The following is a 144179-nucleotide window of genomic DNA, read 5'->3' as shown; positions in this document are numbered from 1 at the left end:
AGATCATAAAAAGACCGTCCACTGAAAAAGTTGAAAAAAGTTTTCATTTTAGGTCAAAAGTAAATAATTATGATTATTTACTTTTAGCTCAAAAATGACCAAGGTTGATACCAGAGACTCTATGCATAATTACAAACATCTTTTGTGAAGGCTCATAGAGTTTCGATCACATAACATGCAAAAAACTTGACAAAAATTGAAATATATACTGATTGTTGAGAACTTGAGTGTGACTTGGTAAATCTTGTTCAAATTCAGTGAAACTTGACTCATAGGCTTATATTGATGTGCTAAACAAGTGTACATGCTCAATTGACCAAAAATATGTAAAAAATTGCCAAAAGTAAATAATCGCAATTATTTACTTTTGAAAAAAATCAGTAAAAAAAATAAAAAATCCCTGTAGTAAATAATCGCGATTATTTACATTTGCTCCAAAATCGAGAAATTTTGCACAACTGAGTCTAAGAGAACTGAGTCTAAGAGAAATAAATTGAAAAAAGTACTTTGGCAAAAGCAGTCTTATCAAACCCGAGGCAGAATTTTTTTTGCTAATCAATGTTTTTATAGAACCAGTCGACATGGACTTTTCTTGAGCTGAGAGTTCAAGTACAGTAGAGCAAGCTAATAAGAATGGTAACATAGGTACAAGTGCAACATAGCAGATTTTACAACTATATGGCTACAATGGAGATAAAGTCTTATATGCAGATTCAAAAGGCCATAGATATCTAATGAGCAGCAAAAGCAGCACAGGAGCCTAGATCTTATTGATCAGAGTAAAGCCAGATTTAGAGAACTCCGAGTTGTTCACAGACTTCAGTGGAGCCAGGTATTGCAAGCTCAAAGATGAGGAGCATATAGAAGTTCAAAAAGTCAACCCAAGTGTTTATCCAAAGACTTGTACAAGTCCGCAAAACATACATTTAGTGCATATGCAATCAGGGTCATTGTACATGTATTATAGTGGTCAGATCTATAGTCGAGTACCAAAACTCGAAGATCCAACAGATCAACCAATAGAAGCACTTTAATTGGAGAACAAAGCCAAAGACGGTACAAAGGTCAAGACGGAGCAATCTACAGCTTGATGCTCAATGTTTTAAAAGAAGACGTCAACAACTTAGCAAGCATAGAAGCAAAAACTTCTCAGCATAAGCTTGACATGATAGAGCAGATTGAAATACCACCAGTCATGGCATATTGCTCAGATTGTGGACAAAAAGGTGGAAATTTTTCTGAAGATTGTCCGAGAAATCCAGACAACAGGGACACATCAACCACCAAGCAAAGTACAGAGCAAATTGGAAATGTGAATCTCGATGTAAGTGCATTTAACTCGTCACTTTTAATGCAATCAAATGATTCTGCATCACCATTAGAAGGACCAGTAAAAGCACTGCAAGTTCAAAATCAGCATAAAGATGCACAAGCACCTGGAAAGCTTAAAATTGATTCTTTGAACAAAAAATTCCTGCATGAATTTAGTAAAGATGTTGAGATATTACCAAAGGTTGAAAAGACTGTTAAATTTGCAAATGATTTTGCATCCATTGCCACAAGTGTGCAATCATTCATGAGTCTAAAGAACACATCAAACAGATCTTATGTTTGCTTTGCATGCCACACATCATTCATATGCACACTATGTAGACCAAATAGGAAAACTGTACAAAAAAGGATCAACCTGTGTTTGAACGACCTACATATCAGCTCATAGAAGTGCGTCTAGTGATAGATAAAAAATGATGGTTCATTTCAGAGGAAAGAATATATTATAGGCCATCCTCTCTAGAGATGAAGGATATTACTCGAGTGAACCCAAAAATCTTTTCAGAGCCAAACTCTCCTCCATCGGAAAACAAGCTTCAGTGTTGTGACCAAACGAGCATATACTTTGATTAAAACAGTCGTAGCTATAGATGAGAGTCTAGCATCTATGATGCCTTGGGTCCTAAAACCACAGAAGCTCATATCATAGGAGACCCATGGGATAGACAATATCAGGGCAAAGATAATGTTATCTATAGCTTGACTTGGGGAATAATTTGTCATGTTTCATGGAGATACATAGGAAAACTATGCAGAAGGTTTACAGATGCCAAACATCAACAATGCTACCCAAAGTGTACGTTCACAATCCCAAAAGGTCATACTCAACCAGACCCAAATAGTTTTGAGCTCTCACAATGAAGCAGGATATAGTGATCACCCTAGGAAGAGGGGAGCTGCAAATTCATCAAGATTAGCTCTAGTACCAAAAAATGCTACATCAGTTAGAAGCCCAATAACTTCTAGCCAGCAGACCCCTTCAAAGCAAAACCCATTAGATCATATGGTTGTTGGAAGCTTTCCACTGACCCAGAAACCATCAAAATCTGCACAAAAATTCTTCTATGAAGATCATTAGGGACAAAAGTTTCAGTTGATCCCCACGAGTCAAAGTCAAAAGCCAAAAAATCCCATAGTGTTCAAACAGTTGCATGAGACCAAGCTCGCATATGCATATCAAGATGCACGTGGCAACAAAGATCAACAAGATCATGACCTTGTACAAACCCATAAGGATGGCCTAACTGAAGTCAAGGACTATTTGAAGATGATGCAAAGCCTCAAGCTGCCAGAACAAAAAAGTCAAAAATAATGAGAGATAAAGTCCAAAAGGCTACACAAAGGTCATCACCAAAATCTCCTCTGAAGAGACAGATTCTGCCAAAAAGTACAGTGGATATTCTAAGATCAAAAGTTACTCAAATGTAGACACACAATGATCAACAATAACAAGAAAAGGGTGCGGTATTACAACAAAATGAACCAACATCAATGAAAGAAAGTGATAAGGACAAAGCCAATGTAGAAAAAGTTCAACCCACGGACACTGCCACCACAAAAGCACTCAATACAAAAAGAAATCATGAGAAGATCAAGTGTAACATTGTTGGTGAAAATGAAGAAAAGCTGTCAAGAGAAGTAAAGCTAGATTTTCAACTAAACAAGAACCTCATGTATTTTTTCACTTGGAAAAGATGTGGTCAACCACAACTGGAAGATGCTCTTGAATTTGTGAGCATATCAGGAAACAAACAAGTAGAATGTTGGGGAATCATCTCCACTACCATTGAAGTAGGTTCACATATCATCATAGCTCAATTCCATGTGATCACTGCAAAGGATATGACAGATGATATCATAATGAGAATGCCAATGGCCCAGAAGATGTTAGAGATACAGAATGCAAACAGGATGCAGTCATCAAAGACAACCATGAATGAAGATCAAGACTGGTCACCCGCGGACAACAACACAAAGTCCTCAAGCACGGTTAAAATGGAGACCGATGCCAAACCAAAGCTTAAAGAAAATCAAGCAATAGCAAGTGCAGATCAAAGAGAGCAAAGAGCAACCACAATAGCTATTGAGCAAAGAATATCAAAGCGAGAAGTTAAGAAGAACAGGGTTGCATACAACCAAGAAGCAGCAGGAAGTCTGTTAACTGAGTCAACGTCAGTTAATAGAAGCTGCTAAAGACCGAAGACGTACGAATGCACATCGATGATGAATGCAAAGAAGCAATAAAGATTGGAGTTACACATTTTCCACGTTTTCCCAAAATGGTCACGTATTGTAAATTCCTAATTTATTTCAAGCCATTGTAATATTGTTAATGTGTTACAGGCTCAATGGGAGTTCCAATTTGTAAAGAATAGGTCACTTTCTATGTCTAAGTTGCAGATTCAGTAAGTGGTGAGCCTAAAAGGCCTTGGGCGCCCGGACATTTCATATTTTTAACCTAGGTATATAAGGCAGTGTGTAAAAGAAATTAGGGTTCTCAAGTCATTTGTTGAGAGCACTCTTTGGTGAGAGCTCTTGAGGTGTGTGGCTATGGAGTCCTTGAGCTTTTCCTTGCTCATGAGACTTGATTAACACTAATCAATGATTCATTCTCTCTCACTATGCCTCTCTCTTACTTCTTATGATTGCCTATGATGCTTAGATTAACTAGACCTTAACTAATTAGTGGTTAATCCCTCTCTAATCTTGTGAGATTGCCCTCTTTTGCTTTTGTGTGCATGTAGGTTTGATTGGAGTGTGGTGCTTGATAGATCTATGTGTGTGTGCTTGCAATTAGTGTGTTGCATGATAGGATTAGTGTTGTGTGCATCTTGCAATTGTATAGTGTGTGATTGGGCTGATTAGAGGTGAAGAGAAGTGGATATGGAGATTGCCCTTCATTGCGGCTTAGCTCCTCCATAGATGGAGAAGCTCACCTCGTAGAGTTAACCATTTGTGTTGCCACGATTAGCTCACTAACCGTGTGAGTGTTTCCATACCCTATCCGGGTAGCTCATCCCTCCGGATTGATAATTTTGTTGGTCATTGGAGCTATTGCAATGATGGGACCCCCAATATTTGGCGTCTTTGCCGGGGATGATGGCCTACGCTAGTGTAATTGTGGCATAATCAAATGCGTTCCCTTACTAATTTCACTACTCATTTCAATTGTGTGTTTATGGTTTTGTGGATTTTTAATGTGTGTGCATGAAGCATTCTGTTCATAATTCCCTAATTTGACACCATATCTTGTCAATTGTGTGTTTACACACACTAATTTATCACTAACCCCTTGCTAATTTGACTAATTTTTGCTAACTTACTAATGTGCTATGAAGGATTGGAGCATTCGACCATTCAATTGATCTTCAACGGAAAGGTAATCAAGGTGGTATCCTCAACCTCCCTAGAATCTAGAGATGTGTAGAATTGTGTAGAGATCCCACCATGATGTAATTGCTGTTCTTGTGCTTCGTGACGTGTGAACCCACCCTTACACACACAACACACAAGCTACCAGAAGACATTATAAATTTTTGAAAAAAAAAGGGACCTACTTGTCTTCTTTCTCTCTTTCCTCAGCGGCTGTGGAGCCTTTTATCTTTTTGCCTTTTTTTTTTGTGTCATTGACTTTTGTATTGATTCATTTTATTTTGTATCAATTTCATTTTAATTTCATTTCATTTCGTTTTCTTTCCCTTTAAATTTCATTTCAATTTCATTTTCTTGTTTTTCTCACTTTCATTTCATTAATTTGTATACTAGTAAAAAAGAATCACAAAAAAAACTCAGTAAAAATCATGAAAACAATAAAAATTTTCAAAAACCCAATAAAAAATCAAAAAAGAGTTAGAAAACTATAAAAAATAGAAAACTCATTAAAAAAAGAGAGTTTTTTTAAAAAGAAAATCACAAAAAAATAAAAAACACATAAAAATCACAAAAAATATACAAAAATAGTAAAAAACTCAAAAAAAACTTACAAAAAATCCTTAAAAAGTCCAAAATTGATCGAGAAAATTTCAATAAATCATAAATAGTTCATAATACTCATAAAATTTCCATAAAAATTAGAAAATTATCAAAAAATATAAAAAATTAAAATTTTCCCAAAAAATCATAAAAATATAAAAAATCATAAAATTCAAAATTTCATTAAAAATTAGGAAAAATAAAAAGAAAGTCACTGGAAGTAGAAAAAAAAACGAGAAAGAGTAAAAAAAAGCCAGAACGAGGCCGAAAAGTAAAAATAGCACCGCTAAAAAAAGTCACACGCCAGGCAAACCGCACAAAAGCGAACAAGTCAAAAATGCAAAGTCGGAAAGCGTATCGCATATCGAACAAACCGTGGAAAAGCCAAAAGAGCCGTAAACCGAGCAGACCGTGCAAAAGAGAATCAGATCAATCGAAAGAAGCGAGAAATCGACCAACTCGAAGCAGTTGAGCGGCAGTCAAGATTTAAAAATTTTGTATGCTAGAAATTGGCTAGTGCGAGTAATTGTGCTGCAAATTAGCTTCCAATTGAACGAATAGAGGCACGACTCACATGTGATTGAAGATTAGGCTAGAACGAGCAGCAGAAATTGTGTTAATCAATACCAAATTCCGCCAATTGATAATTTTTGTGGATTAAGCCAAAATGGACTCAAATCGAGCCAAGAGTTCAAGTGCAACATAGCAAATTTTACAGCTTTATGGCTACAATGGAGATAAAGTCTTATATGCACATTTAGAAGGCCATAGATATCTAATGAGCAGTAAAAGCAGCACAGAAGCCAAGATCTTATTGATTAGAGTAAAGCCAGATTCAGAGAACTCCCAGATGTTCACACACTTTAGTGGAGCCAGGTATTGCAAGCTTAAAGATCAAGTGCAGATAGAAGTGCAAAGAATTGACCCAAATGGTTATCCAAAAATTTGCACAAGTCCATTTAGTGCATATGCAATCAGGGTCATTGTACATGGATTACAGTGGTCAGATCTATAGGCGAAAGCCAGTAATGGAAGATCCAACAGATCAGCCAAGAGAAGCCAGTTTAATTGGAGAACCAAACCAAAGACGGTACAAAGGTCTAGATGGAGCATTCTACAGCTTGATGCTTATTGTTTTAAAAGAAGATGTTGACAACTGGGCAAGCATAGAAGCAAAAACTTCTCAGCAAGAGCTCGACATGACAAAGCCAGTTGAAATACCACCAGTCATGGCATATTGCTCAGATTGTGGACAAAAAGGTGGACATTTTACTGAAGATTGTCCAAGAAATCTTAACAACAAGGATACATCAACCGGCAAGCAAGGTACCTAGCAAATTGGAAATGCAAATCTCGATGTAAGTGCATCTAACTCGTCACTTTTAATGCAATCAGATGATTCTGCATTACCATTAGAAGCACCACTAAAAGCACTGCAAATTCGAAATCAACATAAAGATGCACAGGTACTTGAAAAGCTAAAAGTTGATTCTTTGAACAACAAATTCTTGCATGAATTTAGTCAAGGTATCGAGATATCACCAAAGGTCGAAAAGACTATTAAATTTGCAAATGATTTTGCATCCACTACCACAAGTGTGCAATCATTCACGAGTCTAAGGGACGCATCAAACAGAATGATGTTAGCTTTGTATGGTACACATCATTCATATGCACACTATGTAGACCAAAAAGGACAACTGTACAAAAAGGATCAACCAGTGTTTGAACGGCCCACATACCAGCTCATAGAAGTACGTCCAGTGATAGATAAAAAAGGATGGTTCATTTCAGAGGAAAGAATCTATTATAGCCCATCCTCTCTAGAGCTGAAGGATATTATCCAAGTGAACCTAGAAATCTGTTCAGAGCCAACCTCTCCTCCGGTGGAAATTAAGCTTTGATGTTGTGACCAAACGAACATATACTTTGACCAAAACAGTCGTAGATATAGACGAGAGTCTAACATCTATGATGCCTTGGGTCCTGAAACCATAGAACATATCATAGGAAACCCATAGGATATACAATATCAGGGCAAAGATAATGCTTTCTACAACTTAACTTGGGGAATAATTTGAATGTTTCAAGAAGATACATAGGAAACTATGCAGAAGGTTTACAAATACCAATCGTCAACAATGCTACCCAAAGTGTACCTTCACAGTCCCAAAAGGTGAGACTAAATTAGAGCCAAACACTTTTGAACTCTTACAATGAAGCACGCTATAGTGATCACCCTAGGAAGGGGGGAGCTGTAATTCCATCAAGCTCATCTTATGTACCAGGAAATGCTACACCAGTTAGAAGCCCTAGAGCTTCTAGCCAACAGACCCCTTCAAAGCAAAACCATTGAAAGATCATATGGTTGTTGGAAGTTTCCAATTGACCAAGATTCCATCAGAATCAGTAGAGACAAATACCTCTATAAAGATCACCAAGGACAAAAGTTTCAGCTGATCTCCACAAGTCAGAGTCAAAAGACGACAAGTCCATTAGGAAACGTTTGGACTCAAAAAAGGACTTTTTGGCGTTAGAGAGAGAATGTTGTTCGACCAACAGAGTTTGAGTCACCACAACGGTAGCTCCAATTTATTTGATTTTTATCTCAAATTTTTGCATTTTCAAAAAAGAGTTTTTTTCTATTAAAAAGATCTGAATAAGAAGATACGACGCGATTTGTGAAAATTATTCCCCTGCCATGGCCAACGAACGCCGAATGTGCCATAACTCACATTCAATGAGGCACACCTTTTGATGAACACTTTTCAAGCTACTACTTCTTGTGTAAGCTAGTGAGACTCTTTTCTTCTATCGTTTTTGCGTAGTGTCACTTCGTAGCTAATGGAAGCAAAGATGGAAGGAAGACAACCACGACGACCATCCGCCTTGTTAAATCTGTGGAACTATTCAACAACTTTGACTTAAACCATGGTCGCTGGATGTATACCACAGTCACCATTGGTAGTTGGGTTCTGCTTCAAACAAGAAGAAGAAAACGGATCGAAAATGAGCTCATCAACAGCTACAAAGGACGTGTGAAAGATTTTCGCTTGTCTCAAACGGGAAAGACAGTGAAAGAGGTGCTCATTGAGCATGCATATATGCACTCCGAACTATGACTACACCAGTCACCTTTGGGGTTTCCTGCTCATAGGCCAAACTGTGTGACTACTATATTGCTAAAAAGTCTTTAAAGATCCTTCAAGTTATTTTGTTGACTATTTCTTGCAACCATTCTCTTATCTTTTGTTTTTGCAGATATTTATCCTTCTAACAAAAAATACTAGCAACCAGTTGAGTGCATAATTGGTATTGTTGATACTTTTCATGCTTCGGTGGGAGAACTTATGTACAGAACTAGTGCGAGAAGAGCTCTCGCAGAGAGGGGAGTTTTCTTTTACGGCTACTTTTACAACGCCCCTTGCTATCACTAAAGACTGCCTATCAATTTAGAATGAATAAACAAAAGGTTTTTTTTTTTACAAAAACATGTGCAAAGGAGTAAACGTACCATAGGGCACAGTATTTCAAAGCCCAAAGTTAATTTACAACGAAGATAGAACTCCACAAGTACTTTCTTGTAAAAATTTCCTAACCATCATACTACGGGGCGTATCAAAATAACTCAGAAAATTACAAAAAGTAGCTTAATAAGTTGGCACCTTTGTTAAATGAAAAGTAGGACCAAGAGAAATATAGATAAATGAAATTTTATCGGCAAATGAGTAAAGGAAGGGAGCTAATATTTCTCAATCAACCCCACTATTCTTACGATCCATATAAGATTTTGAAAAAAAATATGGTTTTCCAAAGAAATCCTATGGTCCGCAGTCAACGGATTTGTAATCAATAGAGAGATTCAAGTGCTATAATACTTAAGCAAGTAATGCATCGTTACCTCAGCAATGGCAAAAATCAAGGAAGCTAACCTAGCACTAGGTAATTTAAGTGCTACCTTTTCATTATGCACCAGTGGTTATATTGGTATGCCCTATACATGCAAAATATTTGATCAAATAGAGCAGCAAAACTGAGCAAGCAATCGGTGAGAAACAATCATTTAATCAAAACCAATGAGAAGGAGATAACAATTTGCTCAATCAGTCTCATGGAAGAGGTTCAAAAAAGCCTGGTTTAATAGGGGGAAACAATTGCGACAGCCTGCTTATACCAAGCAGTTTTTTTAATTAAAAAACCATCAGTAATATAAAACAAATGCCACAGTTATAAACCTTTTATTTACTAAAAATCAATTGGCAGAGTGAAGACGTTTACTCTAAAGGTATGGCACCAACCAGAGAAGAAGAGCCTTGCTCAGATATCACCAAGGCGTAATGTTTAAGTGCAGGAGCAGTGCACACCACAACTCACCAAGATTTGAGGTGTAACAATAAAGTCAACAGGAAAACACAGTGCTCACTCTATCTTTTCATCACACACACACACACACACACACACACACACACACACACACACACACACACATACACACACATGTAAAGCAAGGCTAAGTGAGGGGGATGAGCCATCCTCACTGTGGGACGCATGTCTAACCTCACCATCCTATCTTTCCAAAAATTGCATAGTGACTTGGTTTTTCAATTCCAACGCTAAGTAGCCTACAAATCTGGATGTGAGGTTTCTTATCACCGGCGCAAATATCTTCGTTCACCAGGTGAAGAATCCAATGTAGAATGCTTCTTCAAAGGCTAGCATATTATGCAAGGGCAGGAACATGCATCTGGCATAGAATCCATAAAGGATTTCTTTTAAAGGTTGCTCACTCAGATCATAACATAAGCCTTTGTTTCCTTCCAAGAATGAGAGCCATGGGGCTCCTGTCTGCTCAGGCTCATTGAAAACTTGTATGCATGTGAGTAGCATCCTGCAGATCTTATATAGCATTGCACAGGAGAGATATGGCAGACTCTTGAAGAATAACATGGCGCCCGTTAGGGTTCTTACCATGTATTCCTCTGTCGCTTGGCCTCTCTCTAGAGCTGGCAGCCTGGGAAAGTTGAGCCAAGTTGGCCTCTTCTTCTGCAGTGCTTCATGCGCTTGTCATGTCCTTACACTGGGTACAGGACAGAATGTTGGATCTTTTTGTAAGGCTACAGGTGCTCTTGTGAACAGAATCAGGTATCTCGGATTCTTGTTCAGCCAGCTTAGCCTCCACTTCGGGTGGTCTTTATCTGCGCCATCTTCTTGCATATCCTTGTACAGCCTTTCTTTTACCTGTAAAAGTTCTACCTTGATGAGAGGGTATGGCAGGGATAGTTGGTGCCATTGAGCGTTGATTTGATTGGGAGTGATTTGAGTGACGTTGACAGAGTGTAAAACTCTCAACTCCCAATCCATAGCAGCCTTCCACTGCTCATCCACCTCTAAGGTGATCTTCTCCTTCAGTGCATCTTCTTTAGCTTTTGACAGCGGGACCATTGGCACTGTATCTTAAAAGTCTTTATCACCACTCGGCTCTGTTGTGGACTGCATCTCAAATTCAACAAACGAGACCGAGGGAATGTCTATTTGGGGCGGCTTTGAAGTGCCTGCCTCTTCCTGTGTATCGAACTTTCCATCTCTGAGGAGTTGATTTATGCGCTTGAGTTCTGCGATCTCCTTTAGGAGTTCCTCCTCTCTTTGAACCCACATCAGTGTCAGGTCTCTGTGCTGTGACTGTTCATGCTTTAATTCCAGTTCTAAATCCCTGTTTTTCTTTTCAAGTGCCTTGTACACTTCATCTGTTCCCTTGATCGAGGCCACGACTAGATTTTCTCTTATTTGCCGCAAGAAAATGGCCTGATCATTGATTCTCTGTTCAGAATATTGCAGAGAAGCGTTGGCTACATCTAATTGCACTTGAATTTTCTGAGCTGACATAGAGGTGGTAAGAAGTTCATTTGTGACTTCTGTCAGATGCTCGTCTTTCACCTTGCAGGCATCAGATAATTTAGTGAGGAGGTCACCTAACTCCTCCATTTCCTTTTGTTGTTTGTCCCTGGCTATCTGATGCTATTCCGCTTCTGTCTTTAGCTCTTGCACTTGCCTTTGGAGATCAGTGATAGTAATCATCCTGTCTTTGAGCTCTCCTTGAAGAGCATCGATGACCATTTCTAGTTCCTTGGCCTTTGTGTAACGGTTTAAGGCTGCTGAGCGGAGTTTCTCCGTCATGTCTTGCATCTACCTTGCGTACTTGTTTACTTGTAAAATAACTTCGTCATTGGACTGCCACTCCTCCTATCTTGCTAGTTGGGATGTGCCTGCAGCCTCCTGTGTTGCTTCTTATTGTGTTGTAAGTGCTAGTGGTTCTGTAGAGGTAGATGGTTGTTCTTCTCCTTGGCCATCCTGAGGCTTTGATGCCTCGGCAGTTTTTGGCTGAGTGGAAGTAGATAGTGTGGTCTCAACCCTTACCGTCTCTTCAGGTGCTAGCCTTTCTGCCTTCTTTGGCTCGGGCTCCGTCTCATGGATAGTGGTATGCTCTTTTTTTGTATCTACTTCCTTATCAGTTTCTTGTGTCGTCTTTTGAGTTTCTGTTGCTGTCTGCTCCGGTTCTGGCTCGGCTTCTTTTTCCTCATTTCCTTCGGTGTGGTCAACTTTTTGTGTAGCTTTTGTTCGGTGGGTGAATTCAAAATTTTTTTCTTTGTCAGTCTCTTCTTCTTCATTGGTATCTTGGCTTGGCGGTGATGGTGGTGGGCTAGGCATGGGATGGTCCTGTTGTTCCAGCGGCGGTGAGGTGGGTCAGGGAGATGCCTGGCTTTGCTCTTGGGTAGCCACTTCCTCAGCTTTCTTTGCCGCTTCTTCGGTCTCTTTCAGCTTTAGTGCTTCCGCCTCTTGGTACATTCTTTCTAAATAATCTTTTGGATCCTCTGCCTCTTTTCTTGTATGATGCTTTGTTCAAGGTCCTTTCAATCCTGTGGGTACCCGCTTTTCTAGGTCCTTTCCTTGTGCTTGCTACTACGTGGTAAGCCTGTTTTTCTCTTTCGAAACGTGCTTGTTTTTGAGCTGGCTCCTCTTGGTGGGTAGCCATAGCTTTCCTCTTCATCTCTTCCCTCCTAGCTCTCTTTTCTTCGTTGTTAGAGCTCTCACTTCCGTGCCATCCACACTTCCACCTATTTGTGGATGAGATCGGCGAATGTAGCCGCGGCTGTCTCCTTGGTAAATGTGCCCACAGTCTTCCTGTCTCTTGTCCGCATGGTCATTCCTTCAGTGGGCAGTCTGAGTGCCTCTGCCACTATTTCTTTTGTGATTACTACCTCAACCTTGTTCCCTTGGGTGTCTGATATCTGGGCGGTTCCGTCTTCCTTGATTGCGGACAGAAGCTCGTAAGCTTTCTGAAAGTCCACTCCATGAGGCTCTTGTTTGTAGAAATGTCTGAGCCACAACCTGCGGTTAGCCTCTTTGGTTTCTGGCTTTGTAGCTACATCATAGACCTCTTTAGGCAGGATCTGCAACTCCACATGATGCCCTTCTTCACTCTTGAATCTACCAGTGAAGACCGTGGTGTGGTGTTCTTCCAACCGTTCTTTAGAAAGATAGGATGCTTTTGCCACCTTGGCTGACTCGGAGTCCAGTTGATACGCAGGCAGTTCTTGTAGTTTCTCTTTTTGGTTTAGCTTCTTCTTGGCCTTCTCCGCGGCTTGCATTGCTCCTGTTAAGTGAATAGAGTGCAAAGTTAGCAGATTTGTCGGATTTTTCTCTGGAATGTCCTTTTAGACTAAAATGTTGATAATCAGGTCCAAATTGCTTCAAATCAATTTTTGAACAAGCAAAGATGCATAAAATCATGCAAGGAACAAAACTATATGGTCAAAACAAAAATTTGCAACCAAAGTAAATAATCGCGATTATTTACAGCTAAGGAAAATTTTCAACGCACAGGTTGAAAATGGTACCAGATTTTGGCTTTAGGTCTTTGAAACAGTAAATATAAAGGAAAATTGAGATTTTGAAATCCAAAATGATTCAAAGTTGGCTAGTGGGCTTATCACAACATGTACTTTGGATGTATGATGGCCAAACATCAAAATTCCCTAATTTTGATCAAAAAGTAAATAATCGTGATTATTAACTTTTCTTCCAAAATTGACATTTTTTGGCATAAATTGGTTCTAGGCATGGTATAGACCTTGGGTATGAGATATGAGGTGATTTGGATCAAGAAAAGTTGTTCATAACCCAAATTTTGGCTTGCAAAGACTTCTTTGCATTTTTTGGCAATTTTACAAGTAATGGGTGCTCATTTTGGCTCATACTTTATTTTTGGCATGTAATAGGTGTGTACACATGATAGGTGAGGTGATTTGACAATTTCCAAGCAAAAATGATGCAAAAGTAAATAATCGCGATTATTAACTTCAGTGACAAAAACTTTGTAAAACTCACAAATTTTGACCTAGACATGTTTCATACACCTAATACAAGTCCTAAATTGAATTTGGTCAAGTTTGGTCATGCCGACATCACTTTGTGCTATGTCGACTGTGAAATCACCGTTTTTTTTGTGATTACTCTGTTTGTTGGGTTGGTCGGTCAACTTTGAGGCTTTGGACTTGTCCGTAACATAGTCATGAAGCTACCTGTCCAAATCTGGCTCATTTGGAGTCAGTTTGGCCTCGTATGTCGAATTTGACGCTTCGTAACCTTCGAGCCATTTTCTGCTTTTTGAGGGCCTTGCTTGATGGATTTCACCAAACCAATCATATACATTGTATATGGTCCTCATTAGCAAGCCATCTTTGGAGTCAGGTCGAAATTTTGGCATTTGCCAAAAACCTAACTTTTCTACTGGGGACCCCCTTGACCCCAGTCGAATGGTCATCTGATGGTATACAAAGGTTCTATTATGTTAGGGCATGCTATGGTTCAAATCCCATCTGATTTGGTCAAGTTGGCAAGCCGCTATGGTCAGTTTTAGGTCGTAGGTCTTCTGCACTGCTCGGTTTCTAGGGTTTTTCCTAAGGCTTTAGACTAGCTACCGGCCGTACAAAATGGATCATTATCGAGTAGAGAACTTACCCCTCATGTCTCGTGTGAGACAGCGCTAAAAAAGGTCAACTGTGGGCTCTGGAAATGTCACGCGAAAGAGGCCAAAATCTCTCTCTGCAAAGGCTCCAAGTGGAAATGAGGTGGTTTTAGTCTACCATGGATATCTGTACCTGGACTTCTTGAACCAAATTTCCCCAGATCCCCCCGTTAGTCCTACTAGGCCGTGAAATCTATGTTAGACTCAAAAAATTTCCTGATCGGATTCTTGTAACTCATTCTGCAAGAATTTTGCAAAAGTAGGCTTGGCCGCCTAATTTAGGCTTCCCGCTTCCGTCTTCTGATTTTATTGAAAATTTTTGTGCTTGTCCGCCTTGTCCTTCTGATCACCATTGTGTCTTCAATTTTTTCATCTGAGCTTTCTTGCTATTTATTATTAATTTTGATCTGTTTATTTAAAAAAATCAAAGAAAATAGCAAAATTCTCTAAAAAAGTAAGTAAAAATCCCATAATTAAGAAAATCGCTTGAAAAACACAGCTTTATTGTTTTTTGTTGGATTTCTCCATTTTTAAGCCTTCTTATCAACAAAAATGAAAAAAATATCCAAAAAAGGACTATTTTTTATTATTTTCTAATAGTATATACACTATTTACACTCATCGGGAAAATACTATCAATGAATTTTCCCTTGTTGATGAATTATAAGGGCATTATTAGGTGATTTGTAAAAAATCACACATTAACATGGAAATCAAACATTGCCCTTAATTACTTAGTACTTAGTGCCATTCCACCCCTCATAGATGGCGTTCTCCGGGACGACTCCGTGCATGGGTTGAACAATTGTGTCTATGCATAGCCGTGATTGGCTCTACCATGATATGAAGATCAATACAATTCAAACCAATATGATGTGCAAGAGCCGGGTCTTGAGTAAATAACTCAAGGGTTTCCGATGTCGAGGTTTGTTGTTGATGTCTTCCAAAGAGAAAATCATGTAGCTTTTGTGCTCTCTGTTTGATTGTACCATCAAGGTGTTTTAGCACGTTGATTGCTTGAGATGTTGGTAGCACGTTAGACTGTTGTCGAGCTTTTTCTCGCCATTGGTAGCTCGGTCGGCTTGGTGTTGCATGGTGTGTTGGAGTCTGTTGAGACTTAACTTGCCACTGTTTGATTGGTTTCGTGGTTTGCGGAGAAGATAAGTGCTCCTTTTTCTTTCAAACCCTTTTCATCTTAGGTTCCTTGCTCGTAGATGCTCGATTCTGTGTTTGAATCCTTGGAACCATCTTATGTTTCTTCGTGGAAGTTTTAGGCACCCAGATCTGAATCGGTTTATCTTTTAGGTGTGCTTTTGGTACCCAAATTTTCCTGACTCTTGCATGCTACCTGTAGCATTTGATTGTCGAGGGGATGGAGAATATTCGCTTCGTGGATTGGTCTGCTGATTGCTTCTTTTCCATTCCTCCTTGCTTGGTGCAACTGGAACAATGAGTTACCCTCCTTTAGGTGACAGCTTTAGGTGATTCGTATCCCAATCTGGTACTGCTTTGTATATATGCATCCAGGGAATTCCAAGAATCATCGTCTCATTCATGTGTTCACCCGGCAAGCATACAAACTCATGCGGACATGAACATCCATGTACTACCACGTTCAAGTTGACTACTCCCAATGTTGGATTCTTGTTGCATCCTTTGATTGTCGCTATTCCTGCTGTCAATGCTTGACTTGTTTCCTTCTTGTATGTGGAATAACTTACTGCATTCACTCTAGCTCTTGTGTCTACCAAAGCATTGGTGCTATGATTGTTGAGCTGTACTTTGATGCGCAGATCCATTCCATCTAACCAGTCGTCATTTGTTAAAATTGCATCTTTAGGTAATTCCCATTGTTGATTATCTAGTTCCAAAGTGTTGATGGGAATTGGTATCTGTTGAGCTGTACTTTGATGCGCAGATCCATTCCATCTAACCAGTCGTCATTTGTTAAAATTGCATCTTTAGGTAATTCCCATTGTTGATTATCTAGTTCCAAAGTGTTGATGGGAATTGGTATCTGTTGATTCTTGAGAGAAGCTTTATGCTTGAGTACTCGAAGCCGAGCTTCCTCTTGGGCTTCATCAATAACTTGTTGTTGCTTGATCTTCCTTTGTTTGGCTGCATGCATTCTCTCTAGCAATTCATTGGTTAGTGGCAAATTATATTTCTTTAAACGACATCCACTAATCCAATTAGCCATTGGTTCACCATCTAGGGTGGACAATTTTACTGCTCCACTTGGAGATACATCTTCAATGATAAATGGTCCGTTTTCCTTTTTCTTAAACTTTGGAATGTACTGCTTAAAGGAATAGACTAAAACTAAGTCCCCTTTTTTGAATATTTTTGTGATTAAGTGGGAATCAAAATACTATTTTTGTTTCCGCTTTTGTGCATAGATATGAGCTACAGCAATTAGCCTTTGCTCGTCTAGCTTTTCCAAATCTTCAAGTCTTTCTGACAATTCAGGTCCAGTCCACTCAAGATTCTGTGCTACCCTTAATGTCGGCAATAGAAATTCTATTGGCAGTATGGCATCAAGACCATAAACAAGGTTAAAGGGTGTAGCATTTAGAGCTGTTTTGAATGAAACTCGATAAGCCCATAAAGTAGCATGGAGATTCATTTCCCAGTCTGTCCTTCCTGAACTTTAACCACTTTGGTCAGTACTGAGCTAAGAATTTTATTCGTATGCTCAGCTTGTCCGTTTGCTTGTGGGTGATAGGGAGCTAATTTATTATGGATGACCATAAACTCATTAAGCAAATACTATATTACCTCATTGAGGAAATGAGTTCCCCGATCACTGACAATCTCTATTGGCAGTTCATATCTCGTGAATACATACTCATATAAGAATGTAGCAGTGGTTCTGACATCATTCTTTTGAGTCGCTTTAGCCTCGGCCCACTTGGTCAAATAGTCCGTAGCTACAATGATATATTGAGCTTGGGTTCTATAAGCATGTGGCTGTATCGGTCCAACAAAATCTATACCCCATTTTGCGAAGGCTCTAGCCCCCATCATTGGTCTTAAGGGCATGTTGTCTACTCGTGTTGGCATTTTTGGTCGTTGACAAGCATGACACTTCGAACATATTCTTTGGCATCTACAAAAAGTGTTGGCCACCATATGCCTGCCATCAATATTGCTCTTGCGGTGGTCTCACTAGAAAAGTGACCTCCAGCTAATCCTGCAAGTGCTTGTTCTATAATCGTAATATACTCATTTTCATTTGCACAAAGACGCAAATGTTGATCTTTACCTCTCCAATACAATTGGTTCCCAATAAGAGCATAGTCTCTTGCTTCACTTTCAATTGCTCTTTGACGGCGTTTACTCATATCCTTAGGAAATGTTCGGCTCGATAAGTAAGTAACCAGATAATTACTCCACTTAGGAACATGTGACATTTGAAATAATGTTACATGAGGAATGGGTGGATGTTTTTGACATTGAGGGCAATCTTTTACAAAAGATCTAACATCTCTCCTCATAGTTGATCAAAATACTCCAAGTCTTAAGATTCGTTGCATAGTTTGGTCTTCTGCAAAGTGAAGTCCTACTATGGTAACATGTGCTTGACTTAGGTGTTGATCCTTTTCTTCAGGGTTAATGCATAAAAGCGATATCCCGTCTCAATTTCTTCTATATAGCCTTCCAGCTAGTAATTGATACATAGCTGATTGCTCAATTAAATCAATTGTGAAGTGGTATTTGTGAATCCACTTGAGCTATTGTCATCAATGACACAATGTTTTCAGACCATCTAGGTATCATCTCCACGGAGAACAAATAGGCATCCGGTAGATCATCGTCTACCCCTTTAGGTGATTCCCTTGAAACAATCCTTGACAAATGATCTGTTTGTTGATGTGTAGTGCTTTTTTTAATAACCACAGTGAAATCAAATTCAAGAAGAATGATGAACCATCTCACTATTCTCCCTGTGCTGCATGGCTTGTTGACCAAATATAACAAAGCTTGGTGGTCCACAAAGAACACAAACTTGTTGGCTAATAGGTAATGTCTATAATTTTTAACGGCATAGATCATTCCTACTCCTTCTCTTTTAGTGGTGGTGTAATTCTTTTCTGCCATGTTCAATTGTCGGCTAGCATAAGAAATAGGAAAGTCAATTTTCCCATCTCCTGGTTGGGCTAGTATGGATAGTTTTTCCATTTGTTTTCCATGTTTTGGCCTGCTTTAAGTCCTGCTTGGTAAGCTTCCTAGGCAGCAATAATAGGCTCAAAAATTTTATCAGCCAAAATGGATCCTCCAAATTTCACGGTTGTTTCCTTGAATTCACTGCCAGTTTCTTTCAACTTGTCATGGGCTAGCATTTTTGCTTTCTCTTCGTTTTCAACCCGTTGTTTTTGTTTTCTCATCCCATATATTTTGCTTCTGCTCCTTTTGATTCTTTGAGAAGAAACTTTCGTGTTCTTCGAATTATCATAGTAACTGTGTTTCTTTTTCTTTGCCTGGGCTCTAGTGATTACCTTGATTGGAACAATCGGTTCGCTCTCTAATGAGCTACTAGGCATCACTTGGACTACGTTTACAACAGTTTTTCCCTTGTTCAAAGGATTCTTAGGACAATCTTCTGGAAAGTGTCCTTCCTTTTTGCAACATTGTTTGCAATAGGCTTCAATTGGTTTGAGGTTTTTGTCAGGCTCTGGACATTCGTTCTTCCAATGGTCATCAGCACCACAGTTATGACAGTTTCCTGTTCTGGGCTTCATCATGGGTCTGACACCTTGATTAGCTACATAATACATTGGTGCAAGCTCTGGTGGAGCATAAGTCATGGTTTCCTCCATTGGTGGTGGATGTGGACTTTACCAATCTCCCTCTACCATTACTTTAGGACGACTAGGCTCTGCATAGGGTGTAACAGGCACTAATGCTTGTTCATCCATGACTCCTTCCGAGTGCATGTACTTTACAAGCACCGCATTATGTCCTGGATACAGAGGTGGTTGTCCCAACACACGTTGAGGTCTTTTCATACCCATTGGTGGTCTTTGAGCTTGGGCCATATTAGGTTGATACCTGTACATGGGTTGTCCCTTGGGCCTCATGGGCACGTACTGAACATTCCCATCATACTTTGGTCTGCAGTAGCACTTGTGGGTTTCATGGTTGGTCCATTTACCCTCAATTGCACACCATTTTTGTGGCCTAATTGGTTGTCCCTGTGGAGGTATCCCTTGTCTTGTTCCTCTCATAGGTGCTTTTTGCATATTGTTCATCATGTCATTCATCCTTTTTAGCATATCTTCTATGGCTGAGAGTGGTGCCGCAGCAGTCGTTCCCACTTGTGTTGGTTTTGTGGACGTTGTCTTCTTGCTTTGGTTATCCTTAGGGACATCCTCTTCATTGAAGATCTCACAATTGTCTCCTAGGTCAATAGCATCAGACACACATGCTTCTAGGGTTGTATACTTTTTACTATAGAGTATAGCCTGAAGTTCTTTGTTTAGCAGTCCCTCCAGAGACAATGATACAAGTTGTTCTTCTGCGGGTATCTCCATCTCTGGGCATCTGGCAATGTATTGTTTCATTCGAGTTGCACAATCCCTAACAGACTCACCATGTTTCTGTTTAAAGCTGTAGATTTGAGCTACCGTATTATGCTTAATCCCCGTTTTGGAACAAGCAGCTACAAATCCTTGAGCTAATGTGTTCAAGTCCATGATTAACATTGGTGGAATGTTTTGGAACCATGTCAAAGCTTTTCCTTCTAATGTCATTCCAAACCCCTCAAATTGAGGATGGAAATCGAATATACGCTCTGCTCTTAGCACTTGCTTAAAACTTTCTAAGTGGTCATATGGATCCCCTGATCCAATGTATTTTCTGATCCATTTTTGAAAATCAGCTGTTCTGACATGTCTATTTGGTTCAACTCCAGGTCTTCTGGGAGTTGGTCTTGTTCCGAGTCCTTCAAACCAATCTGTTGGAAATAGTGACTCATGTAGCCCTGGACTGGCCTTAGTGTCACCCGGTTTTCTATGTGATGCGGTGGTTTCTGGTTTCTTCACATTACTCTCAGATGATCTCTCACGATGTTTGTCTTTTGGAGTGGTTTCTGGTCCTTGACCCAATATCCAATCCCTTATGAAATATCCCTGGTATTTGGTTTGTTCTACCTCCTCAGGAGTCATCATAACGAAGTTGTTGTTATAACAATCCCTAAACAGGTAAGTTGGTAGATTTGTAGATCCCTTATCTTTGATCTTGAAGATATAGATGATCTTCATGGCCGTTAATTGTCCTGGTCTGGCATGAGAAGTCCACAAAAGATCTTTTATGTTTCTATCTTCCCAACAATAGACTCCGATCCTAGGATTATCCGTACTAAGCTGTTTCAAAGGCTTCAAGTCTACTTGATCGTATCCCTCGAATTCCAAAGTTGGTGGTCCTTCTTTTGCTGACATATCCGGGATTATAGTGTTTACTTCTAACCCCCATTTGTCTACCACATCAGGATTTTTGACTTGTACATATCGAGTCCCGTTTCGATCCATGTACATTTTTCCTTGTTTGTTTGCCCTAACCTCTTCTTCGAACTCAATACCATGGTCGTCAATGCGAATAGCATACTCCTCGTTAGGATCCGAGTAAACCTGGGCTCCATGACGGTTAGTCTTGTAAAAAGAGAGTATATGCTTATAGCGCATTGTCGTTCTGGTTTTCGAGTGAGTCGAGTAAGAAGACATTTTGAATGTTGAATCTGAAAAAGTGTCTGAGACTTCTTCAAGAATTGTGTGCAAGGAATTGCCTTGATTCACGCTTTCTTCGATGGATACTCTACTGGTGATTTCTCCGAATAGGCCTTGATTTCCTAGTACACGACCAGATCTAAGGTTCATATAGACTTATGAAGCCCTGGATAAAGTACTCACCTTGGACTGACTTGTCGTCAATTTCCACTCGATTCAACTGCAACTTTTTGTTAAGCCACTGATTCCACGTTTGCAACCTAATTCCTGTACAAAATTAATCAAATTATCTACTTTTCTATAAAGACACTAGAGCTCTTGAGAACTCTCGTGATTGGTCTCTGTATATCACTTCAAATCGTGCTATGGAAGTCAAAATTTGAATTTTAGATTTGGCTTTAGCAAAATCAAAGGTCTAATCTGCAACCTGTAAACTGAGTGTATTTGTACCAATTTTGATCCGAGTGAATCCAAAATTACCCTGTGGCCTTATATTATGCTGGTCTAACACTGTATAAGCCCAAAAGTCAAAATTGAAGTCTCTGGGTAGCAGAAGTCTATAATCGCGATTATTTACTTTTGTCAAGTTTTTGTACTTTTTTGATAGGTTTGGTAAGTATACAACTTGTTAAAGCCCTTGGACTAGTTTCAACAAGTTTGGACAAAATTTGATCAAGTTTACCCACTGCTCTGTGTCCGCAGACTCTGATTTCGAGAATCTGGCTTAAGTCTCACTTTTGTGGTCCAAATTTTACCAAAATTGATTTGTGGGGTCTACTTGATGTACTTGACCTTGTGGTATACTCAAATTTGCAAAATCACCAAGTTTTGAAGCAGATGTAAATAATCGCGATTATTTACTCCTGACAAATTTTTGTAAATTTTTGTCCCAACTTTGACACAGATCTGTTAAGCACCTTAAGTTAAGGTCACCAGCCAATTTTCATCAAGTTTGGACAATTTTTGGTCAAATGGTCATCAATTCTCTGTCCGCAAACTAACTTTGCAATTTTAGTCACAATTTTCAATCCAGTGATTCAAATTTTACCAAATTTTGTTTGTGGACTTATTACAACATGTAAAGCTAGTGGTATATCAACTTGGTCAAAAAAGTTCAAAAACATGGCAGATGTAAATAATCGCGATTATTTATATTTGACAAAATTTTGCAAGTTTTTGGTCAACTGAGCATGTACACATATTTATCACATCAATAGAAGCCTATGGATCAATTTTCAACAAGTTTGGATAAATTTTTACCCAATTTACAAGCAAGATTCAAAAAGTCAGTATAAACTTTAGTTTTTACCCAGTTTTTTGCCAGTTTAGTGATCCAAATCTTTTGGGCCTTTACAAAAGTTGTTTGTACCCATGCAATGAGTCAATGGTATGAACCTTGGACAATTTAAAGCAAAAAGTTAATAATCGCGATTATTAACGTGAGGCTTGAAATGAGCACTTTTTTGCAATTTTCTCAAAGACGGACTATGATGTTTTTTAAGCCTATAAATCAAGTCAAAACTTAATTTGGCCTAAAATGTCAAGAAAAAGTAAATAATCTGAGTTTTAGTCAACTTCTTGAAATTTTACCTCGAAGTGTCTTTGAGCTTACCCACTGGTTCGGACAACTCTTAGGCTTACTCTCCAGTCGGATTGAGTGAATTTGAATCTTTTCAAGCTATTTCTAGCCGTAGACCTGAAATTTTGCAACTTTACATAGCAACTCACATTTGATTCTTTCAGAGAGAGCAATGTTTTGAAATCCACCTCGGATCCTACTTACCCTACTCCTAGTTTCTCATGCAATGGGGTTGTGGAATGTGTCCACAAACACTCGTTTTCTTATGTTTTTATGTTTTTCAGAGTCTTGATCTTAAGACTTGTCTCGTCTACCAATCATTCTCCAAATCCTACTCTAAATCTACAATTTTACAGTCCTAACGATACTCAGCAAGTACAGTTACTTCCAAGCTACCTCTACACAGCAAAAGACGACAATCTTAAGCTATGCGGTTTCTAAAAGAAAGTTTTGAACTCTAGGCGAACCTAGAGGAAGTTAAAGGACAATTACACAAGATGCTCGTGTTTTTCCCTAGTTTAAGTCTCTTCGATCCCCGGCAACAGCGTCAAATGTGGGACGCATGTCTAACCTCACCATCCTATCTTATTGCAATATTAGCGAGAACCACGATTAATTTGTCAACCATGGGACGAAGCTGATTCGACTAGTGCATAGAGGCTACAAGAGGTTGTCAATATCTTGGAAAACAACTAACAACTCGCATCTAACTAAAGCTACACTCAAGTGACTGAAATCACCAAAAGCCAATCGCTCATCGGCAAACAAATCACATCCGTTACAGCATCAAATGACATCCAAACGTAACGAAACTTCTAGGACAAGTTTGTAAGACCTAAACACACATGCTTATGGTCTCAAATCCCACTTTAGGTCAAGTTCCAAAATCGCGATTATTAACAGCAAGTGGGTTTTTGACCCAGTCGTTTTCGACCCAGAATGCATCTAAATGCTTAGCAATGATGCCCCAATACCCCGCCTATGCTTAGTTTTTGATTTAAAAGTGTAAATTTCTAGTTATCATGAAATTAGGCCGCGGTCGACGACGCCAAAAGCTACGAAATACTGTGAATGGCTTACGTCAATGCGTAGAGCTCTTACCTGCGGTTGCAATGCAACAAACGCAGTAGCAATGTGACAACCGGAGAGGGAGTAGGAACCGCGAGAAGGAGAGAAGTGAGAGCCATTAGTTCACACTATGTATTTCTTATCCAAAAACTTATAAAAGACTTACAAAAATTGGCTTTTATACCTTAGCCAAGGTTTTTGAGTGGTCAAAACTAATAATCTGGAGTTCTACCAAAGCTAGGAATTGACTGGCTGATACAATCTGGAAGCTTATAGCCCCATCTTATTAATTACAAAGTTTACCAAGAAATTAGGAGTTACAATATTTCCGATTTATTAAAATAATAATTGTTTTACAAGGAGAACTCTGAAAAATGGTGTCCGCGTTAGCTTGCTGCTAACACTCACCTTAATATAGAAATTCCAACATTTGAATATGGATAGTGACGGCTTGCAGGCTCTGCTCGTAGAATCCGCATAGAATCCAATTGATCAGGTGCTGCCACACCATCACTGCGCCAGCTTGTATCTATGACCACGATGTAGGGGAGATAGAGAGAGTGAGAATGGGGGTGATGCAGAGCAATAGACAAGAATGATGAACTGCAGTGTCCATTCATTTCATGCTCGAGAGGAGAACTGACATTTAGAAGTGTGTACCGAAACGTACCAGGGTTAATAACCCATTGAGTAATCTTTTAGGGGTATGATCCCATAACACCAAGTCATATTTCATTAAGTAATTAAAGGAGTGAGTTCCCACCAACCCAAGTTGCTCAAAGGGCCATGTATAACGAGTTCCACCTGATGTATACAGGTAATATATTATAGGCCAAAAATTGGTAATATTGTTAGATATAGTTTAGGGATAAGTTCCATCTGGTGCAGGCAAGATATTCTAGGCTAAAAAATAAGTTAGACATAAATGTATTGGTGAGATCGGACCAAGTCGACCCGACACCCACACTTTGCTTAAGTCAAGCTATTGTAGGAAGGGTAATAGCTATTAGGAGGGTATGAACAAAGCTAAGCATCGTAGTTTAGCAATAAGATCTAAAGTATAATTAGTATTGTAATTTAGAGGTACTATAATTTAGAGGTTTGAGCCAGGAGTTTCCAAGTAAAGGATAGACCACTATTAAGCCACAGTTTCCCACCCAAGGATTATGAGATCAATAAGGTATATTGCCAAAAGATATGTGTATATGTTTACTCCACACAATGTAACCATCAACCACCAATAGGCATATTTATCTAGGCCATCCAATTAAGCCAATTCAGTATATGAAGAAGTTAGACCTAAGGGAGGTAAGGCCGTATACTCATCATCTTTATTATGCTTCAACCAAGTTCTTCCAAGACAGAGGCATAAGGTAGCCCCCTATAAGACAAAATAGTCATTATCTATATCAATAGCTCAGGTGTAACTGTTTCTAGCTGGATGAAGCAATCATAACTAATGAAGTGACCAAGTGTGTGTGTGTGTGTGTGTGTGTGTGTGTGTGTGTGTGTGTGTGTGTGTGTGTGTGTGTGTGTGTGTTTACTTAAATAATAAGACATAATTGAACTTTAACATTCAAAAGACAGCTGGCTTTAAGGAAAAGGCAATGATAAGTACAAAAACAACTCAGTCTTAGAGTTATCTTTGTACAAATCTTATGAGAATGAAGCCTCATTCCAGTATAAATTGATATTAGAAGAACTTACCAAGCAGTAGGAGCAAGTGTAATCATGGACAGACATTCGCTTTAAGACAAAAAAATTCCAAGAAAGGATAGAGTTCTCACCTGCATCCATCCAAACAAGACAACACATACATTAGCCTTCGATGTGTTTAACAGGTGTCAATGGACTATATTAGTTGTTATCCATGTCCAACTTACAACCTTTTTAACTTAAAACCAATGTCCATAGTTTTTTGGGTATTCCATATTAGTTTGTAAAAAAGTTTTATTTATAAGTTTGGTTCCTATCTTTTAGTTGTACCTTAAACAAAACATGTTACCAAAAGGTCACCAACCTTCCCAATCCAAGCAACTCATTATTTAATATCAGATTTTACCAGATTTGTCAAGCACTAATTCCTTTAGTTTTTTTTAAGTATTATGAAGCTATAAAGTAACCAATAAAAAAAAATTAAATGCCTCTTATCAACCCAAACTTCTAATCGGTAGAAAAAGGTAACCGACACGGCCATGTTTATCTAACTCAAAAATATATAAGTCCCCTTGGGCCAACTAAATCATTCTTCTCAAGTTTGTATGTCCCAAGGTTTTTTTTTATAATACCAATATTTTCATCAAGTATAATGTATCAACCCATTGAACAAGGTTTCAATCCTTCCAAAAGACGAAAACCAGCACAATACCACATCTTTCTATGTTAGAAATGAGTCAGAGCTAAGATGTTAGTTCATTAAAAAAAATCTATTTATAGCTTGTCTAAAAAAATACCCATATTTGTTTATAGTATTGTCAGCATATATTCCAGATGTTACGCTATATAAGATAGTAAGCGAGAATTTGGTATATACAATAATCCCAAAATGGCACAAGGAAAAACCCCATTATACCACGCACTAGTATGCAAAGTTATCCCCGTGTCAAATACAGAGTTCAGAAATCAGACAGATAATGCATCATTAGTGTTTTTTTAGTATATTCAAAAGGTAGGAGGTCCTACTAAAATACCAAGTATCAAAGTTGTGTACAGTATTGTCAAAGTTCAAGCCATATGAAGAGTTCCCTTCTAAAGTACATGCAGAACATATCAATCGCGAGTAATGAAACACTCCCCCACCATGTGTGGTTCCTTCATTAGGGTAAGAAGGTTACCTGATCAAACTAAGAATATGCAGTACGTTTCTTTTACACCGGGCTACGTAACAAGCTATAGTAAGTTTCAATTATGCATGGCTCAGACCAAAGTACATAAAAATGTCAAAAAGCGGGTTAGGAACAGAACAACCCTACCTAATTTTTCCTTACACCCAGCGCCTTTTAAGGCGAGGGATCATCCTAAGCGTTGTTAAATCATCTTTAACAATCAACCATTCCAAGTGTTTATTACATATATACAGAGCTAAAGATAGCCATTTATGCCATTTACTGTTGAAAATAATGTCAGCTAATATTATGTGGGCCTTACCAAGCCTTGCCATTATCACAGATGTTCCATAAATGTGTGTCATAAAATCTAACATCTAACCAACCCAAATGATTTTCTCATATTAAATTGATCACTTAATGTGGGAAAATAAACGGGAACAAGGGTTAAGATATAGACATGTGCTTATAGATCTATCTCAACACGGGGCCAATGGTAAAGGGGCCCAAATGAGAGATGGTCTATCAAAGAGCAAGGCTAACCAATGGAGCATAAGACCTTAGGGTTAGCTTCATTGAAGACCTCCAATAATGATTGTAAAAGTCCTTTGACCTTAGGTAAGCTAGGGCTAAGCTTGAGGTGGGAACCCGGCCTAAGCTTAAGGTGCTTGAGGTGCCTGATGATTGAGATGCTTGAGATGCTTGTCCTGCTAGATGACTAAGGTGCCTGAGGTACTTTGTTGTGCTTGATTGAGATGCTTATGGGAACACCCCAAGCTAGAAATTCTTTGTCATGCTTGATGAGTAAGGTGCTTGAGCACCAAAAGTCAAAGTGATCCCTACATAAGAGGGGGCGAGCCCATATTATAGGGGCTAGTCAGAGAAACACACACACATACACTCACTCAAGGTAACCCCAAGCCTTAAGAGGCAGCAAGGACACATGTCAAGCTCCTACCCATGCTACCTTCATGAGGTGCTTGAATCCTATTGGCCAGGCTTAAAAGGGGTCCAATGATAAATTACTTGAATTATCTAATTGTTTTGCATTTATCAAGTCCTCTCTCTCAAAGGGGAAAGGGGGACACTTGTCCCAAGGCTACCCTTGTTGCTTATTATGCCTCTTGCTTGTGATTGGCTAGGCCTGGATGGGTCCAATGAGCTTCAAGCATGAGCTACAAGGGGGGGTCAACCAAAGCAAGCTAGGGGGTTGCTTAGGGGGTTATACTCTCCCACACACACACTCACACACAGAAGCCGGCGAGGGGCCTAAACCCTAAGAAGAACAAGTAACAGAAGAAGAAGTGCTACCAACTTATGGGGACCCCGTTAGATGGGGCCCAGTGACATAAAGGGATTAAAATAAAGCAGGATCCGGACACACGCCAAAATTGATGACGTGGCAGATTTCCAAAAATTGCGTTGACATGATGACGTGGCAGGCTGTACGGATTTCCATAAATTGCGCTGACAGCTTTTGACTTTGCTTTTGGACTAGAAGCTTTTAAGTTTTAAAGGCTTTTTACTGTAACTGCTTTTCAGGCCAAGGGCCTTTAAATATGAGGCTAGGGCTCATTCTCTGGTATGCTTCTTAGAGAAGGTGCAGAGTCTGGAGTACCACCTTGTACTGTGTTGATGCAATATAAAGAAATACCGAAAGGGGCGCCAAGGTTTGGGGCCAATACTCTCTAGGGGGACACTTGTCCCAAGGCTACCCTTGTTGCTTATTATGCCTCTTGCTTGTGACTGGCTAGGCCTGGATGGGTCCAATGAGCTTCAAGCATGAGCTACAAGGGGGGGTCGACCAAAGCAAGCTATGTTAATGTTCCTACATAAATCAATTATGTTCACCCGCTATGCTCACAAAGTAATTTCTCAAAAGTACTCTCATTAATTTTCGCTACTCTCAAGTTAATAGGCCAATTCCATTACAAATGTATATGAGCAGAGGTGCTTACATCACCTTAGAACCACCCTTTCAAAGAGAGACTACCATACTATAATACAAGAGTGATTTTGAGTCAGTTACCGACCTGCGTGGGCTACACTGTGAGCTCCATACCACCACAACAAATAGTAATGCATACAGTCCTCTCTTTCAATTTCTTACACAAACCAACACACACAAGGCTAAGTGAGAGGCAAAATGCGCCCTCATCTGTTTAAATAGAAGCAGGTTGATCATGAATAGCCATGGCGTGTAGCGAGCAGTATACTCCATCATTCCAAGCTTGAGCTGGCAGGGTGCCACTTTTATTAGGGAAACAAATGTAGCCGCCTCTAATGGGGCTCGGTTATGGTATATAGAGTTGCCTACGCGCCATTAACACAGAAGGGAGGAGAGAATGAGTGAGGAAAAGAGGCAGAGCGTGAGGCCGGTCTCGTTAAACGAGACCTTTTTAATGCCCACGTTTTAGGCTTATTAGACTTTCTCCTTAGGGGTACCATCCCACGGTGGGTTTATCCAAGGGTAGCCAAGAGAAAAATAGGCACCATAACCAATCCTATAAAGCTAGTTGTCCGGATGTTACCAACCCCAGTTATAGCATGGGTTGATACCCATAGAAAAAAATGGAACAATAAGGGTGTGTTTTTATAAAGCCAAGTAATATGTGAGTAAACCTACGGTTTTCTTTAAAAGACAGACCATAGTTGTTAGGTAATAGAAAGAGATGTTATGTAAATAAGTACCAATGTGTGTGTGTGCGCGCACGCGCGTGCGGGCGCGCGCTAATAAAAAGAGGAAAATGGTAAAACCTTTCTATCAACCAAGTGTGGTAGATTGGTTATGCCATTGCCCCTCTTGAATAATAGGCCTTGAGTTCAACTCTCCTCGTCGGATAGATCTTGAAGGTCTCTTGAAATAGTTTCCTATGACGATAAAACTCTCTTCTTTGTCTTCTTCTTCTTCTTCTTCTTCTTCTTCTCCTCTCTCTCTCTCTCTCTCTCTCTCTCTCTCTCTCTCTCTCTCCACACACACACACTTGTGAAACATATAACATCAGCCTGCTAGGCCTAGTCTATTTAAGCTCTCTCTCAATTCATTGCTAGTAAAACCAAGGCAAGGATGTGCCCAAGGTGGTGAGGTTGCTCTTTGTCACAGTACATATGCAACTAACCTAGAGATTGATGATAATGTGATGAAACAAATATGGGCAAAAATGTGTGTTAAAGCCAGTGAGGGGTCTCTAGCTCATTGCAAGGACAGGCAATATGCAATATCAAGGGTGCTTATAGTCATCACCTCAATGTGGCTACAATGGCTTTAAGCCCATCAGATTAGTTCTTTGTATCACCTAATTTTCAGATATGGTCATGATACTATGTTGATCCACATCCACGCTGACTATATACTTTATTTTATCATTCATCTCCCTTCAGTACTTTGTTGTGCAAGAGCAAGGTCAATGATGGCAAGATCCGAACATTAGGTTGAAGAAGGAAGCCACCTCTCTCAATACAACCTACACTCATCAAGGGTGTTAAACTTCTTTTTCCTAAGGTTGAAGGTCCAAAACGAAATCTACCTTTGGCTCCTAATGGTCATCAAGGTCTGCTAAAATTCGATGCCTTGGCTTGGTGGGTTTGCGACATCATCCTCTATTTTATATGATTGGCAGAGATTCTAAAACTCTCATCTTTCACTACTAATAGGAAAACAACTGGTATGCTTATCTCTAGCTGGCTCTTTGGCATCTTGATATCATTCTCAGGGGGTCACTATTATATGTAGACCATTTGTATCACATGCGTTAAAGGCCTATTTTAAAAACCCCTTACCTTTAGATTTTCCATGAGTAAAATACACTCTTTTCTTATTCAATATATGTAAACCTCATTTGTTTGGTACCTTTTTGTATGTTAAATAAGGGTAAAATCTATGATTTAAAAACTACTTATGTTGAATTGACATGATGTATATAATATATGTATGGATGAACCCCCTCATGATATCAATATCATTGATGAACCCTTTGACCATCCCAAATAAATGGCTAAATGCTTTGGGATCCTCTTGGGATCTTTGGGATATTAATAGAAATATGGTAGTATCTATGGAAATATGTTCATAGGAGTCTCTATGTAGCCCCAACAAGCACTATGTAAGAAGGACGATCGAGTTGAAGGATGGATTTGTGACAATGATACCTAGTATGATTATTGTGCAACATACAAGGTTTTCTTTCCCATTTTTAGACTCTCTCATTACTCTTAGTAATTTGTCAATGCATGAGTGTGTCATTTACAAACAAGCCATGGGTGAGAGGCATTGAAGTGAGGCCATTGGGACGTCTCAAAAGCACTACAACCTCTCTGGGAGTTTTAAAAGTGAGAGAAGGTGTTGCAGCATAGACAACAATAGGGGTCACAAAAGGTGGCCCCTATGCTTGAAAGCATTGGTCACAATAGCATGTTTTGAGAATGTGTATCAAAGTGTTTTAGCATACTACTTTCCACCAAAAGCGGAGGGAGTTTCACCTCCAAGTTGAGAGACTCTCTCTCTCTCTCTCTCTCTCTCTCTAGTATGCAGCTCATCTCCTGGTGTTGGACAAACTTTATATAGTAGGCCAGTTTGGACCACTAGTTACTTTTAAGCCCCACTTGCGGGACACATGTCCAACACCAGGAGATGAGCTGCATACTAGAGAGAGAGAGAAGTTTGGCCTACTATATACTTGCGGGACACGTGTCCAACACCAGGAGATGAATTGCATACTAGAGAGGGAGAAGTTTGGCCTACTACATAAAGTTTGTCCTAGTTTGCTAGTTTGTCTTACTATATACTTTATGTAGTAGGACAAACTTTATATAATAGGCCAGTTTGCTAGTTACTTTTAAACCCCACTTGCGGAACACATGTCCAACACCAGGAGATGAGTTGCATACTAGAGAGAGAGAGAGAGAGAGAGAGAAGCCATGGGTGAGAGGCATGGAAGTGAGGCCATTGGGACATCTCAAAAGCACTACAACCTCTCTGGGAGTTTTAAAAGTGAGAGAAGGTGTTGCGGCATAGACAACATAGGGGCCACCAAAGGTGGCCCCTATGCTTGAAAGCATTGGTCACAATAGCAATGTGTATCAAAGTGTTTTAGCATACTACTTTCCACCAAAAGCGGAGGGAGTTTCACATGGCATCATAGATGGTATTCGGATGAACATGGAAACTGTCTAGCTTTTTGTTGAGCAACCCCGGCATCTTACCGCCCCCCTGTCATAGATTTCATAGTGCGAGGCGACGGAGTGCAAGCAACCATCTCGGGGCGAGAGCCTCGTAGGAGATGACGGAGGTGCTAAATGCACATCTCCATCGCCATGTTATGGTAGGCCACATGTTATGGGCAGAGCAACAAATGTGGCGAGGCTTGGAAGAAGAAGAGGATTAGGTGCTTGGATCGCCACAACAACACGAGGCTTTGGGGCGGTGGTAGTCGCGAAAGGTGAGGAGGAAAAAGCGACAGCGGCAGAGGAGGAGGCAGAGTTAACCAGAGCAGTTGAGTGCTTGGAGCATAGTTGCACGCCACCCCCCATCAAGGGGTACCTGAGCCTCCTCAAGTCGTGCCACAATCAGAAGAGCCTTTGCTGTGTCAAACGGATTCAAGCTCATCTTGCTTCTCATCATCTTCATTTGGATGGACTCCTTGGCGAGAACCTGGTTATGACATTGGTGAAGTGCGGTGATGTCGATACTGCAGTTCATGTATTTTATGACCTACCATGTAGAACAACCTTCTCTTGGACAGCCATCATATCCGGACTGGTTGACAAGGGTCGCAGTCGTGTTGCACTGACAATGTATGCCTACATGCAGGAAGAAGACATTGAACCAGACCATTATACTTTTGTCAGTCTATTGAAGGCATGTGGCAGTATACCTGACCTTATCGAGGGAAAAATATTAGATGATAAAATCCGAAGGAAAGGGTTGACATCAGATGTCTTTGTTGGCACCACTCTCATAAGCATGTATGGCAAGTGTGGAGCCTTGGCAGAAGCAGAGAATGTGTGGCTTGAGTTGCCAGCTAGGAATATTGTGACTTGGAATTCCATGCTCTCAGCTTACGTTGACCAAGGCCAAGCAGTCAAGGCGCTTCGTCTCTACCGGCAAATGCTGGAAGAAGGCACCATCGTAGACCCACAAACATTTCTGATCGTTCTTCAAGCATGCTGTACTCTTGCCGACAAGGAAGAAACCAAATCAGACAAGGATAACAGAGGGGCCGCTCTAGAAATTGGCAGGGCCCTCCACTCCAACATTAGGAGGAGGACATATATGAAGCATGTTTTTATTGGTAATACATTGATGAGCCTATATGGGAATTGTGACAGCATTGCTGAAGGAGAGAATGTCTTTGCTGGCTTCTCACGGTTCGATGTGGTTTCATGGACCGCACTCATATCAATGTATGTTGAGCTCGACCAAGGGGAGAAGGCTTTGCAATCCTACAGGCAAATGCAACTGGAGAGTGTAAATCCAAATCAACAGACATTTGTGAGTTCCCTTCAAGCATGTTGCATCCTTGAAGAAAAAGAAGGTGCTTCTTTTAGGCATTTTATGGGCCTTAAAATCGGGCAGGCATTACATGGAGATGCACAAAGGATTTTCAGCGACTTGGATGCATTTGTTGGTACCACATTGATAGGCTTGTATGCCAAGAGTGCAGCAATGGTAGAGGCAGAAGGAGTTTTTAGTTCTTTAACACTTCACACCATCGTCCAATGGAATGGAATGCTCTCTGCCTATGTAGAACAGGGTCAAGGAAGAAAGGCTTTACAATGTTATAGGCAGTTGCGGGAGGAAGGATTGTGTCCGGACCATGGAACCTTCATCATTGCTCTTCAGGCATGCAACATTCTTTCAGAAGAGACAAAAACTAGTAGTCTCATAGAAGAGCAACAGTCACGAAAAGGGGTTCAGGAGATAGGTAGGGCATTGCATGCGGATGCTCGGAAAGCAGGTTTTGCGTCCGATATTGTTGTTGGTACCTCCCTTGTGGCCATGTATGGCAAATGTGGGGCGGTTGCAGAAGCTGAAACAGTGTTTTCTGGTTTATCCCAGCACAACATTATCACATGGAATGCTCTGCTCTCGGCATATGCCAATCAAGGTCAAGGCGTGAAGGCTTTGTGTTTGTACACCTTTCTATTAAGCCACATTTCGTTTTCTTCTCAAAATCTTGTCACACTTATCTGTATTCTGCAGGCCTCCAGTGATAGTGGATGTTTGGAGATTTGTCAGCAGCTGCATTTCATTGCCGTAGCTGCCGGTTGTGATGCACAAGAGTTTCTTGCCAGCACATCAATTCACGCATATGGAAACTGTGCAAGCATTGAAGACGCACATGCTGTCTTCAATGGACTAGCAATACCTCTAGTCGCATCATGGAATGCATGTCTTGATGGTCATGCAGCTGAAGGCGATAGTGTAGCTTGCTGGCATTTTTTTGAGGAACTGCATTTGACGTGCATTAAGCCCACAGAAAGCACTTTTACCTCACTTCTTTCAGCTTGTAGTCATTCAGGTTTTGTGGACAAGGGTGTTTTCATGTTGGAGTCCATGAGAGTGGACTTCGGTTTGAAGCCAGACATGAAGCAATACGTGAGCTTAATAGATCTTCTAGGACGTTCAGGAAACTTAAATTTGGCAAAAAGGGCTGTTCATAAGTATCCTTCTGCACAGCGTGACCTGTCTTTGTGGTTGTGCTTGCTTGCTGCCTGCCGTGCACATAATGACGTGTGCCTTGGAGAGTTTGCATTTGATCGTGCTGTATGTTTGCAGCCCATGGAGGCGGGGCCATTTGTTTTAATGGCAAACGTATATGGCTGCACAGAAATGTACGTGGCCTGAAGGAGACTTCTGCAGGCAAGAAAGGGGAATTTCTCTCTCACGTTGTAGGAGAGGGGATTCAGTGTCTGGGTGTGTGTTAGTGCAAACTCTGCCGAAGCAGCTGGTACCCTATAAGAGGAGGTCATAGGTTTGTAACGACAACCACTAGTACAGTACTAGTCTCCCATAAGGCTAGGACAGCACCAGGTAATCCTGAGGAGGTGTGATATGGTATGCATAATGTCTTGCTCAGTGCTGTCAAATGGTGACTATGGTCAGGTGGTTCCTACAAAACGCATCCATAGGGGGTCAAGGTACCCAGGAGATCCTCTTTAGTATTGAGGAGGTGAGGCCAGATGATATGGTATTCCTTTGATGGTAGCAAAGTGTTGTCAGATGGTGACTATGGTCAGTGGTTCTTACAAAACGCATCCATAGGTGGTCAAGGTACCCAGGAGATCCTCTTGTGTTAGATTCATGGTGTAAGCTACTTCATGGTCTTTTGTGTGCTCGTGGAGGGGTAAACTATTTTGAGAAAACTGTTACTTCTTTAAGGCAACATGAAAGCGTGAGCTCTCAGACACTGGGAGGAGAATAAGATGCTGCAACTATTGTTTCCTCTTGATTATGGATTGACGACATTGATTGTTTTGACAAGCGTGTTTGCAGGTTTTGCATTATTGCGGAGATTGCAGGTGGACTGCTTTCAATGGTGGGTATGTTGGTTGATTCGTCTAATGTGTCTCTGTGGTCGTGAGAGCCGGGAGATCTTCTGATTTCAAAGTTCATGGTGTCCAAGCTGGCCTCTTAATGCACATCAATGAAGTTGGGATTTTGGATTGAAAATCAGGAAGTTATGTTCTTGCCTACGGCTTTTCAAACTTGCCAACACTGATCACCGAGCAAGGCAGGAAGCACGTGAATAGAAGAAAGGCAACCATGAAGTTGGCCCCAAATACTTGGATATCCACGAGGGATATGATACCGATGTTGCATTCTACAAAAAGACAGAAGTTAGTTGAGTTGTGGCAACACGGTATCAAAGATTTAAACAATCGAAGCCTTACCATACTGTTGAACTGTTGGTGAAGGTGCTCTTTGCGAGGACAGGTAATATTTCTAGAGGTGACAAAGCACTGCAGGTTGTAGAGAGTTTGTTGCCTATCCACAAGAGGGTGGCTTCTAGTATCTCTTGCCTTGAAAGCACAAAGCATGTGGGCAAAGAGGACGACTAACATTTAAATGGCTGATTCTCATTTACAACACACCACCATGGTGTCTCTATTAGCGTCTTACCATGCGGGAGACCTGTTTGGCATATGAAATATATATATATATATATATATATATATATATATAAAACACCTTAAATACTTTACACTTGATCAAGAGGGGTAATGGCCTTTTGATCTCAAAAGTATGGTAGCTTCATACCATTTCTGTTGAGAATGGATACTTGCCTCTTTTTAACACTATATGGATGGTAAGTATAAGTTAAAAATCCTTGAAGTAGGACATGGATAACAATTGATAGAGTTTGTTGATACCTGTGAAACGTTTTCAAGGCTAACAAATTTTTTGTCTTGTTTATATAGATGCAGGTGAGGATTCTATCTTTACTTAGAATCTTTTTGGCTTAGCTGTTGTGTGTCACTGATGAACATGGTCTCTTTCAGTTTAAGATCAATTTTTCTTGACTATCTCATGTACAAAACACTAGGATGATACTTCATTGTCACTATGACGTACAAAAATGAATCATAAACTGAGTCATTTTTGTGCTAATCTTTGTCCTTTGTCTAAAGCCAACTATTATGTTCTTTTGTGTACAAATATAAATAAAAAAACAACACACAAACACACACAAAGACTCCAATTTCTTCTTTGCCCTACTCAGCTATTGCAAAAATCTACAAGCTTCCATACCTTTAGCCAAAAAAAATCTTAGGTTAATACAAAATACACAACCACCCCACAACATGCTCTCTCAAACAGCCATATGTTGCATACACACCAACAAATACTAAAATAAAGTATCCATCATGAGTGGTGAAATTTTGATCATAACATAGAGACCTAATTTGTGAGAAGATCTCTCAGCCCAAGTTCAAGAGAAGCTAACAACAGAGACAAACAATCTCACACTTTCTCACTTCACCAACAAAAAATCAAAAGGGAAAGGTCATAGAACCACTAGACGATTTATAGGAAAATAGAAATCCAAATAACCACAAGAAGCTTCTGAAATGAGAAAACTAGGGATATAAAAATCTACATTGTCGGCTTAAAGGTATTGTAAAGTGTTAGCCAATCTCTCGCTAGTAGAAATGGAGAAAATTGGTAGATTTCCAAAGTTTTTACGAATATTTTCATCATTAACCAACCAAATCAAGAAACAACGGAATCCAAATTCGACTCATCTACTTCCAAATGGATGCTCGCCATAATGTTCTTGTTCTTCTCATGCTTTGATTTGCCCTTTTCTTTGCAAGTTGGCTTTGCCTTTGTGGCATTGAAAGGAAAAACAATGGATAACCCATTCTTCCCCAATTTCATACACAAAAGCTATGGAAACCATCACACGAAAAAAAGCATAGAATTTACAAGCCAAGTTGCACAAGTTCTTGTTAGTCATGCAATTGTCAAGTTTCGTTCCTAAAAGTGGACCGCATAAGGGTCAAAGTGGGTAAAGATATCCAAAGCATGTTAATCTTCTGATTTAACCATGCTTTAAATCTTGCTTAACTAATACTATGTGCGAAGGATTTTATACATAATATTTTAGTTGATTTTTGGTTTTAGGGCATCCATGTAAGTTGGATGAGTTAATATTTTTGTTTGTATACAATGAATGGGTAGGCACAAGGGTCAAATAACCCCATAATAAGTGACACTAGGCTTTTGAAACCTCATCATTGAATGCCATTCACCCACCATCCATTGCATGATTGCACATCATATTTAGAACAATGTGCATGTCATATTCTTGCACCATTCAAGGCTCACATTAGGCACCTTTGTTGTTCTTTACCCATGCACTTGCACCACATGCTAGATCTTTGAAAGTACATCCAAACTCAGCAAAGAGGACGTAAGCTATCCATTCTCAAGTATAGCCTAAGTACAAAGTAAATGGTAAGCTTTTATATGAGTGAGAAAGAAATACCAAAAGAAAGGTAAAAAGGGTAATGGAAAATTGGAAATAGAGTGGCCAAACTTCAATTTCCACATCAATGGTCCAAAACAAGGACCAAGGAATCAAAATCAGTCATCAAGTACACTCTTGTAGATGGTCAAACAATGGATCCACCTTTGCTAAGTCTAATACGGTCCAAATTACAAGTTGGGGGCCATATTAGTATACTACAATGCTATATAATTAAAAATTCAAGCCCATGACACTACATAAGGTTTTAGAGGGGTTTTCACACTTTGAGAGTGCACTTTAGTGGTATTGTTTGGTGAGAGGATTCTTGGAGAGCTTGAGGATTCGTATGTGGAGCCCTAGGAGGAGGTTTCTCACTATAGGCAGTTACACATGGGCTTTGCAATCATTCAAAAATGGTGTCCACATGTGACATTCATAGTACTAGGGTAATAACAATCTCCTTGCCCTTTCACATATACGCAAGCATTACCACCTCAAGGATTGAAGAAAGATCTAGTTTTCTCTCTCCCAAATTTTCCCAAAAATCTAATGTGAGATTTTGCTTCTATAACCTTGCAAAACATAGTGCAAGTGGTTGTGTATGTGCAAGGAGAGGCACGATTGATAGATTTCCTGGTGAGGGTAGAGGTTTATGGTTTGCAAGTGCATATCTACAATTTATAAGGTGCTATTTTAGGGTATTCAAGTGTAAAGTTAGGGTTTTCAAGTGCTGATTAGACACTGATTTAGGGCTTGCAATTGCTTATTTTGGCCCTATGTTTTTTGAAATAGAGTGAGTGTGAGAGAGGGAAAGGGGAGCTTTGCTTCAATGGACTTGGATTTGGATACAAATTTCATCTTTAGTACGGTTGACATGATGAGGCCAAATATAGGTGATGAAAAAGATTCAAAAACAATTGGAGATCATCCCATCAAGCGAGTGAAGCATGACACCCCAATCTTCACCATCAAGTGAGTGAATCATGACATGATGGGGCTAAATATAGGTGATGATAATTATTCATAAACAAATAGAGATCGTGCCATCAAGTGAGTGAAGCATGACACCCCAATCTTCACCAATGCTTTAACGTGTGCTAACTCATAAGCACAAGCAACACACACCAAAATACTTATATGGATGCTGCAACTTCTCCAATCGAGATTATGCATTGTCCCATGTGGATAAAAAATGCAATAATGAGTTGGAAAGATTCAGAAACAAATAGAGATCATGCCATCAAGTGAGTGAAGCATGACACCCCAATCTTTACCAATGCTTTAACATGCGCTAACTCATAAGTACAAGCAATACGCACCAAAATACATATATGGATGCTGCAACTTCTCCAATCGAGATCATGCATTGTCCCATGTGAATAAAAAATGCAATAACGAGTCGAAAGAAAATTTTGGATCTCTTTGGAGTTTGCTAATTCCTTGCTACAAAACTATGCATTACTAACCCCATATCATTGACTCATTCAATGAGGTAGGGTTTTTTCTCTCAACCCTTTACTTTTTCCATTTCTATACACTCCATATACATGCTTCTTGTTTATTTGGCAATAGATAAGGAGATTAGGGTTTTCCTTACCTTCGAGAAAACAACTTGTAGGCCAAGCATTGGTTGATGATCCTTTTATGTTTCTCATGGCTGACAAAGAAATTGGACAAAGCAATGCAAGCATGGTATCTTTATGCACTTGTGTGTGGTCTATGCATAAACATTTTTGTAAACAAGAATTCAATCTAAGATTTTACACGTGTCACAAGCAGGATCCTTATCCACCTTGTATTAACAAGATGATTTGTAAACCTACCATGCCTGAGAGATCAATATATGCCAAAGTTAAAAACTGACAATCTCAATTGATCAATATTGTATCATTATTAAATCACAAATTCCATAAAGCAATAGATTTTACAAATGTGGGGTTCCCAAACAGTACAAAAAGCACCGAGTAGCCCTTAGTAATAGAAGCCAACAAAATCTCCCATTGTGGTTAATCTAGAGAAACCAGTTGTCCAAAAAAAAACTCCCAGTAGTACAAAAAATCCAAAAGCCAGAAGCAACCGGTTGCATTTCCCTGATTTTAGACCCTATGCATCCTAGATTTGATCAATGCAATCCTATCATAGGGCAGAGTATGTCAAAGCTCAAAGGTGGCATATATTTAGTTTCAAAAGTGGAGAATTTTACCCTAAGCAATTCATCATAGAAAGCTTCCTAACCGCCTATATGTGAGGCCTATCGAATTAGAAATTGGCCAAAATAACTCAATATTTTAGAAAAAGCATCCCAATCTATCAACATCCTTGTCTAATGTAAAAACACTTTATGAAAGAGAAGCTGAAGCCCAAGAGAAGTAAAAAATTTTGAAATTTCAATGAAAAAATGACCATAGGAAAGGAGCACACATTGCTCAATCAATCCCAATGGTTTTATCTACCATAAAAAATGTTCGGACATGCAAATCCTAGTTTGGCAAACAACTGAGATTATTGCAAATTTGAAACAATCATCAAAAAAATTCCAATGCCACATTTCTTAAACCCATAATGCATCAGTAGAAACCACAAAAAAAGAGACAAGTTAAGAGTATTTTTTTTATCATCAACAGTTTGGCACCAACCTGAGAAGTAGTAAGCTCCATAGTGAAAAGCTTTAGGAAGGGAGACCCAGCCACCCCACACAAAGTAGCTTGCAATGAACCAGTGTAATCGGTGGAACACACACTCCTCACTTTCATAGACACACGTAATGCATGGCAAGGCTAAGTGAGGGGAAGATCTTCCCTCACCTTTTTTAAAATAGTTGAAGGTAGATGACAGTCCCAGCTGGAATCGGACAGAGATTCCCCCAAGTTTTGCTTACAGGATTGGCCCAAAGACCAAGTATGCAGCTACTATGTTATTCTATTAGGAGTTAATGGCAAAGGCACAGGGAGGAAAGAGAAGGGAGAACCAGAGAAAATTTGAATAAGTAGTAGGCAGGGTGAGAGTCTATAGAAGAAGCCATCACGGTTGAGAGGGGCAAAATGCATTAACGCTACGCCAGGGTTCATTAGCTCTTTGAAAAGAAGTTTAAGGGTATGTTTTTACCAGAGGAACCCCCTTCCCCCCCCCCCCACCAAAGTGATTATAGGGGTAAGTTCTTGCTTGTGCACACTATCATTAGCAATATAATCAGGATCTTGCTTGGTTTTCTTCAACAAGATCCAGACGATGTAAAATCACCTACGAGGGGTTACCCTAGGGATAGGAGAGGGGTAACACCTCAAGGTACCCAGAGAAAATAGGGAGGCAAAAATAGACCAAAGAGCATTACTTAAGCAAGGATAGTCCAAGAAAGGGTTTAGCCCTATAGGAGAGCTATAGATTAAACGTAACAAGTGGAGTGCCTTTAATGAATCGGGTCAACTACAAATAAGCAATATAATCTATAAGTTTGAGCCAGGTGTTTCCAAGTATATGGTAGGCCACAAGTGCAAGTGACATGTGTGTGTGTGTGTGTGTGTGTGTGTGTGTGTGTGTGTGTGTGTGTGTGTGTGTGTGTGTGTGTGTGTGTGTGTGTGTGTGTGTGTGTGTGTGTGTGTGTGTGTGTGTGTGTGTGTCGCGACACCATGATAAAAACGTAAGTGGAGACAGTGAATTCAAAAGCCACCCCAGTTTTTGAGGGGTCAGACAATAGGTTTTAGCTTAAAAACTAAAACTGGTAGGAGATAGATTAGGGGACAGTATCCATAGGGTAGCACACACAAGATGTTGGAAAGGCTTTATTTTTATGGTAAACTCTAATATCAACTAATGTGATAACAAATCAAGCATTCGTGCAGCACGGGGTAATCCCTTACCCGGCAACAACTCAATTTAACTGCTTGAGCTCAGACAGTGATTCGGAGTATAGTCTACCACCCCCTCCAGATGAGGTGCTAGAGCCACCACAACCCCAAGGCAGTAATTTAGCATGTAAAACATAAGGTAAAATCCCCTAAAGCCACAATAGAACATTAACCGAGCCCCATAGATGCTATCTAGGTCAGAAGTCATGACCAAGTGTGTGTGTGTGTGTGTGTGTGTGTGTGTGTGTGTGTGTGTGTGTGTGTACCCGCCCTAACCCAGGCGCCATACACAATGGGTCTTGGCATTAGGCCCATTGTGTATGGACCTATTGCCTCACCAGAAAGATGAGATTTTTGATTTCATAAGCATAAAAAATATATAAGAGTGGCCCTCAAAAGGGGAGATTTGTTTGTAGATAAAGTCCTCAAGGAAGACATTACTCCTGTAGGAGTTTTAAGGCTTTGTCAGCCAGTTTGAAGTAAGTATGGTTGTCATTGAGTAGCAATTGGAAGAGAAACATAAGGCAAGTCGTCTTGTTCCAAAAAGTCATCTTGTTCAATCATATGAGTAGCAAGTACCTGTAATAGTCAAGAAACCAATTTGTCAAAGCATAGGTAAGTAGAATTGGATTTACCTGCTACTTAAAAACGACTGAGCCATAAAGACTACCTAACACCTGTCGACCAGTTAAGGAATTACAGACAGTGGGTCACTCAAAGCCTATAGACAATAACATATCTAAAGCCAGCATCCTAGTCCTCCCAATTTCCTGGGAGGGCTTGGTGTTTAAAGGTGTGTGTGTAGCTATTAAACTAAATAAATAACACACCAATTGAACAAGATGTTCAAAAAGACGACTGGCTAAAGATGTCAAGGCAAAGATATGTACAGAAACAATGCAGTCTTTGAATCAAAACTGTACAGTATAGTAAGAATGAAGTATCATTCCAAAGGAATTTGTACAAAGGTATCAAAAACTATCCCAATTGCAACATCAAATGCTTCCAAAGTCGGACTGCAGCAAGCTAAACCTCTTTAAGCCAAGATAGAATTCTCACCTGCATCCATATAGTCAAGACAACATATACGTTAGACTTAGCTATGTATGGCAGGCTTAGGGGAATCTATAAGTTGTTATCCATGTCAAACTTAAAAACGTATTAGACCAGCTACTGTCCTGTATAATAAAGTACCAAGGATTTTCTAGCATCATATTCCTACTAGAGTTACTCCATTTGTTTTAAGTTCTGCCATAAATCAGAGCAATCAACAACCAAACAAGGTATCCGTTATAAATTTGCTTCAGGTTGAGATCATCAAAACAGCCAGCAAAGGCCATCCAAAAGCCAGCAGATGGGTTAAATTAGGTTGTGTTATAACAATCCTGGTAATCACTCCTTCTATCCATTAAAAATCAATAAATAAACCAGTCAAAAACAGAGCAGTAGATCAAAGTAGGATCCAGTATGCAATACTTAAAAAAGAAACCATAAAGTAAGCTCGAGTAACTGTCAAAACTTAAAATATCGAGCAACACTTGTATCGGGAATCTACTTGTATCTGCTATTCTTCAGCCTAGTAGGCAGAGGATCAGTTAGTACCAGAAAAAGAAGCCCAAACCCCATCATATACTGATGAGAACCAATATGAACCAGAAAATGGCATTAAAAAAACCAGTGTACCCTATTGCAATGTTCCTTTAGATCAAGCGTGAATATGTAACTTGCAAGTATGACCAGCTAAACTGATGTGAACCAATCTGAACCAAAAAATGGCATTAAAAAACAGTGTACCCTATTGCAATGTTCCTTTAGATTAAGCCTGAATATGTAACTTGCAAGTATGACCAGCTAGTCCAGGCCATTACAAACTCCCCCCCCCCCCCCCTTTTTTTTAAACATGACTAACAGGTAGAGAGGCTAAACTGCATTCCAGATGTGGTCATAATTGTACCAACAAATGGCAGTCAAAATATGGCAGCATTTCAGTAACCAAAACAAACTATGCATAGCCAACACCACCACCAGGCAATCAGCCCATATGCTCACCTTCTGGTTCTTTTAAAATAGTGTTAGATGTCATATTCTTGCTCAGTAGCAGAAGATTAGTTAAGAAGCCAAACAACAATCTATACTGATGTGAATTATACCAGAATTATACCAAAAATTTGAGACCAAAAAACCAGCTGGTGGCCAGTAACCAGGCATTTAAAGTCAGTTTAGTGGGCAAGATTTTTACAGATTTCTACATTCAGTGAGTAGGACTGGAAGCCAACAAGAAAATAATCATATTCTTTTACTATGCCAAGGTTAAAAAAACCTGTCCTCACTAGCACCATTACCAGAGTTTATGCATAACCAGCACCAATCAGCTGCAAGCAATGCAATCACTGGAAAAAGCGCCAAAAGCAAGAATGCCACCAAAGAACAACATGATACCCAAGGCCAACAGACAGGTAAAAGCCAACCATGCTAACTACATACATACGACGTCACCGACCGCAATGCAAAGATCTAGATTACCAAAACAAGGAAAACAAGTATGGATGCGGAAGGATAGAAATGACATGGCAGACAAACAACAATGCAACGAAAGAATTCAACCGAAGCAGATAGTTCAACCAAAAACCAAGGGCATAAAACAGATATGGATCCCAAAGAAAATGCTCAGCAATAACCCAAATGTTACTCGCATTTGGATACCAAAACAAAAGCAAAAGGAAATCCCTTCAGTACAAGCAACAACGGAAGGCAGACAGCTGCATTTGCAAAAGGACAACCGACTTATGTGGATGCCAATCTGCAACAAAACAGTGGCAACCAAGGAAGTAGCAAAACACCTACAAAAACCAGCAAAAACAAGCTACCAATGGAAAGCAAAAGAAATAAGGACTACGGTCATTACGGCCAAGCCACTCCTCTCCATAGAAACTACGGTAATATCAACAGTAGCGGCAAAGCGATTGCCTTTTACAAAAAAGACAATTAAACAGAGAGCAATCGAGTTACAGCTGTTACTTGCAAAGAAAACAGGAAACCTCAAACGGCGAATGCCAATAAGCATCTTGCTTATTCCCTTCTCTTGCATAGCATTAATTTTTCCATGCATTGATCGAGTATGCATAAATTAGGGCCACATTAATCGGCCAACCATTAGCACAAATTTTTCAACCTATGGATGGCACATACTCCAAGGCGATACCTTGTCGTTCGGGAGGACTCCGGCTAGGGGGGCGGGGGAGGCATTCTCAAATGCGGAACCAATAGCAGAAAGAGAAAAAAAGGGCATGATTTTTGACTATTTTAAGGGTTGTTGTTTGATTGCAAAATTTTCTGGACTAACCCAAGTATATATGCCCTTATACAGCATGTATCTATAGGTATATGGGACCAAACGCCAAATCAAGCCCCTAGGTGTGTGTATATAAGTAGAAATAGCCATTTTTCGGGTAAAATATTGGTAAAAGGGAGAAATCCGGCCATAAAAATTACATGTGAGTGTATATAATGTTTTGCGGTGATGTTTGTGATTTATTATGATTTTTGGAGATTTTTTGGGTTTGATTTGCTATTTTCCTTTTAATTTTGCTAATTTTCGGCAAAAAAACTTCAAAAATACAAAAAGCGGGTGAAAAACGATTGTAATGAAAAACAAAAAATATGGAGATGATCAGTGACTATAGGAAAACCTATGGTACAGTGGGGGTGCAATTATGAGACTGGAGCGGAAAGAGTGTTTTGGTCAGGTTTTGGCCAGGTTTTGACCGAAATGCCAAATTTCTGGTAAACAGAGCAAATGGAGTCCAAATCAAGAAATTTTTGAGTCTAAACCGCATCTCGCAAGAAGTTGGGAGCACATGTCAAATTTCATGAAAAGTGGTTTGGGGACCTCCATTATAAGAAATTTTCACCTCATTTTTAGCTCATTTTCACTATTGACCTTGTGGAGAGAGCTTCTACCACCTAGAGCGAACGGACCTTCCAGCAGCTTCTACGATGCGCACGACTACCCGACGGGCTTCAGACATGAGAAGTAGGCTCACCACCTTGAGCTTTTGCGCATGTTTGTCGTTTTGTCGCGAAAACTAGCGTAGGGTTCACACACAAAGCGAGCGGTAGAGACCTACAAGTAGAAAAGGAGACCTAATGGCTAACCCAAAAGCAACTAAACTTCATCGGCAGCTTACCCTAGCATAGGAGATCAGTCTTGGATGTCCAAAGGCAGTAGAAAACCATTGGGAAAAACCCTAATTCCTAGAATCCCGCAAGAGGCCACCAAATGGGAAATCGGTGAAAAGGCGCCCAAATGCTATCAAATTTCATGGGTAGGAGCATCTCAACATGCTCGACAAGTCTATGTGGCCCACATGACCAAAAAGTGACCCGAAGCGGCACTAAACTTCAGAAACGGCATCAGGCACACAAAGCGTCAAATTGATCTCACGGCCAAACCGCATGCCCGTTTGCCACCAAAATTCACGAGCGGATTTCCTAAACCATCAACAACCAAATCCTATAGTGGTAGGCCACCACAAATCATCGAAGATATGTAAACGCAACCATGGGTACTTCTAGAGCGACAAATTGCCAAATGAAGCTCCGGTGAAGCCAAAGTCGACAAAAACCATACGGCAAGGATCCCCAAGGGATCGGGAAGCTATGGAAACCAACATCAAGAAACTTCATCGCCAAAAAGCACTCCAAAAGTCAGAAAACGGCTCGGAGGCTTTGAAGTCCACACAGGGAGCTACTTTCTATCCATTTGACTTTTTTGTTGAAATTAGGCTTAAAAGGGACTCAGGGGAATCAAGGGCAGCACTAGTGGCACATTACATAAAAAAGTCATCAGGAGACATCCTACGCGTAGGATGTCTCAAGGGCATTTCTGGACACAGATCCCAACATTTTTCATCACACACATTTTTTGAATAACCTTTACATGCTAGCCACCAAGTTTCATCACATTTGGACCAACATTGACCTAATATGCATGAAAAAATGCAAAGTTAGGGCATAGAGGCAATAATGGGCCATAGACCTACCAAATCTTGTCCAAATCACATGAAACTTGCACAACACATTCACAAGCACATCACCAACCGATCTATGTGGTCAGAAGCAAAAATTGGTGAAGTAGCGTAGGATGTCTATTTGACATTTTTGGCCTACAGAGGATGTTTGTCCATTCCAGATCCAATCACATCATCATCAAGAGCTCATATACCAATTTTGAAGCCATTCTAATCATTTTTGACCCCCAACACCTTCAAGATACACTTTTTTGAGCCAAAAAAACACTACACAGGCTCTTACAAGCATCAATCCTTGTCCAAATCCAAATCCAAGAGCATAGCCATGTTCCATAGGCCAAGGACTACCCACAGAACAAATCCCATGCCATTTTGATGAAATAGACATCCTAGGCGTAGGATGTCTCTAGCATAATTTAGACCTTCTGTGCAAAGAGTGACATCATGGAAGCCTATATGGTGCAATGAGCCCATATACCAATTTTCAACCCATTTGGACATCACTTGCTACCTGTTATGGACTTTCTACCCAATTTGTGACCTAAAGCCTGAATCAGCCCAAAAGATCCACTTTTTGATATCCAAATCCATATCCAAGCATATAGCCATGTTCCATAGGCCAAGGACTACCAACATGTCAAGTATCACCCAATTCTAATGAAAAAGACATCCTACGCGTAGGATGTTTAAATGGAAATTTTTTGCCAGAATTGCACTGTGAGCACATGCACGGTTTCACAAGTTCCTTTTAAGCTTTATTTTCAATTTTCAAGTCATTTGGATAGTTAAAACTCAGTTTCTCAGCTAATATGGAAAAAAACGCTAACTTCGGACTAGTGAGTGCAACAGGATCTATGGCAGCCGCGAAGTCACCGGCAAAGAATAAAAGAATGACCATTAAGGATTACCTAGAAGAAGTGGATCCCTTCGTCATACGAGAAGGAACACTAAAGCACATGGATCCAAGAAGATCTGCTAGAGTCCAACGACCTAAAGATCTACCAAGGAGTGTTCAAAGACACTGAAGGGAATGTAATCGAGCTACCAATGCTACGTGGGAACTCAATGAGTTCGTAAGAAGCAAGATGGCCGGGTACTTGGAGAAGATTGATCTCCACAACTATTTTGAAGCAGTACCGGCAGGGGTTGACATAAAGAGAGTCTGGGAGTTTGTGAAGACCATAAAAGAAGACGGAGTGGCCAGAGTAACCGATCTGCAAGGCAGGCCAGAAACAGAAATAATCATCACCGAGCAAGTTGTAGTAGATGCACTAGACCTCTCCAACAAGGGGGATAGTGTAACTAAAAGAAGAGATGATGTCAAGGTGTACACTGAGAAGAAAGGTAACTACACTTTTGAAGATATTGCCAACCCAAGAGTGGCAATCATGAGTCAGTTGTACAACCAATACTTCCATATGTGCACGAAGCGACCACAAAAGTACAGAATGCCGCCATGAGCAATTGCCACGACATTCACTTGGGCAATGATGAAGAGCACTCCAAAGATAATCAATTATGCAGCATATATACATGACAACCTAGTGAAAATGGGTAACAAGAAGCCCACATATATTGTGCCAGGAGAACTAATCACTAAGGTGATTTATGGGGCATTGCACGCAAAGGGAAGATGGCCTGACCCCCCGTCATAGAACGACTGGCTGAGGCTCAAAGAAGACAAAGAAGACGAGCCACAAAGAGCACCAAGGGTTGCCACAAGATTGAAAAGACGGCTGGAGCATGTTCAAGAAGAGCAGCCAGAGCAAAAGAAGGGAAAGAAATAATTTGCCCAAGTGCCAGAAAAAGAGACAAAGTCACAAAAAGCGGCAAGACTAGAGCGACTAATGGAGAGCTTCAGAGCAGAAAGAGCCCTTAAAGGAGATTTGAGTGAACTCTGGAAGCCGTCTCTAGAAGCAATGTCGGGATCATCCCGAAGGGTGCAAAGGGATAGATTCGAAGATTACATTAAAAATTTTGAGATTCTTGATGCCGCATCAAAAAATATCCCGCATGTACCTTTTACAAAAGAGGAAGAAAAAGCCTACATCTCTACCGGCCAGCCCACCGCCCTCACCACCTCCCTCACCACCTCCTCGTAGCCCTCCACAAGAAGATAAAGAGGAGGAAAACAAACCAGAAGAACAAGAAGAGGCCAAGCAAGAGCAGAGCCAGAGCCAGAACCAAAGGAAGAGACTAAGCCTCGAAGTGGACAACCAGAGCCAAATGAGTAATATAACACATTTCTGGACCTGCTAGCTGCAGGATACACGAAAGAAGAGGCTGTCACAGTCGCATTTGACTTGGCAAGCACAGGGCCTAAGGAAAAAATGTAAAGCATCAGGTTAGTAGAACTAAAAGAGATGGCCACAGATACAGTGGATCTGCACCCGCCCTCCAACGATTGGGATGTGGTGATGACGAAGTTAACTGGGTTAAGAGCGCAGTCCATGGCCTCAGAAAGTGAGATGGCAGCTCTCAAGGCCACTGAAGTGAAGATAAAGCTGGAAGTAGGCTCTTTACAAGGACAAAGTCAAAGGCAGAAAGAGAGAGAAGCGGAGCTACAGGCCAGTCTAGCGGGCATTGCAAAGATGCCAGGAAATGGAAAAAGAAAATCAGGCAGTAGCCCAAAGAATGCAAGGAGTTGAAGAGGAATGTAAGCAACTCAACAAATCATTGATAGATGTCGAGAGGTAAAGGGATAACCTGACCCTAGAGCTGGCTGAGGAATCTGAAGAAGTTGAAGCAATGCGAAACGCCAAAGAAAAGGTGGAGATAGATAAAGAAGCCAGCCAGTATGAGGTCCTTGAGCTCAAGGACCAGCTTAAAGTGAAAGATCAAACCATCCAGAGGCTACGGGCATCTCCTGCCAGAGTCAGAGCTACTAGCTCGACTCACATCACTACTGAAAGCCAAATTTATGAAGAACAGATGCAAGAACTTCAGAAGGAGCTGACTCTAGAGAAAAAGCAACGATTGATGATGGCAAAAGGATCAATTGTTATGCAGACACGAATGGAAGAAGAACAAAAAGCCATGCAAGAGGAATTAGAAAGTATCAAAAGAAAGCTCGAGGAGGCGGAGAAAATAAACGCCGAGTTGAACGACCTCCTCATGAACATGGGAGAAGAAGCTGAAACAGAAAAACAGAAACTCCTAAAGCAGATTGAGGAGCTGAGAGGACAGCAAGCCGGAGAGCAAGAGGGCACAGGGCCAGCGGCCAATGAAGGCATAGATTTAGAAAATGTGGCAGATCCGGTGGACACACCTATGCAAGAGGAAATCCTAGAAGGATCCTCTCAAGAGCCACAAGACCTGACACAGGAAGAGGAAGAAAAACTGCGTAAGGCAATAGAGGTGGAGATCAGAGAAGCAACTAAGGAAGCCTTGGAATGGGAGCAGAGGGTTTTTAAATCCATGACTATCCAGAAGATTGACGCCAGCAACCTCAGGCGCGCATGGCTTCAACCCTCTCTCCCATATCCTTTGCTGAAGTATGAAGCTGCCACCATCAATAAGAGGATTAGAGAAGAGCGTACAGTGCCATTCTACAACGCAGATATCTCCCAACCAGAAGGGGTCAGGCTAATAGTTGACACTCAGCCACAATGGAGGAAGGCTTGGCCGACGAAGTACCCACAATACCTAATCCATTTGGTAGAGGCACCGAAAAACATCAGAGACAACCTCAGCTTTTGTCCTCTACCAAGGATCAGGACGTGGAAGGCCCAAGAGATATTACAAAGGAGCCAACCCATTTGGCTGAATTATCCTAAGCTGTCGAGCTTGAAGGCAGGTGAGAGAATAAGTGTCCAATACATGGTGAAAACCCTAACGGGCGCCATCAAATTGTTCATTGGCTCACCTGACCTTACGTGCATCATGATGAAGAAAATCTGCAAAACTCTTCTAGCAGTATTTAAGACATCCAATCCATGCCAGGTGACAGACAGTATCTTCTTCTTCCAAGATACTTACAGATGTGCCTATGATCTGTCTGGTCAACCTTCCAAGGAGGTGATACATGCGTTGTATCAAAGGATAATGTTTCTGCCATCCTATCACCTCCAGGCCTTTGAAGAAGCGTTCTACACCGGCTTCTTCACAATAAACACTGATATTTTCGGCCCAACAATGATGAATCTACATGCAAGATACGAATCATTGATCAAGATGCGCGAAACCATACGATGAAGAAGCAGCTCCGCGGCCATGTCGGGGACGACATGAGCAAGGAAGGGGAGAGTGTTAGAAGCTGGACACACCCCACGGAAACTGACTACTCGGAAGATTATCATTTTTGTAATTATTCATTTATTGAGGAAACCTAATTTTTCACTTTGTAAATATTGGGGCTTACAGAAGTTTCCAGATTGTATCCCAGTTTTGATAGTTAGATTGAGTAGATGGTTGATTTTGGAACTTTAGGGTTTGAGAATTGTAAGGTATATATACCACTTCTTGACCTTAATGAAAAAACCTTTTGTCATTTTTAAAAAGAAGTTTTGAGGTCTGTGAGTGAGCGTACTGTGTACGATAGAGAGTGTGAGCTTCATATTGACGCTACGTGTGCACCGGTGGTCGGAATCGAGTGCGGAGAAGTTCAACGTGTTGCCCCCGAAGAGAGCTACGTGCCGATACCTACATTGCGCGCGTACGGTCCGGTTTTGCGAGCTCCTTCTACGAGCTTCATCTGGTGATTTGGTGAGCATACGTTGTTCGATTTTGCATTGCAGTATATCCACGCGTTCACATTGAGTAGAACTACACATTAGGCACTTTAGATTTCGGAACGAAGACCTGCAAATTTCGGCCAGACATCCTACGTGATTTTGCACTGGGTGTTTTGGGTTGGGGTTTTGGTTCATAGACCTTAGGGAGAGCGACCTATTGGTGTTAGTAGGGTCTCCTTCAAGTTCTATGGTGTTTCGGGATTGTTTGATGGGTGTTCGGATCTAGACAGCGTTGTAGGAAGTTTCCTCTTATGCACTCTTGAAGGGTGTGACTTAGACAATTGGTAGAGACCTCTATAGGAATTAGTTAGGAGTCGGTCGAGTGTAAGTTGACACCTTATGCTTGCTTCCACGCGCCTGCGGGTCGAGCTTCGTCCTTAGCTGACAAATCTTGTTGGGTGAGTTCTCGCTGTGCTGACGTCCGTCGCGGCGTATCCGTCCAACAAAAATATTAGTTGAATTATCAACCCAGAGAAGTAATTGCCAGGGTCACAGAAGTATTAGCTAGAGCCAAAGCCAGAGCTAGTCATAAAGAAGGCCATTTCAAACCAATCCTTCTTCTATTTAAAGAGGTGAGGGCGCATTCTGCCCCTCACTTAGCTTTGCGTGTGTTTTACTTGTGTCAAGAGTGAGGACTGTGTGTTTTCTTCACCTCTGTTGCACCAAGCATGGAGCTCACAACTCAGTCAACTCAGGTTGGTCACTAAGCTTAGCATCAATAATTTTGTTACTGTCATTTTTTTTATTAAATGGTAAAGCGTTGTTTCGTAAAAATGCATGTACTTAACAAATGGTGTACTTAAATACTCGGGATGACTATATTTAGCATGGCATGATATAAGTGGTTGGACCTCTGTTTGGTTGGCTGAGTTCCTCGTTCTTCAGCCTGGTAAGGACCACTACTGTGGTCGGTTGTGACTGGTCATTTACCTGGTAAAGGTGGTTTCTTTTGGGAGCATTACTATGGTACTATTACTGGGGTTTTTTTTTCATTATTTGTTTCTAGGTGATCTCTTATTGAAGCACAGATATCAAATCCTAGCTAGCAAGCCAAGGCCACTAGGCTTCCCCATGTAACAATACCATACCCATCTCAGGTAGCATGTAAAAAAATCAATTTTCCATAAGTTTTTTATGATAAGCAACCAAAACTATTACAGAGAATGCATAGATTAGTTTTAATAAATTCTCAAGTAAAGTGAGCAAGACTGGGGAGCAGTAAAACCAGTCACATTCAATACTCTCTTTCAGTAAAAAATATCTCATTCAATATTCTAAAGTAAGAAAAATCTGTCATAATCATCCTACATAGCAAAAAATTGAGATTTTTGAGTGAAATGTATAACCTATGAGCAGAAGTAATCCTAAAATAATCTCCAAAGTGCCATGGGAAATCCAAGTACAATTCCAATGTCATCTTGCTCTCTCATTCCCCCTTTCTTTAACCAGTACAACCAATTTGCCCATATCAAGTTGTTTATTAAGTTGCACGTGGCAGGATATATCAAAAACCCAATGCCCAAAACCTAAATAATGGCTTCTTTTCCTGTGTGCCAAAAGACAAAAGACAGCCCCAAGTCTAAGTGAAGGGAAGAGCCCCTCACCTTAATATAGGGGTAGTGGATGGGTATGTATCTGCAAAGAAGCATGTCAGCAGTCGTCACCCAAACAGCATGCCAGGTATGACCACATCTTGCAAGCCATCCAATGCGCGCAATCCACATCGGGATCGTGAGCGGGCCCTAAAGAGGAGGAGATATTCTGAAAAGGCTTAGCTACATGCCTCGCCGGGCTGCCAACATCATCAGCAAGGGAAGGGGATCGGTGGCGACAGATAGTGCATAGATTTCCTTGTAGTGATTTGAGCCAGGAGGCGCCATTTAGGGAAGGGGGTAATATTTAACCTTCAAGGTTAGAACCTCAAGGGCTTGTTCTCACTGTTTTACTTTCTACGGGTTAAATCCTCAAGGGACTTGCTCCCACTTAAGTTATTAGAGGCACTGCTTAAACCATGCTAACCAAGACAGCATAGTGGATAGCTCCATTTAGCCATTGTATTCTACATAGCAAAAGTTAGGAGTAATCATTGTGGAAGGTGTATAGTAAAGCATAAGGTACACAACTCAAATTTAAATTGAGTTAGTTGGATGTCACAGTTTTTAGCCAGATACAATGATTCAGAGCACAATCAGAACCCCTCAAGATGCTATCACGGTCAGATGTTGTGACCAAGTGTGTGTGTGTGTGTGTGTGTGTGTGTGTGCGCGTGTGCGCGTGCGCGTGCACATGCGCATGCATGTGTTCAATGCACACACGTGTCCGCCATTACCCAGGCACCATAGTCAATGTTGGAAGTAGGCCCATTGAGCTCATCAAGGTTGATGAGAGTCACAAATGAGCCTCATACAAGCCCAATTGCTATGTTTAATAGCAAAGGTGGTAGTATGAAGTTCTTAACTCATTACAACATTATCTTTTAATTATTTAGTTAATTTATTCAAAGGAAACAAAGATGTGAGAAGAAGAGTATCCAGTTAGGTAAAGTTTAGCTAGACAAGTATTGATAGCGGTCCTAGAAGGTTGGTTTCTTTTTTTAGGAAAAATTATATTGGGATAGTGTTCAATTCATCTCTTTTCCAAACAAACCTGAAGTTGAGTTCCCTAGAAAAAGACTAAGCAAAGTAATGAAAAAATTAAGAAAGTGAATAAAGGTGGCAAACACTTTGTCCTGCAATTCTATATTCTGGACATGAGTAGGTTCTATTTTCAAGATATCGGGGTAGATAAAAGGTAACTCTTCTTAAAAGGATATATTATTAGTACTCACTATATCTAAAAGTTTTGTGAGAAGAGACTCGGGTTTTTGCAGGAATCTTACAAACTGGGACATACTTTTAGCACTTCAAAACGAATGTGGATTTTGAGCAATAGTGAGGAAACACAAAAATTAGTTTATGGCATGATTCGTATGGAAAGGCCCTTTTGGCATGATTCATATGGAAAGGCCCTTTTGATGATGCTTCCCTGTTAGAAAAGACGAAAAAGATCAGGGAGAGAATCTGGTTACCATTACCAGATTCCAATTACCAATTACCAAGGTTCTGTGGCGTCACGAAGAGCAATTAAAACATATAGTTCAACGAGAGAGAGAGAGAGAGAGAGAAAGAGAGAGAGAGAGAGAATCCAACCATATTTTTCATAAACCATTTATACTCAAAAATAAAAAAAAGTGTAGGTTGCACATGACTAGTGAGCTGGAAAAACCCCTCATTATTTCTTGATTGCCTAAAGCAAAGGTCCCCAAATTGAATGAAGAAATTCTTTAATACCAAAGGTCTAATTTTTACCAATTTTACTAAAATGCTTTGGTGGTTGTAGGTTTGATTTTAATCCATTTGGGTTTCCTAATTAGTGAGATCTTAGTATAGCCTTGAAGCTTTAAAATCAGGCATGAGCTTCCTTGCAAGGTTGCCCTCCTTGGGTGTATCTTGCAATCTATGTGTTCCACAAGACCACGTCTCGGATAGGAAGCTCCTCAAGTACCTTGTGTGCTCAAATCAGCCCCTCCAGCCGTTGGGCTTTGTTTTGTGCAAGCTTTGACTCAATCCTCCAACTATGAGTGTGTGTGTGTGTGTGTGGGCATGTGTAGTGCGCGCAGACACCCTCCTCATGCTCTTTTTGCTTCATCCTTGCACTCTCAAGTTTCCAGCGCTACTTTCTCTCTCTTCAGCGCTTTTGGGTATGTTTTGTGCTCCATCTCTTTTCTAGGCTACAACCCAAGGTCATCAACAACTACTGCCCTCAACCCAAGGTCATCAACAACTACTGCCCTGCTTTAATCTTCTAGCGTTGCTTTTAATTTACGGTACTATAGATTTGCAGTGTAAATTTTTCAAAGGTGGAATCCTCTGATTATTCTTCTATCTAGTAAAGAATAAGGTGTGTACAAGAGATGGCCGGTTGAACACCTCTTGCGCATATGGATGGGGTAAGAGGCATACCACCTTTACCCCAACAATTTACGGGTGTACATGTGAGCTCTTATTGAGTAGATTGGGGCCAAGGCCTTCCAGCTTGTACATCATGTGCCCACAACACGGATATTGCTAGTTTTGAGAGCCAGACATTTTTGCCATAGGATCTAATTTTTTCCTTTGGCACGAGTATAAAGGCAAACTTTTGTAACACATTTGTAAGTTTTTTGAAGGTAATGAATCAAATACACAAGTTGTGTACTACTGTCTACATGCGTGCTTTATCTATTTGTTTCTCCCTCGCGTAAAGTCTATTCTCGATTCTAAGAATGACATTGTGCTTCCAGGTGAAAGATTTTTACGCAACAAAATAAGTCGCTTGTTATATTTCCATTATTTGGGTTAGGCCGTCCTCTTGCTATTATTATAACTTCTTGTGTTTTATGCATGTGTTTTGAATTTTGAGGGTAGCAATGAATAGAGCTCACCATTACGAAGCTTTAGAGTGCTCTAGTTGTAGAAATTGAGCTCCTAATATTAGGTCAACTATTGAGGATTGTTTTTTCTATCATCATAGCAAGTTTGGTTTTAATTGGATCACTTTACCTACATTAAATGCTTGTATTTGGCTAGCGATAGTAGAATAGCCTTTGGCGATTTATGTTCACTTGATTAGAGTAAGTTTGTAAGATTTCAACACACTCTCATTAACTTTATGCACTAGTTGGGTCAAAAACATCCATCACATATATAATTTTGCATGGGGTTCTTGCTAGTACTGCAATAAAATTAACGAAGCGTGGGAACCCCGTAACATTTGGCACCGTTGTAGGGGATGAGGAAACCAAGTACTTAGATTCATTCGCTAGAGCTTCCTCTAGGTCCCTCTAGAGTTTTTGCCTTTATTATATTTTAGCAAATATTTAGTAATTGGTTTAGATGGCTATGTTGAGGCATTTTGGAGTGTTGGGATACTCATCAAAAACCTCCTTAGTTTGATATATTTGGTTTATACATGCTACTTGGAGTGTACTTAAGAAATTTGGTTCTTCAAATCAAGGTTACACACAAAATTTGAAACCAGAAATTTTGGTACTTTGAAAACTAGCATTTTGGTCAATCAAAAGAGATCCAAATTGACCCAAAAGGTACCAAGAGGTATAACCAATCATTGTGAACAAGTGTACAAGGTCAAAATTCATAATAGGTAAATTAAAAATCGTGATGTTTTAACATTGCTTGATAGGGCATATATCTAACCTGACAAGCTCTGAAGCATAGTCATGTACAACTCACATTTCAAGTTTGAGCTACAAAGATACAAGCAAAACAAGCTTCAACAACTTTACGGACATTTTTATAGATTTCTGACACAAATATGGAATTTTCTTGTCAAAAGTAGGTCACACATAGAGTTATCTCATAGAAATTCAATGGTAACAATATTTAATTTTTTTTAACAAAGCTAGAGTTACTTTGGAGCATGTAGGTGCTGGAAACTGTTGCAGAGAACTAGGAATCTGGTGAGCACTCATGTTAGCTTTTAGTTCACAATTGATTTTAAATCTTTATGAACGTTAGAGGAGGAGATATAGGAAATGAGAGATTTTGAGAGTTAGGCATTTACCAAGGAGAGTGTAAATCAAGGGGGATAAAGTTGTCACCATCTCTGAAGAAGTAGTGGATACCTACATAGGTTCTAGTTTAAACTTGGGTTCCCAATCTACTCGATCAAGAGCAAGAACTACTCTAAGATATCAAAGCATCTTGGTTCTTTACAAGGAGAATGAGCCCTCGGATATACATAGATCCTACCGAGGATTATATGGTAAGAATAGATGACCACGGCATAGTATTTGAAAAAGAAGAGCAGACCAATAAACAAGGAAACTTTCACATGGATCCCAAAGGCCCCAAAATCCTCTAGAGAATCCCAAAAATGTGAATGTTTGGGGATAGATTGTAGTATTTCAAGAGCCAATGGAGCATATCATTAAAAAACCACCTCCTATGGGACTGGAGGGCTAATGTGGAAATAGTGAGGAAACTAAAGACGGCTAATAAGACTTAGGGGCATATTACATTATTTATTCTCAATATCCAACGGTCACAGTTTGACTATAAACGCAATGGTACACTTTGACTATGTATCCCAAAATATTCAGAACCCAACCAAAAACAAATCCATTTTCAAGCTATAATCCAATCAAAAAGCTAGGCGTTACCTTGTCGGCTCACACAAACCCAAAATTGCAGATGTAATTGCTTCGGAACTAAGGTGGTAGCTTTGGCTAATGATAAGAGCTCCAAGAAAAAGAGTGAGGACGAGAAATGATGGTATTCTTCTCCTCTCTCCTCTTCTTTGCCACCAAAGATCTCTTCCTCTCTCCTCAAGAACCAACAACAATATCCAACAACTATCCGAAAAAGACCCAATAATTCTACCCCTACACGTGAGTCTAGCGTAAAGGTTTTTTTATTTTCAAAAATTTAAGTAGTTTAACAAAGATACGTTGCCAGTGTCACCATGTGGTAAGCTTGGACATATCTCAAAGGATTACTAGAGAAACAAAAATGTACCTAATGTGGGAAGACAAAGCATCCACCTGCTAGAAGTTTCTACAAGGACCAACCATAGAAGAAGATCTTCAACAACAAGTAGCAAATGCAGATCGACGCAAGTATTGAAGAAGGGTAAGAAGAAGATCAAGGGAGTACACACTTCGTCTCTTTTGAATTTGACTTGGATATTTTATAAATAACAGATGATTACCTCGACCTCATATTTTTGTATCAATGTAGAGATAGCCCTAGAAGTGCTTGGTCTCAATTGTGAGCATGATTTTGAGGGGAAGGGTTTTATGAGTCATCATGGTCTTATGGTTTTGAGACTTTTAGCACTTATGAGCCATTTATTTAGCACTTATGATAGGAGCCAACTTTGACATGTCAATTTATTTCCCATTTTGACACCCATAAGTTCTATCTACATTCTTCAGGGCCTAAACGCAAGAGGAGGATTGATGAAAATGGGCTTGAGTGTGTGAACCTACCCTTGGGACATTCACATGACATGGCATTACATGAGATGAGATGAAGATTAAGTTAAGTGCATTTGTTGACTCCCAAATTCAGAACCATGAATTTAGAGTCGACCGCTTTTTCTAGGGATGCTTATTCACATGCATTTGGTCTTAGTGTATGTAAGTGACTGCCCCAAGGCACCTATCAAAGAATCAAGCAACCTCTATGGTATGAAGACGAAAAGCATGTTCCTCATTGATTGTTGTAGGTCAATTGTGACAGCAACCCCAACCAAGAATGGGTACCTAGGAGATTGAAGTCCATCAATACATGGAGCATGGTGCTTACCACAAACACGCAAGAAAATACTTCCAGATTTACTTCATGGTAAGAGCTCTCTTCCATGAACAAAACTTGCAGGGGTGTAAAAGAGAAACATTTGCAATAGTCAAGAGTCAGTCAAAATGTGCTTGGATGTTAGTAACAGTAATTCAAGTTATATATCTTTTGTGTGTCATTTGTTTGCATGTGCGTATTCCTTCATATTTTTTTCAACAAGCAGTAAAAGCCAAGCCATCTACAAGTTAAGGATACCACATGCGCCAACTGCAAAGCTATAGGGTAAGTATAAAACATACTCCAGCTGCAAAGGGGGGGGAGTAAGTGGAAGGGTAAATGTCCCAAAAAGCACTGCCCTTTCACCGAAACTCACCAACACTCTTTCGTCTAGAGCGAATGAACTATTTTCAAGCACTCCCCAAAGCTATACAATTAATTTAAATCACCACCAACAAAGTGATACTGCCATTCTTATCATAAAACCTTGGTAGAGACTTTATCAAGTCGATAGATCTCAAAGTACTTGGTTTAAGAAACAAAAAAGGCAACTTTCCAGGTCAAAAGCATGCAAATAAAGAACTACAAATGATGTCTATTAGGCAATGTACATCAAGGAATTGTAACACATCTCCTAAGCTGGAGGCACCCAAGCAAAGAAGCATGTGGAACGACTACAATACATTGCCTCATATTCGATCCATAAAGAAGCCATACCAAGACCTAAACTATTACTAGGATTTCGACATATTGCAAACTGGGGACTACGATAAAATCGTATATAATGAACAACTTGCATGTGTGACTCGGTTTTTTTTTTTACTCCACCTTTTTTACAATCATAGTCACCTTTCACATCTCAAACGTACAGTATGAGTTCCAACACCCTGTTTGCTGCAAATATCAACTCAGTTTTTCTAAGGAGTGTTTTTCGTAGAACTCGCAAGACAAATAAAGCTTGGCCAGAGGTTAAAACTTCTACACTCCCCATGAGCGCTACTAAAAGGTGTGACAATGCACCACAGCTACTGGTGGCATCGGGCTTATGATACTTCCTAGTAGACAACTAATTGCCTCTAGAAAAAGAAACAAAACCAGTCAACACTCATTTGAAGCAAACAATGCTTAGCAAAGGTGGTGTCAAGTTTAGTGAAGCAGCACTGAGTTGCTTGCTACCGGATGTCTTGCCAAGCTATTAGATCTCCAGTACAAAATTAATCATGCAAGCAAGTAATTTAGTTCACTCTTTTCTCTCCAAAGTTCTCCTTGTACCACCCCACCCACTCAAATTGAGCCAAAATGGAATCATGCATAAATTGTAAAGCCAGCTTCTTACATAATTGAAACATGAAAATTGAAGCTACTTTTTCTCCAGCAGAAAAGTATATGAAATTATCTCACAGACTCTTAAATGAGCTCTAATCCAGAGGATACACATCATCATGGCCCTAACAAATTTCCCTCATCTTAAATCAAAGAGAATGCACACACCTAACAGAGGGTCAGCCCAAACCCTGCCTTCACCTGTGCAAATTCTTGCAGTTAATTAATACGAGAAGCTGATTGAGTTAATGAATAGAACTCACCCCCCTACATATTACCCCTCTTGAAAAAGGTCTAAGTACAAAAATACCTAAGCTACTGACAGAGTATTCCAGGCCATGGACACTTGGTACAATTCTACCTGCCATGGAATAATTTTGGAACCGTACTTAAGCAATGCACTACCTTGTATTTGCTGCCACCCAGACAGACAAACACTTGAGAGACCTCAGTTCATCCATACTTCAAACAAGACTTTGAAGAGGCTTTACAGAATGATTACTAAAGCTTTTGAGTACAAAACCCTTGATCGCCAGAATCATACAAAGTACTTGAATAGACAAAACATGTGCATTATGGCTTTATATATGTAGCAAAAGCAGGTACTTAATTCAGTCACCATTGGAGTGCAGGTAAAATTCTGACATCTGACCAGAAAATTCAAGATAAAGACAAGCCCATTCACGGAGAGAAACCCCCAGTCTGATGCAGCATAGCATCTATCTCATCTCCTTCTTCCATCTCCAGCTGCTCGAGCAAAGATACAGAGTGAGCACTCCTAGCATCAGGACTCATGCATGCAACAGTTTTGTAATGAGAAACTCAACCCACCTCTGCGGGTGTCTGTTCAGCCCTTAATCGTCTCCCATCAAAAAGGAAAGCAATAGAATTTGGATCAACAGACTGCCTTTCACAATATGCATTCATCAGCTTCCTCAACTGTGTTGACCGCTTGATTCTGAAGAAAACCTCGTTACCATCCTGAAATGAACGAGGCAGCATATCAGACGCCAATTCCTGAGTGGTCTGTCACCTCTAATCTCCAAAATTAAATGTCTACCATTCGTCTCAAGCTATGTACAGTCTCATGTAGGGCATGTCAAAAACAAAGAATTAGACTATCCCAAAGAGTCATTCAAAGAAACAGATTCTAAGGAAGCAGTTTATGCATTCCACCTTTGATCATCCATTCACAACAATTGTTGTCGTCATCAATTTTTCTCGATGACGACACTTCTCTTGATAAAAACCATTTCTCTCTATTATCAAAAAGCAAAAACAGATAAAACAGGCAACAATCCAAAGTGCCAATTAACAGTAAGTTACCTGCATGCTTTGTACAGAAATGTGTACTGAGATATGCCTTTAGAACTGCATAGTATGTTTGAGGTGCATGAATAATAGGCAATCAATGCAAATGGTCATAAGTTTTATCAATGACATTAAAACACACTGTGACCGATTTTAGGTTTAGGGTTTCTGCATCTAGGTCTCTCTCTAGATTCTCCCTTCTCTCTCTAGGGTGCAGATTCTCTCTCTGGGACCTAAAATTTACTGTTTTCTCTGGGGGGCTATTATTTTCTGTACAAAAACTCAGATTGGGGCCGCTTTTTCAGGCAGCCACTTTTTCTTGAGATGTGAGAACACCTGTATATTTGGGTTCATCTGCTTTGATTTAGGATTATGTGAAGAGTCATTTTAGTGCAGGCAATTAGTACACACAAAGCGCGCGTGCGCACTTCGCGCATTAAGATCTTGACTTTGAAGAAGAAACTTGCAGATTCCAGCCGCCTGTTGTTTGTGGGGCACCAGCTTTGAAAAGCAATTGTGCTTTTGAGCACTTACTTGTAAAGCATGGGGCAAAGTGCCTGTAAATATGTGGCCTAGTGTGAGCCAAAGCAGTCAATTTACAAAAGGGCTCACACCAGCACTTATAACCACAACTCTTTTAAGTGTCACAAATTGATGACATGGCACGCCCGAACTGGATGATGTCTGGCCCAGAGGACACTTGGGGTAGGGTTAAAAACCTAACCCTACCAACTTACAAAACCCGGCCGAGGGGCCTAAACCCTTTAATTATAAAGCAAGACCCACAAATTGTGTGGAGTATGACACGTGGCAGACTACGGCAACCCCCATGTTTTGCACTGGCTGCTGACGTGGCATTGTACAGATTTCCACGATTTAGGCACCAGCATTGGGTACGGAGCTTTTGGGACCCATGGCTTTTGGACCAGAGCTTTTCATGTGACTGCTTTTGGCCAAAGGCCTTTATAAGAGTGCCAAGGCCTCTTCTTTTGGCAGATTTAGCTTCGGAGCATCAACAGAGAGAGGACTCTCAAACATTGTACTTTAGTGAAATATTAATAAAGAAATACCATGAGGGGTGCCAATCTTTGCGGCCAGTGCCTCTTGGCTCAGAATTCTGACAGCCATGCCGTGTCTCTCTCTCTCTCTCTCTCTCTCTCTCTCTCTCTCTCTCCTTCCTTTTGCAATTTCTCACATGTGTCGCAGTTGATCCACACTACTCTCTCTCTCTCTCCCTACGTGTAGTTAAGTGATGCGCCACAAGAGGGCTCTTCATTTGACTGATGTACAGCTGTGTGGGTTCATGCTTTTGTGCCGAGGCAAGAGCCTCCTTGAGCAGGAAGAGTAGCAGCTAATTGCTACTCCAAAGCAGGCACTGGTGAGGGTCATAACCTCACCAAACAGGTGTGTTTTCAGCGTTGTGTATGCGCTGTCAATTGACTGTTTTTCAGCCATACGGACGGCAGAACCATTGGGAACAGTGCCCCATTGGCAGAGGACAGTTTGGGGACTGTTTAGGGCTGAAAACAGGGCAAAAACCAGTAAATACAGCGTGCTGAATTTACTGTTTTTGGGCAGGAATCAGAGGGTTTATGCCAGTGGAAGTGAGTTCCAGCAGGGGAATTGGTTTCGCGTAAGTTTTGGGGTTGTTATGCTGCCGAAATTTCGCCAAAACAGATGGTATCTAGCTGGATACAGGTAAAGGATTCCCTGGACTCTACTTTGTAATTTACCCTCTCAAAGTATAAAGAAATACCAAAAGGGGCGCCAATTTTGGGGCCTACAGGTTGTCGGCCTGCTCGGAGCATTCTAGCTTCCGAGCCGTGTGTGTTCTTAAGTGTTAATTCCCGTCATAGGTTCCCTTTGCAAAGTGCTCTGTGTGTGTGTCTTAAGTAAAGAATTTAGGGTGAAAGCCAAATCCTACCGCCCTACGGGCCGGGTTCAGTCCTCCTCCTCCATCCACTTCGCATCAAATGAAGGATAGTTCTTGAATTTAACCAAGAACCGCCTAATAACTTTTACCTTTAATCTTTCTATCTTTATGTGCCAGTATATATTTTGGAACGAGTATCTCCTCGCTTTCCTCCACTTTAGGTTTGCTCATCTAGCTCCCCATCATCACGTACATCGCCTTTCAAAGGCTTCAAGAGACTCACATGAAAAGCATTGGGAATTCTCCACGTATCGGGCAGCTTCAGTCTAAAGGAGACATCATTTATCTTTTCTTTTATCTCGAAAGGTCCATAGCATCTCATGCTAAGCTTTGAAAAAAGCCGCTCCTTTATCTCTTTTTTCTTTCTCAAGCGTGCCTTCTCAAAACGTAAGAGCACCCAATCGCCTTCCTTTAATTTCAAATCGCGACGGTGTAGATCTACTGCCTCCTTGTGTCATTCCTGAGAATTCGCTAAAGCCTCTCGGTGAAACCGGCCCGTGGGGCGATAGGCTTTGGTTTTCACCCGAACTTCTTTACTTTAGACACACACAGAGAGCAAAAAGGTAACCTGCGACGGGAATCAACACTTAAGCACACACACGCCTCGGAAGCTAGAATGCTCCGAGCAGACACCGACAACCTATAGGCCCCAAAATTGGCGCCCCTTTCGGTATTTCTTTATTCTTTAAGAGGGTAATTACAAAGAAGAGTCCTTGGAATTCTTTGCTTGTATCCAACTAGATACCACCTGTTCTGGTAAAATTTCGGCAACATAAAAGCCCCAAAAATTGCCCAACACAAATTCCCCTGCTACAACTCACTTCCACTGGCATAAACCCTCTGATTTCTTCCCAAAAACAGTAAATCCAGCACATTGTATTTACTGGATTTTGCCTTGTTTTCAGCCCTAAACAGTCCCTCAACTGTCCTCTAGCAGTGGGGCACTGTTCCCAATGGTTCTGGCATCCATATGGCTGAAAAACAGTCCAATTTCAGCGCATAACCAATGCTGAAAACGCACATGTACGGTGAGGTTATCACCCTCACCGGGTGCCTACTTTTGGAGCAGCAGTTACCTACTTTGCCTCAGCAAAAACGCATATAACCACATACCTGTACATGAGTCAAATGAAGAGCCCTCTTGTCACGTGACACATCCAACCCTATGTGTCAGTGGACAAGCTACAGCATGACAAGGGTTCAGTTCAGTCAAGTTAGTCTAGAATAGGAAGTGATCTGGCACTTTTGTGAGTCTGTTCGCAGACCGTGCATGTCCAGACACTTAGAGTAGATGCATATCCTCTGGTTGCACACAGCATGACCATCAGATTACAGTCAGAACCCATCAAATTCCATCAGAAGCATTTTTACAGTGCATAGACCTATTTTCCCTATTTTTGACATTTTTCACTTATTTATTAAGTGACTTTTGTTGGGAACTAGGTAGGGCAATTTTGCTAAGATAATATATAAGCAAACCAGAGCTAGCACTTTCTCGCAGAAGAGGTAGCAAAAGCATTGCTCAACAGGCAACTTCTCAGCAAGATCAACCCCCAGCAAGGCCTAACGTTTTTGCCTCACAACAGCTACACTAGCGTTTTGGCATCAGTAGACCAATCCTGGCGTTTTGTTCAGCAAATCAGCCCGACGTCATCACCACACAGCAAATCCCCTAGCATTAGCAGTTTCCATAGCAAGAAGACAGTTTTCAACCTAGCGTTTTTGGAGCAGCATAGACACTTAGCGTTTTTGCAGTTCCGGCACGACAAGACCATCAGGAACCCGAGCATTTTCAGTTTTCAGCATTCAGTACCCACAATAGAACCCCCAAACCTCGAAGATCTCTCCTTCCCGCAACAGTTCCTCGCCGCACGGTGAGCTCAATCCATCGAAGTTTGCAGTTTCAGCCCGGAAAACGCAGATTTCAGCATCTGCGTTTTCAGCGCATCGTCATCGACATAGAGTCAGAATTCAGCAAATAAAGATTTGCAGATTTCAGCCACTAGCGATTTCAGTTTTCAGCCCGTCTCGTCGTCGACATCGTCGGCAAGTCCAAGCATTGTAGAGATTTGTGCAATCATAAGTAGACCGCTCTCGCCATAGAGAGTGGGGCCTTCGGAGGAGGGTTTGACAACTTTCTGTTGTCGTATTCTCTTCTCTCTCTATCTCTCAGTCTCATGCACCTTCACGCACAGTGTCCATTCACTTTGTTTGTGTCCATTGCACTCTCTCATTAAAGAACGGAAGGCTCTCCCTTCCGTAAGTAAAAGGAACCCTTGAGCACAGTTCGGAGCACTCATCTTGAGCAAAGTTCCACATTCACTTCCGTTGCACCTTACATTGGTATCAGAGCTTTGGCAATGTTTTGTATCACTCAAGGAAAGAACCACAGAATTTTTTTTTGCTTGTTGCAGTCGCACGTAACCCAAGTTCTCTTGGGCGTGTCGATTCCTAATCTTGTTTTTGAAGAGTGACAGGAAACCCAAGAAAGAAGGGCTTGTCCAGCTTCCCCTTGTGTCTCTTTTGACTCATTGAGAGCGGACCGTGCACTTAGCGGCCGGCCAATTGACGTGAGGTGGAAAAAAGCAACTGTGGTGTGAGCGCAAGGCCGCTGAGGGGTGCACCCGCAGAAAAGAGTAGAACTCCGGTGAAGAGAAGATCCTTCTCTAACACAGATTGCAAGCTAAAGAAGAACCTCAAGACCCTCAAGAACTCAAGAACCCAAGAACCCAAGACCCACAAGAACCCAAGTTCCTCGTGAATGGTGGATGGTCATCATCCGAAGCGAAATGGATACTTCGCATAGAGGTGGTGAGCATGGGAGTGGCGAAGAAGAGTTTTCCCCACCAGGAGGTTTTTCCGACCCTCCCCCTTCCCCATCTACACCAAGGATTGCACTAACTCATATGGAGGCTTTCAACAAGATGATGATGGACAAGAAGTTAGAACGCAAAGCATGAACAGCAGAAAAAAAGCCCGACTTTGAGCGTGAGCACGAGCAAGCACGCTTGGAGGCCACAGAAAGAAAAGCAGAAATACAGCGTGAACACGAAGAAAAAATGGCAGCCATAGAGCATGAGCACAACAAAAGGAAAGCCACCTTGTTCCGATTCTTTTCTCAAGTGCAAGCATAGATGCAAGAGATCCGGGAAAAGGAGACTCTCTCAGTCTCTTCTTCTCCAAAGCATGACACACAAGATTTGCATGATGATAAGCACGATGATTTCAATGATAATGATGAGCATGATGATTTGGATGACAATGACAAGCATGATGCTTTGCATGATCAAGATGTGATTCCTCACAAGCATGATGATTTGTATGACCACGATGTGATTGTTCACAAGGATGATGGTTTAGTTGATGCTTTTTCTAGCCAACCTAACCTCATTGCAGATTCGATTGATTACAAGGAACCAATGTTGGCTCTCGAGTCAAAGTCCAAAGAACCCCCCCAAGAAGTATTATGTGTTAAGAGTGATTTTTCAACACGCATTGTTTGAGTGTTTCATTCGTGATCGTTTCCTATATTTTAGTCAGCGTCTTTATGTGATCCCTTTTCCTAGGCATGACATATTGTACGTTGAGCACGTTTGACTCATGAATGAGCACGAATGTATGCGGATAAAGTATGCATTCAAGGAAGTCACATTTCATGTCTCTTCCTTGGCACGACATAGTCGTAGAAAGAGCACATGAAAGTATGAGCACCAAGCATGGGCATTTCCGTTGTGAATTGCCACAGTTGATTGATTTAGATCAGCATGACAAGATTCGATCTCATTGTTTGCGTGTGTGTGGTGAATGATTTGGCACTCCGTCTGTTTGTTCATCTACATTGCATGCACAGTCTTCTAGGAAGACAAGATTTTTTCAAATCACTTTACATGGAATAGGTATGTGCATGGTTTTGTGTTGGAAGTGGTTTCAGGAATTTCCAGCCATGGAGATTCTTGAAGAAGAAAGAAGCATGACTTTAGAAGAAGTTGAAGCATTGAAGGAGCCACAGAAGACTTTGTGTCGCTTTCGGCGCGGCCCATCGAAGCAAGCATTGCAAACCTTTATGAAGTTCAAGTATCGCACGACCCACACATCAGAGTGGGCCGGCAAAAAGTCCTTTCCAGAATTCCGGATGTTGTTGGCGATCTCCCTCGACGCCATACAGTTCGGTACCAATACCTCACTTTGAAAAGGAGGGGATGCCCCGTGACACATCCAACCCTATGTGTCCGTGGACAAGCTACAGCATGACAAGGGTTCAGTTCAGTCAAGTCACTCTAGAATAGGAAGTGATCTAGCACTTTTGTGAGTATGTTCGCAGACCGTGCATGTCCAGACACTTGAAGTAGATGCATATTCTTTGGTTGCACACCGCATGACCATTAGATTACAGTCACAACCCATCAGACTCCATTAGGAGCATTTTGAGAGTGCATAGACCTATTTTCCCTATTTTTGACATTTTTCACTTATTTATTAAGTGACTTTTGTTGGGAACTAGGTAGGGCAATTTTGCTAAGATAATATAAAAGCAAACCGAGCTAGCACTTTCTGGCAGAGGAGGCAGCAGGAGCATTGCTCAACAAGCAACTTCTCAACAAGATCAACCCCCAGCAAGGCCTAGCGTTTTTGCCTCACAGCAGCTACACTAGCGTTTTTTATCAATAGACCAGCCCTGGCATTTTGTTCAACAAATCAGCCCCGCGTCATCACGACACAGCAGATCCCCTAGCGTTAGCAGTTTCCATAGCAGGAAGACAGTTTTTAGCCTAGCATTTTTGGAGAAACATAGACACTCAACGTTTTGGCAGTTCCGGCGCGACAAGACCATCAAGAACCCCAACGTTTTCAGTTCTTAGCATTCAAAACCCGCAATAGAACCCCCAAACCTCGCAGATCTCTCCTTCCCACAGCAATTCCTCGCCGCACGGTGGGATCCATCGAAGTTTGCAGTTTCAGCCCGAAAAACGCAGATTTCAGCATCTACGTTTTCAGCGCGTCGTCGCCGCATCGTGTCATCGACATCGTCACCGACATAAGTCAGAATTCAGCAGATAAAGATTTGCAAACTTCAGCCACTAGCGATTTCAGTTTTCAGCCCGTCTTGTCGTCGCCCTCATCGTCGACATTGTCGGCAAGTCCAAGCGTTGTAGAGATTTGTGCAATCATAAATAGTCTGCTCTCGCCACAGAGAGTGGGGCCTTCGGAGGAGGGTTTGACAACTTTCTGGTGTCGTATTCTTCTCTCTCTATCTCTTAGTCTCAGCACCTTCAGTGCAATCAACAGTAGACCACTCTCTCCATTGAGAGTGGGGCCCTTGGAGGAGGGTCTTACAACGTCCCTGGTGTCGTATTCTATTCTCTCTCTACCTCTCAGTCTCATGCACCTTCACGCACAGTGTCCATTCACTTTGTTTGTGTCCATTGCACTCTCTCATTAAAGAACGGAAGGCTCTCCCTTCCGTAAGTAAAAGGAACCCTTGAGCACAGTTCGGAGCACTCATCTTGATCAAAGTTCAACATTCACTTCCGCTGCACCTTACATGTGAGTTCCAAAGGACTACCCAGTTCTTCTTCCTCTTCTTTTGACAGTTCTTCTAGCTCTTCCTCTTCCGACTCGAGCGAGCGAGGAGCACCGAGAGGGCAAGAAGGGAAGCAAGAATCAAAGAAGATCAGATTCCGACCAGTTTTTGACAGTTCTATCAAGGAGTCATTCTCTGACAGTTCGGACCTTGATGATCACATGTTTTATGTAAAGAAGAAACACTTTTACAGAGCCAACCGATATGATTTCCTCGAAGATAAGAACAAAAAGACTAAGGAATTTAAAGAGGGTGGACAATCAGTGAACTTTGAATCCTTGTCTGGATTCTGAGATGCTCCCAAGGCTTTGGCTTTCATTCAGCAGAGGGGACTACTCAGAGCACTCCAAGATCAGGAGGGCAGCATCGTTTTTGAAGGGAAATACAAGAACATCGTTGTCCACTCTTCAGTTGAGGAGAGAAGCCCCGATCAAGTGATTGAAGTTCAAACGGCTCTTTATTTCTTCTTGGTTGACCCATGAGTACAAATGAGATGTGAGAACCGCTTAGAACCATCTTCCGATTACCATGGTGACACTTTGGATGCATATTGTGAAAGGTTTTGGGATTCTTACCAACATCTTTGTTTAAGAAGGTCGCTTTCAAAGAACACATTGAGCGGCTACTGCCTTGAGCAAAAGCTCGAGTCCATACAACAACTAATGGGACATGCTAAGCGGGAATTCTCGATACGTTTCGATAACTTAACCTACCCACTGATGAAGTTTTGACACAAAGGAACGGACAGAGCTCGACAAACGACAATAGAAAGAAGAAGAACTCCCAAAAAAAGAAGAGCACGACCCCAATTGACTACGAAACAAAGAGCTGACTCTCTCAAAGAGGAAAAGTGTTTTGGTTGCGGGGAACAAGGACACGTCTCCGCAAAGTATCTCAAAAAGGCACAAAGAGGACAATCAGAAGAAAGGTCAGAGAGTTCTAGAGCAGCAGAGGAGCGTGGAAGAAAAGGTAAGATGAAAGCAGGACTGACACCGGATTGCATGGGAACCGACTTGAGTCAAATGGAGGAAAGTACGGAACTTTGCGACGCATGGGGCAATGTAAAAGATCAAGAAGCCCTCATCTTCTTTGATGGAGGAGCCATGTAACAAACTTGGACACTCCAACTCAAGAATCAACCGCGACAGCACCAAATAACCACTTCAAAACAATTCACAGATCACAATAGATTTACATTGGCCCGGCGGAGTTCCATGCCTAGAGATATTGGCCCCAAAGATTGGCGCCCCTTTCGGTATTTCTTTTTATATTAATCAGTTCAAAGTACAAGAGAGTGGGTCAAGATTCACTCTCAGACTCTGCGTCCAGATGCTCTGAGAAGTGAAGGCCCAAACCACGTATTTAAATGTTTACAAGGGATGCCAAAAGCAGAGCCCCAAAAGCTTCAAATCAAAATCTTTTCATTCTGTACTCGGCTCACACGGTAAGGTGGCCGGTTTGGTGGCATTCTTCCAGGTATCAGATCAATGGTTTGATCTTCAGGCCCTCTAAAAAGCAATCGGCATGAGTGTGGAGAAAAATCTTAGCGTTCTTTTGATCAGGTCAAAACATATTCAACCTTTATCCATCGTTCAGTTCTCGTTCTCTCCCAAAAGAATGAGTAAGAAACTGAACTTCATCAAGTACAATCTCTAAGCCCTTCATTTATCAAAGTCGCTTTCTCGGCCCGGTAGTCAACCACGGCGTAGTTCTTGTGGTACTAAGGGATCCTGAGTAGAACATCACTCGCGTGCCCTGAACACCCCTGTCATTGCAAACGAAGTTTGCCAATGCTCGGTGTAATGGCAATATCCCATCCGGGTGCCAGTCGAACTACCTCCGCCTATGGCGTCAGTCTGTCGGGCATGATTCCAAATCGAGCCGCCAATTCCAAGTGAAAAGAAGTTGGCCTTGGCTCCTTCAAAAGAGCTTCCTGATCCTTCACTTTGCCCCGAACGCGGCAAAGTTTGTACTTTCATTCATTAGATTCGGTGTAGGTCCCACGCCATGTGGTACCAGTTTTGCTTTTCTATCTGCCTTTTCTGCCAGGTTTCTCAGCTGCTCTCAACCTCTCAGGCCTGTCGTCGTCTTTATCATTCTGTTCTTTCTGTGCCTTTTTAGGGCACTTCGCGGAGATATGTCCATGTTCCCCACATCCAAAGCACTTCCCCTCTCTGATGAAGCGAGCTCTCTCCTCAAGAGTAAGCTTGGGTCGTGCATCCTTTTTCTCTAGGTTGCTCTTTTTCTTTCTAATTTCATTCCCAGAAGTCTGTTCGGCTCGTTGTGTCATGGCCTCATCTGTGGGGTAGGTCAGACTGCCAGAGTGAATGGCAAAGCCCCGCTTCGCATGACTCATCAACTCTTGAATAGAAGCTGACTTCTGTTCCAAGCAGTGATCTCGGATCTCTGTTGGTAGACCCAAGGTAAACCGCTCAATCTGTTCTCTGAACGAGATCTTCTTGAATGAAGAGGCGGGTAGAACAGAGCTCCAAAATCTTTCACAGTAAGCATTGATTGTATCTTTCCTGGTCTTCCGAAGATGGTTCCAAGCAGCTCGTATAGCTCATTCATATTCTTGCATCAACCAAGAAGAAATAAAAAGCTTCTTAAATTTCAACCATTTAACTGGCACAATCTTGTTTAAAAGAAGCATGGACCACCAAGTACGAGCATTCCCCTTAGAGTAAGAGGCAGCTCTCCGAATCTTGGAGTGCTCTGAATAGCGTACTCCCGCGAAAGCGATGTCAAATTGCTGTATAAAAGACAAAGCCTTCGAAGCATCTGAGTATCCTGAAAAAGTATCAAACTTGATCGAGTGGCCACCTTCCGTAAACTCTTGGACTTTCTTGCTTTTATCTTCGAGAAAGTCATACTGGTTAGCTTTGTAAAAATTCTTCTTGTTCGCATAAAAGTTTCCATCATCGGAATCTGAGCTGTCTGTAGACAAGTCCTCAGTAGAACTGTCAATCTCTGGGCGAGATGTAGCCTTCTTTGCCTTTTTCTTGCCCTTTCCGAAGCTTTGTTTCTTGCTTCGCTTTTTACCTTTTCTGTCTTCTTCGCTCAAATTTGGAGAGCTAGAAGAACTATCAGATGAAGAAGAAGAAGAACTGGGTACTCCTTCAAATCGAACACGCTTCTTCCGTTTTTTGCCTTGTCAAAAGTCGACTGACGACCCAAATATCCCGGGAAGTCATTGCTTTTTTTCTGCTTCTTGTCGTGCTTTTTGGCTTTCTTTTGCGCGTCAAAAAGCTGACCAATCCGTGCATCAACCACCTCTTCTAATTCCTTCTCTGAATATTTTTTGTGAGCAGAAGGTTTCTTGAGAGTGGGTGTAGTGGTTTTCTGCCACTTCTCATGCACTTCTTGAAAAGAAGTCTCGCTCATATATTTTGTAAATTTTGGATCCTTCCCAAAATTGAGCATCATTTTCGTTGCATCGCCGATCAATTGGCAACGCTCCATCTGAAACCGGCCTGTACTTTCAAAAAGGGCGGTAGACTTTAGACTTAAACCTTATTTGCTTTCACCCATTTAATTTGTCGACCACTTTACGTGTACTTTCAAGACACAACAAAGGGGAGAGGGATACAGGCTGCTAGATTGCACCTGTATGAGTAGACCGACACCAAATTGGCCCCTAACTTAGGCGCCCCTTTCGGTATTTCTTTATTGTTTAAAAGAGGGAATAAACGTTGTGGTTCCCTACAAGCTGCCCCGCACAAACTTGGCTGAATTTCAATTGCTCCGGCCCGATTTCGGCAACATAAGTGTACTAGGACCCTTCACAGTCAGTATTCCCACGCATTCCCGACCCATACGGGCACTTTGCAAAACCTGGCGAGAATCTGCAGCACGCTGAATTCTCTGTTTTCAGCCCCGAAAATGCGCCAGATCACCTGTACAGCGGTCCCCTTGCGTCCCCGAACCTCCTGGGGGTATTAGGGACCGTTTAGGGTCAAAACCCTAAACCTGCAAAAATACACAGCAGGCTGTAATTTACTGTCTCGGGCTCCGTTTTGCGTGCCGATCGCATCCGTAGCAAGTCCTCGAGCTCCCGCACCTGTAGGGCTACTTGCCCTTTTAATCGAACGAGATTTCTGGCATGAAACATCTCCGAATTCACCTGTACCTGCGGGGGATTAGCCGCTAGCTAATCCAGTACCTGTGCAAGAGGCTCTTGCCTCGGCAATCGCGCATGAACCCACACAACTATACATTGGTCAATTGAAAAGCCCACTAGAGGGGCATAACATACTGCCATAGGGGAGAGAGAGGGCAATGCGTAGCGTGCAGGGCATCACTCCTGGCACCGCACTGTACATAGGAGGGAAAGGAAGCACTCCATCGCTCTTATCCTGTGACCAAAATCTACAAATGAGGCCCTCCCTCCTTCAAATTCAGCGCCACTTCTCCATGCATGAGGAAAGTGCACCAGAATGTGCCACTTGGCACATTTACAAGCATTTTCCCGTTTCGGAATTGCCGCCTAAAAATCTCCCAACCAGTTGCCCAGTTGACTTCACGGCAGAGTAAGAAAATGTTCTCCTTGTCATTCCGGAGGTAATGACGCAAACACATTTTCAGGTCCCAAAATAGCAGTTCCCTAAATTTTAGGAGATGCTTCCATTATATCTTTCTAGGTCATCTGACCCCCTTTGTACACTGCAACCACACCCAGAACTTAAATGTAGCCTCTGTAGCAAAGGATTCTACTTTGGCTAGTCAATGACCCCACTTTGCCTAACCATAGTCTTTGTCCAACCTTAGTGCTCTCTTGCCCTCAGGCCTGGACTCCCTCTGAACAGTTCCACACTAGCTATGCAATGCAGGGCAGTTAGATTTCCCGAGGGGTGTTTCCAAAAAGTGAAAGTAAATAAATAATAAGAAAGAAATCAACAAAAAGGATAGATAGTAGTCACACGTTGGTGACACCATCTCTCGCCGCTCCGCCTGAGTAGGCCGAGGTGGGCCATACTCTCTGTCGGAATCTTCGTTGTGATCCCTGCCAGCATCTCCAGATGTAGAGGGAGTCGACTGATCCTTGCGTGAAGCCATAGATGCCGCGGAAAAAAAAAATTTGGGGATCGGATTTCCCGTAGAAGAGAAATCGGCCGTGCTCTGATACCACTGTAACAGACTTGGGCACTCCAAGTCAAGAATCAACCGCGACAGCACCAAATAACCACTTCAAAACAATTCACAGATCACAATAGATTTGCACTGGCCCGGCGAAGTTCCGTGCCTAGAGATATTGGCCCCAAAGACTGGCGCCCCTTTCGGTATTTCTTTTTATATTAATCAGTTCAAAGTACAAGAGAGTGGGTCGGGATTCACTCTCAAACTCTGCATCCAGATGCTCTAAGAAGTGAAGGCCGAAACCACTTATTTAAATGTTTACAAGGGATGCTAAAAGCAGAGCCCCAAAGGCTTCAAATCAAAAGCAACTGCTCTCTCTCTCTCATAGAGAGTCAAAACTTGAAAGCAAAAGCATTCTCTCTCTCTTTCTCATTGCGTAGAGGAAAAAGCAAGATTTGCGTCGCTCAAAACCACCCCAAAAAAAAAAAAAATCCGCCTCCGCGATTTCCGAAAATTAGGGTTTTTGGTAGAAATTAGGGTTTGCAAGAATTTTAGGGTTTCTGGCAAAAATTAGGGTTTTTGCTGTCCGTAGCCACGTCATCACTTTGTGACAAGCCAAGGCCAACTTCATTTCACTTGAATTGGCGGCTCGACTTAAGATTACGACCGACAAGATGGGGCCACCGACAAAGGCAGTTCTAGCAACACCTGGACGGGATTTTGCCATTACACATGTCATTGGCAAACTTCGTTTGCATTGTCTAGGGTATTTAGGACATGAGGACTTTTATATCATGCCTTAGGAAGGGTGTGACGTCCTCCTAAGAATCCTTTGGTACCATAAAAACAATGCCAGGTAAGAAAATCGTACTTGATGTAAAATTGAAGAGCGAGTCCGTCCCTATGGTATCGGCTTCGGCCATTACGAAATTAATGAAATCCAATCTTTTGTTACTCGATCCATTTGAAAGAATTGAATGATGGACAGTGAACCAAACATATCTGAATTGGTAAAGAAGGACAAGAATTTTTGCGCACATGCTAACTGTTTCTCAGAAGGCCTACTAGGCGAGCTACCTCCATCTCGTCCTGAGGACCACACCATTGATTTAATGGTCAAGTAGTGGCATATGAGAGTAGAATTCTCTTGATGAAGACCGAAAAGAACTTACACATTCATGAGAAAGAATTGTTGGCAGTATTTCACACTCTCATTAGTTAGAAACATTATCTACTAGGGGCTAAATTTGTTATCCAAACAAATCATCAAACTTTGCAATACCTTCTCACACAAACCAAGTTATCGGTGAAACACATGCGATGGGCAAGCATCTTGTCTATGTTCCATTTTCAAACTGTACATGTGGAAGGAAAAAAGAACATGGTGGTTGATGCATCGTCGCAAAAGCACACAGTGTCAATCCGGAGTATTGTGAACTAGACGTGAAGATATGATCAACTTTGCAACATCATGAACACTATACGCTTAAAAGTGACTTTCTCATGATGCATGGAAAGTTATGCGTTACTAAACAGTTACAGCCAAAGGTTTTGATGGAACGTAATGCTCCACCATATGCTTGGCATTGAGAAATTATTGGCCAAGTTTACGCCAAGATGTTGAACATTTGTAAGATCATGCCTAGTACGCCAGAAAGTCCAATTTGACAAGCAAAAGCAAGCAAGCTTGTCGCAACCATTGTCACTGGCAATTCCACGTATGACGAGTCTTTTCTAGAAAGCACTATTGAGAACGCTAAAGTTCTCATCTTCGTTTTATTTCCAAACAGACGGACAATAAGAAGAGGCAAATTCTAATGTCTTAGATCTGCTCAAATGCTATGTGTCAGAGCACAAGGCAACTTGGGAACACCATCTACCATTGGTTGAATATGCTTACAATGACACTATGCATACATCAACAGGCAATGAAACCGGCCCGTAGGGCGGTAGGCGTTGGCTTTCACCCGAAATTCTTTACTTTATACACACACACAGAGCACTTTGCAAAGAGAACCTGCGACGGGAGTTAACACTTCAACTCACACACGGCTCGGAAGCTAGAATGCTCCGAGCAGACGCCGACAACCTGTAGGCCCCAAAATTGGCGCCCCTTTCGGTATTTCTTTATTTTACAAGGAGGGTAAATTACAAGGTAAGGTCCTGGGAATCCTTCACGTGTATCCACCTAGATACCATTTGATTTGGCCAAATTTCGGCAGCATAACAGCCCCAAAACTTGCGCGAAACCAATTCCCCTGCTGGAACTCGCTTGCACTGTCGTATACCCTCTGATTCCTGTCCAAAAACAGTAAATTCAGCACGCTGTATTTACTGGTTTTTGCCCTGTTTTCAGCCCCAAACAGTCCCCTAACTGTCCTTTGCCAGTGGGGCACGATTCCCAATGATCCTGGCGTCCGTATGGCTGAAAAACAGTCAAATTACAGCGCATACACAGCGCTGATTTTGCACCTGTACGGTGAGGTTATGACCCTCACCAGTGCCTGCTTTGGAGCAGCAGTTAGCTACCCCTGTTCCTGCTCAAGGAGGCTCTTGCCTCAACACAAAAGCATGAACCCACACAACTGTACATCAGTCAAATGAGTAGCCCTCTTGTGGGGCATCACATAACTGCACGTAGGGGAGAAAGAGAGCAGTATGTAGCGTGCGGGGCATCACTCCCGTCACCATACTGTGCATAGAGGGCAAGGTAAGCATTCCATAGCTTCTGTACCTGTTGCAATCCGCCTGTGGCTGAAAATGGCGCCCCCTTTGATGATATGCAGCTCGTTTTTGCCTCCCAGAGTGGCAGAATCGCTCACAAGCTGACAAGTCGCCCAGTTTCCGAGTTTGGGCTTTCCCTGCTAAAAATATCACAACTGGTGCGTCAGTTGACTTCGCGGCAGAGTTGTAAAGTGTTCCCCTAGTCATACCGAAGGTAATGACGCGAACACATTTCGTGGCCCAAAATAGCAGTTCCCTAAATTTTAGGAGATGCTTCCGTTGGGCTCCCACTGGTCTTCTGACCATCTATCCTCATTGGGACCGCATCCAAAAATGCAATGTGGCCCAACTGTCGGATACTTTTTGTTGGAAGTCCCACCTTGACTTTACGCCTTAATTGAGTTCACTTCCTAGTATCCACCAACTTGCTAAGTGCGACGGGGGGACCTATATGATCTTGCTCTGAGCCTAGACATCTTCTTACCATACGAATTCCAGTGCCGACCACTTCCCGTCTGCGGGTGAATCTACCGTTCACATTGGCCATACAATGTCCGACCGTTTGCTACTTCAAGAAGAGGGTCTTAAACAAATAAAATAAACCCCATTGGAAAGAAACCAACAACCAAGGTTAGCAGTTGCCACATCTCTGTGACATGGTTAATAACTGCCACGTCCTCGTGACATACCCCCCTCTTGAAATCGCAAACGTCCTCGATTGCATACCATAAATACACGCCACTGATGATCTTGTGCTATTAACACTCTTTTATCATCGCATGTATCCGCAAGAAAGGTCGTAACATACATAGATACGAATGACTTAATGAGGCCTTCATACTTTTGCCATTTCCATCTATGGCACTGAATTCATATGTACATTTGATGTACTAGCTCTATCATTACCCCTCCTTTGCACACATTGGGTTGGGGCATAAGTAGGCTGTAACCCAAAGGCTTCAAGGTAAAGCTGCAATACATTTGGTGACTCTGACAGTTCATGCTCTTCCATCCACTTTGCATCCATAGGCGGATAGTTCTTGAACTTCACCAAATAGCGTCTTGCAACTTGTCCTTTAACTTTTCTGTCCTTATGTGCCAAAACTTGCTCAGGTACCAGGATCTCATCAAGTTCCTCAACTTCTGGCTGATCCTCAACTGGCATATCTTCTGGCACATCACCCACGAAGGGTCTTAGAAGACTCACGTGAAACGCATTATGAATCTTCCATGCATCAGGCAATTTCAGCCTGTAAGCCACATCGCTGATCTTGTCAAGCACTTGAAAAGGCCCATAGTAACGCATGCTGAGCTTAGGAAACAGCCGTTCCTTACCCTTCATCTTCTTTAACCTTGCCTTTTCGAACCTTAAAAGAACCCAATCACCAGGTGATAGTAGCAATTCACGACGGTGACGATCAGCAGCCTTTTTCTGTTTTGCCTGAGTCTTCTCCAAGGCAACTTTAATCTTCTTATACATCTCATCCAAGTTCTCAACATATCGATCTGCCTCAAAGATCTTGTCCTTTGTATGCAAAATGGGAGGAACCTTTTTGCCGCCTTCAACAATTTCAAAAGGTGCTTTGCCAGTAGACGAATGCACTGTATTATTGTACGCATACTCAAGCATAGGCAAATACTGTTCCCACTTGCCCTTATTATCTGACACATAGCATTTCAGCAGATCTAAGACAGTAGAATTGGCCTCTTCTGACTGTCCATCAGTTTGTGGATGAAACGAAGACGAGAACTTGAGCGTAGTACCCATGTTCTCAAACAATCCTCTCCAGAACAAACTGGTCATGCGAGATCACGATCACTGATAATCGATTGTGGCATACCATGGTACTTAAACACATTGTACATGAACAAGCGTGCCATCTGATCAGATTTTATCTTCTTCCTGGCAAGGATAAAATGGGCCTGCTTGCTGAACCTGCAGATAATGGTCCATATACCATCATTCCCTGTTGGTGTCCTTGGAAGATCAAAGATAAAGTCCATAGCAATGCTTTCCCATGGCTTATCCGGAATCGGCAGTGGTTGTAACAACCCTGGTGCCTTTTGCCTGTCAAACTTGACCTTTTGGCAAACTATGCATGCTCGCACAAAGGCATCCACATCTCTCCTCAAGGTAGGCCAATAGAAGAACGTCTCTACCGCTTTAACTGTTGCATCAATGCCACGATGCCCTGCATACGGTGGGACATGACTCTCTTCCATGACCTTATGTCGCAGTGGCCTAGTGACACAAAGTCTGCCATGCATCATCATAAAACCATCTCTGAGGAGGTAGTGCTCGTGATGTTGCCCCTCTTGTAACTGTTCAAAGATCCTTGCAAAATCTTCATCAGCAATATACTATTCCTTCATGTCATCTAACTCATGATGATAAGGAATTGACACAGCTGAAATTTGTGGCTTTCTTGATAACGCATCAGCCACAACATTCTTCTTGCCTTCCACATGCATAATCTGGAAGTGGAACATGGAAAGAATGTTTGCCCATCGCATATGCTTTTCGGATAACTTTGACTGTGTCAAGAAGTATCGCAAGGTCTGATGATCTGTTTGGACAACAAAATCAGCACCTAAGAGGTAGTGCTTCCAGCTAGAAAGCGCATGAATCACGGCCAAGATCTCTTTCTCATGAATCACGGCCAAGAGCTCTTTCCGTACAGCTGGCGTATTTTCCGCGTTTTCCGGGACAGCCATGCCACGTCAACATTTCAGTTTGCAACCATTTAGGGTTAGGGTAGAGTTAGGGTTAGGGTTAGAGTAAAATTAGGGTTAGGGTTTCTACAAATTAGGGTTAGGGTTTCAGCAGTCGGGCAATTAGGAGCAGCCACGTCATCACTTTGTGACATACCCCCCTCTTGAAAGCATTGTAATCACCCTCGATTATGCCTGCAAAACAGACAGAGGCCATAAACTGTCTCACCAGACACACACATCTAGCACATGTACCAATCGACAGTCACATCACACGACATCACAAGACATCACTAGACATCACAGGACATCACATGACATTCAACATTCATTCAGATCTTAGATCATGATTTATCGGCAATCTAGCTAGCAATCGCATCTAGATCCAGTCGAGACCTCATCGATGTCCGATCGACTAACCCCTATTGCAACCATGTCTATTTGAGATCAAGTAGACCAAAATGCTGCAATCATTTCGTCTATCAATTCCTGCACTTATGTCACGTGACACATCCCAACCCTATGTGTCCGTGGACAAGCTACACCACAACAAGTTTCAGTCAATCCAGTCAAGTCTAGATTAGCAGTGATCTGGCACTTTTGTGAGTCTATTCGTAGACCGTGCATACCCAGTCACTTAGCATAGATGCATATCCTCCGGTTGCACACAGCATGATCATCGGAATTCCCATTAGAATCCATTAGCATCAGTTAGGGGAATTTTCCAGTGCATTTAGCCTATTTTCCTATTTATTGGGATTTTCACTTATTATTTTTAAGTGACTTTCCAACAAAAGTAGATAGGGCAATTTTGCTAAGTTAATATTATAAGCAAACCTAAGTTAGCAGTAAATGGCAGAAGAGGCAGCAGTAGCACCTTGCTCAACAGGCAACGTCTCAGCAAGACCAACCCCCGCGACTACTCTGGCGTTTTCTCCACGGAAGACCTAGCGTTTTTGCATCAAATCAGCCTTGGCGATTTGTGCACAGCAGATCAACCCCGCCGGCACCACGACACAGCAGATCAGCCTAGCGTTTTTGCATTTGCAGAACCCCGACGACACAAGGACCAATTTCAGCCCCTGGCGTTCTTGGATTTTAGCAGCAAATTAAGACCGGCATTATTCACCTAAAGTGTAGCAGATTCAGCCCGTAAAGACCATCAGTTTTCAGCCCTAAGAAACCTCATTTTTCAGCCAAGAAAAAGCAGCCAAAACAGTCATTTTCAGCCACCGAAACAGTCCCGAAATTCAGCGATTTAGAAGATCTCAGATTTCAGCCATCGTCATCGTCGTCGTCGTCGTCATCGTCATCGTCGTCGTCGTCGTCATCGTCATCGTCATCGTCATCGGCATCGGCATAGACCAAGTTGCATAGTCCATTGCATACGCATTGTACACCTTTGTGCAATCAAAGAATAGACCACTCTCGCTGACGAGAGTGGGGCCTTCGGAGGAGGGTTTTACAAACCTCTCGGGTGTCGTATCTCTTCTCTCTCCTTCTCTCAGTCTCATTCGCTTGCACGCACAATATCCACTCACTTTGTTCGTGACCACAACACTCTACAAGACGGAAAGCTCTCTCTTTCCCTAAAGAACTAAAAGGAACCTTGAGCAATAAAGATCACTAATCTTGAGAAAATACAACATTCATTCCGCTGCACCTAACATTGGTATCAAAGCTTTGGAAGTGTTCTGCATTACTCAGGGAAAGAACCACAAGAATTTATTTTTTTGCTTGTTGAGGTCGCAGAACCCAAGTTTACTTAGGCGTGGCGATTCCTAATCGTGTTTTGTTGAAGAGTGACAGGAATCCCAAGAAAGAAGGGCTTGTCCAGCCTCCCCTTGTGTCTCTTTTCACTCATTGAGAGCGGACCGTGCACTTAGCGGCCGGCCAATCAACGTGAGGTGGGAAAAAGCAACCTTGGTGTGAGCGCAAGGCCGCCAAGGGGTGCGCCCGCAGAAAAGGGTAGAACTCGGGTGAAGAGAAGATCCTTCTCCAACGCGATTTGCAAGCGAAAGAACACCTCAAGAACCCTAGATTCCCACGAATCAAGGACCTCAAGAACCTCAAGAACCCAAGTTCCTCGTGAACTTAAGAACCCAAGACCCCCAAGAACCCAAGTTCCTCGTGGACTTAAGAACCCAAGACCCCCAAGAACCCACAAGAACCCACGATTGCAGAATGGTCATCACTCGAAGCGGAATGGATACTTCGCTTGGAAGTGATGAGCATGAGAGAGACGAAGAAGAATTTTCCCCACCAGGAGGTTTTTCTGACCCTTCCCCATCTACAACACTGATTGCACTAACTCCAATGGAGGAGTTGGAACTGTTGTTTATGGAACAGACTTTACAACGCAAAGCAAGAAATGCAGTAAGAATGGCAGCCATAGCGCGTGAGCGTGAGCAAGTACGCTTAGAAGCCAAAGAACGACAAGCCACATTGGATCGTGAATTCAAAGAAATGGAACGCAGACACGCAGAGAACCAAGCAAGACAAGCAGAATTTGATCGTAAGAACAAAGCCCTCAAAGAACAGAGCGATCGACAGAACAAAGAGATGTTGCGACTTTTTTCTCAAGTACATGCGTACTTTGCACAGAATCACGAAAAGGAGACTCTCTCAGTCTCTTCTTCTCCAAAGCATGACACACAGGATTTACATGATGATGAGAAGCGTGATGATTTGGATTCCAATGATTTGCATAATGATTTGGATGCCAATGACAAGCATGATGATTTGCATGATCAAGATGTGATTGCTCACAAGCATGAGTTGCATGAAGATGACGTGATTGTTCACATGGATGATGTGTTAGTAGATGCTTTTTCTAGTGAAGCTAACCTCGTTGCAGATTCGATCAATCACCAAGAATCGATCTTGGCTTTCGAGTCGAGGTCCACAGATCCCCCACAAGAAGATTCGATCAATCACGAAGATCCGATCTTGGCTTCCGAGTCGAGGTCTAAAGAACCCCCACAGGACGATTCGATCATTAAGGAAGAACCGATCTTGGCTCTCGAGCCTTGGTCCAAAGAACCATCACAAGAAGTATTATGTGTTCGCATGATTGATACGCACGCATTGTTCGAATGTTTCATTCGTGAAGGTTTCTTGTCTTTTAGTCAACATCGTTATGTGATCCCTTTTACTAGGCATGACATATTGTATGTTGAGCACGTTTCTATCATGGATGAGCACGAATGTATGCGGATTGTTCATGAAAAGCTGAAAAGTTTGTATGTCAAGAAGTCACATTCCATGCCTCTTCCATGGCATGACACAGTTTCCGAAAGAGCACATGATTGTATGAGCACCAAGCATAGGCATTTCCATTGTGATTTGCCACAGTTGATTGATTTTGATCAAACAGAAAAGATTCGATCGCATTGTTTGCATGTGTTTGATGAACGGGTTGCCACTCCGTCTCTATGTTCATCAACACTGCATACACAGTCTTTAGAGAAGACAATATTTTTTTCCAGTCTTTAGAGAAGACAATATTTTTTTCCTTCACTTTACATGGAATAGGTATGTTCATGGTTTTGTGTTGGAGATGGTTTCAAGAATTCTCAGCCATGGAGATTCTTGAAGACGAAAGAAGGACTGTAGACGAAGTTGAACCAAGAAAGGAGATTCTGAAGACTTTGTGTCGCTTTCGGCGCGGCCCAAAGAAGCAAGCGTTGCAGACCTTTCTGAAGTTCAAGTACTGCACGACCCACACATCAGAGTGGGCCGCCGAGAGTCCCTTCCAGGATTCCAGATGCTATTGGCGATCTCCCTCGACGCCATACAATTCGGTACCAATACCTCACTTTGAAAAGGAGGGGATGTCACGTGACACATCCCAACCCTATGTGTCCGTGGATAAGCTACACCACAACAGGGTTCAGTCAATCCAGTCAAGTCTAGATTAGCAGTGATCTGGCACTTTTGTGAGTCTATTCGTAGACAGTGCATGCCCAGTCACTTAGCATAGATGCATATCCTCCAGTTGCACACAGCATGATCATCGGAATTCCCATCAGAATCCATTAGCATCAGTTAGGGGAATTTTCCAGTGCATTTAGCCTATTTTCCTATTTATTGGGATTTTCACTTATTATTTTTAAGTAACTTTCCAACAAAAGTAGGTAGGGCAATTTTGCTAAGTTAATATATAAGCAAACCCAAGTTAGCAGTAAATGGCAGAAGAGGCAGCAGGAGCACCTTGCTCAACAGGCAACTTCTCAACAAGACCAACCCCCGCGACTACTCTGGCGTTTTCTCCACAGAAGACCTAGCGTTTTTGCATCAGATCAGCCTTGGCGATTTGTGCACAGCAGATCAGCCCCGCCGTCACCACGACACAGCAGATCAGCCCCGGCGTTTTTGCATTTGCAGAACCCCGGCGACAGAAGGACCAATTTCAGCCAGCCCCTGGCGTTTTTGGATTTCAGCAGCAAATTAAGACCGGCATTATTCACCTAAAGTGTAGCAGATTCAGCCCGTAAAGACCATCAGTTTTCAGCCCTAAGAAACCTCATTTTTCAGCCAAGAAAAAGCAGCCAAAACAGTCATTTTCAGCCATCGAAACAGTCCCGAAATTCAGCGATTAGAAGATCTCAGATTTCAGCCATTGTCGTCGTCGTCGTCGTCATCGTCGTCGGCATAGACCAAGTTGCATAGTCCATTGCATACGCATTGTACACCTTTGTGCAATCAAAGAATAGACAACTCTCGCCGACAAGAGTGGGGCCTTCGGAGGAGGGTTTTACAAACTTCTCGGGTGTCGTATCTCTTCTCTCTCCTTCTCTCAGTCTCATTCACTTGCACGCACAATATCCACTCACTTTGTTCGTGACCACAACACTCTACATGACGGAAAGCTCTCTTTCCCTAAAGAACTTAAAGGAACCTTGAGCAATAAAGATCACTAATCTTGAGAAAATACAACATTCATTCCGCTGCACCTAACAACTTAAAAAGAAGTCAAGAACATATCAATATCATATTCAGGAATTCCATTTCATAAAGTCATACAACAGAATATTGTCAGCTCTCAGTATCCCTGAAGCTCAAAGAGACATCAGTGACTCTAGTATCAAAATCGAGGCATCTGTTAACGAAGGAGCAAAGTAACTCCCCCCTCTTGTGCATCCCACTGCACCAGATCTATGGCCAAGCTGAATTCTGGGTTCCATTTGGAGTAGACTATGCTAAACCAAAAGCCTCGAGGTAAAGTTTCACAATATGAGGAGTATCTGCTAGGTCCTCCTCCTCCATCCACTTCGCATCCAATGCAGGATAGTTCTAGAACTTAACCAAGAACCGCCTTCGGACTTTACCTTTATTCTTTGTATCCTTATGTGCCAAAATCTGTTCAGGAACAAGGATCTCCTTGTTTTCTTCCACTTCGGGTTGCTCATCAAGCTCCCCATCATCAAGCACATCACCTTTGAAAGGTTCCGAGAGACTTACATGAAATGCATTGTGAATCCTCCAAGTGTTAGGCAATTTCAATCGGAAGGAGACATCATTTATCTTTTCAGAGATCTGGAAAGGTCCGTAGTATCGCATACTAAGCTTTGGAAAAAGCCTCTCCTTTCCCTTTTTCTTTCTCAGGCATGCCTTCTCAAAACGAGCACTCAATCATCCTCCTTCAATTTCAAATCGCGACGATGGCGATCCGCTGCCTTTTTTTGTCGTTCTTGAGATTTCTGCATAGCCTTGTGCACCTTGGCAAAAGCAGTGTCTAAGTCGCGCGTATACTCGTCCGCTTCAAAAATCTTATCTTTCGTGCTTAGGAAGGGTGGAACCTTCGCAGCACCTTCAACAATCTCAAATGGCGCCTTCCCCATCGAAGAGTGTATCGTGTTATTGTAGGCAAATTCCACCAAAGGTAAGTACTTTTCCCATTGAGTCTTCTGATCCGAGATATAAGACTTCAATAAATCTAAAACCATTGAATTGGCAATCTCAGATTGCCCGTCAGTCTGCGGGTGGAACGATGACGAGAACTGCAACCACGTGCCAATGTTCTCCCAAATTGCCTTCCAAAACAAACTCGTAAATCTGGGGTCCCTGTCGGAGACAATCGTCTCAAGCATGCCATGTAACCTGAAGATCTGGGCCACAAACACTCTCGCTAAGTGATCCGGCTTGACTGTTTTCTTCACTGGAATGAAATGAGCATGTTTGCTAAAGCTGTCAATAACAGTCTAGATACCATCGTGACCACTCTGTGTTCTCGGGAGATCAAAAATGAAATCCATTGCAATACTTTCCCAGGGGCGGGTGGGTATGGGTAAAGGCTGTAACAATCCCTGTGCTTTATGCCTGTCAAACTCGACCTTCTGGCATACCAAGCAACTGCGCAAACTCTTCCACATCCTTCTTGAGTCTCGGCCAAAGAAGTATCTCTCTACCCCTTTCATGGTGGTAGCAATGCCGCGGTGACTCGTAAAAGGTGGACAGTGGCATTCAGTCATAACCTTTTTCCTCAACCGTTGTGTAACGCACAACATGGTTTTTCTCATCAAGTAGCCATCCCGAATAGAATATCCTGCTATTGTCTCCCCATCCCATATCCGTGTGAAAACATCTGCAAAATCTGTATCTGTGGCATATTGGTCGACCATATCCTCGAAGCTCCTATGATGTATCGAGGAAATAGCCAGAACCAACGGCTTCCGAGACAAAGCATCTGCCACCACATTCTTCTGTCCCTGAACATGGACAATCTGGAAGTGAAACTGTGACAAGATATTCGCCCACTGCATCTGCTTTTCCAATAGCTGCTTCTGTGACAAGAAGTAGCGCAAACTCTGATGGCCTGTAAAGACAGAAATCCGCTCCGAGTAGATAATGTCGCCACTGAGTAAGAGCATGGATAACCGCCAGAAGCTCCTTCTCATAAACCTATGCTGTCATTTCCGGCCTTGAGAACAATCGGCTCTCGTAAGCAATGACATGGCCTTCTTGCATTAAGAACGCACCTAGACTACGACCACAAGCATCACAATATACTTCAAATAACTTCTGCAAGTCCAGCAAAGTCAAAACTAGTCCCGTAGTCCATTTCTCTTTCAATGTCTGAAAGGCAGTCACCTTTGTGGGTCCCCAAGAGAAAGGGACTCCTTTCTATGTCAAGATATACAAAGGGGAAGCAACCTCTGCAAACTTTCGAATGAACCGCCTATAGTACGAACACAGTTCCAAGAAGCTTCTAACTTCATGGACATTCTTCAAATCGGGCTAATCACGAATAGTCTCTATCTTGGCCGAATCCATTTGCACTCCTGCTGCTGAGACAATGTGTCCCTAAAAGTGTATCTCTGGTAGAAAAAATTCACTTTTCTTTGCATTAATCACTAACTTGTGATCTTGTAATGCTTGAAAGACCTGAAGCAGATGATCTCTATGTTTTGCCTCATTCTTGGAGAAAACAATGATATGGTCAAAGAAAGTGCCCACAAATAGCCTGTACTCTCGAAAAATCTTGTCCATCATCCGGTTAAATGTCGCAGGAGCATTGGTGAAGCCAAAAGGCATCACCAAAAACTCAAATAACCCAAAAGTCATCCGAAAAGCTATCTTGTAGACGTCTCTTGGTGCGATTCTGATCTGATGATATGCACTCTTCAAATCAATCCTACTAAAGGACGAGGATCCCTGTAATCTGTCAAGTATATTATCGATCCTAGGAATTGGAAATTTGTTCTTGATGGTGATTTTGTTGGAGCTCTATAATCGATGCACATTCTCCGAGATCCGTCTTTCTTCAAAATCAACAACACTGGAGAGCAATACAATGGAGTACTGGGCTGGATAAGACCCTTTCCAAGAGGTCTTTCACTTGGTTCATAATCTCTTCATTCTGTGCTCGGCTCACACAGTAAGGTGGCCGGTTCGGTGGTGTGCTTTCAGGTATCAGATCAATGGTATGATCTTCAGGACGAGCAGGTGGTAACTCACCTGGTAGGCCCTCTGAGAAGCAATCGGCGTGAGAGTGGAGAAAATCTTGGCGTTCTTTATCAAGTTTAGACATATTTGTCCTATCCTTATCACTCAATTCTTTCATAAAAATCGAGTAAACAAGCAAACTGGATTTCATTAATTTAGAAATGGCAGAAGCCGATACAATAGAGACAGACTCGCCCTTCAATTTAATGTCAAGTACAATGGTTCTGCCCTTCTCTATATTAAATGTCGCTTTCCTCGCCCAATAATCGACCACGGCGTTGTTCTTGTGGTACCAGGGAATTCCCAAGAGAACATCACAACTTTCCAAAGGCATTATGTAAAAATCCTCATGCCCCAAATACCCCTGACAATGCAACCGTAGTTTGCCAATGACAGGTGTAATGGCTACGTTCCTGCCGGGTGCCGCTAGAACAACCTCTGCAAGTGGCCCCATCCGATCGCGAGTGATCTCGAGCCGCGCCGCCAATTCCGGTGAAATGAAGTTGGCCTTGGCTCCTCATTCAAAGAAGATCAAGGCCTCTTAGCCTTTCACTTTGCCCCAAGCTCGGCAAAGTTCTGTACTCTCATCCATTATGTTGGGATCGGTACGGTACCCTGGAACCATTCTTGTTTTCATCTTGCCTTTTCTTCCACGTTCCTCGGCTGCTCTCGAACTCTCAGGCCTTTCGTTGTCCTTGTCATTCTGTTCTTTCTGTGCCTTTTTAAGGCGCTTCGCGGAGATATGTCTATGTTCCCCGCATCCAAAGCACTTCCCCTCCCTGATGAAGCGAGCTCTCTCCTGAGGAGTAAGCTTGGGTCGTGCATCCTTCTTTTCTGGGTTGCTCTTTCTCTTTCTACTTTCATTCGCTGAAGTCTGTTCGGCTCGTTGTGTCATGACCTCATCGGTGGGGTAGGTCAGACTGCCAGAGTGAATGGCAAAACCCCGTTTCGCATGACTCATCAACTCTTGGATAGAAGCTGACTTCTGTTCCAAGCAATGATCTCGGATCTCTATAGGTAGACCCAAGGTAAACTGCTCCATCTGTTCTCTGAACGAAATCTTCTTGAATGAAGAGGTGGGTGAAAAAGAACTCCAGAATCTCTCGCAATAAGCGTCCACTGTATCTCTCTTGGTCATCCGAAGATGGTTCCAAGCAGCTCCTATATCGCGTTCATACTCTTGAGTCAGCCAAGAAGAAATAAAAAGCTTCTTAAATTTCAGCCATCAGTCTTGTTTAAAAGAAGCGTGGACCACCAAGAGAGGCAGCTCTCCGAATCTTAGAGTGCTCTGAGTAGCGTCCTCCCGTGAAAGCGATGTCAAACTGCTGTATAAAAGACAAAGCCTTCGAAGCATCTTTATATCAACGTGTCAAATTTAATTGACTATCCACCTTCCTTAAACTCTTGGACTTTCTTGCTTTTGTCTTCCAGAAAGTCATATTGGTTGGCTTTATGAAAATTCTTCTTGTTTGCATAAAAGTTGCCGTCGTCACAGACTGAATTGTCTGTAGACGAGTCCTTTGTAGAACTGTCACTCACTGGGCGAGATTTAGACTTTTTCTTGCTCTTTCCGAAGCGTTGTTTCTTGCTTCGCTTTTTGCCTTTTCTGTCTTCTTCGCTCGAGTCAGAAGAGCTAGAAGAACTGTCAGAAGAACAAGAAGAAGAAGAACTTGGTACTTCTTCAAATTGAACACGCTTCTTCTATTTCTTTGCCTTATCAAATGTCGACTGACGACCCAAATAACCCGAGAAGTCAATGCCTTTCTTCTGCTTTTTGCCGTGCTTTTTAGCTTTGTTTTGCGCGTCAAAAAGCTGAGCAATACGTGCATCAACCACCTCTTCTAATTCCTTCTCTGAATATTTCTTGTGAGCAGAAGGTTTCTTGAGAGCGGGTTTCGGGGGTGGTGTTGTGGTTTTTGCCACTGCTCATGCACTTCCTGAAAAGAAGTCTCGCTCATATATTTTGCAAATTTTGGGTCCTTCGCAACATTGAGCATCATCTTTGTTGCATCGCCAATCAATTGACCACACTCCATCTCTCGTCGCTCCGCTTGAGTAGGCCGAGGTGGGCCATACTCTCTGCCGGAATCTTCGTTGTGATCCCTTGCCGCATCTCCGGATGCAGAGGGAGTCAACTGATCCTTGCGTGAAGCTGCCGCGGAAAAAAAAATCGGGATCGGATTTCTCGTAGAAGAGAAATCGGCCGTGCTCTGATACCACTGTATCAGACTTAGACACTCCGAGTCAAGAATCGACCACGACAGCACCAAATATCCACTTCAAAACAGTTCACAGTTCACAATAGATGTACACTGGCCCGGTGGAGTTCCGTGCCTTGAGATATTGGGCTCAAAGACTGGCGCCCTGTCACGAGGACGTGGCAGTTATTAACCATGTCACAGAGATGTGGCAACTGCTAACCTTGGTTGTTGGTTTCTTTCCAATGGGGTTTATTTTATTTGTTTAAGACCCTCTTTTTGAAGTAGCAAACGGTCGGACATTGTATGGCCAATGTGAACGGTAGATTCACCCGCAGACGGGAAGTGGTCGGCACTGGAATTCGTATGGTAAGAGGATGTCTAGGCTCAGAGCAAGATCATATAGGTCCCCCCGTCGCACTTAGCAAGTTGGTGGATACTAGGAAGTGAACTCAATTAAGGCGTAAAGTCAAGGTGGGACTTCCAACAAAAAGTATCCGACAGTTAAGCCACATTGCATTTTTGGATGCGGTCCCAATGAGGATAGATGGTCAGAAGACCAGTGGGAGCCCAACGGAAGCATCTCCTAAAATTTAGGGAACTGCTATTTTGGGCCACGAAATGTGTTCGCGTCATTATCTTCGGTATGACTAGGGGAACACTTTACAACTCTGCCGCGAAGTCAACTGACGCACCAGTTGAGATATTTTTAGCAGGGAAAGCCCAAACTCGGAAACTGGGCGACGTGTCAGCTTGTGAGCGATTCTGCCACTCTGGGAGGCAAAAACGAGCTGCATATCATCAAAGGGGGCGCCATTTTCAGCCACAGGCGGATTGCAACAGGTACAGAAGCTATGGAATGCTTACCTTGCCCTCTATGTACAGTATGGTGACGGGAGTGATGCCCCGCACGCTACATACTGCTCTCTTTCTCCCCTACGTGCAGTTATGTGATGCCCCACAAGAGGGCTACTCATTTGACTATTGTACAGTTGTGTGGATTCATGCTTTTGTGCTGAGGCAAGAGCCTCCTTGAGCAGGAACAGGGGTAGCTAGCTGCTGCTCCAAAGCAGGCACTAGTGAGGGTCATAACCTCACCGTACAGGTGCAAAATCAGCGCTGTGTATGCGCTGTAATTTGACTGTTTTTCAGCCATACGGACGCCAGGATCATTGGGAATCGTGCCCCACTGGCAAAGGACAGTTAGGAGACTGTTTGGGGCTGAAAACAGGGCAAAAACCAGTAAATACAGCGTGCTGAATTTACTGTTTTTGGAAAGGAATCAGAGGGTATACGACAGTGCAAGCGAGTTCCAGCAGGGGAATTGGTTTCGCGCAAGTTTTGGGGCTTTTATGCTGCCGAAATTTGGCCAAATCAAATGGTATCTAGGTGGATACACGTGAAGGATTCCCAGGACCTTACCTTGTAATTTACCCTCCTAAAGAATAAAGAAATACCGAAAGGGGCGCCAATTTTGGGGCCTACAGGTTGTCGACGTCTGCTCGGAGCATTCTAGCTTCCGAGCCGTGTGTGTATTCAAGTGTTAACTCCCGTCGCAGGTTCTCTTTGCAAAGTGCTCTGTGTGTGTGTTTAAAGTAAAGAATTTCGGGTGAAAGCCAACGCCTACCGCCCTACGGGCCGGTTGCATGGTTCCGTTGCCAGGACCTCAATCACTTTTTCCTCAAAGAGTGAGCCTGGATTGTTCAGGGTAAAGACACACAGTGCAAGAACACGGGGATTACACTATGGCCGACAACGGGAAGGGAATTATGGAAGAGGGTTCCTCTCCAAAGGACAAGCAGGAGATTCCTATGGTTTTTGAGATTGGCGAGAGCTCACGGCCACGTCAGTCTGTACCTCCTGTCAACGTGAATGTCCCTCCAGTAGTACAGGGCTTTATGACAGGGCAACTTGAGGATGATGCGTTTAAGACTCAGTTAGTTGCCGTGGTGAATGTCTTTTCGCAGCTGGTGCAGAATCCGAGGTTTATGGAATTCTTGCAAGCGCCACCAGTGCAACAGCAAAATAGGCAACCTACGCCGCGTACGGAGCTTGTTGAAGCTCAAGCCCAGGTACTTCATGAGGCGCAGGAGGAAAGGGAACACTCGCATGTTGCGGAGTCGGGGGCTCCAAAGCAGGTTCCTCCCGTGCTTGAACAGGTGGCTAGAACGCCTATTCCACAGGTTATGCCAGTTCAACCCGCCACCTTTCAGAGCCAACATGCTGTCTTGAATGGACAGGGAGCTGGATACCAAGCTATGCACTCAGTTTTTCCACCACCCACGGTACATCCTGGGTATTTCGGGGGTGGATCAGTGTTCCAAAGTATGGCTGGTTATGCGTCTGGAAGTCAGCCGTACATGCCAGGAACAGTGTTCGGGGGTATGCAAGGCATCATGCCAAACCCCATGTATGGTACTATCGGCATGCAGCAAGGTTTCCACGGCAACCAGGGCCAGTTTGGGGTGCCACAGGCTCATTTTGGCATGGCTGGTTTTTCTGGACAGCAGCTAGATATCGCACCTCTGACGCAAAATGTGAATGGCCAACACGTGCCGATCATGCCTAGTACAGTGCCCATGTTGCAGACCATTCTGTATGACAACTTGGGGGCACTAGAGAAGCCGAAGGCTTACAAAGAAGGTGGTGCAGCGGTAAAGTTCAGTACCTTCAGTGGTTTCGAGGACAAGACTAAGGCACTCACTTTCCTCCAGCAGTTTGATACAGCTTATGCGGGAGGGAATTTTACAGAGGCCTCGAAGGTCAGGAAAGCTGCCACTTTCTTAAAGGACAATGCGCTTACCTGGTGGACGACATTGTTAATGCAAGGACAGGCACCCGCCACTTGGGTTTACTTCAAACAAATGTTTGCATCTGCTTGGCTATCAAATGAATTTGAAGCCGATGTCTTGACAGATTGGCACCAGCTTACGGCAGCTTCGTACAAGAGCTTGCTGGAGTACAATAGGAGGTTTTGTAAAGCATTACTCTCAGTGACCTCCTACAGATTTGTGCCATTGACAGAGCAGATAGAGAAGTATTGTTGTGGGCTGCCTAAAGGGCTTCGCGATTACTGTACAAAGAATAGAGTGGCTACCCTTACTTAGCTTATGGAAGTTGCGAACACTGGTCTTGCCTTGTTGAAAGGAGAGGACAGTGGATTTCCGAGCAGTGATAAAGGAGGGCAGCAAAAGAAAAATTCAGCGAAGAAGCCCTTTGTGAAGACGGCTCCTGATGCGTCACAGGGGTCAGAAAAGGCCACCAAGGACAAGGATTCAGCTGGGACTTCTGGAGCGCAGGCAAAGAAACAGAAAAGGAAGCCTTTTGTGCGCAAGTCGCTCGAGGAAAAGAAGGTCCTAATGGCTGAGAACAAATGCTTTATATGCGAGCAGCCTGGTCATATTTCTATCAATTGTCCACAAAGGAAAAGGCCAGCTGACTCAGAGGATAAAGAAGACCAGAAAGGCAAGAAGCCTAAACCCACGGCAGGTTTAGTGCCAGACATGGTGGGTGACAGGCCCAGCACAGATGCCAGTGAGTTATGCAGGGCATGGGGTAAAGTTAGGGATCAGACGGCACTCATCTTCTTTGATCCAGGTGCCAAAGCCAACTTTATCTCACCAGAGTTAGCTATGAAGCTCGGCATCAAAGCTGAAGAGATGGGGTACACCGCAGAGGCAGGGTTGGCATGTCCTGGCCACTCAGAGTGTGTTACTCCCATCATTGGAAAACTGCATCTGCATATTCAGTCGTATGTGGACACTGAAGAGCTTTACATCATGCCGCTGGAAGGTTGTGACGCCTTGTTGGGGATCCCGTGGATGTTCCGAGTGCATGGAGTCTTGGATGCCTACAACAAAAAGATCACTGTACAGCATAGGGGCAAAACTCACATCTTGGATGTAAAGCTTAAAGGAGAGTCAGTCCCTATTGTATCTGCTTCTGCTATCACTTCTGTAATAAAGAATCATCTTTCTGTGTACTTGATTTTTGCACGTGATGTCTCAGATAGGGATCAGTCAAATTTTATCTGTGTTAGATAAAGAAAGGTCAGCATTTTTGCAAAAGTTTAGTGACTGTCTTTCTGATTCATTACCGTCGCAATTACCGCCAGAGAGACCTGAGGACCATCGGATAGATTTGGTGCCAAGGTGTAGCCCACCAAATAGACCTCCCTACAGGGTTAGTGCGGCGCAGCAGAAAGAGATTATGGGCCAGGTTGAGGAGTTATTAGAGAAGGGGCTGATTCAGCCTAGTTCTTCACCCTTTTGCTCCCCAGTGCTCCTAGTGCAGAAGAAGGATGGCTCGTGGCGCATGTGTATTGATTACCGTGCGTTGAATAAGAATACCATCAAGAATAGGTTTCCTATTCCTCGCATTGATGATATTCTCGATCGTTTAGAGGGTGCTGCAATTTTCAGCAGGATAGACCTGAAGAGTGGGTACCATCAGATTCGTATAAGCCCAGAGGATGTGCACAAGACTGCGTTTAGAACGACATTTGGTCTTTATGAGTTTCTAGTGATGCCGTTTGGGCTAACAAATGCTCCTGCCACGTTCAACAGAATGATGGACCGGATTTTCCGCTCGCATCAACAGTTTGTTGGAACATTCTTCGATGACATGATTGTGTATTCGAAGAATGAAGAGGAGCATAGGCGTCACTTGACCATTGTGTTCGAAGAGCTGCGCAGTCACAGGTTGCTTGTCAATCCTCAGAAAAGTGAATTCTTCCTTGAAGAGATCCACTTTCTGGGCCACATAGTCTCAAAGAATGGTGTAAGAATGGATCCCGCAAAGGTCGAAGCTATCAAGACATGGCCACACTTGAAGACTGTGCACGATGTCAGAAGCTTCTTGGGATTGTGTTCCTACTATAGAAGGTTTATCAGAAATTTTGCAGAGATAGCATCGCCTCTTCACGCATTGCAAAAGAAAGAGGTCACTTTCAGATGGACCCAAAAAGAGATTTCAGCTTTTAGTCTCTTAAAGGAAAAGTTGACTTCAGATCCAGTTATTGTTTTGCCATCTCAGGAAGTCATTTGTGGTCCAATGTGACGCGTGTGGCAGTAGCATCGGAGCAGTGCTAATGCAAGATGGACGGGTAGTAGCCTATGAAAGCCGAATTTTGCAAGGGCCAGAGAGGACTATGCAAGTCTATGAGAAAGAGCTCTTGGCCGTGATTCATGCGCTTTTTAGCTGGAAGCACTACCTCTTAGGTGCTGATTTTGTGTCCAAACAGATCATCAGACCTTGCGATACTTCTTGACGCAGTCAAAGTTATCCGAAAAGCATATGCGATGGGCAAACATTCTTTCCATGTTCCACTTCCAGATTATGCATGTGGAAGGCAAGAAGAATGTTGTGGCTGATGCGTTATCAAGAAAGCCACAAATTTCAGCTGTGTCAATTCCTTATCATTATGAGTTAGATGACATGAAGGAACAGTATACTGCTGATGAAGATTTTGCAAGGATCTTTGAACAGTTACAAGAGGGGCAACATCACGAGCACTACCTCCTCAGAGACGGTTTTATGATGATACATGGCAGACTTTGTGTCACTAGGCCATTGCGACATAAGGTCATGGAAGAGAGTCATGTCCCACCGTATGCAGGGCATCGTGGCATTGATGCAACAGTTAAAGCGGTAGAGACGTTCTTCTATTGGCCTACCTTGAGGAGAGATGTGGATGCCTTTGTGCGAGCATGCATAGTTTGCCAAAAGGTCAAGTTTGACAGGCAAAAGGCACCAGGGTTGTTACAACCACTGCCGATTCCGGATAAGCCATGGGAAAGCATTGCTATGGACTTTATCTTTGATCTTCCAAGGACACCAACAGGGAATGATGGTATATGGACCATTATCTGCAGGTTCAACAAGCAGGCCCATTTTATCCCTGTCAGGAAGAAGATAAAATCTGATCAGATGGCACGCTTGTTCATGTACAATGTGTTTAAGTACCATGGTATGCCACAATCGATTATCAGTGATCGTGATCCTCGCATGACCAGTTTGTTCTGGAGAGGATTGTTTGAGAACATGGGTACTACGCTCAAGTTCTCGTCTTCGTTTCATCCACAAACTGATGGACAGTCAGAAGAGGCTAATTCTACTGTCTTAGATCTGCTGAAATGCTATGTGTCAGATAATAAGGGCAAGTGGGAACAATATTTGCCTATGCTTGAGTATGCGTACAATAATACGGTGCATTCGTCTACTGGCAGAGCACCTTTTGAAATTGTTGAAGGCGGCAAAAAGGTTCCTCCCATTTTGCATACAAAGGACAAGATCTTTGAGGCAGATCGATATGTTGAGAACTTGGATGAGATGTATAAGAAGATTAAAGTGGCCTTGGAGAAGACTCAGGCAAAACAGAAAAAGGTTGCTGATCGTCACCGTCGTGAATTGCTACTATCACCTGGTGATTGGGTTCTTTTAAGGTTCGAAAAGGCAAGGTTAAAGAAGATGAAGGGTAAGGAACGGCTGTTTCCTAAGCTCAGCATGCGTTACTATGGGCCTTTTCAAGTGCTTGACAAGATCAGCGATGTGGCTTACAGGCTGAAACTGCCTGATGCGTGGAAGATTCATAATGCGTTTCACGTGAGTCTTCTAAGACCCTTCGTGGGTGATGTGCTAGAAGATATGCCAGTTGAGGATCAGCCAGAAGTTGAGGAACTTGATGAGATCCTGGTACCTGAGCAAGTTTTGGCACATAAGGACAGAAAAGTTAAAGGACAAGTTGCAAGACGCTATTTGGTGAAGTTCAAGAACTATCCGCCTATGGATGCAAAGTGGATGGAAGAGCATGAATTGTCAGAGTCACCAAATGTATTGCAGCTTTACCTTGAAGCCTTTGGGTTACAGCCTACTTATGCCCCAACGTGTGCAAAGGAGGGGTAATGATAGAGCTAGTACATCGAATGTACATATGAATTCAGTGCCATAGATAGAAATGGCAAAAGTATGAAGGCCTCATTAAGTCATTTGTATCTATGTATGTTACGACCTTTCTTGCGGATACATGCGATGATAAAAGAGTGTTAATAGCACAAGATCATCAGTGGCGTGTATTTATGGTATGCAATCGAGGACATTTGCGATTTCAAGAGGGGGGTATGTCACGAGGACGTGGCAGTTATTAACCATGTCACAGAGATGTGGCAACTGCTAACCTTGGTTGTTGGTTTCTTTCCAATGGGGTTTATTTTATTTGTTTAAGACCCTCTTTTTGAAGTAGCAAACGGTCGGACATTGTATGGCCAATGTGAACGGTAGATTCACCCGCAGACGGGAAGTGGTCGGCACTGGAATTCGTATGGTAAGAGGATGTCTAGGCTCAGAGCAAGATCATATAGGTCCCCCCGTCGCACTTAGCAAGTTGGTGGATACTAGGAAGTGAACTCAATTAAGGCGTAAAGTCAAGGTGGGACTTCCAACAAAAAGTATCCGACAGTTAAGCCACATTGCATTTTTGGATGCGGTCCCAATGAGGATAGATGGTCAGAAGACCAGTGGGAGCCCAACGGAAGCATCTCCTAAAATTTAGGGAACTGCTATTTTGGGCCACGAAATGTGTTCGCGTCATTATCTTCGGTATGACTAGGGGAACACTTTACAACTCTGCCGCGAAGTCAACTGACGCACCAGTTGAGATATTTTTAGCAGGGAAAGCCCAAACTCGGAAACTGGGCGACGTGTCAGCTTGTGAGCGATTCTACCACTCTGGGAGGCAAAAACGAGCTGCATATCATCAAAGGGGGCGCCATTTTCAGCCACAGGCGGATTGCAACAGGTACAGAAGCTATGGAATGCTTACCTTGCCCTCTATGTACAATATGGTGACGGGAGTGATGCCCCGCACGCTACATACTGCTCTCTTTCTCCCCTACGTGCAGTTATGTGATGCCCCACAAGAGGGCTACTCATTTGACTGATGTACAGTTGTGTGGGTTCATGCTTTTATGCTGAGGCAAGAGCCTCCTTGAGCAGGAACAGGGGTAGCTAACTGCTGCTCCAAAGCAGGCACTAGTGAGGGTCATAACCTCACCGTACAGGTGCAAAATCAGCGCTGTGTATGCGCTGTAATTTGACTGTTTTTCAGCCATACGGACGCCATGATCATTGGGAATCGTGCCCCACTGGCAATGGACAGTTAGGGGACTGTTTGGGGCTGAAAACAGGGCAAAAACCAGTAAATACAGCGTGCTGAATTTACTGTTTTTGGACAGGAATCAGAGGGTATACGACAGTGCAAGCGAGTTCCAGCAGGGGAATTGGTTTCGCGCAAGTTTTGGGGCTGTTATGCTGCCGAAATTTGGCCAAATCAAATGGTATCTAGGTGGATACACGTGAAGGATTCCCAGGACCTTACCTTGTAATTTACCCTCCTAAAGAATAAAGAAATACCGAAAGGGGCGCCAATTTTGGGGCCTACAGGTTGTCGACGTCTGCTCGGAGCATTCTAGCTTCCGAGCCGTGTGTGTATTCAAGTGTTAACTCCCGTCGCAGGTTCTCTTTGCAAAGTGCTCTGTGTGTGTGTTTAAAGTAAAGAATTTCGGGTGAAAGCCAACGCCTACCGCCCTACGGGCCGGTTGCACGCCCCTTTCGGTATTTCTTTTTTTATTAATCTGAGTTCAAAGTACAAGAGTGGTTGGGTCTCACTCTCAAACTCTGCGTCCAGATGCTCTGCAGAGTGGGAGCCCAAACCACTTATTTATTTACAAGGGATGCCAAAAGCAGAGCCCCAAAAGCTTAAAGTCAAAAGCCTAAAAATAAAGCAAAGGCTCTTTCTCTCACAAGCTCTCTTGAGCCAATCAAAATAAAGCAAAAGCTTCTTCTCTCTCTCCCATCCTTTGCGTAGGAAAAAAGCATCGTTGCTGCTGCCCTACCGTAATCAGAGCCGCAAAAAGCCGGTTTCCGTACAACTGGCGGATTTTTCGCGTTTTTCGGGGCAGCCATGATACGTGAGCATTTAAGCTTGCAACCATTTAAAATTAGGGTAGAGTTAGGGTTAGGGTTAGGACAAGGTTAGGGTTAGGGTTAGGGTTAGGGTTTCAACAGTTGGGCAATTAGGAGCAACCACGTCATCACTTTGTGACAGGTGGAATTCCGCCACTCCGTGTCGCGTGTCGTCTCTGTCTCAATTTAGTTGTTATTGAAGTGCTAAAAGTCTGTTCTTTTCTATTGGCACGTGGTGTCCGTCTTGTGACATAATTCACCCTTTTTCTAAAATCATCTAGACATACTGGTCCTTCTTCGATTTCGAATAAGATCAACAATGTAGCTTACGGATTAAAGCTACCACAAGGCTAGAAAATACATGATGCTTTTCATGTCACCCTTCTAAGGCCCTTTGCTAGAGAATATGCTTGATGAGGAACAGCCCGAAGTGGAAGAATATACTTGGTGAAGTTCAAGAACTGTCAATCTTTGGATGCAAAATGGATGGAAGAATCTAAATTGGTTGATTCACCTTAGTTATTGCAACTATATCTTGAAACCTTTCAAATGGAACCCACAATGATTTCATGTAGCTCTATTGGGCACATAGTTCATGATGCTCAAAGGAGTAGTTAAGCAATTGTTATCGACTCTTTCCATACACAATTTGAGTGCAGAAGTTTGTACTTGAGAGTACATATGAAGACTTCTATGTTCGATATATGTGTGGTAGCTAGGTTGGTGAGACTGTTTAATCATAGCAAGTTGTACGACAATCTTAAATTTCGCATCACGTTTTACGGATTGCTTACGTTGCATTGCTTACACAAGGGATAAGTGCTTTTGCGCGTCAATTTTTTGTATCAAATACTTCTATGCACCAGCTTTTAAGAACTAATGCTTCTTAGGCCTAGCGCCTTCAAATATGCCCCTTGGGGGAGAAATCTGGCATTCTCACAATTGGAGATTTGTAGAGTCGCTTCCCAAAAATTGTACCTTGTGTAGATCAATACTGAAAGTGCCAAGTTTTTCGGGCAAGTGTATCTGAGATAGTTACCCAAAACGCGGAACCGGAACGGCCACGGGGACCCCTGCAACGGCCAGGGGTCCGAAACGGGAGGCATAAAAAACAACCAAATAATGCAATTTTTAGCTCTACATGTTTGAAATTTGAATACAGGTAGGATTAGAGTCCTTAGACTCTAATACTAACAAAAAACTCGATTTGAAGACCCCTAGACCATGGATGATGCGAGAGGGAGAGGGAGAGAGGGAGGGAGAGGGAGAGAGCTTGAGAGAGAGGGAGAGAGCTTGAGACTCGAGAATCGAGAGAGCTTAAGGCTTAAGCCTTAGACCTTGAGGGCATGTGGATTTGCTCGAGAAGGGAATGGGTGTGAGTGAGTCCTTGCACACTTTAAAAAACTCCTAATGTTCACTACAAATTTGCAAAAAACTGCCCATTTCTCCCCATTTTTGAGAGTTGGCCATTCCGGAGCCGTTCCGGTATCAGGTTGTCACCCGGAACGTTCCAACCTGGCAGGGATGCAGGGAACGGCGTTCCAGGGTTCCAGGGCCTAGGGAGCGTGTTCCCCGGTAACACTGGTATCTGGGAGTGTAACTCCCCCACTCCGTGTCTACTATGCCGTTCCTATCTCTCTATTTCAAGTTGAATTGAAGTGTTGAAGTTTGTTCCAATTCTTCTCTTTTGTTTGGTACGTGGATCCTTTACAATTACACAAGGCATCCTTGGCACTGTTTGTCAGCTTTACAAGATTTGCAACAATTCTTGAATTACATGAAGCCCCCATTTATGCCTCTAAGTGTTACCTCCTCCAATACTCAATAGTTCGAGAGTCTCAATGTCACAAGACGGGCACCACTTGCCAATAGAAAAGAACAAATTGAACAGACTATTAGCACTTCAATAACAACTGAAACTGAAAGAGAAAGAGCACACACAACACGGAGTGGCGGAATTCCACCCCAGAGAGTATTGGCCCCAAACCTTGGCGCCTCCTTTCGGTGTTTCTTTATATTACTTGAACTCGGTACAATGCCGATACTTGCGCTCTGCACCTTCTCATTGAAGCGTGCCAGAGACTGAGCCCTCTGCACTTATTTGAAGGCCCTTGGCCTTGAAAAGCAATTTACATGAAAAGCTTGAAACTCAAGAGCAACTGGCTTCAAAACACATGCCCAAAAGCTGCCAACGCAAGAGCTGAAATCCGTACAACTCTACCACGTCAGCACTCCACGTAAAACGCGGAAATGCGTACAATTCTACCACGTCAACAAGCCAATGTAAAATCCGAAATTCCATACAGGATGCCACGTCATCAATCAACGCATTTTCCGGGATGTCAGTACAACAAGTGCTACGTCATCAGTTTTCCATGCTGTCATTTGTGTGTGTGAGGGTCTAGCTTTATTTTAATGCCTTTATGTCACTTGGGCCCCATCGGACGGGGTCCCAAAAGTTGGTGGAACTTCTTCTTTAATAATAGGCCACTCGGTAAGACTTTGTAAGTTGGTAAAACTTCTTTTGCTTCTTCACTCAGGGTCTAGGCCTCTCGGCTGGGATCTGCAAGTCGGCACCGTTCTTCAATGGCTTGACACGTCAGCAATTTGTGACATCCCCCCTTCTTGCTAGAAAGTAATCGTCCGCTATTACAGTATATCTGCAAAACAACTCAAGTTAGCTTTAAAATTTCCGAGGATCATTCCGAGGGATAATCAGTTTGTCATTCCAAATCGGAGCTCTGATTTTCTGGGTCGTTGGCTTCCCAGAAGAATCTCATCCAATAAGGAGTCTCATTCCAGATCAAAACTCTTGATATCCTGGGTCGTTGTCTTCCTAGAAGTATCTCATCCAATAAGGAATATTCAATGGTTGGCACATCACAATGCAACACAAATGCTCACATATGGACGTTACAAGACACAACGAACAGCACCGCTGAGCACTCCCCCGAGACAAACGGTCTGCAGTATGAAGCTACTCAACGACTACCTCGTCACTCCCCTCGCAAATAACCTAAAAAGGTGTGGGCCATGAGTTCAAAGGACTAGTACAACCAAACGCTCCCCAGACCGTAGCCTACGTCGCTTGGAGGTTCAAGCATACAACCAAACGCTCCCCAAACATCCCGTCTGCGTCGTTCGAAGGTTTTCAAGCATACAACAAAACGCTCCCCAGACACCTCGTCTGCGTCGTTCCGAGGTTCAAACAAATACCAAAACAACATTTCTCACTACTACTCTCGGAAAATCACCAATCAATGAAACCAGTCAAACAGTTCAAATCGGCACCAAGGTAGGTTTAAAACAGATAGCATCCATTTCAAACAAATTTCAAACAATACTTTCTCAAACGGTGTCCAAAAGTATCTAACTATAAACAACTGAAGAGTTAATTCAGGGTTTTGTTCGAACAACCGAACTTTGAGGACGACTGGCTTTCCCTTCTACATCACGATGATGGTTCAATTCCGAACCTGGAAAGTCGCATCATTCTTGTCGTGCCAGGGCATGCCCAAGAGAACGTCGCAATTGCCCAACTTCATAATGTAGAAATCAGCTTTTCCGTGATAATCTTGGATAGTCACTCGAAGAGCACCAATGAGCAGTACCACTTTCTGAGTTTTCCTCGTGGCTAGCTCAACTTCAATTTCTCCACCCTCTGCATCAGACTCAAAGTGCATCTGCTTCAAGAATTCTGGATAAATGAAGTTCTCTATAGCTCCGGGATCAAAGAAAATAAGGGCTTTCAAGCCATTGACTTTGCCATATGCTCGACACAATTCATTTGTACTTTCAAGGCGTATGCCATAAATATCAGGAACTAGTCCAATAGCGGGTCTAGCTCTCTTGGTTGGAGGTAGCCCTAAGGATCATTCTGTCGTGGAAGCAAAAGGTTGCTCTGAAGACTTTGAGGCTCGCTCAGGACATGTAGTGAATGTATACCCTGTTTGAAAACATCCGAAGCATCGGCCTTCTTGTAAAAGGGTTTCTCATTAACGCTGTGTCAGACGAGGCCTTTGAGGTTGGGTGTCACAAGACTCGAGAATTTGTTTGTTGTTGTCGAGAGACTAGAGTTGTGGTTAGTGGCCGGAGGTTCTTTTGTAATAAACTCCAACTTTCTCTTCATCCGTTTATAGCCGACCGCAACATGGTCCATAAGCTCTTGCATGGTGGAGACTTGCTTGGAGAGAGAATATTATAATGGTAGTCCAATGGTATATCGCTCGCATTGGGCCTCCAAGGGAACAAACCTAAAGAAGGACATCGGAAGATACACGTCGAGAAACATTTGGTTATAGTCGTCCATGTTTTGGTGGCAAGCATTTTTCCCACTTTGCCAAAATCCGGACTTCAAAGAGAGAAGCCATGTAGCTACGTGCAAAAAGTGTCTTGAAAAAGCTTGCCAGGTCCTTCGAGCATACGGTTGTGTCGCGATTGAACTCCACCACTGCATAGCATTATCGTTAAGAAATCCCGCTTCCCCAAAGCATAGATGTTGTCGAATTGCTGTAGGAGCTGCAATGCTTTCTCCCAATCTTTCACCCCAGAAAAAGTGAAAGATTTGATTATCATGCCGCCATCCTTAAAATCTTTGGGTTGGTTAGGCGCGTATCCTGGATACGGATAATAAGCCTTAATGGTATCCGTATGGGTAGCCTCGTGGCGGTGGTGGTGGGGGAGGTGGGGGCAACGACGGTGGCAAAGGCGGTTGCACTGGATCAGAGTCAGATGGCTGCACCATATTCCTCAAGACTCCGTCGATCGGAATAGACGGCTAGGAAGGTTGCCAGATGAAAGCTCTCGTACTTTTTGGTGCCGAAGGAGCTACCACCGGGGCATCAAAGGGGATAACATGTAATTCAAAAATTATTAAAAACTTTGCAACATCAGTAGATTCTGCTGAGGATGCCGCAAAAGAATGTCGCGAAGCTCGTCAAGAAGAAACTCTAAATATTCTGTTGAATCCATGAACGCCATGTCTTGGGTTCTTTATGGCTTATTCCTTGTAAGACAGAGTGGTGAAGACGAGAGCGCGCCTGATGCACGATGAAGTAAGGGTGGAAGTGGCTAATTAGTCCAGGGTCGAAACACGAAGATTCTTCAAATAAAATTCCAATAGACTTTGTAAGCACCGGTTTGCTCTGTCTACTCTTTGGCAGGACAAGTATGCTTTCAGAAAAGCACAAGTATGAAGCTCTGATCACGCTGTCACAAGACAAGCACAACATGCCAATTAGAAAGAATAGACTGAACAAACTTTTAGCACTTCAATAACAACTGAAATTGAAAGAGAGAGAGAGCACACGCTACACAGTGGCGGAATTTCACCCAAGAGAGTGTTGGCCCCAAACCTTGGCGTCCCTTTCGGTATTTCTTTTTATTACTTGAACTCGGTACAATGCCGGTACTTGCGCTCTGCACCTTCTCACTGAAGCGTGCCAGAGACTAAGCCCTCTGCACTTATTTAAAGGCCCTTGGCCTTGAAAAGCAATTTACATGAAAAGCTTGAAACTCAAAAGCAATTGGCTTAAAAACAAATGCCCAAAAGCTACCAGCGCAAGAGCTGAAATCTGTACAACTCTACCACGTCGAAAATCCGTACATTTTTGCCACGTCAGCAAACCAACGTAAAATGCGGAATTTCGTACAGGATGACACGGGATGTTCATACAAAAGGAGCCACATCATCAGTTTTCCACGCTGTCTTTTGTGTGTGTGAGGGTGCAGCTTTATTTTAATGCCTTTTGTCACTTGGGCCCCATCGGACGAGGTCCGAAAAGTTGGTGGAACTTCTTCTTTAAAAATAGGCCACTCGGAAAGACTTTGTAAGTCGATGAAACTTCTTCTACTGCTTCTGCTGCTTCTGCTTCTTCACTTAGGGTTTAGGTCCCTCGGCCATATCTGCAAGTCACCCCCGTTCTTCAGTGGCTTGACACGTCAGCAATTTGTGACACTCAACCCATCAATTAGGAGATTCTATTATTCCACTTGGTGGTGTCTTTCAACAGCTTGGTGCAATCTCTTACACTATCTTTACCAACCTCCACCACCACCTCCTATATTTCAAAGATGGAGTCCTTATGCTTACCCACATTATCCACCATCAATGCATATTCTTCCTCAACCAAAGGATTTTAAGAACGATGGATCTAAAATCTCGTAAGTTAATTTTAGAAGAAAGCGTTACCATTTCTACAACAATTTGACAATATTTACTCGTTTGAAAATTATGATAAAGAATCCAAAATTTCTTATGTAACCGCCTTCCTCAAGGACAATGCTTGCCAAGATGTTCTTTGCCCACGAAGCCTTTGTTAAAGGACAAGGTAATCCTTCAAGATATTTGCTCGCACTACCTTACGTTTTACTTGAAGTACAACTTATAGCAAAGTGAGGTACTTTGAAGATGATTGCCATCAAGACTTTGGATGATTACAATCAAAGGTTCTAAGATGCATACCTACTAGTTTTTTCTTCAAAAATTGAAGATTAGAGAAGCATTGGGTTGCCTTTCCTGCTCCAAGAATATTGCCTTTCTAAACAGGTAACCACTATTCGGAAGCCCCTCAACCATGCCACAGACAATAAACTTATCAACAATAAAACTTGTCTTCGTGCCTAAATCGGTCCAAGATCCTCTTACTAAGGACCAGTCACCAAACCCAACAACAAAGACCTACTTCTAAAGATCCATTGAGCGAGAGCCGCAACAACAACGTGATATGCCAGTCACAACAACGTGTATCACTTACTCCAAAGCAACGAGAGACTCTTCAGCAAGAAGGCAAATGTTTTGATGATTCCAAATAGGGGACAATTTTTGCAACTATACTAATAGAACACATGCATAGGCTACAAAGCAAACTCCCACCAAAAAGGCAGAAAACACAATGGGATTAGTTCCAAATGTTTGTGCCTAACTCAGTCGTATTCATCAAAGGAGTTATGCCAAGCTTATGGCAAAATTCAAGGCTTGTCTTCTTCAACCAAGCATTTCATTTCATCTAACTTTATCAAAAACTTGGTAGTTGATTAAGGAAAGTTGGTTTCGAGATTGAGGTAGAGTTAGCTATTGGCGACAATAGTTCAATTACACCACTCATTATTTCTCTTTAGCTACCATCATGGAAAACTTCAAAGTGGACTTTCACATTATGAAGTTCTGTTGTCACTCTTAACACTATCTTCTTTACCAATCACCTAGCAAGACCACTTCAATCACCTAACAACTCTCTCTCCCCCCTTGCATAAGCAAGTAGCAACCACCCCTTTCTATATCAATTACTCCTCTCTCTAATCTCCTCTTTGTGAGCAACCCCCTTAGGAGATGTAGCAAAGACTTCATCATGAATCCTCTGTATGAGGGGATGCTCATGATCAAGGGCTGATTTGCGTCATGTCTCTGTATGATATATTGTGCATTCATTGTCCAATGTTGAGGTAGGAATTTCCTCCAAACCCTGTCGTCACCTTCATTTACTAGAGTACACCTCTTCTTTGGTAAAAATGTTTCCCAATCATTCTCATTACCACTCATGGGAGCAGCTCTAAACACCTTGCATGTTCGATACACATCAATGCACACTTTCAAACATCATATAGAATGCACATTGCAGACCATTATCGGTGGATCTTTGCTACCATTTTTGGAAAACTCTATCACAACAACACTCATGTTACCAATCACACAAATCTAAACAATTTGCATGTCCAAACACCCACAGTGTACAATTTCAAACTTTTCATCAGAATCGAGATGCCCATATCCGTAGTTGATGACAAGTGTAAACATCAATCTCTTTTTAAAGATATGTTTTACATGATTGGATGAAGCAAGATTTCTCTTCAAATTAATGAAGATGATCAAACAACATTTGCCAAACTTGCGCCTTTTGAATGTCATGTGGCTTATTGATACTTCTAGGCAAGATGAAGGAAGGCAGCCTCTTGAACTTAAACTCACTATTCTCACAAAATACTCAAAATTTTCATAAACAATCATGGAGTGCATGTACAAATGTCACCCCTAGGTCTTTGGACCATAATTTCTCAGCAATTTATGTAGATGTATCTTCCCAAGCCTAGAGATGAATTCTGTTGTTTGATTTAATCTCTTTGTATAAATGACATGAGTATAATCAAAAAATAAACTACGTTTATTACGCGTAGGGTGGCTATAGAGAAAGAAAACAAGAACATTGAAACATCAATCGAAAGATGACGAGAACAACAAACCATCAAAAAAGTGAGCAATTTTCCCAAGCTCTGACCAAATGATTCATGTGACTTTCAATCGGTTTATTGATGTTCATATGCACCAGCTGTGAAACGTAGCATCTACTTCCCATGTACTGGCTACAGAATTGAGACATCCCATAACTAAATGCCTAAGCTTCCACCTAAAAATCTAGCTCAAAACAAGCTCAAATAAGAAGTTTCAAGCAAAAGTGTTTCTAACGACAGGACTTTAAAAAAACACAGGCTTAAAACAAATGGCTAACATGATTTCAAAACTTTCTTGTTGTTTGCTGATCCTCTTCAAAAATTTCACCAAAGCTGAGTTTGTGAATAAGGTGTGTGCACCCCCTACCCCTAATCCATGATCGGTGTGTAAAACTGTGAACAACTTGAACACATCCTAGCAGACATCCTATCAAGCTTGCATCACCAATGAATCCAAGGCTCCCACACAGTTCCTCTCCTTAATAGCCCTATTGCTCACATACAATCAACCTGTAATCACTTGCTTCAACTACACAACAAGTGCAGTGCATAAAAGGTTTAGACTGCCAGAAATTTCCCAAGTTCATCAACCATCGACAACTCTCTCTCTCTCTCTCTCTCTCTCTCTCTCTCTCTCTCTCTCTCTCTCTCAAACACACACACACACACACACACAGACACTCACATACATATACGCGCACGCACCACATCATGGTGGAGAAAACACGGACCTGGCCTTTGACTTTAAGGCTGAGATGTTGGTCCAGAGGCTTCTTCTCGTCCTCCCCCTGCTGCGAGGTAGGGGTGTTCTGGGTGTTGTTGTTGACGCTGCCGAAGTCCATGTCCAGCTGTTGTCCAACTGCAGAAACGCAGTCCTCTGCAACGCTATTAAAACGCTTGTAAATGCAGGTGAAGTGACGATTAGGTTTTTATACAGAAGTCCAAACCTACTAACTTTGTGTAAACATGCACTACTTAGCCTGCCCGCCCTGGGTTGTGGGTTCACGACATGCCTTGGTTCACATGATGCGGCAGCAAAAGAGAAACATAAAATTTTCAAGAGCAAGAGCTTATGGTTCTATGTGTATGAGACATGGGTCCGCTCGCACGTCCCGCATCTCGCTCTAACAGGCTGGGTGGAAAAGTCGTTCTTCCGGGGGGAGGGGCGGCTCGCCCAAGTTTTTGGTAGGCTCGAAAGTCACCTTCTCTTTTTGGTCCTATCCGTGACGGCCACATCATGAAAATGCCCCTTCCAAACTTTTGGCCATCGTCCCGTCTGAACCCAGCCTTAGCCTAACCAAAAGACTTATAGAGTTATAATGTGCACAAGGTCCTCCAAAATAATACTTAGCCTAAAAAAATTTACATCAAGAACATGCAAAATAAAGTGATACTTAGGAAAACTTATCATGCAATGAACATCCCGGAAAAAAGTCCTTCCAAAAAGCCCTTCTCTTTGTAAGCCAATAAAATAATGGTTCCTTGTCACATATAAAATGCAAGGTAAGTTACCAATATGCCTACGAAAATTACCTACCAAAACGTTTCCTACACTTGCCCAACATGTGAGGCTCTTTCTTTAGCTTTTTTTTCCAACTAAACTACCTTGAGGATCTGAAAAATATGTAATAGGAGAAGTATACAGTTGCGCCTCCCTATGATTGTGCTCCAATATTTTGTGCCCCTAATCTCACAAAAAGGGTCCTTGAAACTATGAGTCGCACTAGTTTAATGGCGTCAGTTCCATATTTGTTTTGTTGAGCTCGATCCCCAAAGGTATATTCAGGAAAAATAAAACCATGACACTAATTCGTTCAATGATCCATATGAGGATTGCTATACTAGCCCATCAAAGGCGTTCAAAGCTCTAGCCTCATTTACTACTTGTTGGACCATGCAAGTTATATATCAAAGCTTAGAAGCTCCGTGAACTCGTCTAATAAATAGTCTTTGTGATAGTCCTCCAAGGAGCAACCAGTTTGACCCTCTTTGTTTTTCGTTGCATTTAGAGCCTATAATTGTGACTAGTGTCAATTCTACCAAAACATGGCCTTCTTGTACCTCTTGCATTTTGTTGACAATAGTATAGAGGTCCACTTGGTATCGCTCCCATACACATCATGGCCCATTGCCATTTGTTCAAGCTATTTAAAAGATGTTATATTGTTATGTGCATTATCCTACCTTTCTTCAACTATTATTTTGTCGATATCCTCTTTGCATTTGTAGGCTGATACAATTACGCTAAGTGAAGATTGGAAATCCCATGAAAAAAAGTCAGATGTAGATCAGAGAAAAAATACTCAAAAAATGATGGAGAGAAAAAGGTGATTGTACTCAAAATTGAGAGCTAGATTTCATGAGGTATACCCCCTTGAAAGAAAATTTCAGTAAGAAGTTTATAGTACATGTGTGTGTATGTTGTTGCATGGCACTTGCATGTTATTATCTATCGTTGCAATTCACCTGCATGCTATTTCTTGACATTGTATATCAATGTAGAGCACATTGTAAAGACAAACCATGTTATGAAAGCCCAATTCTTCATAATTCAAGTCTTCTAGCAAAACAAAGAAACCTACATCACAAGGAATTTTTTCTGTGTCTCCATTCTAGAGGCTTAGAACCACGTATGTTAGTGGCCTTGAGGAGTGAGAGGGAGGCAAACTAAGGATGAGGATAAGTACATAATGGATGCATATGTGGTTATTCTAGAAATATATTTTTTATGGCAAAAGACTCACATTATGTTACTCCAATGGATAGGTGGTAATCACTTGTAACCAAAACAATTAGGAGGAGAAGAGGTGCTCAAAGTGTATCCATGGGCTCTAAATGCTTCTCAATGTGTCTTGGTGAAATATGTATATATATATACATATATATATATATATATATATATATATATATAGAGAGAGAGAGAGAGAGAGAGAGAGAGAGAGAGACATACTGATAGAGAGAGGGACACAAACACACTCACTCACACTCACACTCACACACACACACACACACACACTCACCAAAAGAGGGCTCACTTTAATGTTGCACAAAGGCTGAATTTTGAGTCCTCTATTTTAGGACCCCGCTCTAGAATTATTTATTTTCGGCTTGCACCTCCTACTTTTTAAAAATTGATTTAAAGTTCCAAGAGTACTTGGACTTTCCAAAACTTGGCATTGCCATTCCCATTAGCTTCTTTTCTTTGATTTAGGCATTACAAAGCCTTTCCCCCTCTAGCCTAGAGAGAGAAAATCGTGTTTTGTGACTACAAAACACAAAGAGCTTGAGTGTGATCAAAAGTGAAACTAAAAAATTAAAAACTTTAGGATTCTACCAAATTACAATTTTGGCACCATTACTTTGCCCTTGGATCATAGTAGTCCTCCACTATGATTGTTTTGAAGAGAGAGAAATTGGCCCCTTGGATTCACTTTTGGAAATGCAATACACCACTAGTCTACAAAGTCCTTCAGGGAGAAAGCTTGTCACCATGGGTCTTTCACAGAAAATCATTGCCAATAGTTGTGTAGTGAAATAGATGGATACTTTTGCCAACACAAACTTTGGCATAGATCCCAATTACAAGAGACTCTTGGGAAGGCCATTTACAAGTACTAATGGTTATCCAAGATTGAAGGTACCATTATTTGTGTCTTCTTCAGGAGGGGGTGACCACAAGAGTGAATATGAGCATCGATGATTACTAGATGTTAGCTAAGCTACCCATAGTAGAACTTGAGTAATATTTGACCAAAAATGAAATTGAATATAAGAGAAGCAAAAATGGATAGGATTGCTCATTGAATTGATAAAACTACCTTGAGGCTCTTTAAAAGATGCTGTGGGAGAAGAAGTATATAGTTGTGCCTCCCTAAGATTGTGCTCTAATATTTTGTGCCCCCAATCTCATCAAAAGGGTCCTTGAAACTATGAGTCACACTAGTTTAATGGTGTCGGTTCCAAAGGGTTTGTGTATTTGTTTTGTTGAGCTCGATCCCCAAAGGTATATTCAAGAAAAAAAGAACATGACACTAATTCGTTCAATGATCCATATGAGGCTTACTATCTAGCTTATCAAAGGTGTTCAAAGCTCTTGCCTCATTTATTACTTGTTGGACCATGCAAGTTATAATCAAAGCTCAAAAGCTCCTTGAACTCGTCTAATAAATAGACTTTGTGATAGTCCTCCAAGGAGCAACCAGTTTGACCCTCTTTGTTTTTTGTTGCATTTAGAGCCTATAATTGTGACTAGTGCCAGTTCTACCAAAACATGGCCTTCTTGCACCTCTTGCATTTTGTTGACACTAGTATAGAGGTCCACTTGGTATTTCTCCCATATACATAATGGACCATTGCCATTTGTTGAGGCTATTTAAAAGACGTTATATTGTTATGTGCATTATCCTACCTTTCTTCAACTGTTATTTTTTTGATATCCTCTTTGCATTTGTAGGCTAGTACAAAATTATGCTAAACGAAGATTGGAAATCCCATGGAAAAAAGTCAGATGTAGATCAGAGAAGAAATGTTTGAAAAATGATGGAGAGAAAAAGGCAATTGTACTCAAAATTGAGAGCTAGATTTCATGAGGTATACCCCCTTGAAAGTAAATTTTAGTAAGAAGTTTATAGTACAGGTGTGTGTATGTTGTTGCATGGCACTTGCATATTACAACATGTCACTTGCCTGTTATTATCTTGACATTGTATATCAATGTAGAGCACATTGTAAAGACAAACCATGTTATGAAGGCTCAGTTCTTCGTAATTTGGGTCTTCTAGCAAAACAAAAAAAACCTACACAAGGCAATTTTTAAGTGTCTCCATCCTAGAGGCTTAGAACTACGTATGTTAGTGGCCTTGAGGAGTGAGAGAGAGGCAAACTAAGGATGAGGATAAGTACATAACGGATGCATCTGTGGTTATTCTAGAAAGATATTTTTTATGGCAAAAGACTCGCATTATGTTACTCCTATGGATATGTGGTAATCGCTTGTAACCAAAACAATTAGGAGGAGAAGAGGTGCTCAAAGAGTATCCATAGGCTCTGAATGCTTCTCAATGTGTCTTGGTGATATATATATATATATATAGATAGATAGATAGATAGAGAGAGAGAGAGACCGACAGAGAGAGGGACACAAACACACCCACACACACGGACTCACCAAAAGAGGGCTCACTTCAACTTTGCACAATGGCTAAATTTTGAGTCCTCTATTTTAGGACCCCGCTCTATAATTATTTCTCTTCGGCTTGCACTTTCTACTTTTTAAATATTTATTTAAAGTTCCAAGAGTACTTGGTCTTTCCAAAACTTGGCATTGCCATTCCCATTAGCTTCTTTTCTTTGATTTAGGCATTACTAAGCTTTTCCCCCTCTAGCTTAGAGAGAGAATCATGTTTTGTGACTACAAAACACAAAGAGCTTGAGTGTGATCAAAAGTGAAATTGAAAAATTATTCTACCAAATTCCAATTTTGGCATCATTACTTTGCCCTCAGATCCTAGTAGTCCTCCACTATGATGGTTTTGAAGAGAGAGAAACTTGGCCCCTTGGATTCACTTTTGGAAATGCAATATGCCACTAGTCTACACAATGCTCGAGGGAGAAAGCTTGTCACCATGGGTCTTTTACAAAAAATCATTGTCACTAGTCATGTAGTGCAAAACATGGATACTTTTGCCAACACAAACTTTGTCATAGATCCCAATTACAAGAGACTCTTGGGAAGGCCATTTACGAGAAATAATGGTTATCCAAGATTGAAGGTACCATTATTTGTATCTTCTTCGGGAGGGGGTGACCACAAGAGTGAATATGAACGTTGATGATTATTAGATGTTAGCTAAGCTACTCGTAGTAGAACTTGAGTAATATTTTGACCAGAAATGAAATTGTATATGAGAGGGAGATAAAGAAAAAGAAATGGACAGGATTGCTCATTGAATAACGGATAGGGACACACCAATAGAAGACAATTTAATTTTGTGTCCATATCTAGAAGATCAAGAGTGGATGCACATTCTAGGAACCATTGAAATTCCTCACAAACCCAGCTTTTGGATGAAGAGGGGTATAAGATGGTTCCTGTTACTGTGGTTTCAATTTTTGACGGCCCAACATAAGAAATGAGAAAAAGATTCAAAGCACTGCCAAGGGTGCCCTTATCAAACCTAAAGTCAAATCTTAGCTCATATACCTCAATGAACTCTAGCAAAGTGGGAAAAATGCCAAAAGTGACATGGACATGACCAAATTATGGCAAGTGTTAACTTATTGCTCTCTCTTCTCAAGCAATTCCTTCCAAAATGTAGAATGTTTTTTACTAATTTAGATCAATCAATAAATTGACTAGTATTTAGTATTTCATGTGACACAAAACAAAAGCTTAGCGCCCTATGTCTAAGTCCACAAGTACATTTACTCTCGAATGTGGAGTAAATCCTAAAACTGGTGCTGCTTGCTACAAATGGGAGCATCGAGGACCCTACAAAATACCCAAAACCACATACTACAAGCCATAAACCGTCAAATCTGCATACCTGGATCATCTTGTGAGCATATAATCAAACGCGTACGCAAACAAAGAGAGACATAGGGCGAGAGAGAGTAAGAGAGCAAGTGCAAATGCACCTCCTAGAGCAGAGTGCTACACTGGCATAGTGAGAGAGAAGAGAGAAGAATAAACACAGGCAGTGGGTGCAATTTATAGATTTTTTGAATGCTCAAAATGAATACACATTGGTCGGTCGGACATGAATGGCCATAGCTCATAAAGAGCACTTGAATAATAAAATATACATAAATGTGATGTATTTTTGCATAGCCAAGGCTCAATCAACTATTTCCACCTGTCAACTGCAGTAAACAACAAAATATCAATTTCCATTACATACCTCTCCATTAGAAAGCAATTGTCGTTAGTTCAAAGGTAAGAATCTGCAAACCAGACTTGTCAAAAACAAAGGTTTGTATTTTGTGTTAAAAATATCACATATTGAAAGAAAAATCATAATATGAAACAACATTGCTTATGCTTGTTGTCATCCACATATTGCATATTTTAGTGTCTCATACCACTTGATAAGTAGTATATGGCATACCCTCATGAATCAAGAAATCATTGGCCACATTAATAATTCAGTAATCAATATTTTAGTGTCTCATACCACTTGATAAGTAGTATATGTCATACCCTCATGAATCAAGAAATCATTGGTCACATTAATTGTAATGGAATTTGCCTATTCAATTTGAGAGTAGCGGAATTTAATGAGGGTACTTTCAAGAAATGATTTTGTGAGCATAGCGGGTAGACATAATTGAAGATAGCAACATAATTATAGCAATTAGTTAACTTGGCATGGACAATACTTTTGCAAGAGAGAGAATTTAGAGAACATGACAACAGTTGAGGACCGGATTTATGTGGAGCCGGTCCCCCCTCCAATAGGCATTTGTATTATGATTTCTCCCATAAAGAGAGACTTGTTACAATACATTCTTTGTGTTCCTTGTGACCTAGGTGAAGCAATGAAGATGGAAAGCTTCATGCATCACCATCATAGCATAACCTAAACTTGAAGAAAGCTTTAACTATACCAAGCCTTAGTCCCAAGACCTCAAACACCTTCGAAGGTGGAGAGAGCTAGCAGGGAATGAGGGTAGGGAAGAGGAAGAAGAAACATTTCATACGAGAAAGAGCTAGTTCCTCACTTATCATAACTCTTGTGCTAGCATACATAATAGCATAGTAATGAAGAAGAAATAGATGGCAAGCTCAAGCATTGAAGCATGGCTCTTGGATGGATTTGCACTCCATAGCCAAGAGTGTTGGTGTAGGCTCTCAACCTCTACTTTCTTGGAGAAAGAGAGGGAGCTCTTGCACTTTGCATAGTACACAATGAGAGTGTTTGTGAGTGTGTGTGGGTGAGTATACCCCCTAAGCACCCCCCTAGCTTGCTTGGGTCGACCCCCCCTTGTAGCTCATGCTTGACGCTCATTGGACCCCTCCAGGCCTAGCCAATCACAAGCAGGAGCCATTACAAGCAACATGGGTAGCCTTGGGACAAGTGTCCCCCTTTCCCCTTTGAGAGAGAGGACTTGATAAATGCAAAATCAATTAATTAAATATCCTAAATTATCATTGGACCCCTTGGGTGGCAAACCAATAGGTTTCAGGCACACCATGAGGGCAACATGGGGAGGAACTTGACAAGTGTCCTTGCTGCCTCTTCAAGCTGGGGCTTCCCTTGTGTGTGTGTGTGTGTGTGTATTCTCTCTCATCCCCCCCCCCCTTGTAGGCTCGCCCCCCTCCTTGTAGGGATATTTTTGACTTTGGATGAGCAAGCCCCTTAGTCATCAAGCATGACTAAGCACTTGAAGTAGGGGGTGTTCCCACAAGCATCTCAGGCAAGCTTCTCAAGGCACCTCAAGCACCTTAATCATGCACCAAGTCAAGCACCTCAAGCATGGAGCCAGTCAAGCACCTCAAGCATCTTAATCAATCACCTCAAGCACGACAAGCACCTTGACTTGGGCCGGGTTCCCACCTCAAGCTCAGCCCTAGCTTACCTAAGGTCAAAGGACTTTTACACACATTATTGGAGGTCTTCAATGAAGCTAACCCTAAGGTCTTATGCTCCATTGGTTAGCCTTGCTCTTGATAGACCATCTCCCATTTGGGCCCCTTTACTATTGGCCCCGTATTGAGATAGATCTATAAGCACATATCTATATCTTAACACTTGTTCCTATTTATTCTCCCACATTAAGTGATCAATTTAATATGAGAAAATCATTTGGGTTGGTTAGATATTAGATTTTATGACATTAATGATTCAGTAATCAATATTTATAATTTCCAAGTCCAATTTCATAAACACTATTACGACAGGAATTAATCATATACCAAATCCAAACCCAAATCCAAATATCTTTCATTTTATACCCTGGTAACAAAATCACACTACGGACAGTGGTGGCTAACCACTGCAACATGATTTTGTGATCGATGTTGCCTCAATCGACGAATCTACACCTGTGAGACATGTTGTTGTTAGCAGCTTAGCCAACACAAGATGATATGGATACACATTGAGGATGTATTATTTTATTTTTTCATACACCTTGTACACTTATAGCCACGAGCCGTTGTAATCTATTGATTCTCGAAGCTAGTACTTATTGAAAATGTGATTAGGAGTCTATTATAACGGGGTTGTAAGCTTCAAAATTGTAACTCTTGATCCCTCAATTTCTTGTTTTTGACCCTAAACCTTATGGCAAGGTATAAAAGCCAACTTTTGTAAGGGTTTTTTAAGTTCACTTTGGCCAAGGAAGCTACGTGCGTTTACAGATAACACTATGTATTCTCCCTTTTTTGTCTGAAGCTCGTATCTCCCTCACTGATGGTCTATTTGAAGTGTCAAGTCTTGCATTGCATTCGAAGGTGAAAGCTCTACGCAACATGTAGGTTTCTCGTGATGAATCTTTGATTTTGTTGTCACTAACCTCTCCCTAAATTTGCTCATAACTCACATTTTACATATCAAATCTGCATTTTATGCATAGGAGGGGTAATAAAGCATCATTGCTAGGATACTAGGTGCCTTCGGGATCGAAAACGGTTAGGTCAAATCTGCCCTGCAGCTATTGATCTCCATTTTGGAAAGTGGCTAAAAGGGGGATATGATTGTATGGGAATGTGCTCTTAGGTGTTGTATTCCCGTCCTATAAGTTTTGTCTCGTTTTGGACTTCATTACAAAACAAGGAGCTAGACTCCCCATGATGAAGCTAATGCCAAAACCAAAATCCAAAAATTGCCATAACTGTGGAGTAGATGACCATTGGAAAAACGATTGTCCCGAACCAGATAAGAATGCAAGACCTATAGAGGCATTTTGTGGAGTGTGTGGTCGCAGGGGGGGACATTTCTCAGAAGATTGTCTTAGGAATCTAGTGAGCAAAGGGAGAATAGCCATAAACATAACTCAAGTGGTGGTGAGTAGGTCCTCGGAGGAGGAACACACAGTTTCGATTCACGTAGTAACTAGGGCACATGCTACGGGGAATAATAGAGAAATACCAGTGGGTCAGACACAACCAACGGCCTAACAAAATATTCCAAGAAAGAACGACGCAAACGATATGATTTTTGAAGACAAAAATAATGTAGAGGTTGAAGAGAAACTGCAAAAGAAGGTTGAGGAAAAGATACAGGCGTTGTCATTAGACTTTAAGGAATCGGAACCAAAATTGGTAGGATCGATATTGGGCGACAAAATTTACAAACCAATCAACGTCGCCTTTGAATTTTTCCAAGCCGGATTGAAAGCAGGTCAGACATTGGAAACCAAATGGAAAAACTACCTAGCACCGAAAATGGAAGCTGCTAAATCAGAAGCATACAATAACTTAGTCCAAATAACGCAGTCCATGCTGGAGAAATAGAAATCTTAGTTGAAAATAATAGGGAAATCAACAGACATTGAGACTAAAACCAATAAAGAAAAATGCAAGAGAAGGAAGAGTTGAAGACAATTCTAGGAGACTTTGATGCACCGTCACCTAAATTGATAGTTCGTGATAGCAAGGAGGGATGGGATGGAATGCCCATAGTTGAGGAGGATTGGCCAAACCACCTATGGGAACGAGTTAGGGAAGCAAAATACGAGAGTCTGGTGCTAAAATTGGCTCCATTTGAAGAAGTATGGCTAGATAGACTACCTATGGAATTAGGTGAACAATCTTTGTATGGAGATTGGGGATCGGAGCAGTCAGGCGTATCAAAAGCGAGAACACTGCAGACACTACCTTCGTACCTAGGAGAAAATGAAGAGAAATAATTGGTATGCAAAACAACAAAACTAAATATATCAAAACAAACTTTGGATGTGGCAAATTTGCAATCCATAATGTCAATTAAATCCAATGCACAATCACATTGGACAAGCTACTTAAGATACGACCACATCTGTGGAGGGATTTGCAATCTACTATGGAAAAGATGGGCTTAAAAGGAGTGACCCAAGAGAACGTAGCGGAATTACAAGACAAAGAATAGTTACGGGGCTAAACTTGTCAACTCTATGCCTATGAACAAAGTAGGAGACTACTGCAAGGGGAATGAAGGAAAAGGAAACATGAACCTTCCAGTACAATACAATGGTGTAACAACCATGCTTGTTTTGGACAGTGGACCAGGCATAGCCATAGCGATGAAAGCTATCTGGGAAGCCTGGGAAAAACCAACAATTAGACAAATAAGGATGAAATTGCACCTGTTAGATGGACACATTGAGAAACCGATGGGCTTACTAGAAAATGTGATAGTCAACTGCTGTGGGATTGAGTACCAACACAATTTTGCCATTGTAGATTTTGGAAAGAAACTCAATTATGAAATCGTCCTGGGGAGACCATTCATGAGATAAATACAATTGATATAGGATTGGGGAAATGATCATCTATACCTGAAACAAGTGGAGCAGTTACTTGAGCAAATTTGAAGGACCATTCTTAGAAGGATGTCCTTAGGACACCTCTATAGAAATTGGATGGTGAAACCTCAACAGAGACTAAACTGCCATTGTGGATACAAAAAGACACTCTAATTTGGATGTGCGGGACTTTTGAATCGGGCAGTCTATGATGGGAAATACTGCATCTTAGACAGAGAAATGAATGATGCTGAATACATACCTTAACCATTCCCTAAACATTTGTTTGAACCCTTTGAGTGGACTCAAATTATGGCCACCATGGATGTGTGTGTGTGTGTGTGTGTGTGTGTGTGTGTGTGTGTGAACAAATCTACACCCACACCCTTTTGTGATGAGGATGGCTATGACATAGTTCCTATCCAGATGGTATTTATTGAAATGATCGAGGAGGAACATGTCTTCTCTAATCGCTACTATGACGCCACAGATGATTTGGAAGAAGAAACACTTACAACAGAGCAATCCGACTCTAAAAAAGAACACATAAGGGCAAAATTTATACTCATGGGAGGAGAAGAAAAGTTTTTTGAAGTTCAAAACTAGCATCATAGATGCCAACGGAGATAGCAAAGAAAACGGAAAAACTGCATAAAAAGGAAAACATTGAAACTTACGATGGAAAACAAAACTCAATTCTTGATGAAAGTGGATGCAACAGACTTCATAAAAGACAAGATAACGGGACAATATTCAAACGCAAAAAATAAAAGATCAATGAACCAAAACAAAATGAAAATCGGGTAAGCATGTTATAATTAACAAAAAGGAACCTCCAATGACGAAATTGAATGCAAAGCAAGATATAAGGAGCTGAAATGGACCTTGACAGAAGTCTGGACCACAGAGATGGAATCTAAAAACTATGAATAAGGGGTAATTAGTGTTCCATCTCATTACAAAAGATACACTTTGCAAGATCAACGAATCATTATTGACAAACCCTTGCCACAAAGAAAAGAGCCAGGGAAATCCTATGAGGGACGTGAGAACGCCAAACAAATTGACCTTGTAGAGCCTTGAGAAGAGTCAAAGCCCGCATACATAGTTACAGATTTGTCGCAAGAAGAGGAAGAGATTCGCATTTGAACGTTAAGTGAATATAGGGATGTTTTTTCTTGGTCCTATAAAGACCTCAAGGGAGTGGATCCTGCAATATGCCATCACACTTCCCTATGAGAGATGATGTTAAGCTGAGCACACAACGATCGTACACCTATAGCGAGACATTTGCTAGAAAGATCGAGAGATCGAGAAGCTCAAAGAAAGTGAGTTCATCAACAAAATAGACCACACTGATTGGGTATCACCTATTGTGGTTGTGCCAAAAAAGAATGGCAAATGCATAGTGTGTGTGAACCTTAAGAAGGTGAAGATAGCCACTATAGAAGATAACTATCCTCTTCCTATCACAGACCATGTGCTAGAATGAGTAGATGGCAAGGAAGCTTATAGTTTCTTGGACGGATTCTTTGGTTACAACCAATTGACCATAGATACCAAAGATCAATATAAAACAGCTTTCGCTACGAAATGGGGAATTTTTGTCTATAGGGTCATGCCTTTTGGTTTGATCAATGCACCAACAACATTCCAAAGATTGATGAGCCATGCTTTTAAGGAATATCTACGGGACTTCCTAGAAGTATACGTGGATGATCTTTGTGTGCACTCTACAAAATGAGAGTCATTTCAAATATTTACAGTGTGTCTTTGAGAAGTGTCTTCTATAGATTTGTTTAAATCCTAAAAATACGTATTTATGGTTAGACAAGGAAAATTTCTTGGACATATTGTATAAAAAAATGGTATTAACATAGACATGGAGAAGTGGCAGTGATTGCTGGAATGGCTAGACCGACAAACATCAAGGAAGTTCAGGCATTTATGGGACATTGTGGCTATTATTGTAGATTCATCTACATGTATGCCGTCATAACAAAATCCATTTATAGCCTTATAACTCATTTTGAGTGGATAGATGAATGCAATGAATCTTTCCAAAAGCTTAAACAAGCTTTGACCACAACATCAATATTGAAAACTCTAGACTGGAACAAAGTTTTCCATGTGTATGTAGATGCTTCAAATTTTGCTATTGGTTGTATATTAGCTCAGCCAAGAGAGGGGACTATGGGTTTCCATATCTCATGTGCCAGCAGACAACTAAACCTAGCAAAAATAATTGCACAACCAGTGAAAGGAAAGGTCTTGGAATCGTGTACACAATCAAGAAATTCCTGTCTTATTTGTTAGCTAACAAGTTTGTCTTTTTCGTGGATCATCAAGCCTTACTCTATTTGGTGAACAAGCCATGCAATACAGGAAGAGTTGTGCGGTGGTTCATCATCCTACTCCAATTTGACTTCACAATGGTAGTCAAAAAGGGCACCACACACCAAAGAGAAGATCATCTGCCGAGGGTCACCTCAGGGGAAGCACCAAAGGGGGTAGATGAAATGATTCTTAAATGGTCAGAAGATCATGTATCCCAAATGACCATAGCGCAAGTAGATTCCCAAATACCACTTCTTATTACACCATGATCGATAGAGTGTCCGCCCTATATCAATTGCTGGGTGGAAGACTATAGTGAAAGAACAAGGATGGAATTCTGCTTTTGTACATCAACCCAAAGGAACAAGAAACTTACTTGAGTCAAGCTCATACTATGGTGGTAGGACTCCATTTTCCAAAAGACCAAACCCTACGACGATTGACTTGGCTAGGGGTGGTTTATTGGCATACCATGAAGAAAGAAGTTCATGATTACGAGTTAGGTCTTTGAGCGAGCTCAACAGAGAGAGCTTTGGAGCAAGCTTTTTCTTTTTTTTGGGGGGTCACCCTCCCTACCTCCCCTTCCTCCTCTTTCCGCCCATGTGCTTCCTCCTCTTCCCTTGCTCCTCCTCCAACATCCTCCCTCTCCTCCACCTCCTCTCTCCATCTACTCCTCTAGCCGCCCTCCCTCCTCCTCCAGCAATCGCCCTTCCTTCCTCAAGATTTGACTCTTCGTCCTCTCTCTTTCCCTATCATTATATAACCTCTCTCTCTCTCTCTCTCTCTCTCTCTCTCTCTCTCTCTCTCTCTCTCTCTCTCTCTCTCTCTCTCTCTCAATTTTCTTCAAAGCCAGCCCAAAATATAGCCGAGATTTTACAATTTCAATCGGTTAAAAACACTTTATCTCTGGTTTTTTGTTATTGTGATAGGGGGGTTCACACACACACACACACACACACACACACACACACACACACACACACACACAGAGGAAAAGAGGGGGGGGGGGGGATTGTGAGAGGGAGAGAGGAGTGAAAAGGAGTTTATGCCAAAAAAAAGCTCTCTCAAGCAAAGTTAGTAAAGCCAAAAAGAAAAAAGCTCTCCCAAGCAAAGCACTAGCGATATCGCTATCGCTAGTGCTTTGCTTGGGAGAGTTTTTTTTTTTTTTTGCTTAAACTCTTTTCGCTCTTTTTTTCCTCTCTATATGAAAAAAAAAGACAACGCTCTCTCCCTCTCACAATCCCCCCCTCTCTCTTCTCTCTCTTTCCGTCGGCCCCTCCCTTCCCCCCCCCCCCCTCTCTCTCTACCCTAGCGAGCACCCTCCTCTCCATCGTTGGCCTCTCCCAAGCGTGAAGGGCCGCTTTGTGGGGTGGAGTTAGATCTTAATTTTGTCCGTTGCAAGCCCACATGCATTCACTCTCTGCTCACCTTGCTCTGCCTCGCAGTACATTCTTGTAGCTCTACCTTGTAGACCCTCGCAACTCTACCTTGCTCAACCTCACAATTCAGCATCGTAGTTCAATCCCATTGCTTAGCCTTGCTCAACCTTGATATGCCTCCTTTTTTTCCCTTCACACTCGACCCCAGCCCACGCAACCGCTACATACAATATCTTTTAGGTTCACACTAGTCAACACACTCACACACTTTAGCCGGTGCTCCTATGCTGCAAGCCAACCCAGCCCCATCGTGGGCGATATGGCAACCAAAGAGAAGACTACAATCCCAAAACCTTGTGAGGACACAATCAAGCTTTGTGGTTGTCGTGGCAGCTCGAAGCAAGCTTGGCTGCATTGAACACCTCCAAACGACCCTTAATTGGGACATGGAAGAGAATCACAATCTTAAAGCTCGCATTAACAAGCTCAAGGCACAATTCGACTCAATCATCAGACTCGTCATTGATGAGAGAGAGAGAGAGAGAGAGAGAGAGAGAGAGAGAGAGAGAGAGAGAGAGAGAGAGAGATTTTATTATCGTCCTTGGAGGTCAAATATGACCTATGGGACCAATGTTACATCTGATGTAGTATGTGTGTGGTTGATGAGCGATACTCGATGCTTCAAAATTGTGATGATGAGAGTCGCAATGGAGAGCCCACACTGTGGCTGGGAGAGGAAAGTGTGTAGGTCTAAGTCATGGCTGAAAATGTGAGGGAAGCAAGTTCGGATGTAACCAAAAGTTGAGCACTCTAGTAAACCAATTGAAGACCTGACACGTCTTTTCTCTCAACATTTCCAGTTCACAGCAAAGAAGCCAAGCAGGTACTCAATTCAAAACCATGTATTGGCCTTGGATTTTATAATAGTTTTGATGACCAAGTTACCGACATTGCTTGACCATGCTCAATATATCCTCAATGCACTCAAGGGAACAAAGAAGAGCGCAAACATCACGTATTTAAGAGCACCGAAAGTCCTCACAAGGATAGCCTACCATGCGGTGGGGATGACAAATAACTTACCACCTACTCCTGACCAGAAAACATGGCTCATTACTGGAGTCAAGAATGAGGAGGAAAAGCAAGAAGAATAGGAAGCACAAGCACCAAACTAAGATGATCGACAAGGAGAAAGGTCTTATCTTCAAAAGAAGAAAGTGAAGCAAGTGATGAGGAGCAAATAAGTGAATCTGACGGGGATAAAGGTTCAAAAAGTGCATCCAAACCCTTGAAGATTGAAATAGAAAGAAGAGGAAGGCCAAGGGTAAACAAAACCTGGAAGAACCTGTGGTCAAAAGAAGAAAAGTTTTGACACCGGTAATCATCAAAGAACCAACATAAAGAGTTGCTGGCCTCGAAAGAGAAAAGTAAGCCTTTGAAAGGGAAAGGGACTTGGTAGGGGACTTTGAAGAATTTTGGAAACAAAAGCCATTTAAACTACGAACAAAGAATCCTATGTAACATTCTGGACAAGATCCCCACTCATACCTTGAACAAATCTACGAGAAGGAAGAAAAAGTACGAGAGGAAGGGCTAGCAGGAGCCACCACTACTCCTTCACTTCCTTCGAATGCTCAAGAAACCGCAAGGTCCCCCTCGCCGATCAATGAGACACAACCACATGAAGAAAACCCAATTGAAACGAATCAAGAGCGTGAGCAACCAGCTCAAGAACAAACACAAAGAGGAGACATCACAAGAGATACATCATGTGAACCAATCAATGGCAGAAGTAGAAGTAACAGTGGAATCTCACCAAATAGAAGAAGTTCAAAAGGTTCCAGAGCAATCTCCACAAGAAGTTTAAATAGAAGCTAGACCAACTACTCAGCCAACCATAGAGGCAACACTGGAAGAAGTGGCTGAAGATAAAGATGAACAATAGGAAGAAGCCTCCACGTATGGAGCAAAAGACCAAAGACATTGATGAGTACACTCAATACGCACATCAGATTTTAGAGAAACTAAAGAGTGAAGTGTACCACCGACAAAAGCACATCCAAATCCTTTTGATTAATCAACAACTACTGGAAGACAAAATCCAAGTTGCAATTTCAATTCTAGAAGAGTGTACAAGGCTCTGGACAAGACATCACAGGTAGAGACACAAAGGCTTCAAGAGGCCAACACAAAGCAACAAATGGACCTCTTTGAAATGACAAGTCTAGTGGAGCAATGCAGGAGAAGGTCAAGAAAGGAAGATCAGAGAAGTGGACTCTACATACTTGACACCAATGCACATGCTCAGTGGCTACAGATGCAATTGGATGTTGTCAACTTGCAAGTGGCACAGACAAAAGCCATACTCAAGGATCAAAATGAGTTGCTAACCAAGCTGAAAGCAAACCCTACAATACTCACACTCCAAGGCTCTAACCTAGTCGATCAGGCTATGGAAAAGTAGTGCAAGGACTTGGAGAAGAAGACACCAGTGAACCAATAATGCAGGAAATGGAAGCCCTTCAATTCCTCCAAAGTATAGACCCAACAGAGGCTTCCACTTTAGCTCCTAAAGAAGAGACAATGGATCCAGTGCCTAAAGGACCCCTCGACAATTTCACTGCAAAAGTTGAAAAGGAACTTAAGGTTCAGATAGTCCAAGAGACTGCAGATATCTGGAAGGAATCAATGGAGTGGGAAGGCCAAATATTGCATTCTGCTAATGTGGCCCAACTCACTTCACATCAAATAACTGCTACCTGGCACCAACAATCCCTGCCTTATCCACTGATCAAGTAAACGTGCTCAAAGAAAAGGAAAGACTAATCAAGGATAAGAATGCAGACGCATCAGACCCACATTCCATGTGGAGAAAGACATGGTTAAAGAGGCATCCTAGATGCACAATTTTGTATACTCAAGCTCCATCATAGATCCGCAAGGATCCTATCTTTTGCTCTATGCTTAGAGTTAGGAGTTGGGGCAGCCATCAACAACTACTGAAGAAACATCCTACCTGGCTAAATTACCCAAGGCTTGCCCCACCCAAGGGTCAAGCAAACGAGGATTACATGATAAAGATGCTCACAGAAGACATGGAGATCTTCAAGCATATCCTTGATCTTGCATGTATCATGGTGATCAAGATAGCCAAGATGATCCTCACATGCATACAGACCTTCCATTATGCAGAACAAACTGATGCACCCTGGATGGCTTTTTTGGAAGGGAATCAAGGGCTATGTTACATCTCTCTGATAAACCAAGTGATGAAGTACTCTACAAAATTTTTGCTAGAGTCATGTTTTTGCCTTTATACTATATGCAGACCTTTGAAGAGGCTTTCTACACTGGCTTCTTCACCTTCAAATCTAATATTTTTGGTCCCATGGTAGAGAACCCGTGAGCGTGCTTCATTGCATACACCACTATGGAGCTCATGCATCTGATTGATATGCATTTTTTTACAGAAGCCGACCAAACACGAGGATCAAGTACTACGATGCCCTTGAGGCCCTAAAGAAGCGACAAAAAACTAGGAAGCCTGACACAATCCCATTTTTGAAAGTTGTGTCACGGACGACCCACAATAGGAGGGGGGGAATGTTAGCAGCTTAGCCAACACATGATGATTTGGAGACACAATGAGGATCTATCTTTTTATTTTTTTCATACACTCTAGACACTTCTAGCTATTTATTGATTCTTGAAGCAAGTACTTTATTGAAAATGTAAATATGAGTCTATTCTAGAGAGGTTGTAAGCTTCCAAATTGTAACTCTTGGTCCCTCAATTTCTTATTTTTGACCCTAAACCTTGTGGCAAGGTATAAAAGCCAACTTTTGTAAGGGTTTTTTAAGTTCACTTTGGATAAGGAAGCTACGTGCATTCATAGAGAACACGTTGTATTCTCTCTTTTGTCTGAAGCTCGTATCTCCCTTGTGGATGATGTGTTTGAAGTGCCAATTCTTGCATTGTATTTGCAGGTGAAAGCTCTACGCGACATTGTAAGTTTCTCGCGACAAATCTCTGATGTTTTTGTCACTAACCTCTCCCTAAATCTCTCATAACTCACATTTTACATATCAAATCTGCATTTTAAGCATAGGAGGGTAATAGGGCATCATTGCTAAAAGCAGTGGCTACATTCTGGATAAAAAACGGTTAGGTCAAATCTGCCCTGTAGCTTTTAATTGCAATTTTGGCAAGTGGCCACAGGGGGATATGATATGTGCGCTTAGGTGTTGTATTGCCGTCCTATAAGTTTTGTCTCGCTTGGACTTCATTTGCTTGGTGAAATGATGATATTTCCTTGCACTGTTGTAACTAGTTTTTGCTTCTTGACATGCAGTCTAGTGTTGTTTTGGATAAGGAGGGATTGAATGTGTTTTTTGAGAGTTTGACAATCTCTTGTAGCCTCCATGCACTAGTCGGGTTGACTCCGTCCCATGGTATGACATTCATGTCCGTGGTTCTCACTATCACTGAAATAAGATAAGAGGTTTGACAAACAGGGGCCAACATTTTAGCGGCGCAGTTGCACAGACCATTGAAATGGTGTGCCGATGAAGGAAAATGAACAAACCACGAGACAAACGAGTGGTATTATAAGCCCAAACACTATCGCGACAAGAATTAATCATCTACCAAATCCAAATCCAAATATCTTTCATATTATACCCGGGTAACAAAATCATACTAGAGACAGTGGTGGCCAACCACTGTAACATGATTTTGTGATCGATGTTGCCTCAACCGACGAATCTACACCAGTGAGATGTGCTGTTGTTGGCAGCTTAGCCAACACAGGATGATCTGGAGACATAATGAGGATGTATTATTTTGCTTTTTCAGACACTCTGTACACTTATAGCCATGAGCCGTTGTAATTTATTGATTCTCAAATCAAGTACTTCACTGAAAATGTAATTTTGAATCTATTATAACGGGGTTGTAAGCTTTGAGATTGTAACTTTTAATCCCTCAATTTCTTGTTTTTGACCCTAAACCTTATGGCAAGGTATAAAAGCCAAATTTTGTAAGGGTTTTTTAAGTTCACTTTAAATAAGGAAGCTACGTGAGTTTACAGAGTACACTGTGTATTCCCCCTCTTCTGTCTGAAGCTTGTATCTCCCTCAGGGATGGTTTGTTTGAAGTGCCGATTCTTGCATTGCATTCGTAGGTGAAAGCTCTACGCGACATTCTAAGTTTCTCATGAAAACACTTTGATTTTGTTGTCACTAACATCTTTCTAAATCTGCTCATAACTCACATTACATATCAAATCTGCATTTTATGCATAGGAGGGGTAATAGGGCATCACTGCTAAGCTAGTAAGTGCATTCGGGATCGAAAATGGTTAGGTCAAATAAGCCCTACAACTATTATTCGACAATTTTGGCAAGTGGCCAAAAGGGAATATGATTCTATTGGAATGTGCTCTTAGGGGTTGTATTCCCGTCCTATAAGTTTTGTCTCGTATGGACTTGGTTTGCTTGGTGAAATGATGAGATTTCCTTGTGGTGTTGTAACTAGTTTTTGTTGCTTGACATGCGATTGAGTGTTGTTTTGGATGAGTAGGGATTGAATGTGTTTTTTGATAGTCTGACAATCTCTCATAGCCTCCATACACTAGTCCGGTTGACTCCATCCCATGGTATGACATTCATGTCTGTGGTTCTCACCATCACTACAATAAGATAGGAGGTTTGGCAAACAGAGGGCCCAACAACTACCTAAATCGTTAAATCTGCACTAATGCTGCCTAAATTAACGGATCTACATTTAGTTTTATGCTACCTAAATCGACGAATCTGCGCTTGTGCTGCCTAAATTGACGGATCATCACTTAATATTGTTTAAAGTAGTGAATCTGCAGTTTGTTGGTGTGCTACCTAAACTGACGGATTTGCATGTACACTGGTGTTGCCTTAATCGACGAATCTACGCCAAGATGAGTATTTACACACTGCCTAAATTGGCGATTCTGTGTGCATGTGACCAATGGACTAGACAAGGCATAAAAATACAAAAAATCTATTACCAGTTTGCTACCAAACTAGAGGAGATTGGAATGCTTACATATGTACCAAATGTTGATGATCATCCTAAATCAACTAAGCTCATGTGACTAGTTGTATAGCTTCATGGAAAATGATCTCAGTAGAAGTCCTATTCACTTGCTGCTTCTCTACAAAAGTGCTTGTTACTTGATGGTGTTAAGCCCATAAAAGTAGGTAGGCCACATTATGTTCTACATAGCTCTTGTGAATAGTTAAATGCTAAACAAGTTCTTAAAATGAAGGTCAACAACAAAATCATCATTTGGTTACTTTCATTTAACATAGACAATTGGATAATCTTAAGAAAAAAATGTATAGACAAAAGTACATATGTTAAACTACTTTGAATGGAATTACCAACGAGAAAAATACGAGAACGAGTCATTTAAACATGATAGAATGAAGAAAAGTTTCACAAGTTTGTAAGTATCATAAAATTTAAGCCCTACCGATACATTCCATGATATTTTGTAACATCAGCTTATGAAGGATTTGCGCAAAGACTATGTAATGAAGGTTAGGACCGATTTGGAACTGTAAGGGAAGGTCACAAAATCAAGCTTACACGGGGGGTATTTGAAGATATGATCAACTAGAATCTCTATTTGTCAAATTAACTTGGGTCAAATGGTTCTTAGGATTGGATTTATTATTATTACTACTATTTTTTAATATATCAACCAAGCAGTACCATGATGTCTTTTAGAAATGGCTCCTTCGAAGTTAAGAGGGGCATTGACAACAATGTTTCAACTAGCCATAGGACTTGGGAATACATAAACATTCTTGGTACATTATGGAACTCAAGACATAGTGCCATGATGATGGAAGTTGTCACTAACTTAGCCTTTATTCTTGCATTTATCCTAACAAATAGTTTTGCATTCTTATCGGACTCTGCTAGTAGTCTTGCTAAAAATTAAACAGGTAGGTTCCTACTATATAAAATGGACTAATTACTCAATTATAAGCCCTATTTGCAAGCATTTTTGAATGGCTATCAAACCCATTTCTCACTTGTACATTGTTTAAGTTAGCCTCAAGGTAGGTCTCTTATTTATGCCAGTGATATTTATTTAAAAGTAGTCTTGTCACCTATTATAGCCTCAAATTGGGTCTCAACTAAGCCCGTGAACTACACTAAAAAGGATCATCATCTACCAAATTCTTAAGTTGTTGAAATCGTTGCAAGTCTTTTGCATACTTGAGACCTTCTATCTGCTTCGTTGAGGAAATTAAAGTGAGAGATTGGTGCAGGGCTACAAACGATACTATTGTTCTATTGATGTGCATTGGTACATGCCCAACATAAAAAGATTATTGATTAAAATGTATTATCGAGTTTGTAGGGTGAATATTATTCTTTGAGTATTGTTGCTTCAAATGACCCACATAGTATGGAGTTTTCTAATTGGATGTAGCTCGTGGATGTGTAATCTGAAGGGTTCCATGAGTTTCTAGTGGTGGAAAGGATGGGTGGGGAGAGAGAGAATGTTGGTTGATTGCTACGGTTGCGAGGGTGTGTGTGGTGAGGATGTTGCAAAGGAGTGAGAGGGAGTAAAATATGAGTCATAGTATCTATGTATTGAAGAGAGTGATAGAGGGGCTAGATAATGATTGCGAGAGGTAGTATTTAGGAGTTGAAACAACAAACCAAGAGAGTAGTGATTCTTAAGGATCAACAAAATCTAGGAGGTGGGCTGTCAAACAATGATCATGCATCTATACAAGCAAATGAGGGAAAAGCCAAATGAGGGTACAACCGTAAAATGATTTAGTACGGGGCAAGGATAACCCATGGTCCACAAGTGATCTACAAGAATCATCAAAGGTCGACACCCTTCTTGTGCATGGATTGCATGTAGTGGAACGGCATAAGCGTGCTAATTAAATGTGTGGTGGTGCCTACGAGTAATTGCTAGGTGTGCATGAGACCGTGTCAGAGAGATTGAAAAGTTGCATTATTGTTTGAAGCCAAAAGAGAGCGGGTAAAAGGAAACGATAATAAAAAAATAAAGTCAAGCACGATCGCATGCATGGTGGCTAGGAAGGTCCGTGGGTGGGGGCAAAAACTATAGTCCAAAAGGAGGGGAGGTGGGCAATTGGAGAGTGAGATAATGCCAAGGCATGCAAGCCACCGAAGAAAAAAGTGTGAGAGCCGCAAATTAGGTTGGTGTGATTTGGGAGCTCCAAGCCTGTATGGTCCAGTATAGAGGACTCCACAGTTTAATGGGGGGATGAGGTTGGTGCATGGCAGATTAGGCAAATTGTATGCGGACAAGTGTGGCATTCAGTGGCAGCTCGTCGTCGGCGATTACTGTTGTGCTTGGTTTGGTACGTGCGCATGTGCGATCTAGCAAGATCAACCTCCAATAACTAGAGCCAAAAAAGGGGTCGAGTGGTTGAGAGTTACTATATGCAGTTGATTGCAAGGTGGGTTACCTAACAACATTCCCTACTATCGGTGGTGGCGGTCGTATGACATTATCGACGTCCATGGGCAGTCGCCTTTGCATCCAAGATAGGGTTGGTGGGAATTTGTCATGTTAGCCTCAATTGTTGATATCATTTGTAGTGGTGCTAACAATGTTGTAATGACGATGTGAGAGGTGTGTTGAGATGTTAATGATTAACAACTGTAGATGAGAACAATTTGCAGGGATGTTTAGAAAATTTGGGTTGCCCATGATGTCGGTGGCAGCGGCCATATGACCTTGCATTATCGATGTCCATGGGCAGTCGCCTTTGAATGCAAGATAGGGTTGGTGGGAATTTTTCATGTCGGTCCTCAACCGTTGATATCACTTGTAGTGGTGCTCATGATGTTGTAACAATGGTGTGAGAGGGTGTGTTGAGATGTTAACGACTAGCAATTGTAGATGATGATAATTTGCAGGGATGTTCAATTTTTTTGGGATGCCCATGTTATTGATTGATGGCGTTCTCTGCTACATCTTCTTGCTACCAGCTTACCACTCTAGCATTGTTGGCTATTGTGACAGGCAAAGAGAAAGAGCGAGAGAAAGAGGGAAGGCATCACATAGCACGCTGCAAAGGCATTCTAGTGGAAACATTATAGCCAAGGAAGGGAAATGACTTTTGTGAGACAGGCATGCAATTCTACGCACAGCCGAGAAAGGTTTAAAAGAAAATAATTTGCATCTTCTTTCCTTTTATTTGAGCCGTAATGGTTGTGCTTATAATTCTCTCTCTTCTTCCTCATCCACTTCTTGATAAAACTCGAGCATAGCTCAAATGTTCACTTGGGATTATTATGTTAAAGTTTGAAGTCCAACACAACCTTTTCAATAAGGTAGAAGAAACATGTCAATAATGTTGACATGGTAATGATGGCATGCCGCCTTAGCATGGTTCTCTGACATCCTTTTGGATGGTCATGAACCTCTACATCTATTGGAAAGCGGGTTGCATGGAAACACACATACCTTGGAGAAGATGAAGAAAAGCTCTAGGCACATAACAGAGAGTGTATTACTTAGTGTGCAATAGAAAGATTAAGATAGCCCTAGAGTGATGGGCGTATATACAATGCATAGGGGAAAAAACCTCCTAGTGAGGGAAAAAATGCCCCGGTGGTCCTAAGTGTGTTCACACACATCACTATCACATGATTATGTTAACACATCCCCCTTGGGAGTGATGCGGTGAACGAGAGCTGGCACATAGAGTATAGGAAGTGCCATGCCGTGAGGACATGATCAATCCACAAAGGGGAGTAAGCCCAAAGCTTTGCGGAAAGCTTCAAACTTCTCACGAGACAATGCCTTTGTGAAAAGATCTGCATGGTTGTCCTGTGTTGGCACATAAGCCAAGCTAATCTCTCCTACTGAGAGCCTCTCCTTGACATAGTGGTAATGCACCTCAATGTGCTTTGTGCGAGCATGAAGAACTAGGTTCCTCGCAATTGCCAATGCGCTTTGAATGTCAGTGTAGATGGTGTTGGCAGTGTTCTGTTGGCAATAGGTTTGCAATCCTCAAGTCCAAACTTACATAGCAATGTCTCTATGTAACTTGTTTGACACAAGGCAATACCACCATCACACTACTTAAACTATATGCCCAAGTAATGATGCAACAACCCAAAATCTTTCATCTTGAAAGTAGCATTCAAATCAACCTTAAATTCATTGGGACCAGTGATCAACAAATCATCCACATATAGAACAACAATGAGAAGTATAAGACCCTCACGCTTCACATACAAAGTGCTTTTTGTTGGACTGTTACAAAAGCCTCATTCGACCAAATGAGTGTCAGCTTTCTCATACCAAGCACGAGGAGATTGCTTCAACCCATACAAAGCTTTCTTACATTTGTACACTTTATCCTCTTGTCCTTTCTTGAAAAAACTGTGAAGCTGTGTTACATAAACTTCCTCAAATACGTCACCATTCAAGAAAGCAATAACAATGTCTGATTGATGTGCATCCCAACCAAAATGAGTTGCCAATGGACATAGAAAGCGCAGCAGTCATACGAAAAGTGGGAGCACAAGTCTCTTTATAATCTATGCCTTTCTGTTGTGCATAACCCTTTGCAACAATTCAACCCCTTATAGCAATCAGTCTCACCATCCGGCTTGTGTTTCAACTTGTAAATCCACTCCGCACCAAAGCCATCCAATTTTTTGAATTCTATGCTTCATCTAAGACAGGGGCTCCTCAACATCACATAAGCTAGAAATAGCCAAAGCAGAGCAATTTGATGCATAAGATGCATGGCGAGAACCTGAATGAGTATGACTAAACAAAGGTGCATCCAATTTACTGTCACACAAAATATGCACCAACCATTTTGGCATACCTCCAGCTTGCTCATTCTCAGCCCTTTCCTCATCAAGTACATCATGTATATCTACATCAAAAATTGGCTGATATGTAACATTTACAAAAATCCCCATAGGCTGTACATTTGCCTCATTTGAATTTACATTCAAGCTTCCACCACTAAAAAGAGGCAACAAATTGTCATAAATGTCATGTGAGCTTACATTATTGTCTCTAGTTTATGACAGCAAGGGCTAAAAAAGAATCTTCCACAAACACAACATCCCGTGAAACCAAGATATGCTTTGTTTACAGATGGTACAACCTGTAATATTTGATTTCAGTGCTATAACAAAAAAAAATAAAATTGAAAACCTTATCATTTAATTTTTTGCGTTGTGTTTGTGGCACCAAAGCATAAGCCAAACAACAAAAAATGCACATATGATCAATAAATGTCTTTCTATCATGCCATGCTTCATATGGAGTCATATGCAAACCTTTGGTAGGACACCTATTAAGTACATAAGTGGCACACATGATAGCCTCAAGCCAAAATGCATGTGCCAAAGCTTGACTCTTGACCATACATCATGCCATCTCCATAAGCGACCTGGTTTTTTTTCCAGTAAAACCATCTTGTTGAGGTGTATAGGGCGCTGTACATTGGTGTTTTATCCCATGACTAGCCAAAAATGCATTGAATTCATGAGACATATACTCCCCACATTGATCGAAACGGAGGGTGTCCATGGTACATTTAGAGACATTTTCAGGCATAGCCAGAAATTGCTTGAAGCACAAAAACACTTTGGACTTAGCCTAAAGTGGATATACCCATGCATGCCTAAAGTAATCATCAATGAAAGTCACGAAGTAAAGGAAATTGCATAAGGAAGGAGTTTGCATGGGCCCACAAACATAACTATGCACAAGCTGTAACTTGCATGTAGCCCTAACTGAACCATCCTTTGGAAACCTCGAACACTGCATCTTACCCAAAATACATCCTTCACAAACATGCTTCACAGGTGCTTCAAAAGGCGGCAAAGAAGCAACCATATCAAATTTCTACAATCGCAGCAAGCTGGCAAAATTCAAACGCCCAAAACATGCATGCAAAATTTTTTCATCTGAAATAGCCTTAGAATCCACAACAACATTTAGAAAATTATGCCCACACTTGTCATACAAAGTGATCTTATACAGTCCATGACATAAAATGTTTGATGCAACAATCTCATCACCAAAACTGAGATCGTGAACTGTACTTCTATCATCCACAAATTTGACAACATTACCAAGTTTAGCAAGTGAAGATATAGAGAAAAGGTTCTTCTTGATCCTAGGTACATAAAGTGCATCAACAAGTGTTAAAGAAATACCATTCAGAGCATTCAGTGCAATCTTTCTAACTCCCTTGAGCGGATAAGAGGCATTGTTTGTACAAGTGACTGAATGCCCATGAGGGACATCCTTGAGAGAGGTAAACAAGTCACGATGAGAGGTAATGTTCTTTGTAGCACCATTGTCAAAGTACCACACATGAGCATCTATAGCAACTGACATATATGCATCATGGACATAAGGATAATAAGTGCACTCTGCACTAAAAGCCCATTCTGCATCAACATCAATATCACAATCTCCTTTTACAAAAGACTCAACAATACTTGCACTTGTAGTGGAGCCAACCTCTTTAGCCTTCAATTTTGGACACTGCTTGATCAAGTGATCATTAGTTTTTAGTTTTCACAAGAATTCTCAGACGAGGTGTTTCCAGCAAAAGCATTGGAAACATGTGATTTCCACTCGTCAAAGAACCATGTGAAGTGGCTACATTGCTATTACCACCTTTTCTTTGAGCAACAATAAAGGCTTGTTCAATTGCATATTGTTTAGCCTTGTTTTTTTTGGAAAGTGACTCTTGCAACAACAATGTGAATAATGCATCAAACTTGACAACTTCTAGATTTCCTTGGGTCATAAGTCTCCAAGTACTAGCAAAAGTTTGGTAAGAATATGGCAAAGCATCAAGAACAGTCTGCACAAGGGAACTGTCAGAAATGACCCCACCTACAGAAATAAGTTGTTCATTTAAATCCTTGATACTAGCAAGGAAAGTGTCCATTTCATCTTCCTCATGCATAATTATCGACTCCATCTCTTTACTCACCAATGCAATTTTAGCCTCATTGAGAGAATATCCCAAGCCTATTTTGTAGTATTTACTAAACAAATGTGAAGAGTAATAGTGCAATTCGTTGAGAATGCAATCAATGCATGAGCTTAACGAGCTTGTTCAGCTAGAGGCAAAACAACTCTCGTAGCAGCAAATCTACCACCAAAACCTACAATATCCTCAACATCGCATGCATTCTCAGAACCATGACGTACATCAATGCCTTGCACAACATTCTAAATTCCCTTTGATAAAAGTACATGTTGCATAATGTAAGCCCACATTGGGTAATTGTCCAATCCAATTTATCCTCAACAACAAACATCTTGAACACATATGTGTTGTTGTAAGTCATGTACTATGTGGGTCCAACATGTACTATATAGCACAACCCGTAGAAGACTGTATGGGACCTATTATGCAAAAAATGCCATTGAAAAAAATTCTGCACAAAATGACAAAATTGCATGTGTAGTACTGTCTGTAGTGGAAACAGAGGCCGAAATGAGCCCAATTGGAAAATTTGAGAAGACTGAGCTCTACCACCTCTCCTGAAGTATTTGTCTACCTATTGATGCTCATCAAAGCTCACAAAAATCCAATACAGTGAGCACGCATGTGCTGGCTATGCTGGCGACTAAGCCCGGGAGGGCACAACCTGCTTGGATACCAATTGTTGGAAATAGGGTTGCAGAGAAACACACATAGCTTGGAGAAGATGAAGGAAGCTCTAGGCACACAACAAAGAGTGTATTACTTAGTGTGCAATAGAAAGATTAAGATAGCCATAGAGTGATGAGATGGGCGTATATACAATGCATGGGGGGAAAGACCTCCTAGTGAGGGGAAAAATTATCCGGTGGTCCTAAGTGTGTTCACACACATCACTACCATATGAATATGGTACAACGTCATCAGCTATACACGTTGGAGGACTCTACAACAACCACCTAGAAGACATATTTGTAGGGGTGATAGGCATTAGATCATCTTGTAAAGAGTTTTGTTAGTTGGGAAAACAACCTCATTGTACTTGGGACTTTAGCCTCTAGCTTGGGTTTGGGGATCATCCATTGAGTCTCTTAGAAGACCTGCACTGTACTTCATAGTTACTTTACAATACCTGTCAAGGTCCTCTAGAGTACCTTCTGCATACAGTAACAAGTACCTTAAAGTACCTCTTTTTTAACTTTAAGTACTCAAATTGTATCTCATTATAGTCCTTTGATTAATAAAGCTTTCCATTTTAGTATATAGTTGTCTTTCTTGTATATGTATTGTGTTCATCTCCTCCCTCTCTCTTCCCCCTTATTATTTCACATGGTATCAGACTAGGTTCAAGTGCCTAGGTAGAGAGATTTGAGTGAGTGTAAAAATCCCCCTTCTTCACATTGTCGAGCAGTTGCCAAGGCTCACCATTTTGATGCTAGCAAAGCGAGAACCACATATATAAAAATTATCAATCCGTGGGACGTAGCTGACACGACTAGTACATGGAGGGTACGAGAGATAGCTAATCTCTCAAAAGCCAAGTCTAAGTGGTTTCTACCTATCTTGGTCTCAAATGTGTCAGACATCAAAAGCTACTTTCCTTTCTTGACTAGTACATGGAGGCTACAAGAGATAGCTAATCTCTCGGAAAACCCAAGTCTAAGTGGTTTCTACTTATCTCGGTCTCAAATGCAACCTTATTCGGAAATATTTGTGTAGCTACAAGACTCCGAATGCAACGAAACTTAATGTCTAGCATGGGTAGAGTATCCTTAACACTCTCATGTACTCAAATGTCCTTTCTAACACTCAAAAAAAATTTCCCCTAAGATAAACAACATATTTTAGGTCAGTCGGTTTTGACATTCAAAGCACTCCATAGATTCCTCTAGACGTGCTCTATCTATTCCTAAGGTCAAAAACCAGTTTTAGTGCATGTATTGTAGCAAAAACAGCTCGTACATGAACACGACTAAAAACGCATTTTCATCACAAGAAACTTACATTAAATGGAAGAGCTTTCACCTGCAAATGTGTTAGTATGCTTGGAATAGATTTGCAACAATGTACAAGAGAGACACAAATGGTTGAAGGAAACAATAGACTCACAATAAGCTTCTACAACGTACACTCACTTTCATTATCCAAAAACTTAGGTCAATAGTTACAAAAATTGGCTTTTATCCCTTAGCCAATGTTCAAGAATGGATTCCTAGCTAATTGGGCTCAATGAGAAGGCTTAAGAACTACATAAAGTTACAAATTTGGAAGCCCTTGGCCCCTTTACACTCGTTGGTAATCAATAATATTACAACAGCTTTGGACTTTGCGGGATTTCTCATCAATACAAAGGGGTTTAATACAATCAATTGGGATAAAAAATGAGAGTGATGTCCCTTTGATGCTCTTTTTCTGGCTTTGTCAATTGAGCAACTAACATTCCCCCCCTTGCCTGTGTCATCCACAACACAGTTACTTAGGGTGCCAAGTAGTGGTCGGGCTTTTGCGCTTCAGTCCTCCTGGCGTGCTATTCGAGACCTTGATGATACTTGAGAGGAAATTCTTTGTCCTTTGTTGACATGAGGTGCCTTGGTATTCTACTCCTTTGCTCGATTATGGAGTAGCTAACAAACCTGGCTCTTAAATTGGTGATGATGGGGCCAAAAAATTTGGTCTGTAAGTGAAGAAGCCCGTATAGAATGCCTCTTCAAAGGTTTGGATGTAATATGATGGCAAAAACATTACTCGAGCATAAAATCCATGGAGAACTTCCTTCAAAGGTTGGCCGGATAGATCATAGCACAATCCCTTGTTACCTTTGAGGAATGACATCCATGTTACATTTGTTTGCTTCGCACAGTGGAAAGTTTGTAAGTAGGTGAGGAGTATTTTGGATATCTTGACCAACATGATGGAGGCCAAGTCAGGTATCCCTCTAAACAGCTAGATGATAGAAGAGAGTGTGTCCACCATATAGTTTTCATTGGGTGGGCCATTTTGTGGTGGTGGAAACCTTGGGTAAATGAGCCAGGTTGGCCTCCTTTGTTGGATGATTGAGTGGTGTTTCTAGCTTCTACCTCTTGGTTCTAGACAGTGTCGGTTTAACCAGATCTTGTGCAGTGCAGTGACCTCTTGTCGGTTTAGCTAGACCTCTTGCCATTTTGGATGTGTCATTGTTTGGTTGGCTTGGAAGTCCTTTAGCAATGTTTCTTTGATCTGTAGAACTTCAAACTTTACGAGCGAGAAGAAGAGAGCATGCTTCATTCTATTTGCCAAATTGTAAACAATACTTGGACCTCTCAGATTTAAAATGTAGTTGTTTTTTTCCCAATCCTTTTTTATATAAATGTACAATACCCATGGGAACTGGGCCTAGAGGTCACATTTTAGAATCCCTAGGTATCGATCATTTTTTAAGGATGTTTTGGGAGACTTTTGAATAAGATGTTGTGTGGGTGCTTGTACGAGAGAAGCTAAAGCTACATAGCATTTTTGTAATCAATAACTCTATTAATCTAAACTGGTTTTCAACAAGTGCAATGTGTTCCTCTCCTCTTGCTCTTCCTATTGAATGTATTCACTGTGAGTTTGAGGAAGGTTTGTGACCAAGCTATGTGAGTCTATATTTGTTGTTTTAGTAATATTTTCAAGTTGAAATGATAATCTTGGATAGGAGGGTAACCCTAGGCCTTAGGGACAACTGTGTAATGATGGATCATGATTTGTGTACCTTTTATAATTAGATTTTAAGTGGTCTAGAATTGTTATGATAGCCCTTGCCTACCTTCTCCTAGAGCTTTAAAGCATTCCAAGCTCATTTAGCTAAGAAATCATCGAGTGATTAGTTGGCATCACGATTGGCCGTTACCTTGGTGATTGATTATTGTGTGTTGATTTGTGATTGCTACTAAGTGCATTTTCTAGCACGAGTTACTTCATTGTGATTCACAATCTAATGTAGTTTCGTGTCCCATCTTGGTCGCTTCCCTAAGTATTAACATTGTGTTTCTCAATGTCATATAGCTATGCTATAGACATCCATCATGGTGATCCATGGTTTGTTCATATCCTTTCTTTTGAGAACTATGGTGAGAGTTCTTTCAGTCGCTCTCTCATCAGGTCGTACATCTCTAGCTTCGGGCCATGTGTCTGGAACCCTCATAGTGTGCATTGTGTTTGGTCCATCACTACCCCAATGCGTGGTCATTGGAACCATTGAATTCAAGGATCCCATCGGTCTAGGTGCAAAAGAATGTGATTGACTAAACAAATCTTCCACTCGAGTTCTCACATGACTTGCTCTTGAGGTTTCTAGTCTCGTCTCAAAGATAGCTAGACTATAAGTGCTAGGAGTGACATAGTACTAATGAAGAGGTCCTCCAAAATACGTATGTCTCTCCAGCTCCTTGCACTCTACGGTGGAGTACGATTGTCCATACTTATCAAGCATTATCACTTAGGTATCTTTGCCTTCTTCATATGTAAAGATATATAGGCATTTTTGCTTAGATAATTTCCCAATGTTGGGCTCGTCACACTTATAGTAGAGCACTTGCACTCCATTATCATATTTGTATAAACCCACATGTGTATTGGCTGTGTTGATCTAAGTTGCCAAATTCACTCACCTAAGCTTTGCATTTGGGATGTCCAACTTTGGCAGCTTATGCTTGGGCTCGACATCGACCTTATCCTTGGTGCCTATTAATCCCCACTTGTCCACAATGTAGGGATTTTTCACAACTAAATAAATGGTTCCCTCGTCATCAAAGTGTTGATTGCTGCTATAGTCCATAGGAACTATGTCCTTGACTCACTAGGCCTCTCTTCTAGTTTCACACAATAGTGATCCATACCATCTTTGTAAATTTTCACACCTTGTTCACTTTTGAATTGAAACTTCAAGTGCAAAAGTTTCATGGTTGGTGTTGGTTGGGATGGTCCCACTCCCATGATTGTTCCCTCTTTGAAACTCACACTCTTGAACTCGTCGGCCATATAGGTGTACTATCTCTCTGAAGAAGTATCAAAAAGACTTTCCTCTATGATGGGTTCTAGGGTCAGCAAAGGTCCTTGATTGACACTCTCCTCAGTTGAGATATGACTAACCTGGTCTCTCTCTACTATAGTCTACCTAAATGCAAATAATTCAAGAAAGCACTCTTGCAAAACCCTAACCTATTACCTTATGTGATGCATCCAAATCCTTCGATTGATAGCACTTTGAGCAACACACTCTAGCTCTTGCAATTTGTACCAAAAACACTGGGTGGCTATGAGTTTACGATACTCTGTTAGTCAAAATCTGAAACCAACAAAATTTTATCGTATCTTGGCCAAAATTCTTAGTTTGCTTGTAAAATACACAAATCAGCTCCAAATTCAATCTTGAAAAAACCACTATGCTCCTAGGGACTAGTTCTAGCTGTGGTACAAGTTTGAGCTCAATCTATGACAAAGGAACATGAACCGCGATCCATGTAAATTTGTCTCAGAACTTATTGAAACTTGGTACATAGCTTGCCCTTGTCTACTGATCCCAGCTATATGATTTCTATGTGATTTAGATTTGATTTGGTCACCCAAAAGTCAAACCCTAGGTCTCCTTGACAGTTTTTGGTCTTGAAGTGCTTTTGCCCACTTTTGACTAACTTCTTGACCTTTTTTGATTACCTTGCTTTTGGAATTTTGGCTTGTAATGTTCTCTACTACAAGCTTATACGGTCTCTGTCCAAAAAATAAAAAAAGGTACATGGAGCACGATCCATGTTCCATCAGATATGGACCCCAAATTTGGCCGACTGATTACTTGCAGTATCATTAGTCTACTCCACATTTTTTTTTGGATTTGAGTAACTTTTTGTCAATCAAAATAAAATTTTTGTGTATGCCCTGTGGTTTTTGACTAGGTACTGGTGTTTTGATGATTTGACCAACTTTTTGGCACTTTCTACTGTGGTGCCTTTTGGGAAAGTTGTTTTTAAGTATATTAGCTATCTATTGCTCAAATTTGATCCTAAGATGCTCAAAAGGTACATGGATCGCGATCCATGTTTGACAACCTTTTGACATGAAGTTTGGTCAGCAGATTGCCTGAACCCTGTTGAGGTCAATTTTCACCCCTTTTTGAATTTGGATTTCTAAAAGTTAGAAAACCCCAATTTTTGGTCTATTTTTCAAGCTTTTGCAGGTTTTGTCCAATTTTTTTATTTTGAGTGTGTTTTCAATGTCAATTTCACTCCAAAGTGGTGCATTCAATTGCTAGGAACTAGCCTTGACCCATCGGTATCAGTCTCATGTCAAAATGTCATAGAGGTACATGGATCACGATCCATGTTCCTCCACCAAACATGATGAAACTATCTAGTTTGCTTCTCATGGGTTTGGTAATCCTCTTTTTGCACAAATTTTTGGGTTTTGATCAGCTTTCAACTTTTGACCATCAAATTTCCATATTTTTAGACTTATGGTCTCACTTACCAAAATATAATTTTTTGCAGTTTTTCCCCAAACTTTTCAACCCAATCCGATGGTAATGGTTTCTACATATCCTACTCTTAAGTGCTGAAATGAATCTGGGAATAAAAACAAACAATCCGTGCAAAATTAAAAGTGAAATGGATGATGGAATAGTACTTTCAAAGCATCAAGAAAAAATGCATAGTAAAATACCTTTTGTATCTCACTCACAACTCCCTTTGCCTATTAAGAGTAGATCTAGCAAGTCCCCGACTTCCAGCCTCTATCAAGCACTAAACCCTGCATCTAGCTGCTTAATTGCTAAGCTGTAAATGGAATGGATATCAAAATACAAAGACAAGAAGGCTACAAAGCTACAACTAGGTTACTCACCACCTAAGGATCACTATCCCCAGCAACGGCGTCAATGTTAGTGGGTCTCCGTGATTGGACGTTTACAACATAGCTGTCTGGCACTAACATACTGTCAATACTTAGGGAAGCAACTCGGATGGGGCACGAAGACTCTTTGAGGGTGTCAACCTCAAGAAGTGAAACCTACAAAACAAAGCTATTATCAGCAGTAGCAAATCTATTACTCTCTACTTAGGCAATCTGCCTATGTCCTATCTCACTGCTCTAGGTCGTCATGCCATTTCGGCACTCAAACGAACTCAAAATGCAACAAAATTTTAGGAGGATATCTAATAGGCCTAGGGGAACTATCCTACCAATTTTGATCACAATTTGGCAAGGTACCAAAATCATGATCCATCATGATCAAGCTCCTAAAAATTATAGGAGAATTATCCAGGAAGGTCGCCCTATAGTCTAGGAAAACTCTCCTATGGTCAAAACGTAAAAAAACATCTATATTTGCACTCAAAACAACCAATTCAACTCACAAGCAGGCAGTCGCAAACCACATCAAAATTGAGAATGATTACACTTAACTTAAAGAGCACAAGACAAGGAACACAATGCACTTTGCAAAATTGAATTTTGATTACTAGAGCTTGAGAAAAATGGATTCTAAGGTGCTTGAGAGTAGCCGCTCTCAATCGTACGCTCATAGCCTCTTCAAAACTTTGGATAAGATACAAAAGGTGTGTTCAAACTTTGACAATTTGAACTTTATACCTAGGGGTCATTTGGCTAGTAGTTGACTTACAAGGCTAAAAGCTTAGGACAAAAAGAACAAGTCAAATTTTACAAAGGTGTGTCTCAATAATCCTAACCGCTCTTTTTTACAAGGCTTTCTTAGAAAAATAATATGATTACAAAAAATAATGACACGGAGGTGATGTGACCAACTAGGAGGATGCCCGTTGGGTACAGCTACTAATAGTCGCCATAGCTTCAAGATAGAGCGCCGGGGGGGGGAGAGAGAGAGAGAGAGAGAGAGAGAGAGAGAGAGAGAGAGAGAGAGAGAGAGAGAGGGAGAGAGAGAGAGAGAGAGAGAGAGAGAGAGAACATGAGGATGCATAGGTTGGAAGGGATGAAATGGAAAGAGCTACATTCAAAGTTATAGGCACAGAGGAAAAAAGCCACGTATTGGGAGGAGGCAAAAAAATAAATGAATGTGAAGAGGCCCCGTATATAATCTTAACGCGGGGTTCCCATAGAAGTAGGATTTTTTTGGGCCAAGGGGTGAGGTCCCACCAAATAATGGGAAGAGTATAGAGTAGCCAATACAAGAGAAAAAACCAAAGCACCGAAAAATATCAAAGCATCATATTCAAGAGCAGAAAGGCCAATAGGGATTTTTTTACCAAAAGTAGAAAAGATAGTGGAGTAGACAGACAAGGCCAAACAAGAGCACAAAGCTAAGAAAGTTACGTTAGGTATCACATAAAAGGAGCTTTAGCAAGACAACAATCAAAGGTATAAGTGACAAATTTGTGTGTGTGTGTGTGTGTGCGTGCGCCCACCCAAACCTAGTCACCATACTACTCAATGAGTTGGCACAATAGAGCCAGATTCTCCCATTGAGACCAAAGAAAGGTAAATACTCCGGATAATTACCACAAGAAAATATAACCATTAGCTCTATAAAGGATATTAAAAGGCAATTGCTACAAGATAGCGCAGGCGAAAACAACTTCTTAAGAAAGTGTAATAATGGGCTAAGGAAACTTGGAAGATTGTAGCCAGATGTGTCACTGAAATCCAAGTAAACTAATCATCCACAAAAATAACTATCAACCATAGCCAGGCAAGCCTCAAGTTAGGCCACGTACAAATTCACACATTAGCCATCAAGTGGGTCCTAGTTTAACAGGTGTGAATCAAAATACCGTGTGTGTGGGTCAAGGTTGAAGAAATCCTAGCCAAGTATAGTGACCATGTGTGTGCATGCACCCACCCTTACCTAGGCACCATACTCAATGTTAAGGCATTATGCCTATTGAGTATGGGTCTACTACCTCATCAAGTTGATGCGAATCAAATTTGAAGCATAAGAGATGTACCACATCTCTTATGCTGGACTTTTGATGTACCACATCAAAAGTCCATGAAGAAAGTGGAGCAAGTGATATAAGAACTATATGCAATAATATCTTTAGAGAATATTGTACTCCTATAGAAGTTTTAAGGCTTTGTCAGCCAATAGAAAACAACATGGATACCGTTCAAAGTCTGTCCAGGATGTTATCCAAATTTCTCAGGGTCATGTATAATCCTTGAACAATCCGTTTAGACAGATGTTATCCAAGTTTCTCAGGGTCATGGATTATCCTTGAATAGTCCGTTTAAAGGTAGTATGATCATGAAAGACACAAAAATTAAATTGATTACTTATGGGTGACTAATTTTGGATTAACCTATAACCTAAAACCGGCAAAGCCAAAAGACTACAATAGCCACGAGCAAGAACCCAGCCTGTAGTCAAGGAAACAACACCTAACACCTGTCAACCTAACAAGGAATTATAGACAGCGGGTCAATCAAAGCCTATAGACAAGAAATAATCTAAAGCCAACATCCTAGACAGCCAAGTTATTTGGGAGGGCCTTGTGTTTAGGACGTGGGTGTTGCTGATTAAATGTAAAACATATACACAAAAGAACATAACATTCAAAAGACAATTGGCTTTAGTAGAT

General features: G+C 41.6%; 2 protein-coding genes across 2 annotated transcripts; one reads left to right on the top strand and one right to left on the bottom strand.

The window, feature by feature from the left end:
• The first annotated feature begins 31641 nt into the window (after positions 1 to 31641).
• Positions 31642 to 35437, top strand: LOC147441821 (pentatricopeptide repeat-containing protein At4g13650-like). Its single transcript, XM_086528213.1, has one exon. The coding sequence runs from the start codon at positions 31862 to 31864 to the stop codon at positions 34370 to 34372; it is 2511 nt and encodes an 836-aa protein (XP_086384339.1). The 5' UTR covers positions 31642 to 31861; the 3' UTR covers positions 34373 to 35437.
• Positions 35438 to 60235: 24798 nt separating this feature from the next.
• On the bottom strand, positions 60236 to 107540 carry LOC147441820 (small ubiquitin-related modifier 1-like). The gene is made up of 4 exons (XM_086528212.1): positions 107389 to 107540; positions 107165 to 107310; positions 60596 to 60745; positions 60236 to 60511 (listed from the first exon to the last, which is right to left on the bottom strand). Exons 1-4 carry the CDS (start codon positions 107399 to 107401, stop codon positions 60446 to 60448), a joined length of 375 nt encoding a protein of 124 aa, XP_086384338.1. The 5' UTR covers positions 107402 to 107540; the 3' UTR covers positions 60236 to 60445.
• Positions 107541 to 144179: the final 36639 nt, after the last annotated feature.

Source organism: Adiantum capillus-veneris, chromosome 14, assembly GCF_014529385.1.
Source record: "Adiantum capillus-veneris isolate H3 chromosome 14, ASM1452938v2, whole genome shotgun sequence".
Taxonomy (NCBI): Eukaryota; Viridiplantae; Streptophyta; class Polypodiopsida; order Polypodiales; family Pteridaceae; genus Adiantum; species Adiantum capillus-veneris.
Note: the sequence above shows the minus strand (reverse complement) of the source record. Positions and strands in the feature narration are given on the sequence as shown.

Coding starts and splice junctions, on each gene's coding strand:
- LOC147441821 (XM_086528213.1), top strand. CDS start 31,862: ATGGGCAGAGCAACAAATGTGGCGAGGCTTGGAAGAAGAAGAGGATTA.
- LOC147441820 (XM_086528212.1), bottom strand. Junction 60,746..107,164: donor GCCTTAAAGTCAAAGGCCAG/GTCCGTGTTTTC, acceptor CGTTCATTTCAG/GATGGTAACGAGGTTTTCTT. Junction 60,512..60,595: donor CTGAACAGACACCCGCAGAG/GTGGGTTGAGTT, acceptor TTGCTCGAGCAG/CTGGAGATGGAAGAAGGAGA.